The sequence below is a fragment of the Phyllobates terribilis genome, unplaced genomic scaffold (genome assembly GCF_046119375.1).
Source record: "Phyllobates terribilis strain yellow unplaced genomic scaffold, ASM4611937v1 Scaffold_2__4_contigs__length_985480577, whole genome shotgun sequence".
NCBI classification, from domain to species: domain Eukaryota; kingdom Metazoa; phylum Chordata; class Amphibia; order Anura; family Dendrobatidae; genus Phyllobates; species Phyllobates terribilis.
The window spans coordinates 733,633,353-733,777,531 of NW_027362762.1; the positions used below are offsets into that span (position 1 = coordinate 733,633,353).

The 144,179-nt window shown below is 43.8% G+C and overlaps 1 protein-coding gene across 2 annotated transcripts; it reads right to left on the minus strand.

The window, feature by feature from the left end:
- Positions 1-34,311: 34,311 nt before the first annotated feature.
- Positions 34,312-87,838, minus strand: RAP1A (RAP1A, member of RAS oncogene family). 2 transcript variants are annotated; one of them, XM_073667193.1, is made up of 9 exons: positions 87,633-87,837; positions 67,343-67,401; positions 55,870-55,959; positions 49,548-49,616; positions 48,347-48,403; positions 46,992-47,132; positions 45,205-45,348; positions 42,686-42,804; positions 34,312-34,885 (listed from the first exon to the last, which is right to left on the minus strand). In XM_073667193.1, exons 3-8 carry the CDS (start codon positions 55,924-55,926, stop codon positions 42,715-42,717), a joined length of 558 nt encoding a protein of 185 aa, XP_073523294.1. In that variant the 5' UTR covers positions 55,927-55,959; positions 67,343-67,401; positions 87,633-87,837; the 3' UTR covers positions 34,312-34,885; positions 42,686-42,714. The 2 variants fall into 2 exon arrangements, with proteins under 2 accessions (XP_073523294.1, XP_073523295.1); XM_073667194.1 differs by lacking the exon at positions 67,343-67,401 and having other exon boundaries at positions 87,633-87,838.
- Positions 87,839-144,179: the final 56,341 nt, after the last annotated feature.

Here is a 144,179-nt window from a genome sequence, read left to right on the forward strand (position 1 = left end):
CTGTTGCAGAATCTTACATGTGCTTTTCCACAAAACACTAGTGGTGCACGTAGTGAATCTCACAGTTCCAACTTGCCAACCGTGGGACCGTCGAGTGTTCAGCACTCAAAACGTAACAGAAACACAGTATCTGTTGGTAACATCAATTTTGCGGAATCATATCACCACTTTTTTTAGCCCATCCTTTGCAAGGCCACAGGAGACAAGAAGTCTGACACATAGTCAACGCCTAGAGACGATGGTACAGGAGTATCTCCAAGTAAACATTGAAGCCATGACTGTGTCACTGGACCCTTGCTCTTTTTGGGCTTCCAATCTGGATAAATGGCCGGAGCTCGCCACTTACACCTTGGAGATCTTGTCATGCCCCGCAGCCAGCGTTCTGTCTGAACGTGTGTTCAGCGCTGCTGTTGGTGTGCTGACAGATAAGCGCACACGGCTCTCCACTGATAATGTAGACAGACTCGCGTTCCTAAAGATGAACAAATCATGGATCCGAAACGACTTTTCTACCCCTGTGTCATCCTGGGGAGAGTAAAAGCTTGATGATTTGTTAAATTCTCCTCACCAACCGTTTTAAGCTTTCAAATTACTAATCATGTTTATCTGTATCTTGGCTGGAAAATAATTTGGGCCTTGTAGCAGTGTGCAGTACTGATTCTATTAGGCCATGTATACTAAACTCCACCACATTTAAAATTACTGATCATGTTTATCTGTATCTTGGCTGGAAAATAATTTGGGCCTTGTAGCAGTTTGCAGTACTGATTCTATTAGGCCATCTATACTAAACTCCACCAGATTTAAAATTACTAATCATGTTTATCTGTATCTTGGCTGGAAAATAATTTGGGCCTTGTAGCAGTTTGCAGTACTGATTCTATTAGGCCATCTATACTAAGCTCCACCAGCTTTCAAATTAATAATAATTTTTAGCTGCATCTAGTCCAGAAAATAATTTTGGGGCTCCTAGATGCGCAAGACACATGAGTGCCTTCTTGCTGCACTACCTGCAACATGACCCTCAGATTGTCAGAATTCAAAATAATCCTGACTACTGGGTTGCCACACTCTTAGATCCCCCACACTCTTCGATCAACCTTTTCATTTTAATAAAGAACAAAAAAATGGTCATTTTTGAAATTTATAAGCATTAGCAGGTTATTAGAAACTGAAATCAAACAGTTTTCAACTCAAAACTTTATTCTAGGTGATGTTACATTTGCACGTAGGACCCCTTGTTCGAAAGGAGCTTCTGAACTCTCTCGTCCATTGAATTTGTCAGGTTTTGGATGGTTTCTGCTTCATTTGTTTTGCATGAGGACAGAATACCCTCCCAGAGCTGTTGCTTAGATGTGAACTGCCTCCCGCCATCATAGACACTCCTTTTGATGATGCTCCAGAGGTTCTCAATGGGGTTGAGGTCAGGGGAGCATGGGGGTCACACCATAAGTTTGTCCCCTTTTATGCCCATATCAGCCAGAGATGCAGATGTGTTATATGCAGCATGAGACGGTGCATTATCATGCATGAAAATGATCTTGCTGCGGAATACACGGTTCTTCTTCTTGAACCATAGCAGGAGGTGCTGTTTGAGAAACTCCACATACATTATGGAGTTCATCTTTACCCCTTCAGGGATCCTAAAGGGGCCGACAATCTCTCTCCCCATGATTCCAGCCCAAAACATTACTCCACCTCCTCCTTGTTGGTGCCATAGCCGTGTTTGCATGGGGTGTCCATCAACCAGCCATCCTCCACTCCATCCATCTGGACCATCGAGCGTTGCACGGCACTCATCGGTGAACAAAACAGTTTTGAAGTAAGTCTTCATGTATTGTTTGGCCCACTGGAGCCATTTCTGCTTGTGTGAAGTGGATAGAGGAGGTCGACAGGATGGCGTATGCACAGCTGCAAACCTCTGAAGGACCCTGCATCTTGTTGTTCGGAGGACGTTGGAGGCACCAGCAGCTTCAAAAACTTGTCTGCTGCTATGACAAGGCTTTTTTGCCGCTGCTCTTTTAACCTGACGTAATTGCCTGTAGGAAAGAGTCCTCAATTTTCCCTTATCAGCACGCACACGTGTGTACTGTGAATCAGCTACATACTTCTTGATTGTGCGATGATCAGGATGAAGTGTCTTGGCAATGTTGATTGTAGTCATGCCTTGACCTATACACTCCACAATTTGTTGCTTCTCAGCAGCCGACACATCCTTTTTCTTTCCCATTTTGGCTGAAAATGTAGGCTGCTTAATAATGTGGGACAGCCTTCTTAAGTAGTCTTGACTTTCATTGGACACACCTGCCAAACTAATTAGCACAGGTGTCTGCAATTGCTTACAGTGATATAAAGAGCCCTGACACACATCACCATCAATGAGTTTAAGTGACAAACAAAAAAATTCTTTCCTTATCACTCCTAAACACTTTTTGCATAATAATTTGGAACACAGTGTACATGTGCTTTTCCACAAAACACCAGTGGTTCACGTATTGAATCTTACAGTTCTAACTTGCCAACCGTGGTCTGTAAGGAGTTCTTCAATAAAGGGCCCAAAATTAAGATAACATAGACGGGAGAGGTCTCTATGAAAACAAATTCCTAAGTATTTGATACCCTGCGAGGGCCAGGCAAAGGGAAAGTTGGACTGGATGGAATCCTGTATGGATTTGGGGAGGGAGACCTCGAGGGCCTCAGACTTCGCTGCATTGATTTTAAAATTTGACCATGTAACAAAGTGATCTATTTCAGCCATAACAGCAGGGATGGATATATGTGATTGAGTGATATATACTAGGACATCATCAGCAAATGCAGAGCACTTGTACTCGGTGCCTCCCACCTCAATCCACCTAATATTGGGGTTATGGCGAATTGATGAGAGCAGGTGCTCCATCACTAGGATGTATAAGAGAGGGGACAGAGGACATCCCTGCCTTGTCCCATTGGTGATTATGAAAGGTGATGAAAATGTTCCATTTATCTTCAGCCTAGGTGACGTATTGCGATACAGGGCCGTGATTTTGCCTATAAAAGGGTCCCCTAGACCCCTACCCCAAGCTTTTTAAGAGAATAATATATGGCGTGCCAGGAGACTCTATGGAATGCTTTCTCAGCATCCAACGAGAGTATCTAATTACAAATTTTTAACTGCATCTAGCCCAGGAAATACTTTGAGCCTAGTAGCAGTGTCTGCTAGTCAGCGGATTATCCCAGCTGTTAAGCAAGCTACACCACCTGTAGTTTGGACTCTGAATTTTTTCAAAGGAAATGGTTCAGGCCCCCGGGACACTGAGTGAAGAGCATCGGGGAGGCACCCCAAGGCACAGGGGCTGGGACTGGCGTAGGACGCCTTGGGGTGGACCGCCAAGCTCGATCCTTATAAAAGCTTTTTAACTGCAGCAGCTTTAGTGAACGCTACTGGAGACTTGCCCTCCAATAGATCCTTGTAGAAGGATTTAAAGTGTACTCATTCAAATTAGAGAGACAATTTAAATTAAAAAGATTAGACCTGCCTCCACCGCAGGGGGGCTCGCTCGACCCACCAGGGGACAGGCACCAGTATTGGGAGAGGGGGGCTGGCCGTCAGGGTCCACCGCAGCTCTGGCACAAAGCCGGCGACACGGAGGTCGCACGGGCAGGAACGGACTGGCCGTGTCGGCTTCGCACTTTTTTGGTTTTAGAAGGGCATGACATGCCTATATCTGTGTCTCCCCCTCCTTTTACTCCTCCACCTCTTTTCTTTTCGCATGACTATATGTTCTTGTCACTTTTCCATGTGTTAGTTGTGTCTTCTGAGCAGTTTGTCAGCTTTTGAACACCTTTGAAGGTGTTTTCTATGTGTTTCTATGTGTTTTTGTTTGCCTGGCATTGGTTTTAACGGTGTTCGAAGGTGTTCAACGAACAGTTCGGCGAACATACGGGTGTTCGACGAACCGAACCGAACTCGAACACTACAGGAGTGACTCAACACTACCAACAAGTGCTAAGCATCTCTGGGAACTCCTTCAAGATTGTTGGAAGACCATTTCCGGTGACTACCTCTTGAAGCTCATCAAGAGAATGCCAAGAGTGTGCAAAGCAGTCATCAAAGCGAAAGGTGGCTACTTTGAAGAACCTAGAATATAAGACATATTTTCAGCTGTTTCACACTTTTTTGTTAAGTATATAATTCCACATGTGTTAATTCATAGTTTTGATGCCTTCAGTGTGAATGTACAATTTTCATAGTCATGAAAATACAGAAAAATCTTTAAATGAGAAGGTGTGTCCAAACTTTTGGTCTGTACTGTATATAGAAATTTTGATTAGCGTACAGCTAAATTTATTATACATATAAATGAGATTTTATCCTTTAGTACAATTTGATCAAAATGTGTGCTACAAACCTAACATTAACATGTATAGTAAATCAAACAATAGTGCAATTCTAAATCATGTACTTAAAGAGAATCTGTCAGTAGGATCATCTCTCCTAAGCCGTCTATATGGGCATGTGGGTCATAGGAAGCTGAATAAAATGATACCTTGATATCTACGATCTGATGTCTTATTCCAGAGAAATCCACGTTTTTCTTATAATGAAATGATCTCTTCCAGGCTATGGGGGAGGACATTGCCTGGAAGATAACTCGGCTTCCAGAGATTATTGTTCATGAAGGGGGAGTTACCAGTGTGAAGCAAGTAACTAACACAGAACAGGAGAAATTAACTTTGTCGTCTTGCAAACACATTTTTGGCTCCTCTCTGAGCTCTTCTGTATTGTAACAATATTACAACCCTGTCTGCCTGTGAGATGGAAGCTGCGAGGAACCTGCAGATGTGTGAGGTATAATCACACACACAGCTCTGCAGTGAGATCAGGAGAGCAGAGAGCGGCCATCACACATCACACTGGTAACTCCCCCTTCATGTAAAACAAGCTCTGGAGGCAGAGTTATCTTCCAGGCAGTGTCCTCCCCATAGTCTGGAAGAGGTCATTTATATAAAGTGATAAAAGATGATTTCTCAACAAGACATCTGATATGAGACATACAGATGGGACTTTTTCAGTATTCTACGCCCTGTATGCCAATATTAATAGTTTAGATAAGTCAAATGTGATGACAGACTTTAAGGATCATATAATGGCAGATTGCTTGTCTATGATTTCCAGTCTATATTTCTGGCAGCAAATAAACAATCTAGTAGTAATTTCTATAGTAATTGAAAATACTATACATTCCTCTCTGTATGAAGGGAGTTATCTTCCCCCAAGCTACAGCCTAGAAATACTTGATATTGGCTCAGGATATTGTGTTCCCCTTCCTGAACCAGTATAACAATATACTCTTATATATAAAAAGAAGAATATTAATTCCCCTTCCATCGCCAATTCTTCTGTCTATTTTTTTAGTGCTGAACATCTGTAGATAAGATGAACAATGAGCTTGGTGTGGCCTCCACCAAAAACATAATTGCAAATGTCTGGTAGAGGCTGGCAATTAACAGATGACAAAGCGTAGTTAGTTCTGTTTTCATAGCATGCTGAATAATGCATTGTTCCCCGCTGAATCAAAGATTATTCCAGTCAGCTGCTGACATCATAGATCAGAGAGTGGTGAGATTGGAAAGGCTTGTGAATTCGAGTCCTGCTACAGGCAAATACGGCTTTTTCAGACATAGTTTCCATCTGATAAATGCTTTCTTCTAAAGCTGCTAATTGTCATGTTCAGCAGAGACGGAGAGCAGCATGTGTTTTGACAGTGACATCAGCTACACACCTGGCCGGCTCTGTTGGAAAAGAAAGAGTTTGCTTCCACTGCTCCTGTTGCAAAGATCATGAAATTAAGTTGGTTTAAGACCAGGACTGGGGCTCTACTGAAGTAAATAGGAGCTGATCTCCAGCACCGAGGAACGGCTACTACACAGTGAACAGAGATGTGCTGTTTTGTCTCCATTCACATTCAGCTCCAATCGAAGCTGAAAGCAGCTGATCAGAAGTGAGGGTGATGCGTGTCTGACCCACAATCATCAGATATGGGTGACCTATTCTAAGGATCAATATTTTAAGCCTAGAAAGCATGGTTCTTTATACTGGATCCACCAGAGCCTATGATGCTCTTTCATCAGCTCTATGCTTTGGCTTATATTCACTACATTATAATATCAGGATACAGTGGTAATTACTACTGAGGTCAAAATATATATTATTAGAGCTCCTTTACATCATGAAGAATGCATCAGAAATTGCTTTATATGGCCAAATTTATGTATTTTATGTAACATATTGGGCTTTTTTATTTAGTGGAGTTATTCATTTTTTAAACATTTTTTTTCCTGAAAGGCAAAAGACAAAAACACCAGAAACATTTGTAAGGCGGCGGTGTTCACACCATGCAGTAACTGAGGCAGTGACCCAAGCAAGTCCAACATAAACAGCTTTTATTTCAGCAACTCACGGGTTAACAGAAAGTCCTCCGGTTCGCAGCCGGGTTACCAGAAAGTCCATACACAATGGTTGCCAGGGACAACGGCCACACCGGGCTGCTCAGAGCCTGACAGGTGCAGAGCCTTCCCAGGCAGTGGTTCAGCCACCCTCAGTCCTGCTGAGCTAACCTGCTGTGCTCCTAGCAGGTTGCAACATAAAACAACACTAATAGTTAGTGGAGGAGTTTTAAAGGACCTGTGGCAAGAGCCACTGGAAAACCCGAGTTGGAGGGAGGAGGCCGCCCCACTGCCTCCTGTGACCTCCTCCAAGAAATGAAGGCCCTGCCGGGTTTTACTTAATCTGCCTTAGCCAGGTAGTCTGACCAGGTCATTGCTCACCTTCATTCCTGCATTGCAGACGCAGCTGTGTGTGTGACTGCAATGCACTCCAATGGATTTAATAGGTCTCTGTACACATTCTGGGGGATATATAACGTCCCTCATATACGATCCCGATCACTGCCTCACATATCCCCCCCCTCTGTTCAAACTTGTGGGGTTGAACATTTGCCACCATACAGGGTGCCCGGGACAGGGCATCCGCGTTTGCTTGCAACTTCCCAGGGCGATGTTCTACAGAGAAACTGAAATTTTGCAGAGACCGGAACCACCTGGTGACTCGCGCATTCCTCTCCTTGGCATTCCTCATCCATACCAAGGGTGAGTGGTCCGTCACCAAGTGGAACTGACGCCCGAGTAAATAATAGCGTAGTGATTCCAAGGCCCATTTAATAGCCAAACACTCCTTCTCTACCACGCTATAGTTTTTCTCTGCCGAGACAAGTTTTCTACTCAAGTAGGTGACCGGGTGCTCTTCACCATTCACTTTTTGTGACAATACCGCCCCTAGGCCTACCTCAGAGGCATCTGTCTGTACAATGAAGGTTTCACTGAAGTTGGGGCTGATGAGGACCGGCTGTCCACACAGGGCCAACTTCATGGACTGAAAAGCTTCTTCTGCCTGAGGGTTCCACCGAACCATTACCGATTTTTTTCCCTTCAAGAGATCGGTCAGGGCCGCTGTTCGCCCAGCAAAATTAGGTATAAACCGGCGGTAATACCCAAGGATGAAAAGGAACGCCCTCACCAGTTTTGTACTTGATGGTTTGGGCCAGTTTTTTATAGCCTCAACTTTATTGATTTGGGGCTTGATAGCTCCTCGGCCTATCACATACCCCAAATATCGGGCTTCCTCTAGCCCTATCGCACATTTTTTTGGGTTTGCCGTTAACCCTGCGGCTCTGAGAGAATCCAGCACTGCCTGTACCTGTGATAGGTGCGTATGCCAGTTGGTGCTCAAGATGATAATATCATCTAGATACGCGGACGCGTACTCCTGATGAGCCTTGAGCACTATGTCCATCAACCTCTGAAATGTAGCCAGGGCCCCATGTAACCCAAAAGGTAAGACCACATAGTGGTATAGACCCTCTGGAGTTACGAAGGCAGTCTTTTCCTTCGTCAAATCTGTGAGAGGTACCTGCCAGTAACCCTTGGTGAGATCGAGCGTGGTAAAGTACTGGGCCTGCCCCAGTCTCTCAATCAGCTCGTCCACCCTGGGCATTGGATAAAGGTCAAACTTTGACACTTCATTCAATTTCCGGAAATCGTTACAGAAGCGTAATGATCCGTCTGGTTTTGGAATCAGTACGATGGGGCTAGCCCACTCACGCCGTGATTCCTCTATGACGCCTAACTGAAGCATTTGTTTTACCTCAGCCGTGATGGCTTGCCTCCGGGCCTCGGGTACCCGGTACGGTCTTATTCGTACCCGTACCCCAGGTTCGGTGACAATGTCATGTTGGATAACCTTAGTCCTACCCGGTAGCTCTGAGAACACGTCGGTATTGTGCTGCACCAGCGAGAGAGCCTCCCGTCTCTGCTGTTTAGTGAGGGCATCACTTATCCTGACCTCCCCCTCGGATGCTTCCCTGGCTGAAGGTGGAGAATTCTCTGGTGTTATGCCCGGGGTGATGTCTGTAACTAAACACTCTCGATCTTTCCAAGGCTTTAGCAGGTTTTCATGGTAAAGCAGCTCAGGTTTCCTCCTTCCGGGCTGATACACCCGGTAATTTACCTCCCCCACTTTTTCTCAAATCTCATATGGTCCTTGCCACTTGGCCATGAACTTACTCTCGGCTGTGGGTACCAGTACTAACACCCGATCACCCTTGTTAAAAGTTCTGACTCTGGCTCTTTTATTATATGTGCGCCTCTGAGCTGCCTGGGCATCTAACAAATGCTCTTTCACGATGGGCATGACCGCCGCGATCCGGTCCTGCATACTAGCCACGTGTTCAATTATACTCCTATGCGGAGTTGGCTCTTGTTCCCATGTCTCTTTGGCTACGTCCAACAGACCCATAGGGTGTCTGCCGTACAATAACTCAAAGGGAGAGAATCCTGTGGAAGCCTGGGGTACCTCACGGACGGCGAACATCAAATAGGGTAACAACATGTCCCAATCCCTTCCATCCTTAGAAACCACCTTTTTTAACATGGACTTGAGGGTTTTATTGAACCGTTCTACTAGCCCGTCGGTTTGAGGGTGGTACACCGAGGTGCGCAATTGTTTAATTTTTAGCAATTTGCATAGTTCCCTTGTCACTTTGGACATAAAGGGGGTCCCCTGATCCGTCAGGATCTCCTTGGGGAGTCCAAGGCGACAGAACATGGCAAACAGCTCCCGTGCAATCAGTTTTGCCGAGGTGTGGCGTAGTGGTATAGCTTCCGGGTACCGAGTGGCATAGTCGACGACTACCAGTATATGTTGGTGTCCACGGGCGGATTTTACAATGGGTCCAACCAAATCCATTGCAATCCGTTCAAAAGGCACCTCTATCACTGGCAGAGGTACCAATGGGCTACGGAAACTTGCAGTGGGTGTGGTCAACTGACATTCGGGGCAGGATTCGCAGTACCTTTTGACCTCCGCGTAAACCCCAGGCCAAAAGAACCGCTGCAAGATACGTTCTAGCATCTTTTTTACCCCTAAGTGTCCACCCAGCAGGTGTGAGTGTGCCATCTCGAGAATCGCCTGACGGTACGACTGAGGTGCCATTAACTGATCCACAACCTCGTCCCTGATCTTATCTATCCTATAGAGCAACTCACTGTTGATTACCATGCGTGGAAATACAGTATCGGCACCGGGCTGTTGAGCTACGCCATTTACCTCTAACACCCTTTCCCACGCCTGAGCCAGGGTGGGATCCTGTAGCTGAGCCATCCCAAACGTGGCCCGGGACACTTCCAGCTCGGGGATCGATGGGATCTCCACGACCTCTCCTGCCAGCACCTCTAAGGGAAACCTATCGGGGTCACACTCTGTCCCTAGGTTGGACACCCCTACGGCAGGTTCCCCTGACTCTGTTTCGTCGGGTACAATGTCTGTAATACATTTTACCGGGGGAGAGTGGATTTTGTTTTTCCACAGAGTCTAGAACAGGGGCAAGTCTCTTCCCAACACAGTCCCATAGGGAAGAGTTTTTACCACCCCTACCACATGTTTTATTTCTCCACACGGCGTGGACAGGACTACCTCCTCAGTTGGGTACTCTCGGAGGTCCCCATGGATACACACAACCCCAACGGGCCGTTCACCGGGGTTGTCTTCTGCCACCAACGACCCATGTACCAAAGTCACAAGGCTCCCTGAGTCCAGGAGGGCCTCCGTGGTGTACCCATTAACCAGTACCTGGCATAGTTGGAGTTCACTGTCCCGGGATTCGGCGCTCGCTGTGCAGACGGTCTGGGCGTACATTGAGACCCGGCGGTTATTTCCGCAGTCCATGGGTTCCGTAGTCAGGGGACAATTAGCAATCACATGTCCCAGCCCCTGACACCGCCAGCACCTAAGGGTGGTGGTACTGTTAGGTCTTATGACAGTTTGGGAGGGAACCGGTCTCCTGCCACTCTCACTCTGGGGTTCCCCTTCAGCACGGGTACGGTGCTGACTGTCCCCAGCAGAGGGACGCAACACCTTTCCCGACTCCTGGGTTGGCAGGGATCGGCGTGACAGCCGAGAGGGGGCGGAGTCTCGAATGAAGTCCTGAGTAGCCGAGTAGCGCTCGACCAAACTGACCACCTGGTCGAGGGTGCCGGGGTCCCCTTGCCCCACCCAACGTTGGATAGCGACTTGCAGAGTCCTCACCAGCCGGTCAACCACCACCCTCTCCACTATCTGGGCTGGGGACAAAGTCTCAGGTTGGAGCCACCTCTTTACCAGCTGCAGGAGGTCATAAGCCTGAGACCGGGCAGGTCGGGTCTCCACATAGGCCCACGAAAACACACGCTGAGCCCTCACGTATGTATTGACCCCCAGCCGGGCAAGGATCTCACCTTTGAGCCTCTGGTAGTCCCGGGTGTCCTCCTGACTGAGGTCGAAACAGGCCTTCTAGGCATCGCCAACCAAAAACGGAGCCACCACTTCCGCCCACTGGTCGGCTGGCAGGTTTTCCCGCTCTGCTGTGCGTTTGTAGATGGTGAGGAAGGCTTCCACGTCGTCCTCCGGTCCCATCTTCCTCAACGCTGAGCGAACCTTGTCCCAGGCGTCTCGATGTTCCGGGGCTGATGCCGTCAGCGTCTCCCGCAGGGCAGCAATCTGTTGCATCATCAGTTCATTTGTTTTTTGCCGCTGCCGTTGGAGATCCTGGTGCAGCTCCTGCTGTTGCCGTTGGAGACTCAGGTACTGCTCCTGCTGTTGCCGCTGAGACTGCATCTGCTGCTGCTGGGTGAGTACCAGCTGCTTAAACAGCTCCTCTATTTTGTCCATGGGGTGGAACTGAAAGGTGTCAGGCCGAATTGTGGTCGTGCAGCGGCCGGTGGGGTATGCCTCAGTCACTATGCCCGCATTCTCCACCAAGCTGTAAGGCGGCGGTGTTCACACCATGCAGTAACTGAGGCAGTGACCCAAGCAAGTCATAGAATCATAGAATCATAGAATGGTAGAGTTGGAAGGGACCTCCTGGGTCATCTGGTCCAACCCCCTGCTCAAAGCAGGATTCACTAGATCATCTCAGACAGATGTCTGTCCAGCCTCTGTTTGAAGACGTCCATTGAAGGGGAACTCACCACCTCTCATGGCAGCCTGTTCCACTCATTAATCACCCTAACTGTCAAAAAGTTTTTTCTAATATCTAATCTGTGTCTCCTCCCATTTAGTTTCATGCCATTGCTTCTAGTCTTTCCTTGTGCAAATGAGAATAAAGATGATCCTTCTACAATGTGACAGCCCTTGACATATTTGTAGACAGCTATTAAGTCTCCTCTCAGTCTTCTTTTTTGCAAGCTAAACATTCCCAAATCCTGCAACCGTTCCTCATAGGACATGGTTTGCAGACTAGTCACCATTCTGGTCGCTCTTCTCTGAACTTGCTCCAGTTTGTCTATGTCTTTTTTAAAATGTGGTGCCCAAAACTGTACACAGTATTCCAGATGAGGTCTGACCAAAGAGGAGTAAAGACCGATAATGACTTCACGTGATCTAGACTGTATGCTTCTGTTAATACATCCCAGAATTGTATTTGCCTTTTTTGCTGCTGCATCACACTGTTGACTCATGTTCAGTCTATGATCTATTAGTATACCTATGTCTTTTTCACATGTACTGTTGCTTAGCTCTATTCCTCCCATTCTGTATATGCTTTTTTCATTTTTATTGCCCAGATGTAGTACTTTGCATTTTTCCCTGTTAAAAACCATTCTGTTGGTAGCTGCCCACTGCTCCAGTTTATTTAGGTCTTTTTGAATCCTCTCTCTCTCTTCTCTTCTCTCTCTCTCTTCTCTAGTTTTAGCTATCCCTCCAACATAAACAGCTTTTATTTCAGCAACTCACGGGTTAACAGAAAGTCCTCCGCTTCGCAGCCGGCTTACCAGAAAGTCCATACACAATGGTTGCCGGGGACAACGGCCACACCGGGCCGCTCAGAGCCTGACAAGTGCAGAGCCTTCCCAGGCAGTGGTTCAGCCACACTCAGTCCTGCTGAGGTTTCCTGCTGTGCTCCTAGCAGGTTGCAACATAAAACAACACTATTCCTTAGTGCAGGAGTTTTAAAGGACCTGTGGCAAGAGCCAATGGAAAACCCGGGTTGGAGGGAGGAGGCCGCCCCACTGCCTCCTGTGACCTCCTCCAAGAAATGAAGGCCCTGCCGGGTTTTACTTAATCTGCCTTAGCCAGGTGGTCTGACCAGGTCATTGCTCACCTTCATTCCTGCATTGCAGACGCAGCTGTGTCTGTGACTGCAATGCACTCCAATGGATTTAATAGGTCTCTGTACACATTCTGGGGGATATAAAACGTCCCTCGTATACGATCCCGGTCACTGCCTCACACATTCCATACCTAGAGCATGCTGCATTTTGGAAAAAAATCATGGCCCACGGCCTCAAACACAACACCACTAATCAAAATGCTGAGGCCCCAATTCATCATTTGCATTTTTTTTAAGTCACTTTTCTTTTGTGATATTTGTTGCTGTTTTTGGCACCAAATTTGTCAAAATGGTGCACGCGTTTCATGAATTTGGCACAAAGTCAAAAATGGACCTTTTCCTGTCTTCCGACTTTTGACGGTAAAAGAAGCAATTTGGCACCAAAAGTCACCACAATTGCTCCAGATTTAAGAATGACTCGAATATTCACCAGGGAGGACTGGAGAGAAAATGCGGTCACATTTTGCATCCTTTTAAAAAGTCACAATTGATGAATCAAGCAAAAACATCTAGGATTGCTATACTTCATCCAAAAGGCGGGAAACAAAAAAAACAGGAGAGCACATATGAAATAGACTTTAAAAAAAAGTCGCAAATAGAATACGGAATTGGGTGAAAGCAAAAAAAAAGGCATAAACATACAAAACTAGACAAAAACGTTCAAGGTGTTAATTTGGTCTCCAAAATCAAAATTCAAAATACAGATGGAAAGCAATGATGAATCAGGGTCGGTATTTCTAGTATTGCCCTATATATTTTAAAGGGGTTTTCTCAAGATGTAGGTTCAGGAGCGGCCTATTCCCAGCCTCTGGTTTTCTGCTTTGCCTAAGAAGATTGATAGTTCAGACATGGTTCTGCCGCAAGTCTGAACTGTGGTCTATCCTAGGCTGCTAGGAATACTGTAACTTATTGGGCAAATCTTCTAAAAACAATTGATAGGAGTCGACAGGTGGATAAGGATAAAATCAAAGGGGATATCAATCCACCTGTAACACAATCATTACATGTTATCCATATAGGAGTAACTCCTTATATATTTATATCTGAGCAAAATAATAATATTTAAAAACTACCGAATATGAATTAATATTATTAATATTGATAAGGAAATCCTACCTTCTGTTAGTCCCGACCGTTTACAGATCACAAAAAGATTACACCATAATGCACATAGCACTTTTGATAGAGTGCAATATTTGATCTATATTGATACAATTCTATCAGTACACTACTTGCCATATATATATTAACCCCTTAGCGACCACCGTAATGCATTTTTACAGCGGTCATTAATTGTACTTATTACACAGTGCCGTTAAAATGCGTCACTGTGGAATAAGTGTATAGCGCCGCCCGACGGCGGTGATTCCTGCAGATGTCAGCTGTGTGTCACAGCTGACACTCTGTAGTATCGGCCCCGGCCAGTCTTGATGCCAAACGGGGCCGATTAAGCCCTTAAATAACGCTTGTATTTAAGTGCTTACCAGGGGGTCTTACGACCCCCTTAGTAACCATCGGACCCCTGCGATGAGAATCACGGGTCCCGATGGTTACCATGGTACCCTGATGATCCCAGGGTACGGTGGCCTATGAGAGCCAGCAATAAGACAGGTCACTGACAGGTCTCATACACTGCAGTACAGAGGTACTGCAGTGTATGAGACCAGCTATCAAATTGACAGTCACACATGTCCCACAGTAGGACTTCGTGAAACAGTAAAAAAAAAAGTTAAACAAAATGCACATAAATCACTAAAATCCGTTTTGCCGCTCAAAACGCAGCGTTTGTGATCAAACAAAAATAAACGAAAAAAGTACACATAATTGGTATCGCTGCGTCCGGAACGACCCGCTCTATAAAACTGTTGTGTTTTTTAGTCCGTTTGGCTAATGCCGTACAAAAATATTAACTAAAACGCCAAAAATGACACTTTTTCATCATACTGACTCACAAAAAAGTGAATAAAAAGCGATCAAAAAGTCGTATGTAAAAAAAAATGATACAAATAAAAACGCCAAACCATCCTGCAAAAAACAAGCCATAATATGGCTCATTCGGCAAAAAAATAAAAAAGTTACAGCTCTCAGAATATAACGATGCAAAGTCAAGTTCTCTTTTGTAAAATACTGTTTTTAGTCTGTAAAAATAGCAAAACATAAAAAAATATAAATAAATCTGGTTTCGCTGTAATCGTACCGACCCGGCGGACAAATCGGTCTTATCATTTTTACCGGACGGCGAACGGCGCAATAAAAAAAATAAATAAAAACAATAACTGAATTGCTGGTTTTTGTTCATTCTGTGTCTGAAAAATCGGAATAAAAAGCGATCAAAAGCTACTATGTGCCCCAAAATGGTACGAAAAAAATCTGCAACTCGTCCCGCAAAAAATAAGCCATCATGCAGTTCTGTTCACCAAAAAATAAAAAAGTTACAGCTTTCAGAATATGGCGACAAAAATAGCTACCTTTTATAAAAAAAAAAAAAAAAAAAAAAAAGCATTTTTACTCTAATGTGCCTGGCAGCCTTAAGCCACTGCCGGTTATCCTGCATTTTGGACAAAAAGATTGGGTGATTGATTTCCACTCCTTACAATCCTCAACATAATCTATTGGGGAGTAGTTGGGAAGACCATATAGATATTAGAATGTCGGCCTATCCTGCCGTATATTTCTATTACAGCAACAGCCGCAGAGTTTTGCTTTGCATGCAGTGTAATGAAATGATGTCCTATTAGGGAACATGGACAAGAATGGTCCTATGAACCTATTTCTGTTATTTCTCAGGCCATGTTCCCACATAGCACAGGTACTGCGTGTTTTTTAGCTGTGTTTTTGCGCAGAAAATCCGCAGCATTTACAGGTTAATGCACAGTGGATGTGATTTCATGTAAACTTACGCCCACTGTGCGTTTTAAGATTTTGTTGAACTTTGTTTGTTTTTTGAGCATTTTGTTTCCTATAGGTTTCTTTTGAGAGCCTGAAAAAAATTTATATAAAAAAATGCAGTTGCAAGTGCAGAATCCCCCTGTTTCTACACTGAAAAAGCGGATTTAAAAATGCTATTTCAAATCTACCTTTTCAAAGAGGAAGAGGACTTGAATGCTAGTGCCTCCTATTGGAAGTAGCAATGCTAAAAGTCACTATCGACCCTTTAACAAGCCTTGCCATGTGACTTAGAATAATCGGCACTCCAGAATTTCAATTTTCAGACAAATTTTTTAATGTGTTGTCCCTCCTCGGTGCAAAGCATGAAATGTGATTTGGCTATATGAGGGGCTTCTGACTGCGGTTTAATGGGTAAAGTCTCTACTTGTGGGTTGCATGGCCTATAAGTCTCCCTACTTGTATACCAAGCATTTCACTCTCCACAATGAGAAACGTTACGTCTTAAACCCCAGTCAGAGGCCTCTTATACAGCCAAATCAGATTGCTTGATTTACACTGAAGAGAGGCAACACCTCAAAATATGTGTCTGTAAATTGAGATTATGGGTTGGCTTTTATCCTAAGTCATATGGGAAGGCTTGTTAAAGGGTTGATATAGACTTTTAGGATTGCTACTTCCAATAGGTGGCACTAGAGTTCAAGTCCTCTTCCTCTCTGAAGAGGCAATTTGCATATTTAATTTCTCAGAACAGCATTACATGGCCTATAAGTCTCTCTACACTGGCATGGCAGGCATGTCACTCTCTACAAGGAGAAACTTTAACACTTAAACCAAAATCTGCATCAAAAACACATTAGAAAATACTGGAAAAATGCAATAATAAGAGCAGATTATTATTGTATATTTTGATGAGGACACCTACACTGGAATAAAAGCTACGTCTTTGCACTTGCGAACATGGCCATACTCAGAAAAGAATGCAAACATGGCAGCCGACATACATTCCTTGTGAGCTATAGCTGAAAGCTCCCCATCTCTGAATTTCAGTTCATTTCATTGTGGTATGTAATAAGACACGCAATTTGTAAATCATAGATATAATGAATTAGTACTGCCCTATAATAAATAGTGAAAAACGTGCCTTAAGAACCAGTATGGGCATGAAAGCTGATTGCCATCTGATTGTGTAATAAAACACTATGAGGCTTTTGTCTTACAGTCACTCCTGGTGCAATGTGTCATCGCCTCTACCGACCTACACCACGGAGCTGCCCTTGTTATGATAGAGGGCGGGTGGTGATATTTGGGGCTAGGAAATAACAGACAGAATAATGCAGGTCTCCTATAACTAAGTAACAGATGCATTCTAGTCGCGATAATAAAATAATAATCATTGTGATTACTCGGATCTGCACATGGAAGCTTGTGTGAATATACTGGGTGTATAGTCAAGTGCTCATTGATATGTAGGAGAAGCCAGCACCTGCCCATCAGAGAGGAAGCATTTCCGCACTTAGCATAACACACAGCATGTACACTTTTATCATCGTCCCTATGTATCTAAATAGAAAAGAAAGCAATTTTACAAATAGTATAAAATGCTTCCTACAGTTTTGTGTACACAGCTCCTACGCAGCCCTATGCGTCTCCATGTCTACAGACTACAAAACAAACATTGGTATTTGACTTTGATAAAACTCTATTGATAATTGCAGATTACATGCATCTTTAGTGGATTTCCACTGCTGAAAAGCACTGAAAACTCGTAAGTGTTTTTCATCATCTCATTCAAGTCTATGGGGAAAATCCACAAATAAAACATTTTTACCATGGGTTACTTTCCACCCATGGGCATGAGATTTCTACAAATCCCATCCACTTTGCAGGAACTGTAAGACGCTCAAAATACTCATTGGAGGGACTTAGCCTTAGGTTACGAATTGGGAAATTTCTACTGCAACATTTGCTAGGTTTCTGCATTGCAAACAGTGAAAACGGCAGCAAAAAATGAAACAAAACAAGATCCTGGCCTGTTTTTTTCTATTTTGTTTCTAAACTTAGTTTTGTAACTTTTTGAAGAGTCTTCTGAATTTGTTACAGATTTTCCAGATCTACAGGAAAAAGCCATAAACAAATCCTTGGACTTACCACTACATTGTGCATAGCTCCCAACTGTCCCATTTTTGTCACAGCTCAGTGTTCTACCAGCTTCTATACTTACCTCTCTCTCCGATGTTTTCACCACTCCATAGCTCCACATCCTCAGGGGCGAGGGCCAATCATCTCTTCTAAGTGCACAATTTATATATTCACCTCCTCTCACTGGGTCTCACACTCTCATCACAGTGTCAATGTGCTTCCCAATGTTCACAGGCAGTTTGCTCTAACCACTGAGCGCAAGCCCATAATGATAAAGATAGGAGCATTTGGTTATTTTGACTCTACATTGCAATGAATTCAGAAGCAGAGTCAGAGTATAAATCTCCAAAGAAATACATTGTATATACACTGCTCAAAAAAATAAAGGGAACACTTAAACAACAGAGTATAACTCCAAGTAAATCAAACTTCTGTGAAATCAAACTGTCCACTTAGGAAGCAACACTGATTGACAATCAATTTCACATGCTGTTGTGCAAATGGAATAGACAATAGATGGAAATTACTGGCAATTATCAAGACACCCTCAATAAAGGAGTGGTTCTGCAGGTGAGGGCCACAGACCACATCTCAGGACCAATGCTTTCTGGCTGATGTTTTGGTCACTTTTGAATTTTGGTTGTGCTTTCACACTCGTCGTAGCATGAGATGGACTCTATAACCCACAGAAGTTGCTCAGGTAGTGCAGCTCATCCAGGATGGCACATCAATGCGAGCAGGGGCAAGAAGGTTTGCTGTGTCTGTCAGCGTAGTGTCCAGAGGCTGGAGGCGCTACCAGTTGACAGGCCAGTACACCAGGAGATGTGGAGGGGGCCGTAGGAGGGCAACAACCCAGCAGCAGGACCGCTACCTCCGCCTTTGTGCAAGGAGGACCAGGAGGAGCACTGCCAGAGCCCTGCAAAATGACCTCCAGCAGGCCACAAATGTGCATGTGTCTGCACAAACGGAGACCATCCGCAACCTCATCAGGAGCATGCCCAGGCGTTGTAGGGAGGTCATACAGGCACGTGGAGGCCACACACAATACTGAGCCTCATTTTGACTTGTTTTAAGGACATTACATTATGGTTTGGGGGTGACTTCAAATCCAGGCATCCATTGGTTAATAAATTTGATTTCCATTGATGATTTTTGTGTGATTTTGTTGTCAGCACATTCAACTTTGTACAGAACAAAGTATTCAATGAGAATATTTCATTAATTCAGATCTAGGATGTGTTATTTGAGGGTTCCCTTTATTTTTTTGAGCAGTGTATATACCTGTATACTGAGGTGAAGAAAAATATTTATCTTATTCCTCTAAGGCTATGAGCCCACGATCAGGAAGAACAGCGTTTTGGATGCTGCTCACCTGTGCTGCGTGATTATAACGCAGCGCTTTGGACGCAGCAAGAATACACTGCATCCAAAGCACTGCTGTTCCTGATTGTGGTAATGTAGCCTAAAAATATTAAAAATAATAAGCAATTAAAAAAAAAATGATTTTTTTTTTGTGTCTACTCAGGTCTTGAAACCACAACCTTCACACATTACAGATAGATGGGAGCTTTATTGTGCTGAACCACAAGCTCTAGTTATGTAATGAGCAGAATTCCATGTACTTGATCTGTACTGCAGAATCTGACTATAGGCTGATAGAATTGATAGAAATACAGCGCCGCATGTCCGTGTCCATGGGTGATTTGCAGGTGCACAGAGACGAATAGTGGACATGGGATTTCTACAAATCCCATCCACTATGCTGTAACATTTGGACACTGCATAAGTCTGCGGCTTCAAACCCGCAGCGGCTCCGGATCGTGTGTACATACCCTAGGAGATTTTTTTTATCTTATAAAATTACTAAAAAAATAATAATGAAAAACACTTGATAATGAAAAAAAGTTATTTTTAATGCGTTTATTTTTAAAAATCAGCAAATAACATGGACATATTTGTGTCTCTGTAATCATAACGACCCGCACAACACAAAGATCAGATTATTTTCAGGGATCGGTAAATGACGTAAAAAAAAATGGTGTAATTTATATTTTTCTCTATAAAAATATAACAAAACGATAATGCTGAGGCTGCATTCACACGTAGCGTAAATGCTGCGTTCTTTCTGCTGCTTTTTTTCTGCAGGTGTCCGCACCACATGACAATCTTCACTGATTATTGGTGTTTGCTGTGTTTCTTTTATGCGTTTTCCCGCTTATTTGATGCGATTTTGGGGCGGATATGAAGCAGAGTTTTTAATGCTTTTTAACAGTACAGAAAAGCTTTGATTCTTATTCTGAAGTTTGCTGCGGATCCTGCAGAAAACAAAAAACATAGTATTTCTGCTACGTGTGAACACGGCCTTGCAGACACACAAAAAAAGGATGTGGTGTAGTGAAGCTACATAAAGATGAGAAAGTTCTGGCGGCTCCAACTGTGAATGAGGGAACAAAAAATAATCCACAACTACACTGTGTTCCAAATTATTATGCAAATAATATTTTCTCAGATTTTCCCAAATTACCTATATGAATTGCAGTCATTGTAATTTTCCAGTCAAATAACTATTAGAGTACAATTGAAAGGTTTTTGTACAAACTGCCTATGATAACAGTATATTTTTAAAAAAATAAAACACTCAAACTGCACTCAAAATGCATGTTCCAAATTATTATGCACATCAGAGTTTTCAACCTTTTCATTTTAACAAAGAACAAAAAATGGTCATTTTTGAAATTATAAGCATTAGCAGGTTATTACAAACTGAAATCAAACAGTTTTCAACTCAAAACTTTATTCTAGGTGATGTTACATTTGCACATAGGACCGCTTGTTCAAAAGGAGTGAACTCTCTCGTCCATTGTACTCTAATAGTTATTTGACTGGAAAATTACAATGACTGCAATTCATATAGGTAATTTGGGAAAATCTGAGAAAATATTATTTGCATAATAATTTGGAACACAGTGTAGAGATGAGCAGGATGTACAGATGACGTTGTGCTGAACCGGGTGATCAAAAGCCGCCGGTGATGCCGAAAGGTTAGAGAGTCACGGCCTCCAGTCCAGCCGCCAGGTACCACTGACCTGGACGCTGCCAGAGACCCGGGAATCCATCCGCTCATCTCTAGTCCCAATTGTCCCGGATACAGCGGACAATCCTAGATTTGGGTCTACGCCCTAAAGTCTCCGGCGTCTGCTGAATGCCCCTCATTACCAGTGCTCCTCTGACAACTCCTCCTGCCAGGAGAGAAAGAAATGGTAAATGGGTGTGGATTAGGGTGTGCCCAAAGTTTGCAGTGTAGCACGCAGCATGATGTGTCCCTCTTTCTGTTCATTTGGGAGGTATGCATTGTGTAGTAAGTGGCTATGATTTGATACAGTAGAGCAGATACACCTGCGGTCACCGTATGTTGATGCATTAATATTACACTTATTTGGATATATTCATATGTTGTGGTTGAGACAGAATTTTAACTTGATTTTTGAAAAATGCCATGGATTTGCAAAAAACACTGCAAAAACATAATAGAAATGTGAATCAGATATACGGTATAAATTTGCCCTTAAAGGTAGTTATCTGGACACAATATATTGATGACTTATCCTTTGGGCAGATCATCAATGAGATCAGTGGGGGTCCTGCACCCCCACCAATCAGCTATTATTTCCTCTGGTGAACACCAGATTTAAACACTTTGAGTACACAGTAGCTGCAAAGAGCAGCTCCATTCAATGGGTATTGCACAACTCCTATTCTTTTTATAGTAGTTGTGTAGTTCCCGGCAAAAGCTGCTACACAATCATAGAGCCGCTCTCTGCCGCTACACAGTCACAGAGCCGCTCTCTGCCGCTACACAATCACAGAGCCGCCTTCTGCCGCTACACAATCATAGAGCCGCCCTCTGCCGCTACACAATCATAGAGCCGCTCTCTGCCGCTACACAATCATAGAGCCGCTCTCTGCCGCTACACAGTCACAGAGCCGCTCTCTGCCGCTACACAATCACAGAGCCGCCTTCTGCCGCTACACAATCATAGAGCCGCCCTCTGCCGCTACACAATAATAGAGCCGCCCTCTGCCGCTACACAATCATAGAACCGCTCTCTGCCGCTACACAATCATAGAGCCGCTCTCTGCCGCTACACAATCATAGAGCCGCTCTCTGCTGCTACACAATCATAGAGCCGCTCTCTACCGCTGCACAATCATAGAGCTGCTCTCTGCCGCTACACAATCATAGAGCCGCTCTCTGCCGCTACACAATCACAGAGCCGCTCTCTGCCGCTACACAATCACAGAGCCGCTCTCTGCCGCTACACAATCATAGAGCCGCTCTCTGCCGCTACACAATCACAGAGCCGCTCTCTGCCGCTACACAATCACAGAGCGGCTCTCTGCCGCTACACAATCATAGAGCCGCCCTCTGCAGCTATGCTCAAAGTGTTTTCATCCAGCTGCCGATCCAGCTAATGGTTGAAGGGAGCTGGGTGTCGGACTCCAGCTGATCTAACATTGATGATCAATCCTGTGGATAGGTCATCAATATGTTTTGCCAGGAAAATCCAGTATACACAGTATAAACCAAGCACACAGCCTTAAGGTGGATATAGCATAGGTTCCAACCGTCCTGAATTCAGTGGGACAGTCTCAAATCGGGGGTGCTTTTTTCTCTCTATTTGGAGCCTGGAAAAAACACATGTAAAAAATAGAGTTGCTTTTTAAAGTGCAGAATCGAAGCCTTTCTGTGCAATAAAAAACACATTTAAAATACTGCTTCTACACTGAAACGCATCAAATAAAGGGGAAGATGCATAAAAAATGCAATAGCCAGAGAAGCTTGTAATTGTATAGTTTGGTATAAACATGTACAGAAAATGTTTAGATAAAAAGCTGCAAAAATGCAGCTATGTCTGAACACAGCCTTACAGACATGTTTGGCAAAATGGCATTAAAAAAAGGCAAGCTCGTCTAGCAAAAAGGTAAGACTTTATACAGTGAAGGATACGTAAAAATGAAAAAGTTACGGCTGCTACAACTATGAATGAATGAATGAATGAAAAATAAATCCATAGGTCCCAAGCATCCCAAATACAGCGGATCAGTCCCGGATTTAGGTCTACACCCTGCAGTCCCAGGCAATCTGCTGAATATCAATCACTTCTTCCCTGCCCCATCGGATATCTCCTGCTGCCAAGGTAGAGAGAAATAGTAAATGGGGGTCGCTAGGGATTTGGCCAAAATTTGACAGTGCTCTCTTGCTTGGAGGGTGCACTATCGGAAGAACAAGCTCAGGCAGGTCATTGCTGTGATCACTAGTTTCTCATTGTACACAGAGCATAAAGTCAATCTACAATGCACTTTATTTAGCTTATGAGTATGACGCCATCTAGTGGTAGAAATTGAGTAAGCATAAGGACATACTGGAAAACTTTAACAAAGTATCAAGATAGCAAAAAAGAGTCAGCAAACAATGCCCATTGTGCAGGCAAAGGGAGAAGAAAAAGGGTCAGCATCTTACAGATCCATCCAACCATTCTGGAGAAAGATACATCTTTTTGAGCCTCAGAGCGTCCTCGATTACTCATCAGTCTTTTTTCATTTAATAAATGCTGTTAATGCACTAATTGCTGGACACTAGGAGAAGATGGATATCCACATGATTCCAGAATGACTAGAAAAGATAAATGTCTTAGGCATGCATGAAAGACTAAGGTGGTCACCTGCCCATTATTATAACAAATAAATTAACCCCTTTACCCCTGAAGGTGGTTTGCACGTTAATGACCAGGCCAATTTTTACAATTCTGACCACTGTCACTTTATGAAGTAATAACTCTGGAACGCTTCAACGGATCCCACTGATTCTGAGACTGTTTTTTCGTGACATATTGTACTTCATGATTGTGGTAAAATTTATTTGCTATGACTTGCATTTATTTTTGAAAAAATCTGAAATTTGGTGAAAATTTTGAAAATTTCGCAATTTTCAAACTTTGAATTTTCATGCCCTTAAATCAGAGAGATATGTCACACAAAATAGTTAATAAATAACATTTCCCACATGTCTACTTTACATCAGCACAATTTTGGAACCAAAATTTTTTTTTGTTAGGAAGCTATAAGGGTTAAAAGTTGACCAGCGATTTCTCATTTTTCCAACAAAATTTACAAAACCATTTTTTTAAGGACCACATCACATTTGAAGTGACTTTGAGGGGCCTTTATGACAGAAAATACCCAAAAGTGACACCATTCTAAAAACTGCACCCCTCAAGGTGCTCAAAACCACATTCAAGACGTTTATTAACCCTTCAGGTGCTTCACAGGATTTTTTGGAATGTGGAAGAAAATAATGAACATTTAACTTTTTTTTCGCTAAAATGTTACTTTAGACCCAATTTTTTTTTATTTTTGCAAGGGTAACAGGGAAAAACAGACCCCAAAAATTTCTGTGCAATTTCTCCTGAGCACGTCAATACCCCATATGTGGGGGAAAACCACTCTTTGGGTGCATGGCAAGGCTCGGAAGGGAAGGAGCGCCATTTGACTTTTTAAATATAAAATTTGCTTGACTAGTTAGCGGACACCATGTCACGTTTCGGGAGCCCCTGATGTACCTAAACAGTGGAACCCCCCACAAGTGACACCATTTTGCAAACTACACCCCTCAATGATTTTATTAAGTGGTATAGTGAACATTTTGAACTCAGAGGTGCAACACAGAATTTGATAACATTAGTTCATCATATTGAATATGTTGTCATTAGTCTTGAGTGTAAGTGCTCGCTATTTGAGTTTGAATCGGGTACTCGGGTATGCACCATGTATCACCAGTGCTCGAGTGACATGCTCGAGTCCCTGCCCTGCATATTTCACAGGGATTGCGCATGTATGGCAGGCAATCCCCGCGTGATTTTTTGGCTGTATAACAGCCGCGAAACATGCGGGGCTGGGACTCGAGCATGTCACCCGAGCACCCGCGATACTCAGTGCATATTCGAGCACCCGATGCAAACTCAAGTAGTAAGCACTTGCACTCAACACTTGTCGCCATATCGTCATCATTTTTTTTCTTTACTTTTAAAGAAATCTCAACCCCAACATAACCCTAACCTCAACACAACCCTAATCCTAACACAACCCTAACACAACCCTAACCCTATCCCCAGGGATCCATTCACTATAGTGAGGCAGCAGAGTTACTCTGGACGCCGTCTGGCCTCTGTTTAGCGGTGTCCTATTTTCAGAGGTTTGCAAAACTGTGGCCAATAACACTTTTATGCACGCTTAATAAAAAGATGGACACTATGGGATCACAGGCCAGACGGTGTCCACGGTGCCTCCACCTGCCTCATTACAGTGAATGTTCCACCTCGGATGCATCTGGATCACATGTTTCAGAGATTTACATGGAAACCCCAGTGAAGGCGCTCAGTGCAGAGCACAGGATAAATGTGAGCCGAGCCATACAGCGATCTTTGGGAGGCAGAATGAACAAATCAGCAGCAGGTGAAGAATTGGTTTTATTTCTTATTTACGCTGTTCCTTGTGCGGTATAAGTCATTAGATGACTTTATTCTTCGGGTCGGTGCGATTACAGCGATTCCATATTTATATCTGAGTTTTTATGATTGACAGCTGTCACACACTAAAAAAAAATCTTTTTTTTTTTTTGCAAAGACTACTTTTTGTATTGTCATATTTTGAGAGCTATAATCTTTCTATATTTCGAAAGACAGAGTCATGTGACAGCTTGTTTTTGCGGGATAAGTTGACATTTTTATTGGCACCATTTTCGGGCACATGACATTTTTTGATCACTTTTTATTGGAATTTTTGGGAGGCAGAATAAACAAAAAACCAACAATTCAGGAATTGTTTTTTTTTTTTTTATGCCATTCCGAGTGTGGTAAAATTGATAAGGTAGCTTTATTCTTCGGGTCAGTACGTTTACAGCAATACTACATTTATATTGTTTTTCTATGTTTTGGCGCTTTTACACAATAAAAATTATATTATAGAAAAAACTAATTTTTTTGCATCGCTTTATTCTGAGAGCTATAACTTTTTTATTTTTCGGCTGATGGAGATGTATGGCAGCTTGTTTTTTGCGGGACAAGATGTCGTTTTCAGCTATATAATTTTTATTTATATTCGTCTTTTTGATCGCGTTTTATTCCAATTTTTGTTCAGCGGTATGATGATAAAGCACCGTTTTTTGCTTCATTTTTTATTTTTACGGTGTTTATTAAAGGGATCAACTAGTGGGCCGGTTTTATAGGTTAGGTCATTTCGGACGCGGCGATACCAAATATGTGTACTTTTATTGTTATTTTTTTCTAATAATTATATATATATTGTACTCATAAATAAATATTTAATTTTTTAAAATATTTTTACTACTTTTTTTTTTTTCACTTTTTTTTTACTTAGTCCCACTATGGGACTTTCACTTTCTGCAGTCTGATTGTAGTTATAAGGTATAGCAGTGGAGGATCACTGCTATACATTATAACCTGTCAGTGCTGCAGACACAAGTTAGTTTGACCATGCACTGCGCATGATCAAACTAACTTGCTGGTGCCTGGCACCCCGGATGTTGTCATGACGACATTGGGTCACCATGGCAATGATCTGGATGCCACACTGATGGCATGGGGTCTCCGATCCAAGAGAAGAGGGGCTTTTGTCCCTCTGCCCGCTCGCAGCATTTAGGGGTTAAAGTTCCGGGAGCGGTGCCCTGGCAGTGAGTGCCAGGTGTCAGAATCAGCTGACACATGGCGGCGATCGCACTCGCACAGCATGAGTGCGGGCGCGATTGCCGTGTCGTAATATTACATACCTGGTCCATAAGGCCCAGAGCACAGGGACGTACTATTACATACATAGTCAGAAAGGGGTTAAAGAGGCCCCATCACAATTCCTGACAACTAGCAAATAATTATATTCCACGTGAAATAAAAAATCTGAAGAATCTTTTCCCATAATTCTGAGCTGTTTCTTTGCATTTCCACCATCAAAATTGTAAATTCATAGTTTTAAGGCTGAAAGTAGACACAAGTCCATTAAACTCAACCTATAATTTAACAAGCTTATCCAGAGGAAGGTAAAACCCCAAAAACCCCGTGAGGCAGATGCTCATTGCCCAATGTTAGGGGGAAAATGTATTTTCCATCCCAATAATAGCAATCAGACAAGTTCCCTGGAGCAATGTCCCATCACAGAATCTAGTGATCATAACCTGCATCCTTATTTTTTGAGACTCTTGCAATTCTCCCTGACCTGCTGGATAGGAGCTTCTTGGCGAAATTCTGACTGATGGCAACTAGGGTTGAGCGAGTATGTTCTGTCCAAGTATGCTCGGGGCGAGCTCCGAGTATTTACAGCTGCTCGGTGATAAGGTTAAATCGCTCCCCCGTACATGATTTGCAACTGTCGGCGAAAGGGTTAATAGAACATACTTGCTCAACACTAATGGCAACCCATTGTCTAATTAGTGCTTGGAGTTTAGCACAATTTCTGTGTTTTTGTTTGTCCACCTACTTTTTGAGAAGTGACCACATGAAATTGAGATCTGGGGAGTTTCCTGGCCATGAACTCAAAATTTCAGGTGGTTCACAGAGACACTTAGTTATCACTTTCACCTTGTGACATTGGTCTTCATCATGCTGGAAAAAGCATTGTTCATCACTAAATTGCAGCTGGAATATTGGGAGAAGATGTGAGATCCGTTTTTTCATGGATACCACACGTATCAATTATAATCTATGGTGCTATGCACATGTCCATGCAAAATACACAGAAACATGTCCGTTTTTTTTCCAGCAGCACGGATGACAAGGGCCAACACAAGTCTATGGGTCAGTGAAAACCAAGTACAGCCCACGGATGGCATCAGTGTACCATCAGTGTTTCTTTATATGTACCGGAAAAACACTGACACACTGATGGTAAAAACGGACATATTGGTGACACACTGATACAAAACACTGATACCGTTTCATATGTGCCAGTCTGAAGGGGGCTTTATCAGAGAAAATAACTTTACTGCAGACTTCTGCAGTCCAATCCCTGTACTTCCAGCAGAATGTCAGTCTGTCATTGATGCCATTCTTGGATAGAAGTGGATTCTTTACTGCCCTTCTTGACACCAGCTCAGCCCCCAAAAGCCTTCACCTCACTATGTGTGCAGATGCACTGACACCTGCTTGCTGCCATCCTTGAGCAAAGTCGGCACTGGTGTTGAACTGATCTGGTAGCAGAATCCTCTTTATGAGATGGTCCAGGCACTTGCTGGATTTTCTCAGGCGACCTGATGACTTTTTCAGACAATTGAACTTCTCTCTTTGAAGATCTCAAAGATCCAAAAAATGGTTGATTGGGAGCAATTTGACAAGCAGCAGTGTACTTGCTTGTAAAGTCCCTTTGAAGCAAAGCAATGATGACTACACGTTTCCTTGGAGGTAACCATAATTAGCCATGTTTAGGATGCTCTGGATCAGGGTATACAACATATCCAGCAACTTCGCACCGCCATTGAAGAGGAGCGGACCAACATTCCACAGGCCACAATCAACAACTTGATTAACTCTACGCGAAGGAGATTAGGCACTTTTTTTTTTTTATAACTTGTCCGACAAGGGGTTTAACGAGTAACATACTGCGCCAAAATTGTGGTACACATTTCTGGTACAAGGTAGACAAACTCATAGGTGGTATAAACTTGACTAGATAGCGTTAAAATCTCGATCTCTAGAACTTGATAGAGTTCTCATCCAGTATGAAAACACTGATAAACTTGGCACACTTTACAACTAACTGTCTAGTTGAAGTTTGCACTGGTTGAGAATTACAGTTCTAATAAATGTGCCCCATGGTGTAAGCATTTCAGGCACAAAACCACAGCCAGATAATATTTTTTACTGACACATTGGAAGACCATGCATATTTATTACGTTTATAAGTGGTACATGTCTACAGCCTAGAATATTGATCTGAAGACATCAGAAGCATTTACTACACACTGTGAATTATGAAAATTGCGGTTATAATAATTTGTACGTTTCTCCAGATAAAAAAAAAAAAATCACAGACACATCAATTTTTCCTTTACGGACAAAAGAAAAAAGTACCCGATTTTTCAAGACAATCCAGGTGTTGAATCGTAACAGCAAAGGCAGTGCGCATACCAGTCATGTTAGGGGCCATGCACATTGCGCTTTGCCCCTTCTGTTGGGGGGCTTGAATCCCTGAAAAACAGGAATCAGATAGAACAAATGGACTCAATATGCAGACCGGCACAAGAACGTACATTCAAAACTGATGCAAAGGAAATTTTGCCATGGAAACATAAGTTGCCCAGACTATAAAAGGGAAGAAAATATTTTTTTGTATAGGGAAAATAACATTTTCCAGTTTTTTTCTATCTCAATTTCTTGTGGTTTTCAAGAAATCTACTAGAAACAATGTACTTGCATTTTAAATATTTTTATGCAGTTATCAGTGTTTTAAGGCGAATCGGTCAGCAGGTTTTTGCTAGGTAATCTGAGGACAGCAAGAGCTTAGGGGCTAAGACACAGATTTCAAGGATGTGTCACGTCAGGCTGTGTACTGTTGGTTACTTACAATGAAGGTTTTATCACCTGGTGATTATCATTGTAAGGACTACAGCAACATAGTCTGACTCCTCCCCCTTCTGTGATAAGCAGCTCACTGTCAATAGACTATGTTCATACAGAGCCTAGTGTGGGCGGGGTTAACTTTCTCAGCTCTGCTGCATGTTAAATCTAAGAAAGCTGTGTCAGACGCGCAGCACCCAGTAAACTGTGATACATCATTGGAATCAGGGTATCTTTGCCTACATTAAGCTGCTCTCAGATGAGGTACCAAAAGCTGACAGATGCCCTCTAATCCATTATTGACAAGGTTTAAAAAAAAGGACTTGCATTAACAGCCATTTTTATTGTTTTTAACTCTCCGCTTTTCAGCAGCAATTGCCTCAGTGCACTCACCCTATAGGCATATTTTGGAAGCTTTTCCCAACGTATACTGTAACGTTCTTTCAGCCTTCGTCAGGCAGATATGAGACAGCATATACACTGCTCAAAAAAATAAAGGGAACACTCAAATAACACATCCTAGATCTGAATGAATGAAATATTCTCATTGAATACTTTGTTCTGTACAAAGTTGAATGTGCTGGCAACAAAATCACACAAAAATCATCCATGGAAATCAAATTTATTAACCAATGGAGGCCTGGATTTGGAGTCACCCCCAAAATTAAAGTGGAAAAACACACTACAGGCTAATCCAACTTTGATGTAATGTCCTTAAAACAAGTCAAAATGAGGCTCAGTATTGTGTGTGGCCTCCACGTGCCTGTATGACCTCCCTACAACGCCTGGGCATGCTCCTGATGAGGTTGCGGATGGTCTCCTGTGGGATCTCCTCGCAGACCTGGACTAAAGCATCCGCCAACTCCTGGACAGTCTGTGGTGCTACATGACGTTGGTGGATGGAGCGAGACATGATGTCCCAGATGTGCTCAATCGGATTCAGGTCTGGGGAACGGGCGGGCCAGTCCATAGCTTCAATGCCTTCATCTTGCAGGAACTGCTGACACACTCCAGCCACATGAGGTCTGGCATTGTCCTGCATTAGGAGGAACCCAGGATCAAATGCACCAGCATATGGTCTCACAAGGGGTCTGAGGATCTCATCTCGGTACCTAATGGGAGTCAGGCTACCTCTGGCGAGCACATGGAGGGCTGTGCGGCCCTCCAAAGAAATGCCACCCCACACCATTACTGACCCACTGCTAAACCAGTCATGCTGAAGGATGTTGCAGGCAGCAGATGGATCTCCATGGCGTCTCCAGACTCTGTCACATGTGCTCAGTGTGAACCTGCTTTCATCTGTGAAGAGTACAGGGTGCCAGTAGCGACTTTGCCAATCCTGGTGTCCTGTGGCAAATGCCAAACGTCCTGCACGGTGTTGGGCTGTGAGCACAACCCCCATCTATGAACGTCAGGCCCTCATACCACCCTCATGGAGTCGGTTTCTAACCGTTTGTGCAGACACATGCACATTTGTGGCCTGCTGGAGGTCATTTTGCAGGGTTCTGGCAGTGCTCCTCGTGTTCCTCCTTGAACAAAGGCAGAGGTAGCGGTCCTGCTGCTGGGTTGTTGCCCTCCTACGGCCCCCTCCACGTCTCCTGGTGTACTGGCCTGTCAACTGGTAGCGCCTCCAGCCTCTGGACACTACGCTGACAGACAGCAAACCTTTTTGCCACAGCTCGCATTGATGTGCCATCCCGGATGAGCAGCACAACCTGAGCAACTTCTGTGGGTTGTAGAGACTGTCTCATGCTACCACAAGTGTGAAAGCATAACCAACATTCAAAAGTGACCAAAACATCAGCCAGAAAGCATTGGTACTGAGATGTGGTCCCCACCTGCAGAACCACTCCTTTATTGAGTGTGTCTTGATAATTGCCTATAATTTCCATCTATTGTCTATTCCATTTGCACAGCAGCATGTGAAATTGATTGTCAATCAGTGTTGCTTCCTGAGTGGACAGTTTGATTTCACAGAAGTTTGATTTACTTAGTTATATTCTGTTAAGTGTTCCCTTTATTTTTTTGAGCAGTGTAGTTTAACTAGATAGGAAATCACAGCAGATGGCACTTTCCTAAAAGGAGGACTACAGCTCAGAGGTTAGCACTGTTGCTTCTTAGCTCTGGTCCTGGGTTCAAATCCCAAAAAGACAACATCTTTAAAGAGTTTGTATGTTCTTGTGTTTGCATGAGTTTCTTAACACACTTCAAAGACATACTGATCGGGAATTTAGATTGTGAGCCCCAATGGGGACAGTGATGATAATGTCTGTAAAGTTCTGTGGAATTAACGGCGCTATATAAGTGAGCGAAATAAATACGCAAAGAAACATACCACGGGGTATAATTTTCTTCACAATTGGTCCTCGTCATCCTTCCCGACTACGGCGACTGTTAGCAGCATACCTGTTTAACATTTTTATTATTTTTAATATGAATAACTTTTTTTTTTTTTTACTTTAATGATCACATTTTTCATCTATAACTGGAGTGTCAATAGAACAGAACAATACATTGACAAAACTCACTGACAGTGCTGATCTGGGTCTGCTAGGACAGTATTGTTACGCCAAATAGACAATAAAGAGGTCCTACAGAAGTATGGATAGTGCCCATTGAGCATTATTTAGAAGACTAAAGATATAAAAGTATGTAGAAAAGCCAGGTAGGCAAGGGTTAGGATCTGATTAGGTGCATGTGCCTGGGGCAGCACGGTGGCTCAGTGGTTAGCAGTGCAACCGTGTAACACTGGGGTCAGGGGTTCATATCCCACCAAGGACAACATCTGCAAGGAGTTTCTATGTTCTCCCCGTGTTTGCGTGGGTTTCCTCCTCCCACACTCCAAAGACATACTGATAGGGTATATTGTGAGCCCCGATGGGGACAGTGATAAGGTCTGTGAAGCGCTGTGGAATTAATGGCGCTATATAAGGGAGTAAGATAAAAAATCGGCCTGTCTCTCCATATAATCATACTAGGTTTTCACATTTGTCAGTCAGCTCAGGGACCAGAGCAGTTTTGTTTGGCCATCTTGTTTAATTAGTGCCTGGACAAGTAGGGATTTTGAGTTTATGATTTGGTTTTCAGTGCTTTGGAAATAATCATTCTTTTGACACAAGAATCCATTTCCTGTGTGAACGCGTCCTTCTGCTGAGCATGAATCTCTGCAAGTGATATTTAAACAAAAAAATACAAACCACTTGTCTTCTCTCCGGGGTCCCCAGCTACCCCGCCCTGCACATGCTAGGTTGCAATAGCTTTAACCCGGCACTGGAATTTACAATAGCATGAAGTTAAAGCCCAGGCGCAATGCTATAGATGCATTGTTAGGCAAAGTTCACATTACATTTGCACAATGTCAAATACCACCTGTATTCTGCTTTTTACACATCCGTCTCAAAAACAAATATCTACAGTTAAAATCAGGTGCCATCTATGAGCAAGTGTACTTTGTCTTTACTTTTCTCAGAAATGTATGCATTACTGTGCCAATGTATACCCACACATCTTGACATGTATGGCATTAACTTCTAGTAAAAATAAGTTTTTTTGTGTGTGGTTTCCAGTTTTGTGAAGCATTGGTGACCTGGCTGCTCATAAATGTTCCAACAAAAAGTGTCCAGACAAACTTGTCAATATCTGAGATGCACTGATTACTGGAGATGAGCTAAGAGATTTGAAAGGCCCCACAACGAATTGACGTTACGGGGGCCTACTAATCAGGAGACATCTCTTGCTGTGCGCGCGCCTTACAAATATACACGAGCTACATTTGCATTGTAGTCTACACTAACTTTCTGGCGTAAAGTACAGAAAATCTGTAGGGAAGTGCATGGCCTAGTCACCTTCTGCCAAGCTAGTCCCACTTTATAAAAAAAAGTATTGCAAGCAGTGGAAAAAAGTTGCAAGTTATGGTGTCAAAATGTGGGGTTTTTTACAGCAGAACACTGGCATAGCGCAATGATAAATTCCAGCACTCCACGTAATGCTGTATGCCAGTGTATTCTCTCTTAAAAGCAATGTCACAGTCCCCGGTGGGGACAGTGATGCTAGGGTCACGTATCATAACTTCATGAGAGCCCCGGGAATGTGAGTGCTGAAACAGCAGGAACGGAGCCAACACAGGAGGAGAGTATAAGCCTTTTTATTTTATCGGGGCCAAGCATGGGGTAGGAGAAGGTGTTGGCCAAGAAGTAGACAACTTCTTTAAAGGATCCAATCCATGTCTGATTTTAGACTGATGATTGTATTGTCTCCTGGAGATGAGCAGTCACCAGAGATGTCTCCTGGCAGCTCGCTCATGGAGACCACAGGAGCGAGTGCATATGTATGAGAGATTTGGCCGAGATGGCTGCCGGCTGGACAGCCATCATTTGTTTTATAGCCATCTAATGTGCATGGTGGCCTTAAACTACAAGTCTGAAGTCATTCTACGTGACTGCAGATTTGTGAACCCTCACATTGCGCGCATTGCACGCTGTCAGGATTCTCCAGTGTTGGGAGTGGTGGTCATGTGACTGCAAGTGTGAGATATGCATGCTCCCAGCCAGAACCCGACTAGATGGGAGCGGCCTCACTCAATGCAAGTGTATTAAGCAAGGCTGTTAACAATTGGTTGAAATGTGACTGGGAGTATGCATATATCTCTGTTCCCGGAGAATCCTCGCAGTGCGCGCTTTGTGAAGATTCACAAGATTCACACAGGGACTACAGACTAGCAGCTTAAGACTGGACAACCCCTTTAAGAGTAACGGTGGTGGCACAGGAGGGTGAAACAAAAACACACAATCAAGATAATGAAAATTTACTAAAATTTAATCATTCATAAAAGCTGTAATTTAATTTGTGACAGTAAAACACAAGAAGCAATATTAGAGTTGTTTTAGTATATTATATATTTCAGCTTTGAAATCCATAGAAATCAGTATCCCAGTTTTCCTATAAAAGACCCCACCCAACCCTCCCCCAAAAAGCATTATGCACAAAATGGTTTCATAATTATAATATAATGGCAAGATGAAAGTTATAATAAACCCAGAAGTTTTAAATATAAAATGAAGTCACCGTGACTCAAAAAGGTATTAGCCCCATTGAGTTCATTAAAGGGGATATATATCTCTCTATATATATTTATAAAGGAAAACTAGAAATGGCTACATTTTTAGTGCTTGACACAGGCATGGCTGGGGAGAGGAGTTGGAGGACGTCAATATGAAAATCATTTAAGTCATTAAACTAGCAATATTTAACATATGAAATGCATTCATGCTCTCATAATCATTCAGAATCGAGTCAAGTATGTTTATTTCACATCTGTGAGCGCCACTATTGCAAAAGTTGACACAACCGTGTCTTATTTTCAGAGAGAAACAGCTAAATCATTGCCAGGGAACCTTGTGCAAACAGTATTGGAGATCTAACGTCTTCACATGATACAGTATATAAAACAGAAGGAGCCTCTTCAGATATGTTAACTTAGGATTGGATATCTCTTTTTTACAATTTGGAATGCTGGCACTTTCCAACCAGGCAACAGTTCTTCATTCCTATAGTCTACAATGGAGAAAGGAGAGAGAAAAAGAGAAAAAAATATCGTAAGTTGCAAATAGTACAACTGCGCGCAGTGTAAAGTAGCGGAACAACTACTATTGTGCCGGGAGTATCAGTAGTTATATAATTTCAGACCAACTTATTTCTCTGATTATTTATCATCCCTGCTCCATTAGAGATACACAGTATGTCACAAATATTTTCCGACAGAAGGCTTCAATAAACGTCACTATGTTGGAACATAGTTGTACATATTGTCTAAGGCAGGGGTCTCAAAGTCGGCTAAGTATATGGGCCACACATAGAAAAAATGTGAATTTGAAGGGCCGCATTCTTTGTAGGATGATATAAATTTTTAATGATACCATATTGTTTTTTCTATACACCTTTTGGATCATTTTTTGAACATGGTTTTTTTTATTTTATTCTTTTAAATGGCATTCTTTTTATGGACTATGGTACAGTTTTAAAGTTTTTACAAGTTTACAGTTTTACAGCTTTTAAAATTTTAATTTCCTTTTTGTGTCCCCTAACTGGCCACATACAGTGATTTTTTTTCCTTACAATTAGCACCATATAGTAATTCTGACCAACTTCTTATAGCAATGTCCCCATCTTGTAGTAATGCCCCCATCCTTGTCCCCATCTTGTAGTAATGTCCCCCATCCCGGTCCCCATCTTGTAATAATGTGCCCATCCCGGTCCCCATCTTGTAGTAATGTGCCCATCCCGGTCCCCATCTTGTAATAATGTGCCCATCCCGGTCCCCATCTTGTAGTAATGTGCCCGTCCCGGTCCCCATCTTGCAGTAATGTGCCCATCCCGGTCCCCATCTTGTAATAATGTGCCCGTCCCGGTCCCCATCTTGTAATAATGTGCCCGTCCCGGTCCCCATCTTGCAATAATGTGCCCGTCCCGGTCCCCATCTTGCAGTAATGTGCCCGTCCCGGTCCCCATCTTGCAGTAATGTGCCCGTCCCGGTCCCCATCTTGCAGTAATGTGCCCGTCCCGGTCCCCATCTTGCAGTAATGTGCCCGTCCCGGTCCCCATCTTGTAGTAATGTGCCCGTCCCGGTCCCCATCTTGCAGTAATGTGCCCGTCCCGGTCCCCATCTTGTAGTAATGTGCCCGTCCCGGTCCCCATCTTGTAGCAATGTGCCCGTCCCGGTCCCCATCTTGTAGTAATGTGCCCATCCCGGTCCCCATCTTGTAGTAATGTGCCCATCCCGGTCCCCATCTTGTAGTAATGTGCCCATCCCGGTCCCCATCTTGTAGTAATGTGCCCGTCCCGGTCCCCATCTTGTAGTAATGTGCCCGTCCCGGTCCCCATCTTGTAGTAATGTGCCCATCCCGATCCCCATCTTGTAGTAATGTGCCCATCCTGGTCCCCATCTTGTAGTAATGTGCCCATCCCGGTCCCCATCTGGTAATAATGTGCCCATCCTGGTCCCCATCTTGTAGTAATGTGCCCATCCCGATCCCCATCTTGTAGTAATGTGCCCATCCTGGTCCCCATCTGGTAATAATGTGCCCATCCTGGTCCCCATCTTGTAGCAATGTGCCCGTCCTGGTCCCCATCTTGTAGTAATGGCCCATGCTGGTCCATAACTTGTAGAACATTCAACTGAAAAGAATCACTGACTTCGGCGGCCCTCAGGACCAGGCTGCAATCATTACAGGGGCTACGGTGCCTGCGGGCCGCATTAAGAAGCCTCTGGGGCCGCATGCGGCCCTCTGGCCGCGTGTTAGAGACCCCTGGTCTAAGGCTTGCAAAAAGTATATATTTATATTATTTAATAAAAAAAAAAAAACAAACAAAAAAAATACACACAACAACTAGTATACAGAGACCGTCGGTTGACAAAAGGACGTTTTTTTAATCAGTGGGACTATAGGGCCCTATGGCTTATACGGCAAACATATCAGAAGTTCCCATAGGAACTTGCCCTACATATTTTCATTTTATACGGAAAAAAAAAAAAAAAACGACTTGTTCAAACACTACAAAGACTGTAAAAATTATATTGTATTATTACAAGAGCAGCAGTGAAATAAGCAGGGGTAAGTAGTAGCTCTGGTTGACACAGTTGTGCTGAGGAGCAAGCCAGTCCCATCCTTCACTGCAGCTGTAATGTGGTACAGCAAGTAATCATCGTTCCTTGTCTGCAGAAACTGGCCATTTTTTATTGCTGCCCTGTGATTACTAGAAAGCAACGGTGATATCAGAGAATGTGCTGTTAAGACTCTTAACCACTTCGCGCCAGAGCCTGTTTTTGCCTTCGTGACCGGGCCAATTTTTTCAATTCTGACCACTGTCACTTTATGAGGTAATTACTCTGGAACACTTCAACGGATCCCCCTGATTCTGAGAAGACTGTTTTTTTGTGACATATTGTACTTCATGATAGTGGTAAAATTTCTTCGATATCACTTGCGTTTATTTGTGAAAAAATCGGAAATTTGGCGAAAATTTTGAAAATTTTGCAATTTTCAAACTTTGAATTTTCATGCCCTTTAATCAGAGAGATATGTCACACAAAATAGTTTATGAATAACATTTCCCACATGTCTACTTCACATCAGCACAATTTTGGAACCAAAATTTTTTTCTGTTAGGAAGCTATAAGGGTTAAAAGTTGACCAGCGATTTCTCATTTTTACAACAAAATTTACAAAAACATTTTTTTAGGGACCACATCTTATTTGAAATGACTTTGAGGAGCCTTTATGACAGAAAATACCCAAAAGTGACACCATTCTAAAAACTGCACCCCTCAAGGTACTCAAAACCACATTCAAGAAGTTTATTAACCCTTCAGGTGCTTCACAGGAATTTTTGGAATGTGGAAGAAAACAATGAACATTTAACTTTTTTTCACAAAACTTCTACTTTAGCCTCAAATTTTTAATTTGCACAAGGGCAGCCAGAAAAAATGGACCCCAAAATGTGTTGTGCAATTTCTCCTGAGCACGCTGATACCCCATATGTGGTGCAAAGCCACTGTTTGGGCGCACGGCATGGCTCGGAAGGTAAGGAGCGCCATTTGACTTTTGGAATGGAAATTTGACGCCATGTTGCATTTGGAGAGCCCCTGAGGTGCCTAAACAGAGGAAACCCACAACAAGTGACCGAATTTTACAATCTACTCCTCTGTATAAATTAATCTAGTGGTGGGAAAATAAGTAGGTAAATGGTCACTAAACCCATAGATGAATTCCCACAGAGGTGTCATTTCCATAATGGGGTCACTTCAGGGGGGATTATGCTGTTCTGGCACTTTTCAGAGTACCAGAGCTAAAGAATCCCCCCTGAAGTGACCCCATTTTGGAAATGACACCCCTCTGGGAATTCATCTATGGGTTTAGTGACCATTTTAACTCGATGGATGATTTCCAGAAACAAGCACGCAATGGAAGGTTTAGATTCTGGAGAACCCCCCCTGGAAATTAAGTGAGCTCTACTCGAATGTGTCATTCACTAAATGAACCAAATGTTTGAATGACAAATTGGGATACATTTTTACAGTTTAAAAACGTGGTTCTGTGTGGTAGATTTTAAAGCAGTCAGTGACGCATAAGGCTGGCAATGATGGGCATTGTGGGCAATAGTAGCGGGTATCACGCCTCATTCCTCTCTTAGTACATACACGACATCTTTTCTGGGGGTTCCTTCTTGTTTCCGTTGCTGGAATAAGTGCAATAAAATGTCGCTCAGTGAGTCTTTTCACATCCTCAGATTCTAATGGATGAGCGGGGCTAACACTTTGAAAAACAAGATTTTCAATTACCTTTTCTTGATAATCAAGAAAAGGATCTGAATTTCCTGCTTTTTTGTACAACACAAAAGAATTGTATGTGGCCACCTGAAACAAATAGATAACCAACTTTTTATACCAGGTATAGGACTTTCTTGATACCTGGTATGGCTGTAGAACCTGGTCTGCAAGGTCCACACCCCCCATGTGTTTGTTGTAGTCAATGACTGACACAGGTTTTTGCTTTGGAGTGGTGGATCCTAGTTCTACAGTGGCCCTTGTGGCATCTGTGTGGATCGAGCTGAGGACAAAAATATCCCTCTTATCCCTATATTTCAGGGCAAGCAGCTCTCCGTTGCGTACAGCCCCTGACTGCCCCTTTTGGAACTTTTGGTTGACCAATGGTTGTGGAAACCCCTGACGGTTTTTACGGATGGTCCCACACGCCCCGATGTTGTGTTCAACCAGACTTTTAAATATGGGTATGCTGGTGTAATAATTGTCCACATATAGATTGTAGCCTTTTTGAAAAAATGGACTTATCAGCTCCCAAACAATTTTTGCAGATGTCCCCAGATAAGTAGGGCATCCTGGTGGGTTTAGTTGGCTATCTTTCCCCTCATATATGCGAAAAGCGGATGTGTATCCGGTTGAACTTTCGCACATTTTATAGAGCTTTATTCCAAACCTTGCCCTTTTAGATGGGATAAATTGCTTGAGGTGCAGTCTTCCTTTGAATTTTACAAGGGACTCATCTATAGAAATATTTTGTGTTGGGGTGTAGAGGCTTAAGAATTTTTCTGACAAATTTTCAATGATGGGTCTAATTTTATATAACCTGTCATGTTCTGGGGCATTTCTGGGCAGGCATTGACTATTGTCGTTAAAATGCCAAAACCGCATGAGCATTTCATAACGGGTCCTAGGCAGAATGACTGAAAACATAGGGGTGGCTTGAACAGGGTGGTTGGACCAGTAGGATCGAATGCTCGGTTTTTTAACAAGCCCCATGGCAAATGTAAGTCCTAAAAATTTTTTTATTTCCGGGACATTAGTTGGTGTCCATAAATTTGCCCTAGCATAGTAAGATCGGGGATTCTGGCTTATGAATTGGGACGCATATAAATGTGTTTGCACGACAATATGCTCTAGCAAGCTGTCTGTAAAAAACAAATTAAAAAAATGAATTGGTCCAAAATCTTCCACCTCCACATTTATACCAGGAATGGCGTTGAAATCAGGGCTGAATGGAGCAGCCGAATCCGAAGCCTCCCATCTGGGAAATGCTAGATCATGTGGCAAAGCCCCTTGTACACAGGCGTGCGCCAATTCACTAGTAGCAGGGACAGCGCTTGTACTGGGCAGTGTTCCCTGATTTGGAGACGTTTCTCCAGTAGCGCTATTTGCCCCTATTGCTGTACTGGTCCTTGGGCTTGAGGATGGAACAGAATCACTGCTCATTTCTGAGCTCTCAGTGTCGCCGCTACTAAAGCCCTCAAAATCCACATCTCCATCTGAGATTGCACTGTCATCAGTGTCAGAACACAGCAGGGCATACACCTCCTCTGCGGTATAAGTCTGACGGGCCATTTTATTTTTAGATTTTTTGACTGGACTGATCGATCTGACAGGACTGATCGATCTGACAGGACTGATCGATCTGACAGGACTGATCGATCTGACAGGACTGATCGATCTGACAGGACTGATCGATCTGACAGGACTGATCGATCTGACAGGACTGATCGATCTGACAGGACTGATCGATCTGACAGGACTGATCGATCTGACAGGACTGATCTGACAGACTCACTAACCCTAACTCTTACTTTCTTTTTTATTTTATTTTTTTTACTTTCACAGTGGCAAGGCTGACAGCTCTTGTCACACTGTTTGTCCTCTGCTCTCTCACTGAGATCGGAGGAGAAACAGTGTATTTATCAGGCAGATCGCCCGGGAAAGTTTGTTGCTAAAACAAACTTCCCTGGTGATCTCTCTGATTGGCTGGTGTGACTCTGACATCATCGAGACCTGAGCCAATCAGGTCTCAATGATGTCAGAGGTCACAGCACCGGGATCCCCGCCGCTCCTGAGGTATGTGGGGGGTCCCGATCGCCGACCACCAGCTGTTACTATCTTTTAAATGCCGCGATCGCTATGGATCGCGGCATCTAGAAGATAGGAACAGGTTAACATCATGGGGACCTGATCCATTCAGGTCCCCATGATGCCACATGTCAGAGCTATCGCTCTGAACCGGTACCGCAGCGCTAGCAGAACCCTGGGGGTCCTGAGCGCTGCGGGACCACCCACCGTTTTTAAACGTCGGCGCTGCACAGAGCCCGGGCAGCGCCGACGTTTATGTACAGTGGGCGGTCCTGAACCGGTTAAAGGGAATCTGTCACCACATTTGACCTATCTAAAATATTAATATGGGCTATAGACGGCTGAAGAGTGATTCCTACATGCTTCATATTTTATATGAAGGGGTAGTTCCCAGTGTGATGTGTAATGGCCGCTCTCTGCTCTCCTGATCTCACTGCAGAGCTGTGTGTGTGATTATACCTGACACATCTGCAGGTTCCTCTCAGCTTCCAGCTCACAGGCAGACAGGGTTACACTATTGTTACAATACAGCAGAGCTCAGAGAGCTGCAAAAATTGTGTTTGCAAGAAGACAAAGTTCATGTCTCCTGTTATCTTCCAGGCAGCATTCTCCCCAGAACCTGGAAAAGGTCATTTATATAAAGTGATAAAAGAGGCTTTATCCACAACAAGGCATCTGATATGAGGCATACAGGGAGGACATTTTGCAACAGTCTATAACCTGTATGCCCATATTAATAGTTTAGTTTAGATCAAAGGTGGTGACAGATTCCCTTTAACACTTTCACCATGGCTTTCATTTATATCCCATGCCATGTAGCTGTGCAAGTGAGCTCTGGCCTCCACCGACTACTAATCATGCCTGTAGAGGTTTGTCGTGTTAAACAGCGAGAATAGTGCTGCACGCTGTGCTTTTCTTGCTGTAGAAAGCGACTGAAATATTTGATACATGAGGGTAGCTCCGTGTACATGAGTGAACAGAGACGTGCCTCAATATGGGTATTCCCATCTCCAAGATCCTATCCCAATATATAGTAGGTATAATAATATTAGAAAATACCTCCAATTAGATATGTTTTACAGTTTTTTTGATTGACTATGTCTCTTTCCTCATGTGCAGGCATTGCAGGACCTTGGGTGTCCATGGTTACGTCCACTAATAAAGTGACAGTTAGCTAGCTGCTAGTGGTTGTAACCATGGATACCTAAGGTCCTGCAATGCCTGCACATAAGGTAAGTGGTATAGCGAACCAAAAATACTATATTACATTTCTAATAGGAGGTATTTGCTAATATTATTACTATTACACCTACTACATATTGGGATAGGATCTTGGAGATGGGAATACCCCTTTAAAGGGAATGTGTCATCAGAAAATTATCTATTGTTTAAAAATCAATTTTTTCGGTTTCATTTTTCCCATATCACAATCTAGATTTAAAAAGAGATTTCTTATTTTGTTTTTAGACCTTAACTTCAGGAAACCCCAATTGCACATAGGGTGGGGTTCTGACCAAGGTGGTCATCTTTATTTTGTATTGAAGCAGCTAAGGAGCCTGTCCAATGGTCATTGTGACGGGAGGGGGAGCAGGTCAGCTGTGACCTCGCCTATTCTGATTGGTGGATCCGGTGTTATCAGCTGTTAATAACATGGAGCCCTCCTTACAACTGTTCCTGAAAGAACAGGAAGTAGGAGTCTAAAATAGACCTAGTGGTCAGTGGGGAAATTCAATATTTCTAATTTTGCGTTTTAAAGGTGAAATTTACAAAAAAAAATAAATTTTAAAATATACATATAAACCACATAGACCTGATTACACAATAGGTAATTTTCTGATGATCGCTTCCCTTAAAGAAAAGTCTGTCCTCAAGTTAGAAAGAGGCTCTTACCACAAGGCGTTCGCAGATAATTAAAGAGAAAAGTAAATCCATAGACAGCTCACCTGGCTCAGACCTGCTGCTGGACACATATCTAGAGCAGCAGACACGATGATTTCTTTTTAGGTTTTTTCTTTTCCACTGGTGTTTTCCTATTTATCTGTCTGACCAAGTCATAAAAGATCTGAAACAGAAGATGACACTTTATCAACAAGGACAACACAATCTGAATATTAGTTTTAGGCAGTTCTGTCCCAGGTTTCACAATAGAAACGGCATACTTTATTAAATAGATCTTCTACCCTGTGGGGCTGGTGTTCTAATTGTTAAAAGTAAAGAATGGCCGTATAGACCTTAGATTAAAATGAGTATTTTATATATTCCAGCTTCTCATAAAATGCTCATTTTAATATTAAGCAGAGACATTTTCAAAAATGTGTCAGAATGGCTCAATAATCACATTTTTCAAAGTAAGTGTAGCAGCCTCATCAGGTCCAAGGGATCCATTTAATAATTTATACGATTTCTGGTGTGAAATCTGAGATGTCCACAAAGACCCACAAGGTGATCAGTCTTGCCAACGTTGGAATAAGAGCGGATCTGCAGTAGCCATGGAGGGGCCACTAAGCTGCACAGAGCTGTGATGTGCCACTCCAGAGCCGGTTTACATCCGGCCTCTGCTGGAGATGCTATAAGCGGATTGGAGGGTGGAGGGAGGAAGGGCAGGCTTTGAACCCCCTTAATATAATAATGTCAGTAGTAGACAATACTTTCATTGTGAAGATCAAAAGACTGCAGAATGCAAATAAGCAGATATCAAGAAACACATGACCCTCACATACATAGAAGATTAGCATTATTGTGAATTCTCTCTGTGCAGTAATGTTTGATAGAAAACTGCAAAGATAAAAGTAGTAAAATAATGATGAACACAAAGTAATTGTATAAAGTTGAAAAATCTAAAGCAACAAATCTACAGTTGACGACTTTAAGTTCACTGGTTGCTGCAATCAGATTTGCCTCCACCCAAGGAAACTCCCAAGTGAGTTTATGTAATTGCCGAGTGCATCTATGGGTCAGCCTTCCCTTGAAGCAAACATTGCAATGACTTTAAAGGAGAGAAAAAACCCTATCATACACCAATGTGAAAAATAATCAACATATGAGCAGCAACAGAAAAAAAAAATGCAGAGTACATGTGTCTTTTTAATCTTTTTTTTCCTTTCAGGCTTTGAAAGCTGTGAAGCTGCTAACAGTGACCTGACCACCCTTCTGCCAACTCCCCCGCCTTTCACCATCTATATATAAAAAAGCTGAAGAATATTAAACCCAAAAAACAATTGTGGGGTTGAATATATGGCAAAAAAACAACAACTCTGCTATTGAGACATTCACTGCCTGGTAAAAGGGACATTGTATTTATAAATGTAGCACTTGCTTTCTCCTGTGTCCACATAATACAGACACTTTCACAGCACTCCCCTAGATAAAGGACTTGTACCATTCAGCTGCTACACATTGTCTAACATTTGTGGAGACTGGTTGAAAATGTCAAGTTGCCTAATTTTGCATTTAAGAAGCAAATGAAGGCAATGTACACCCTTGCACAACATTTCTATTGTGGAAATAAATGATGATCAGAGACTATAGACTTCAATGTGATCTAATAGACCCTGTGCTATTTTAGCATGTAGGAGTGGCATGTGTGAAAATGAAAACCACCATAGCTAATGGGTGTGGGCTGAACAAGCCATTTTACCCCACTGCACCATAAACATGCAATTTTCACTTGCCTAAGGGCTCATGCAGACGTCCGTGGATCTCTGCCCGATCATGGACTGTGCACAGGTCTCCTAACCCCAGTGTGATAGCCAAACAATTATATGAAGCCGTCACGCTCCAGTTGGGAGACCCACAGCTAGTCTGAGCTTTGACCGGTTTGCACAGACATCTGAATGAGCCCTAGGTGTGAATGTTTATCTCCATCGAGACAGGGACAAAAAGCTGCTGCCAGACAACCCTGCCCATGGCTTCTCTCCAGCGGAAACTAAGGTACACACGTTGAAATGCAACATGTCCATTTCTCAACACGTCCCGACATTTGCCTTGGGTGGACAATCCTAAGGACCAGGGGGGAATCATTACAAGTGGAAGAAAGGTAAATCCAGCAGCTGAATAGGAAAGGGCTCTTTACAGTTAAGGCTTTCCACAGTCTGACTGCTCTATCACAAGAGGTAGTGATGGCAGACACTAGAACAGCTTTTAATAAAGGGCTGGATGATTTCCTCAGTATACATTACATTGTGAGTTATAGTTAAAATTAGTGACAAAAAATACAATTGGGGGAGGAAGGTTGAACTTGATGGACCTAGGTCTATCTTCATCATATGTAACTATGATTGGACAAAAACCTTAACTGACCCTGTCGAAATCAGGTTTGGCGGAAATGCCTTGAATGACCCTGGTCTATAATTCCTACTGCCTCTTCCACACCAGATAATATTCAGGAATCGCAGTTATTTGGTCACTGAGAAATAGTCATTACTATACAAGACTTTCCATATTAAATGAAAGCGTTACTCACCTCATTTACGTTGATTTTAGACTTTGCAGAAGATTCTAAAAAGGCACAGTTATTCCACTGTCTGGCTAAATTTTGTCCCTGCTCTTTGCCAACTACCCGCTCATCTTCCAAATCACATTTATTTCCCACTAATATCATGGGAACCTGGAATATGGAGAAAAAGATATGTATTAGTTGGGAGAAAAGAGGACAGAAACATACTAGAACTTATTTCCTGAAGATTCCAAGCCACAACCTTTCACAGTAAAACAGTGTTTGTAATGAGGGAGCCAGTGCTGATTTTTAATTTTACCCATCACTAAGTCATGGATTATATTATGAAATGTGTTTATTTTTTTTTTTAATATTTTGAAAATAACATGAATGAATGAAGACATGCACGATAATTTCCATGTCCTGACTGCACACATTGTAAGTAAATTAGCCAACTTCTCTAAAAAAGTGAATAAAAAAAAAAAAAAGAAGACAACTCCAGGCAGCAAGTTCCCAACCTCCCCAGTAAAGCTCGGCCACAATCCCCAGCACAGAATGGTTCAGATCCAACCCACAAGATGCTGCAATAACTAAGGAGATGCTGCGAGTTACAGATAAGAGCCGGCTGCAGCTTCATAGTGTACTGCTGAGCACAACAATACAATTACTCATATCATTTGGAAGAGACAACAGCTCCACATCCTATTATAATGCACCCATATATCAGCATTACATGTAAAATAGGGAGACCCAGAGTCTATGTTGCTAAAAGGTTTTAGCTTTTATTAAAGCATATAATTAAAAGTACAAAAATATAATACATATGATTATATTTACAAAAAGATATAATGGGGTACATTTAAAAATCAGGGCGTAGATCCCAAGGCGTTTAGGTCGAGGGTTGGGTCAGGATACAATTAAGTTGGTAATATCAAACAGACCTAGGTTTATATTACATATGCTCAAATATAGCCATATAAAACAAAAAATGTTATATATAACTACTCATGAAAAAATTAATTATGAAAAGTCAAAAATCAATAGAAAAACGTTGCCCATGAATTTGGACACGTACACATGTGAAGTGGCATATAATAAAATATGTTAATCATGAGTATTGTCCATAGTCATCCCTCGAAAGGCCTATAATTAGGTAGGGTATGCTTGACAGAATATTCATAAAAGGTATTTACCCATTGTATCAGTCCGGCCTGGGCTGTGATCGGTAGGGATCACAGCCAAGGCACGGGCAGGACTGTTACTGTGGGTAAATACCTTTTATGAATATTCTTTTGTCAAGCATACAGTGTCTAATTATAGGCCTTTCAATCTGCAGACTTTTGTCTTAAGCCTGGAAACCCCTTTAAGTTGCCTTTGATTCTCCGACTAAATTCTTTTTAAAAGTAGTTTTCTCAGCTTCTTGCTTGGTCGGAGCGGTGCATTCCTGCTGATCTGACACAATTCAGACCAGTAGTATAATTGAGTCGCTGGCCCGATCTGTGCGCTCTATGATGCACTCAGTGCAGTACTTACAAGCTCTATTGAAGATTGTAAGCACTGCAAGTTTGGCCACTGCAGCTAGATTGCAGGTGGCCGATAACCTAGGTATGGAACAATAAAATGTAAAACCCCCTCCTTTCTTCTGAACTAAGAGGATGTTTAACAAAAATTGTAAAATCTGTTTTTTACAGACACTTTGCACTTTACCCATACAAGAACAAGGGAATAACCCTATAATGCCATCTGTGCAAAGGAACAATGGTTTCTTGATGCATAACTAGCACATTAGTCATTAAAACCCATTTCGGACTTACATCTTCTGTGTCTTTAACTCGCAAAATCTGCTCCCTCAAGTCTTGCAAGTCGTTAAACGTGGACTGTGCTGTGATAGAGTATACTAGTGCAAATCCCTGACCATTCTTCATATACAAATCTCTCATAGCCGTGAACTGTTCCTAAAACAACGACAAAAAAAAAAAATCATGTTAAATAAGACAAGCATCTTCACATGCTATTTTATATTAGAAAAATGGTGAAAACACCTAGTGCTTCAGATCATCTAGTTCAATTTAAGTTTTGACTGCGGATTAATGTTACACTTGCTATCATCTCTGGACTGCAGGTGGCGACGGTGACTATGGGAAGGTGATGTGAATACCTGCGGCAGAATTTTCTATAGATGAAGATCTGCATATCTATAAGGTTGGTTCTGCAGCATGTAAATAGATTTTTACAAACCCTATTCAAATTTACGTGTAAAAAAACCTGCAACAAAACTTAAAATATATAAATTAGAGTGGTATTTTATTTGCCCCTTTGCTGGGCATCATGTGTGTAAGTGTGATGAAGGTAGTACCATACTCACTGCTGCCGTCTTCTCCCAGGTTCAGCGGCACTGCGGACCGTTCCGGCAGCACATCTGTAACCTGCTGGATCACTGTGTGGAGCAGTGGTTACTCCATGTCTATGAGCCACAGAACGAGGTACTCTAGCCTCACTCTACATTGAAAAAAGTGACCTCCGCTCTACACAGCAAACACCGATTCAGCAGGATACAAATGCAGTCACGTGGTACAGGAACGGAGCTGAAACCGGGAGAAGATGGCGACCGGTGAGTATACTACCTTCCCGACACACATGATACTTAAAGGGAAAAAATACTAGAGTGGCATTTTATAGGGGTCCATCAACAAGTTCTTGCTACCCCTTCTGAGAGCAACATGATGTAGGGGCAGAGACCCAGGTTCCAGTGATGTGTCGCTTACTGGGCCACTTGCTGTAGTTTTGACAAAAGCCCCGTTTTATCTGCTGCAGATCTAGCAGTTCTGTGAATGCTGAGCTCTATATAAACTTGCCCACACCACTGATTGGGAGCTTTCTGATAACACTGTGCATAGGCAGGAAGCTGCCAATCAGTGGTGAGGGCAGGGTTAAACAGATCTCATGAATATCGATGAAATAAGGATTTTAATCCAAACTACAGAAAAAAGCCTTGTTAGTGATACATCATTGGAATCATGGTCTTTGTGCTCATCTCCAATTAGGTGACAAAAACCTGGTGAGCTTCCCTAAAAGGGTGAATATAGCCTAATTATCAATGTATTTGTTATGCAAATATCAAAATTAAAAGCAATTGTAAAATAAACGTGTAACATTACAAGTCACTTACAGTTCCGGCTGTATCGAGAATTTCAAGCATACATTGCTGTCCTTCTACCTCCACTTGCTAAGAGTAAAACATAAAAGTTATTTACCACTATGAAACATACACGTTATCATACACTCTGAGAAACACCCGCTAACTTGTTTCAATTGGCATCTTAAGGTCTTACTTTAATAGGGATGTTATTAAAAATGGATTCGGAGATTCTCGTGTCAAAACAAAGTGGGCCTGATTTTTCCACCTTCTTACATAGACCTATATAGTTCCATTGCAATTCATAATCCACCCACCCATAATCCACCCATTATATATGGTCATGTTGCTCTATGAAATGTAACATCAATACCTTTACTGATGCAATCCGTTGCTCCGCAAAAAATATTGCTATTTATATTCAAATGAGAATTAAGAGCTTTGGGCATAGTCAAAGCACTTCCAAAGCCGCTGCCTCCCTTGTTCTATCCCTACCCAGATCCACCTTCCTCTGCTTGCCTGACAGATGTGCGATGTCAGTCACACAGAGGATGGTGGGGTGGGTAGGGAATACAGCCATGGAGGCACAGGCCTGAAAAGGGCCTTGACACACCCACATCACTAAAGCCTCATTTATGTATTAATTAAATCAGCGATTTTACAGTTAAAGAGCAACAGATTGCATGACCATATAAACAGTAGAGGTGCATCATTCACACAGACTCCCGTTAACCAATGACAAAACTGCAGCAGTTAAAGGGAACCTGGTAGCTGATACATGCTGCCCAGACCACGGCAGCATGTATCAGTCACTGGCTGTAGTACCCCAGCCATGTAGGTTTGTCTCTGAAATGCTGCAGAGGCTTGTCAGTCACTGTCAGCGGGCGGGGAGAAGCCGCCAGGGACCCGCCTGTATGACTAGTCAATAGCACGGCTCGGTGCCCGGCAGCTATTAAAAGTGTTTTTCTCTGAAACGCTGTAGCAATTTAGAGACAAACATACATCGCTGGGTTACTACAACCAGTGGCTGATACATGATGCCCATGGTCTGAGCAACATGTATCAGCTGCCAGGCTCCCTTTAAAGGCAGCTCTGTTTGGCCTTACCCTAATGGTAAGTGGGTGTAACTGGTACCCAATAGTATAACAGTTTTATTCTGCTCGGACTATCCTTCTGACATTCTCATGGTGCTCACACAAACATTTGATCTAAGTTGTATCAATTCTGAGTTTACCTTTCTGTAGGAATCTTCTATGGTGGGGTCATATTTTTCCACAAAAATTCCTTGCACGAACTGCACGGTCTACAAAAAATAAGTAAAACAATGGTACAAAACTGGTAAATAAATGAAAAAAATACACCAATTTTTCTTCTACACATCGAGGGCAAGTCAAGAGACCACCGTATACATTACACACTTGTCCTTTCCTGGGTTTGGATATCCATCTGATGTATGTACCTTTATTCCTTTGCTTTTTTCACATTTACAGAGCACCTCTAACAAGCAGAGGATCTTTCAGGGGCAAATATGTTATGCTAATTACACCAGTAACATATTAGGCAAGCTCATCCATATGCAGATTCAAAAAAAAAAAAAAAAAGAAAAAAAAAAAAGACTGTTGTCCAGTTTCTTAGGCAAGGAGCGCACCCACTTACAAACTGCAAGTGCTGCTTTGAAGATGGCTGGATAGGACAAGCAGCTTCTGCTTGAGGCATGGGAGAGCGTGCAGTGGTGCCACTGGTTTAAAGGGAGCCTGTCACTAAGTTTTTCCCATATAATGTAGGCCAGCACCAGTCCACCCTCTGTGACAGCATTCTAGAATGCTGTATTTATGTCCCCAATGCGCTCTCCATAAAAAAAAAAATACACTGCTCAAAAAATAAAGGGAACACTCAAATAACACATCCTAGATCTGAATGACTGAAATATTCTCATTGAATACTTTGTTCTGTACAAAGTTGAATGTGCTGACAACAAAAATCACACAAAAATCATCAATGGAAATCAAATTTATTAACCAATGGAGGCCTGGATTTGGAGTCACCCCCAAAATTAAAGTGGAAAAACACACTACAGGCTGATCCAACTTTGATGTAATGTCCTTAAAACAAGTCAAAATGAGGCTCAGTATTGTGTGTGACCTCCACGTGTCTGTATGACCTCCCTACAACGCCTGGTCATGCTTCTGATGAGGTTGCGGATGGTCTCCTGTGGGATCTCCTCCCAGACCTGGAATAAAGCATCCGCCAACTCCTGGACAGTCTGTGGTGCAACGTGACGTTGGTGGATGGAGCGAGACATGATGTCCCAGATGTGCTCAATGGGATTCAGGTCTGGGGAACGGGCGGGCCAGTCCATCGCTTCAATGCCTTCATCTTGCAGTAACTGCTGACACACTCCAGCCACATGAGGTCTGGCATTGTCCTGCATTAGGAGGAACCTAGGGCCAACCGCACCAGCATATGGTCTCACAAGGGGTCTGAGGATCTCATCTCTGTACCTAGTGGCAGTCAGGCTACCTCTGGCGAGCACATGGATGGCTGTGCGGCCCTCCAAAGAAATGCCACCCCACACCATTACTGACCCACTGACAAACCGGTCATGCTGAAGGATGTTGCAGGCAGTAGATTGCTCTCCACGGCGTCTCCAGACTCTGTCACGTCTGTCACATGTGCTCAGTTGTGAACCTGCTTTCATCTGTGAAGAGCATAGGGCGCCAGTGGCTACTGCCAATCCTGGTGTTCTGTAGCAAATGCCAAGCGTCCTGAACGGTGTTGGGCTGTGAGCACCACCCCCATCGGTGGACGTCGGGCCCTCATACCTCCCTCATGGAGTCGGTTTCTAACAGTTTGTGCAGACACATGCACATTTGTGGCATGCTGGAGGTCATTTTGCAGGGCTCTGGCAGTGCTCCTCCTGTTCCTCCTTGCACAAAGGCGAAGGTAGCGGTCCTGCTGCTGGGCTGTTGCCCTCCTACGGCCCCCTCCACATCTCCTGGTGTACTGGCCTGTCTCCTGGCAGCGCCTCCAGCCTCTGGACACTATGCTGACAGACACAGCAAACCTTCTTGCCACAGCTCGCATTGATGTGCCATCCTGAATAAGCTGCACTACCTGAGCAACATCTGTGGGTTGTAGAGTCCGTCTCATGCTATCACGAGTGTGAAAGCACAACCAACATTCAAAGTGACCAAAACATCAGCCAGAAAGCATTGGTACGGAGATGTGGTCTGTGGTCCCCACCTGCAGAACCACTATTGAGGGTGTCTTGATAATTGCCAATAATTTCCATCTATTGTCTATTCCATTTGCACAACAGCATGTGAAATTGATTGTCAATCAGTGTTGCATCCTAAGTGGACAGCTTGATTTCACAGAAGTTTGATCTACTTGGAGTGTAGCTTTTAATATTCTGATCTACGGGGAGGGGCGGTCCGGTCCAATGTCGCTGTTCTTGATCTGGCGCCTCCACTCTTCTAGCTTCGTGTGGATGAAACGTTAGACATCATCCACACTGTTCACGGCATCGCGCTCCTGCAGAAGCGCACTTCTCTCTGCCTTATTGAGGACAGAGACAAGTACTGTAATGCGCTTGCACGGGGAAAGGCCAAAGAGCGCTGGAGCATGCACACTACACTACTTTGCTCTGCTCTAAGCAGGACAGAGAAGTTCAACTTTGCAAGAGGGTGATGCCGGAGACACTGTGTGGACGATGTAAAACGCATCATCCACACGAAGCAAGAACAGACGAGGTGCCAGATGAAGACCAGCGACACTCATCAGATCGGACCCTCCATAGGTGAGTATAATAAAAGCAATTTTTTGTTTTATGGAAAGCGCATTGGGGGCATACATACAGCATTCTAGAATGCTGTCTCATAGGACTTACAGGTGTTGGTCCTACTTTATATGGGAAAAACCTGGTGATAGGTTCCCTTTAAAAATTGTCAATCATGAGGAGTGCAAAGCTTTCAGAAAGCATGAAGTCAGGAGGCTGGGGAGTGTGGGGCGAGCTGATGAAGATAGAGGAAAAACAACCTATTAAAGGAGAATTTATGTTCAGAAAACGAGATTAGGTTTATATATACACACACAGCTGTATATATTTTGAATGTGTGAAAAATGATAAGAAGCAGAAGTTATTGAAATGAGAGCAATCACAATAAGCTGATGGCAGGAGCAGGTTACCAACCCAAACAACTCACAGAAGCTGGCACACAATGCTTGCTCTATAACATCTACACTTAGCTCAGGTGTAAGCACTATAGCAAAGTGGAAGAACATGTTCCATCACCTGATGCAAGCAAGCAGCGAGTATATAGCCGCCCATCTGTACAAGCTGCACAGAAATAACCTTTAATCCCACATAATGTTTGATGAACTTGTCCAAACAGAAGCACAGAAGACGATAATGCTCCTCTACTGCCTCGTTTGTTCTGATCATTCTCAGGTTTCACATATTAATAGGAAGGTATCATGTACTTGGGTCTCATTACCTCTCTGGGGAGGCCATACTGGAGGCACTTCATTCCTTAATCATGCCTGAAAGGGCCTCAAATGTAACTGTGTGTCACGTGTGTACATGAACAACATAAATGGCCATTATATGACATGTGTTCTGCTTTTCCACCAGTTTTCCCCTCTAACCACTACAAACCTCAGAAGTTTGTGCATTCTAGTCTCCTTCCAGCTTCTCCTCACTCCCCCACAGCCTTCTATAGGCAGCAGCTGTAATATGATCCCTCAGTGAAGAGAAAAAGTGGGACTGTAGTTCCAGGAGAACTAGCAGCAAATGGTCTACATCTAGTTAGGTCTCTTGAAAGAAGGGGAAGAAAATACAAAAAAAAAGCGCAAAAACTAAGCATTGCCCTGTCTTTAAGTGGTCAAAATTTGAGCAGTATGTGTGTGTGGGGGATAGGGTAGACTGATACGTTTGAAAGAGGCATTTTTCTGTAATAAGATAAATTACAACATTTCTTAACTTGTCACTTGTACTGTTGAATTATTAGAGGAGGAGGAGGGGAAAAAAACAACAAAAAAAACAGGCAAATTTATATTGCAATATTTAGAAAAAAATTGCATTTCAGAGCCATTTGGAATTATACATAGATATTGTCACTTATACTAGCATATAGAAAAAAGTGGTTATTTTTGGTATTATCTATGTATATACATCTACACACACATACAGGGCTGTGGAGTCTGAATAAAATGGACAGACTCAAAAAATATAATAAATTGGTACAGTAGTACAATGCAGAATGTGCTGTAAATGTTTTCAGAAGAATTTGGGAAAGTTAGGAAATGTCCTATAAATTTCTGTTCTATTCCAGATCTAGGCTTTTAGCTGAGATGAATCTGTGCTGTACTTGTTATGGTTTATTTCTTTTCTAATTAAATACAGCAATGTAAGAAAATGTCACTGAAAACTAGGGGGCTCGCCATCAAACAAGGGTAACTAGGAATGGGTTAAAGGGACTATCAGCACAGAATGACTGTTCAAACTAAGTCCTGCCGCGAAGCGGTGCTTCACGGCGTACCCAATGATTTAACTGCACCTTCCCACCACCCACTTATTTGATTTACAGCTCTGGCTTCATAAAGCCAGAGAAGGGAAGAGATCCAGAAAAAATAAGCAGGTGGGAATGTATATTTAAATGAATTCCACATCGTGAAGCACCAAGCGTCTATACTTGGTTTGAACAGTCATTCTGTGCTGACAGGTTCCCTTTAGACACTTGTTTTTTTTATAGTAAACTAAAAGTTAAATATGAAAGTTTGTGCCTGCGGGATCAGACTACACAAGTCTTGTTTGCAGTATGTTGCCATGGAGACATGCATTTCTACGTGATACAAAATGGTAGGATACCCTTAAAGAGTAACCATCATTTTAAGTTTAGAAATCAATAATACACATGAAAATAAGAAACTTTGTAATATATCTCATTAGGGAAATTTGCTTATTTCTCCGCCAGGACTCATGAATTCAGATTTTTGAAAATAAATTCTGTATTCAGTGAAATAGGAGATGACAGTTACTACTGATAATATTCTGAGAAGAACAGAGGAGCTAGAGCCAGAGATCATTCCTTCTACATAGAGTATTATAAAAACCAACTGCCATTTCCTACCTCAGTAATCTAATATTCTGTCTTCACTGTGTTTATTTCTGTTAATGTTGATGATTATGGCTTACAGCCAATGAAAACACAAGTCATTATCTCAGTAAATTAGAATACTTTATAACAGCTTGAAAAAGGTTTTCAAAATCCGAAATGTTGGTCTACTGAAATGTATGCTCAGTAAATGCACTCAATACTTGGTTGTGGCTTCTTTTGCATCAATTACTGCATCAATGGGCCTGGCATGGAGGCGATCAGCTTGTGGCACTGCTGAGGTGTTATGGAAGCCAGGTTGCTTTGATAGCAGCCTTCAGCTCATCTGCATTGTTGGGTCTGGTGTCTCTCATCTTCCTCATGACAATACCCCATAGATTCTCTATGGGGTTAAGGTCAGGCGAGTTTGCTGGCCAATCAAGCACAGGGATACTGTTGTTTTTAAACCAGGTATTGGTACTTTTGGCAGCGTGGACAGGTGCCAAGTCCTGCTGGAGAATGACATTTCCATCTCCAAAAAGCTTGTCGGCAGAGGGACGCATGAAGTGCTCTAACATTCCCTGGTAGACGGCTGCGCTGACTTTGATAATACACAGTGGCCCTAGACAAGCAGATGACATGGCTCCCCAGACCATCATGAGTGGTTTGACACTAGGAATGTGACACTTGTAGCCCATGTCCTGGATACATCTGTGTGTGATGGCTCTTGAAGCAATGACTCCAGCAGCGGTCCACTCCTTGTGAATCTCCCCCAAATTTTTGAATGGCCTTTTCATAACAATCCTTTCAAGGCTGCGGTTATCCCGGTTGCTTGTGCAGCTTTTTTTACCACACTTTTTCCTTCCACTCAACTTTCCATTAATATGTTTGGATATGGCACTCTGAACAGCCAGCTTCTTTAGCAATGACCTTTTGTGACTTACCCTCCTTGTGGAGTGTCAATGACTGCCTTCTGGACATATGTGAAGTCCACAAACTTCCCCATGATTGTGGAGCCTACTGAAACAGACTAAGGGACCTTTTAACCGCTTAGGAAGCCTTTGCACATGTTTTTTGTTAATTATTCGAATTTACTGAGATAATGACTTATGTTTTCATTGGCTGTAAGCCATAAATCATCAACATTAACAGAAATAAACACTTGAAATAGATCACTCTGTTTGAAATGTCTCTATATAATATATGAGTTTCACTTTTTATATTGAAGAACTGAAATAAACTAACTTTTTGATGATATTCTAATTTAGTGAGAAGCACTTGTATATGGATGACATCCTGCAGCTAGTGTCTGATACATGCTGCTTGTGGATCAGGCAGCATCTAGCAGCTGTCAAGTTCTTCATAAAGAGAACAGGTCGCGTTGTACATGCAGTCTGATCCGTGGACAGCATGGTATAAATAGAAGCGGAGCAGAATGTTATGAATCTGGACTTTTCTTACCAATGCAGATTTCCCGACTCCTCCAGAACCAAGGACCACGAGCTTGTACTCGCGCATTATGGTTTTTGGTTTGTCAAATACTGATGAAAACTGTAAAGATGAAACAAAAAAAATAAAATAAGTACAAACTAAAACCATGTACCGTACATAAACAGTTTCTCTCTTTTTCCACACAAATTTTCAACTTAAAAAGTTCATAAAACGCTTCTGGAAAAGCACCGGAGAGCATCTGTACAGCTAATGGCTGCTGATGTGTCTGATGTGGTAGAAAATAAAAAGAATAAACAGGACAGAAAAGATGTAGAAATAAAACTTAATACCAATGCAGGTAATGTGCCTTCACACACCGTATAGTTATGTTCAGTTAGACATAGCTGAAAAATCCATATAAAAAAAAGAAACACTTCTAAAAGAACTGTGGTTTTCAGCAAGTTTTTTATGCCTTTGATTAATACAGGCTGTGCAGCAATAGTGGGGTTTCTGAGCCAAAAAAAGCACATCAATCTGAAAAAAGTGACAAGAGCACAATAAGTGCGATTTCCCAGTCAAATGGAAGCTTGCTGGAAGTGAATTTGTAGTCTTAATGTGGAGGATTTCAGAGGGCCACTGTTACAGCATTATTTGCCACCTTTCAACAGAGAATGCTGCAACAGTCAATTGGGTTTTCAGAAACACAAAATAAAAACTTAGTTACAGATTTTTTTTTAACTTCTAAAATGCAGCATATTCCATGTATGGGAGGAAAAAAATGCGGATTAGGCTAAGGCCGCACTATCAGTATTTGGTCAGTATTTTTCTCAGTATTTGTAAGCCAAAACCAGGAGAGGAACAATCAGAGGAAAAGTATAATAGAAACACGTCACCACTTCAGTATTTATCACCTGCTCCTGGTTTTGGCTTACAAATACTGAGGGAAAATACTGACCAAATACTGAACGTGTGAATGTGGGCTTAAAAAGGGACATTGACAGCTGATCCATGCGATCCAATCCACAGGTAACCTGCATCAGAGACCAGCTGTATGATTTCAACCAGGTATGTTTGACTCAAACATCAAAGTCAAAAACATACTTTAACCCCTTCATCCCGGGGCCATTTTTCATTTTTTGCTCCCCTTCTTCCCAGAGCCATAACTTTTTTATTTTTTGGTCCATATGGCCATGTGAGGGCTTATTTTTTGCGAGACGAGTTGTACTTTTGAATTACACCATTGGTTTTATCATATCGTGTACTGGAAAACGGGAAAAAAAAATTACAAGTGCGGTGAAATTTCAAAAAAAAAAAAGTGCAATTCCAGTTTGTTTGTTTTTTTACCATGTTCATTAAATGCTAAATTTGACCAGGCTTTATGATTCTCCAGGTCATTACGAGTTCGTAGATACCAAACATGTATAGGTTTCTTTATTTAAGTGAGAATTTTTTTTTTTGCCATTTTCCAAGACTTGTAGCGTCTCCATTTTTGGGGCACATGTTGTTAAGGGGTTGAAGGGAATTATTATTATTATTAATAATTTATATAGCGCCATTGATTCCATGGCGCTGTACATAAGGGGGTTACATACAAAATAAGAATATCACTACAGTAAACAAACTAACAAAGATAGACTGGTACGGGGGGGGAGAGGACCCTGCCCTTGCGGGCTTACATTCTACAGGAGTGGGGAGGAGACAGTAGGTTGGGGGTTGCAGTAGCTTCGGTGTTGTTGAGGAGGCAGCGGGGTCATTGCAGGCTGTAGGCTTTCTTGAAGAGATGGGTTTTCAGGTTCCGTCTGAAGGATCCAGGTGTGGTGGATAATCGGACGTGTTGAGGCACAGAATTCCATAGGATGGGGGATATTCGGTAGAAATCTTGGAGGCGATTGCGTGAGGAACGGATAAGTGTGGAGGAGAGAAGGAGGTCGTGGGAGGACCGGAGGTTACATGAGGGAATATATCGGGAGATTATTTCAGAGATGTACGGAGGAGAGAGGTTATGGATGGCTTTGTAGGTCAGTGTTAGTAGTTTGAACTGGATACGCTGGGCAATTGGGAGCCAGTGAAGCGATTTGCAAAGGGGGGTAGCAGAGGAGTAGCGAGGCGAGAGATGAACAAGTCGTGCAGCAGAGTTGAGGATGGACTGGAGAGGTGCGAGAGTGTTAGCAGGGAGGCCACAGAGGAGGATGTTGCAATAGTCGAGGCAGGAGATGATGAGGGCATGCACAAGCAGTTTAGTAGAGTTAGTGTTGAGGAAAGGGCGGATTCTGGAAATGTTTTTGATCTGGAGGCGACAGGAGGTGGCGAGAGCTTGGGTGTGGGGTTTGAAGGACAGGGCAGAGTCAAGGGTTACTCCGAGGCAGAGGATTGTCGGTACAGCGGAAAGAGTGATGTCGTTTATTGTGATAGATAGATCAGGTGGGGAAGATATGCGAGATGGGGGAAAGATAATGAGTTCAGTTTTGTCCACATTGAGCTTGAGGTAGCGGGAGGAGAAGAAGGAGGATATGGCTGATAGACATGCTGGGATTATGGACAGCAGAGAGGTGACGTCTGGGCCAGAGAGGTAGATCTGGGTGTCATCAGCGTACAGATGGTACTGGAAGCCATAGGATTTTATGAGCTGTCCCAGGCCAAGGGTATAGATTGAGAAGAGTAGAGGTCCTAGGACAGAGCCTTGAGGGACTCCAATAGAGAGGGGGATGGGTTAGGAGGTGAAGTGGGAGTGGGAGACGCTAAATGTGCGGTTAGAAAGGTATGAGGAAATCCAGGATAGAGCAAGGTCTTTGACGCCAAAGGAGGAGAGGATCTGCAGTAGGAGGCAGTGGTCAACTGTATCGAAAGCAGAAGACAGGTCAAGTAGAAGGAGTACAGAGAATTGTCTGTTAGCTTCGGCTGTAAGTAGGTCATTGGTGATTTTGGTAAGGGCAGTTTCAGTGAAATGGTGGGGACGGAAGCAGGATTGACGAAGAGAGAGTTAGATGAAAAATGGGAGGAAAATTCAGCGTGAACATGTTGCTCAAGATGTTTGGAGGAAAATGGGAGAGGAGATATAGGACAATAGCTGGACAGGGCAGTAGGAACGAGGAATGTCTTTATGAGGATGGGTGTGATTGTGGCATGTTTGAAGGCAGCAGGGAAAGTACCAGAGGATAGTGATAGGTTGAAGAGATGGGTTAGGGAGGAGGTGGGATGGGATGGGGTCGAGTGCACATGTGGTGAGGTGTGATTTGGAGAGGAGACGAGTAAGTTCTCTTTCGGTGATGTTGGGAAGGGAGGTTATAGGGGTGGGGAAGTGGTGTGGAAGACAGAGGGGTTGTGGTAGTCGGACGGTAAAGACTTGCCGCGTTTGGTCAATCTTGTTTTTGAAGCGTGTTGCAAACTCCCTCCTCAGCAGAGATGATGGAGGTTGGAGGGGGCAGTGGAGGGCAGAGGAGAGAGTTGAAAGTGTTGAATAGTTGTTTGGGGTTGTAGGATAGGGAAGATATGAGGGTTGTGAAGTAGGCCTGTTTAACAGAGCTGAGTGCTGATTTGAATGCGAGCTTTGCTTGTTTGAATGCAGTGAAGTCATCTTGAGTATGTGTTTTCTTCCAGCGCCGCTCCGCAACCCTGGACTCTTGTCGAAGCTGTTTAGTGAGGTTGTGGTGCCAGGGTTGCCTGTTGACTCGTCGCGCTCTGCCATGCAGAAGAGGGGCGACCGAGTCAATAGCTGATGCGAGAGTGGCATTGTAGAAAACAGTGGTGCTGTCTGTGTCATGGAGTGAGGATATGGATGTCAGTGGTAGAACAGAGTCAGAGAGTGTGTCAGTGTCTAGATGTGCAAGGTTTCTGCGGGGGTGTGCTGGTTGCTGGACATGGGAGACAGGTGAGGAGGACAGGGATGAGAATGTGAGTAGGTGGTGGTCAGATAGGGGTAGGGGGGAGGTTGTGAGGTGAGACAGGGAGCAGAGTTGGGTGAAGATGAGGTCTAGTGTGTGTCCGTCTGTGTGGGTGGCCGAGGAGGACCACTGAGTAAGTCCAAAGGATGAATTAAGAGACAAGAGTTTTGATGCTGCTGACTGGCGAGTGTCAGTGGGGATGTTGAAATCACCCATGATGATTGTGGGAATGTCAGCCGAGAGAAAGTGAAGAAGCCAGGTGGAGAATTGGTCGATAAAGGCAGTGATCGGGCCTGGGGGTTGGTATGACAGCCACTTGGAGGTTGGAGGGAGAGTAAATGCGGACAGAGTGGACTTCAAAAGAAGGGAGGGAAGAGGAGGAGTAGGGCTAAAGGTGCAGTTGTTAGAGAGGAGAAAACCCACTCCTCCACCATGTCTGTTTCCAGGGCGAGGAGTGTGGGTGAAGTGGAGGCGAAGTGGAGGCCACCGTAACACAGCGCAGCAGGGGAGGCAGTGTCAGTGGGTGTTAGCCATGTCTCTGTGATGGCCAGGAAGGAGAGATGACGAGAGGTAAAGAGGTCGTGGACAAAATTGAGCTTGTTGCAGACAGAGCGTGCATTCCACAGTGCTCCAGAGAGAGGGAGCAGCGGGGTGGGCGTCAGGGGGGCAGGTTTTGCGCAAGAGAGGTTGTGGTAGTTTGCAGCTGGTTTGATGCGACGGGTGGGAGAATTGGTGGAAGGTGCAAGCTGTGGGGGTCCAGGATTGGGAGATATGTCACCAGCAGTGAGGAGAAGCAGAGAGAGGGACAGCAGGTGGGAGAAAGAGAGTGTCTGGCTTGTTTTATGCTTTGGGAGGATTGATTTGAGGTTGAGGAGCAGGTCTGTAGATGAGGTTAGGTGGGGAGGAAGGAGAGCTGATGATTTGGTTAGGGGGTGCTGGGGTGTGGGGATAGCGAAGGAGAGTGAGGATTAGAGGGGCAAAAACAGTAAGGGCATATGTGAGCATGATGAAAGGGTAAGGGAGAATGAGAAAGAATCTAAGTACAAGTAGTAAATAGTTATTTGTACCTTCTGTCATCAAGTTTATGCTATGTAATCTGAGAGCAGCGTGATGTAGAGATAGAGACACATATTCCAAAAAATGTGGTAGCTGGAATCAAAGACATGTTTTTCCCTCAAAATTTGGGTGGAAAATAGGAGTGCATCTTATAGTCTGAATGCCTTATAGATCTCAATCTATGCATAAGTCACTGAAGGCAGCCATCTTCCTGAAGCCCACCTCTGGGAAATCAATGCACTCCGCTCTGCCTCGCCTACAGCCCTCCTGCCAGCCCAGGACCCGCAGCCCCTCCACCCAACCCAGGACATCGTCCCACTTCTGCCACTGGCTTCCTGCAGCAGGGACCCTGCTCCACCATCCCCTAGATAAGCTGCCGTAAATTCAGACTATAAAACAGAGCCCTATTTTTTAAAAAATCTTTTCTCCTATTTTCCTCCCCAAAATTTTGGGGTGCGTCTTACAGTCCGAAAAATATGCTGTGTGTCACTAACTGGGCTGCTTAGTGCAGGTTTGACAAAATCATTATACTATCAACAGGAGATTAACCTCTACACCACCTTGGGTTTTTCCATTTTTTGTTCCCCTTCTTCCCAGAGCCACAACTTTTTTATTTTTCAGTCAATATGGCCGTGTGGGGGCCGAGTTGTACTTTTGAACGACTCCATTGGTTTTCATGGTGCATACCATATCATGTACTGGAAAACGGGAAAAGAGATTCCAAGTGCAGTTCCACAATTTTACAATTTTTTTTTACCATGTTCACTAAATGCTAAAACAGACCTGTCATCAGGATTCTCCAGGTCATTATGAGTTACCAAACATGTATAGGTTCTCTCTTATTTAAGTGATAAAAATTCCCCTTCCCCCACCCACCCGAGACCCGTAGTGTCTTCATGTTTCGGGATCTGGGGCTGTGTGAGGGCTTATTTTTTTATGTTTTTATGGATAGTATTTTGGGATACATATGATGTTTTAATCGCCTGTTATTGCAATGTTACGGTGACCAAAAAACTAAATTCTGGAGTTTTGATTTCTTTTCTCTCGTCACGCCGTTTACCGATCGGATTAGTCCTTTTTATATATTGATATATCGGGCGATTCTGAAAGCAGCAATGTCAAACAAGTATTTTTTTTATATAGTTTTATTTTGAATGGGGCAATTTGAAGTTTTAGATTTTAACTTTTTTTCTAATAAATTTTTTTTTTGCTTCAAATCTTCTTAGGAGACTTGAAGCTGCGATCATCTGATCGCCTGTGTTACACATAGCAGGTTTCACCCGCTGAGCGGCGCCTATAGCAGATCGGCTATGACACCCATAGGGGTCTTCGGCGGACCCCGAGTTGTCATGCCAACCCATCGGCGACACGCATCCATGTGTCCACATCCACTTTGGACGTGCCTATACGTGAAGGGGTTAAACCTGCTGACATGTAGTCCTCCATGATCCCATCCCCAACACGGATTGGCACCTTGTTGTGAGTAGAAAGCTGCCAATCAAAGCTATGAGTGGGAGAGAACTGCTGGATCTGCATCAGATAAAACAGTGATTTTATCAAAATAAAAGCATGCAGTCCAGTAAGTGACACATCGCTGGAATCAGGGTCTCTGTCCCTACATCATGCTGCACTCATGTGGAGTAGAAATAACCTGGTAACAGATGTGCAGCTTGGCACCAGTGGCTTTCAAAGTATGTTTTTCTCTAAAACATAGCAACATTTCAGAGTCACGCATACATGGCTCAAAGCATACCACTGGTGTATTATAATACATGCTGCTCGTGTATCAGGCAACATGTATCCGCTAAAACCTTAAAAAATAAATAAAAATTGAGCCTTTGAGCCAGAGAATATGTTGTATAAGTGCAATGCATAGGTGTGCATTCACACTGTGCCCGTTTAACAAGCAGAACCCAAAAAAAAAACAAAATGAGCAAATACCCTGTAGTCAGTGAATCAATAGTAACATCACATGTAAATAACATAGGATACTTAGTTAACTTTTTTTTTAAATCAAAACAATGTAAAAAACCATCCCACCATGACAACTTTTTATCTATGGTTCAACATGTATCCACTGTCAGGTTCCCTTTAAATGTGTAACCAAAAATTACACCGCCATTCCTAAACATGCATGAAATTCTAAGAATTGTTGGGAAGAACCAATAGCCACAAAATAAAGGGGGTTGGGAGTTAATAGAGGCTTGAATTGCGCAAATCTATATATTGTAATGTTTGGTTCCATTTTGAAGTTTACACAAGGTAACCCCAGTTACTATGATACAAGACAGTACAAACTACCCGTGGAGAAATAAATAAGCTGCACGTAATAAAAAGCTCCTATGTATATATATGGCTTTTAGGGATTTCTCAGAGGACTTGTCTCCTCTTTGCCAAGTTCCAACATACTGTTGTTCCAAGTAATTCCTCTATGGCCGGGCTCTGCAGAATTATGCCTTTTTATGGCAATCTCCCTCCTTATAACATCTGAGATCCTTACTCTCCCCTCCTGCTCCTCCCTGACAAATAAGGAGAATGACAAAGCCAGCAATAAACATCTTTGTTCCCATGTTTATTCTGCCTCCTTAATTCTATCAATCACGCTGAGGGATTTCAATTTCACTAGTAGTAATGGAATTGCCTCACCCCTCCATAGCTGCAGTAAATCAGGATTAATCATGGGCACAGGAAAAACTGAGGAGAATGACATCTACAATAGCTACAAATCTATCATGTCAGAGGTGGTTTTAGAAGGCAATAATGGGAATCTGTCACCACATTTGACCTAAACTATTAATATTGGCATACCGGTTATAGAATACTGGGAAAAAAAAGTCCCACCTGTATGCCTCATATCAGATGTCTGTTGCTGAGAAATCATCTTTTATCACTTTATGTAAATCACCTCTTTCAGGCTCTAAGGAGGACGCTTCCTGGAAGATTACACTGGTAACTCCCCTTTATGTATAATAAGCTCTGGAGACAGAGTTATGGCCGCTCTCTGCTCTCCTGATCTCACTGCAGAGCTGTGTGTGATTATACCTGACACATCTGCAGCTTCCTCTCAGTGCTCCAGCTCACAGTCAGACAGGGTTACACTATTGTTGCAATACAGCAGAGCTCAGAGAATTCAAAAATATGTTTTTGGTTCATTTCACTAGTTCTGTGTTCGTTACTTGCCTCACACTGGTAACTCCCCCTTCATGAACAATAAGCTCTGGAGGCAGAGTTATCTTCCAGGCAATGTCCTCCCCCATAGCCCGGAAGTGATCTTGTACATATAAGAAGAACGTGGATTTCTCTGGAATAAGACATTGGATCACAGATATCAAGGTGTCATTTTATTCCGCTTCCTAAGACCTACATGCCCATATAGGTGGCTTAGGAGAGTTGAATCTACTGACAAATTCCCTCTAAAGGGATATTCCCGGGGAAAAGGGGTGCCTGGAAACATCCCTGTGCAGAAAGTAAACTGAAAAAGATATGGGGGTCATATAATGATACCCAACTAGCAGAAATGAAAACTCAAGGTTTGAAGCCAGGTGCAAAAAGCAGAGCGACGATTCTTGTGACGCTACCAAGTCCACAGTAAATGAGGCATAAAAGCACTGCAGCCACCAAGTATGCTAAAGAAGGCAGCAGGAATTGGCTACAGAAAAGGTGGCCCCAAATACATATATAAGAATTCCACAGCCACTCTTATAGTCAAATGTAGCCCCAAGGGTTGTCACTTTGCAGGGACTTCTAGGTTCTAGGAGAATTGGTAATCTGTGATCCATTCATAAGAACAATCTGTCACTGTTCACATCTAGAGCATTGTTCTCGTTCCTGAGCACTCCTACACTACATTTTCCAACACATGGTGCAGGCACAAAGGACAAACCATTACTGTGTCTGCAATCCAACAATACTCGCCTCTATCCAAACTACCTAATAAGCCCTAGCTTAACCCCTTCAGGAACGGGCAATTTTTATTTTTTTCCTAGAGCCATAACGTTTTTTTTATTTATCGACAGTCGTATGAGGGCTTTTTTTTTTACAGGACGAGTTGTAATTATGAATGACACCATTTATTTTACCATAAAATGTACTGGAAAACGAAAAAATAAAAAATGCTTACTGGAATAAAAAATACAATAGTGCCATTGTTTTTTTTTTGTTTACCTGACAATTGTTTCTCTATAATGGTACTGAACTGAAGAAACAAACGGATAGTTTTGTTTTTTATTATTTCAGACATTAAAACAATTCAAAACTAGTTAAAAAAAACTAAATAAAAGTTTTTATCCCCATTTCCCAAGACTTGCAACTTTACTTTTCAGCAGTAGAACTGTGTGAGGATTTTTATGCATGTGACAGGCTGGCATTTTTTTACTGATCCAATTTTGGGGTACATACAATGTGTTGACCACTTTTTATTGTATTTTTTGTTAAATGTACAGCAACCAGAAAAAGGCAATTCTGAAATTTAGGTGTTTTTTTTGCTTGTTTGCAGTGTTCACTGTGTGAGTTAATTACTTCCATGTTTTCATCTACACTGTGTGCACAATGATTACACGGGTATTTTGACCATATCGCTTTTATGCAGATTTTCCAACTCCAAGCCGTATAAGGATCTCAGCACCCTTTATCAAGGAGTGCGGAATTACGCAGCTTGTTTTCCTCATGCAAAGTGGGCCAAAAAAGAAACGTAACTGACTCTGAAAAGTCAAAAATTCTTACAGGTCTTCTAAAAGGATGCAGCTCCTGAAATTGTTAAGATATTGGGGCGTGATCACAGAACCATCAAATGCCTTGTTACATATAGTCGCAACCGGGTTGCAAAAATCGTGCTAAGAAAAAAAGATGCACTAAGTGTCAAAGATTTGAGAAGAATCAAACGTGAAGTGATGAGGAATCAATTATCCTCCAGTGCGGTCATATCCCAGAACTACAACCTCCCTGAGTACCCAGAAGTACAAGGAGTTCAGTGCTCAGAGACATGGCTAAAACCCGACCACCACTGAACAAGACAGTAGCTGAAACGTCAAGACGGGGACAAGAAATATCTGAAGACAGATTTTTCAAAGGTTTTATGGACTGATGAGATGAGTGTCCAAGAGCAAAAAGGAATCCCGGCAATCACTTGTGGTGAATTAATCTTGTTTATTTCCACATCTCAAAACGTTTCAGCTCATCCAGAGCCTTTGTCAATTGTACTGACAAAGGCTCTGGATGAGCTGAAACGTTTTGAGATGTGGAAATAAATGAGATTAATTCACCACATGTGAGTGCCGAGATTCATTTTTGCTCTTGGACACATCATTTCTCCTCAAGCACCACGAAAGGTTTACAGAGTATAGACTCAATTTGGACATTATATTGATGAGATGAGAGTGACTTGACAGACCAGATGGATGGACCTGTGGCTGGATCAATAATGGGCACAGACCTTTACTTAGACACCAGGTGGGGTACTGCTATGGGCGGATATTATTAAAGATTAGCTACTTGGACCTTTTCAGGTTGAAGATGGATTTGAAGTCAACTCTCAACTCTACTACCAGTTTTTAGAAGACACCTTCTTCAATCAGTGGTACAGGAAAAAGTCTGAATCTTTCAAGAAAACAATGATGTTTATGTAGGACAATGCTCCATGACATGCATCGAAGTCTCCACTGCTTGGCTGCCAATAAAGGCCTTAAAGATGAAAGAATAACGATATTACCCCTTACTCAGCAGACCTAAACCCTATGGAAAACTTGTGGGGCCTTCTTAAACAGGAGATTTACAATAAAAGAAACCAGTACGCCTTTCTAAACAGTGTCTGGGAGTGGTTGGTGGTGCCCAAAGGTTGATAGTCAACAGACTAAGAAACTGACAGAGTCCATGGCTATGTTATTGAAAAGACAGGCAGCTACATTGGTCACTAGTGTGATCTAATAAATATATAAAAATATATACATACACACATTTCTTGAAATGGATTTTGTAAATCTTGAGTTGTTTGATTATTCTCACTTTATCAGATGAAAATAAACAGTTGAGATGGGAAAATTAATGTTTTTCATTTTAGTTACATACTCTGCACACAGATATTCTGCCGAGGGATTAAGACACAAGGATTGAAATGTTTTACATAGTGCTCTATTCTACACCTACAGAAAAACATTCAATTGTTTGGATATGGTTTATCGGTGTCTGTTGAAATACTCAGAGCTCCAGACAGCAACCAACATGGCTGGAAATGTGACCAAAGTCTTTCAACAGACTGAATTTGCTACTGCAGCTGCTGCTTCCTACACGGTTAATATCAGGCAGTAGTTAGGATACACAGAAGAGCGGCAGCAGCGCTGCGATAACAGCTCTGAGGGAAGACGAAGGCACACAGTCCCCAGTGGTGGGAGAACCACGCAGGGCGCTACTAGTCTGTATAGTGCTGCTGTCCAGTTTCAAGTGTCCAGGAGAATAAAAATGTATAATAAAACCCTATTCAAAAAATACGCTCTATGGCTTTTTTGATGTGACACTGTTGAGGGGGAAAACATATGCCACGCACTTCAATGAAGACTCAACAGAAAACGTACTTGCTATCCTGAGCATGTAAACCGTTTCTTTTCCGTGTTTTTGGAATAGTGTCCAAGACCTGCAAAACACAAAATAAAAAAGATGCATTGGTGACTAATCGTATGCTCACAAGGTACACATTTGCATAGGAATTCCCACAAATATCGCTAGGGCCATTATTTCGCAAGTGACAAGGATATACAATCAACTTCACCAATGCAAACGACATATTGGAGACTATCCGGAGCATAAACGGACACGCTTATGATGCCAAATCGGCAGCACTGCGTGCGGGCGAGCCTTCATAAACGCTCATCCAGTACACTAGTGTTGTAAAAACACAATATATGCCCATCACAAATGGGATGCAAAAATGACCTGTGTGTAAGCCCTTAAAGGGATTGTCCAGTCTTAAGCTACAAGTCTGCTTTAACTCTGACTGTAGATTTGTGAATCTACAGAATACGCGCACTGCACGCTGTCAGGATTCTCCGGTGCTGGGAGCGTGAGCGCAATATGCGATTTGCATACATGCGGTGACATGCACCTAGATGGGAGAAGCCTATCTTAATGCAAGTCTATGGAGCAAGGACAGATACAGTCTAGTCAGAATGTGTCCGGAAGTCTGCAAATCAGATATCTGCGATCACGGCCACCCAGCATGAGCCCTGGTAACGCCTCCTTTTATTTAAAAAAGCCACGGAGGCAGATTCTCAGGGAGATCAGAGTCGGGCCCATAGATCTTAAAAGCTCATTTACAAAAATGTGGATTTCTCTGGATAAGACATTTGGTCGTAGATATCAAGTCATCATCTTATTCCACTTTCTAAGACCTGCCTGCCTATATAGACGGCTTAGAAGGGTTGGTCCTACTGACAGATTCCCTTTAGCCTTCATATGTGGTGGTAACTTTGCCTATATCTCTGTGTGCACGTTCCATAGTCAGTGTGTTTAGTTGCTCATATTTTTATATGAATACAGGAAACCACTTTCTAGGCTGTATCGTAGGTTTGCAATATTCAGGCTGTGCAGAGTACATGGCCACCATTCTGGTCTGTTGTACTGCAGGCTTGGAAAATGTTACTAAACTACACTATAAAAGAGATTTAGGAAGCATTTTAAAGCCATGCTCATTAAGGCCAGGGCTACACTAACTTTTTTGTAGCGCTACTGAGGGATTTTAACTATTCAGTGGCAGATACAATCCACCTAACTGCATTCAACTCAATGTATTGCTTTGGACTGTAGCAGCAGCAAAATAGTTAAAATCAATCATTGGCGTTATAAAAAGTCGCAGTGTAGTCCAGGCCTAATACTTTTTGGGCGGAACTGCTCTCTGGCAGACAATTATCAGCTTACTCTCTGCCCTGCTGACTGATTGCCAGCCTGAGACAAGGCCAATAGCCTGGCACCCACCACCTGCAACAGCTTCCAAGCAATGGCTTATCAGTGGCTGGGAGAGGAGGCCATCGATAATTAATGGATACAATTCATAAACTCACTTTGTACTAGAGAAAAATTAATAGGCTAGGCAAGTAGAGGGGACTTTACGCTGCCGAACAGCTTTTGTTTGTAGCCTCCAAAAATGAATTCACATTATAGATAAAGAGAAACAACAGCTGCCAATACAGTTCAGTACTACTAAAAGGAGCCTGTCAGCAGATGGAGCTTGATATGTTTAAACTTGTCTCCAGGTCACCTATATATTCTTAGTAGGAGCAAAGCAAAAAAAAAAAAAAAAAGCTTTTTTGGCTGTGTGCCCGCGATGCGTTTTTTAAGCGTTTCCGCAGCGACAAAAAAGCTGCACAAATGCTTAAAAAACGCATGGTAGAAGGCCTGCCAATTATCATTGCAGAAAAAAACGCAGCACTACCAATTATTTGGGTGAAGCGCTGCGTTTTCGCCACCATTGACTTGCATTAGAACGCATGTATTCCGCTTCACTAGATAAGCACATGCGGAATATATGCGTTCAATGTGCGGATGGTACCCAGGTGTGGAGGACAGGAGACTCTCCTCCGACCCGGGTACCATAGAAAACTGTAAGAAAAATAAAATAAAAAATAAATGTTATATTTACCTTCTGATGGCCCCCGGTGTCCTTTTCCTGGCTTGCCGGCAGATCGCGATAGACTGAAGGACCTGCGCTGACGTCATAGTCATGTGACGGGTCACGCGACGCTGACGTGGGCAGGTCCTTCAGTGTACCGCGATCGGCCGGCAGCCAGGACTGAGCGAAGCAAGACTGCGGGGGCCATCGGAAGGTAATTATAGATTTATTTTTTACCATTCTTTAGGTCACACTATATAAATCGATGACGTTTGCATGGATTTATATAGTGTGACCAAGTTGACAAGCACTTTTCCAAGTGATGCTAAAATCGCTTGGAAAGCGCTTGTCAACCCGCATGCAGAAATGCATGTGAAGAACGCTTCACATCCTCTTGTCACTGGCAGGGAAAAACGCATGTACAATCTGCATGCGTTTTTTTCTGCCAGGGAGATGCAGAAATGCTCAGGAAAAATCCGGAGCATTTCTGCATCTCCCTGGCAGAAAAAAAAACATGCAGATTGTACATGCGGATTGGAAAGTGCTTGACAACTTGGTCACACTATATAAATTGATGCAAACGGCATGGATTTATATACTGTAACCCCAAAGAATGGTTAAAAATAAGAAATAAATCTATACTTCTAGATTAGTAGACTACCTTCTGATGGCCCCCGGTGTCTTGCTTCGCTCCGTTCTCCCTTGTAAGCAGATCGCGGTACACTGAAGGACCTGCCGATGTCAGCGTCGCGTGACCCGTCACATGACTGACGTCAGCGTAGGTCCTCCAGTCCATCGCGATCTGCCAGCAAGGGAAAACGAGCGCAGCGGAGGCCATCAGAAGGTAAATATAACATATATTTTTTAGTTTATTCTTTTTTTTTTTTTTTTTTTTACAGGTTCTATGGTACCCGGGTCCGGAGGAGAGTCTCCTCTCCTCTAGACCCGGGTACCATCCGCACATTGAACGCATGCATTCCACATGTGCTTATCTAGTGAAAAGGAATACATGCGTTCTAATGCAAGTCAATGGCGGCGAAAGCGCAGCACTTCCGCAAAATTGGTAGTGCTGCGATTTTTTTCCGCAATAATAATCCGCAGCGGAAATTTCCGCAGCATGTGCACAGCACATGCAGATTATCCTTGGGGAACATAGCAGACCTTCTACCATGCATTTTTTAAGCGTTTCTGCAGCGTTTTTGCCGCTGCGGAAACGCTTAAAAAACGCATCGTGGGCACACAGCCTTAGCCAGTTTCTTCTTCACTGTTAGAACAGGCCCATTTGACACCAAGCCTCCCACTGAGTGCCAAACTAAAGCCTTTTCTTCTCCGTGCTCCCACTATTAACATCCACATGAATGACAGTTTCGCTTTAAAATGGCAAGTTGTTACTATTCCTTTCTTCGCGCTGCTCCACTAAGCGGTCCACCTTTTGTTTGGTTGTTTTTTCTAAATCCGCCATACAGTTCCAGACATATAGACAGTTTTATTTTGTACTAATTTTTATCTTTTTTGTTGCCAAGGAGGTGAGGCGCACAAAGCAATATTGCAGAGCAGCCTAAAGACCCCTTCCTATCATCACTACCACCTTCCTCCACACCCATGAAAGTCTGTGAACCACGCCAACTTGGAGAAAACCATAAAAATTAGCATTGATAAAACAGCCCATATTTCTGGAACAGTATGGGGAAGTAAACAAAAAAGGCACACTTAGAGAGCAGTGGGAATAAACACAGCAAAAACTGGCCACTCCTGACTAGGTCCTAATGCAGAATTAGATTAGGGTTACAAAGCGACATGAAAAACAGAAAAATTGTGATAATAAACAAAATGATCATTTAGTAGCTTCTATGAAATGTACAGGTAAATTATTTTATCCTTATGCTAAAATAAAGCTGGAGATTTGTCTGCATTGTGCAGTTTCTATGTTATTTCTTCAAGACATTCATAAAAAAAATGAATTGACAACTGCTCATCCAGTGCTGACGATTTACTAAGATCAGGCTTGTCAGGGGCGCAGAGTAGTCCCTCTTAGGCTATGTTCACATGTCATGTTTTTTTTCAGCTTTTTTTATGAAAATTTTCAGCTGCATTTCACAGTACCAGCAAAGTTATGAGATTCCAGAAATCTCATGCACACGTTTTTTTTTTTTATTGTTCAGGATTTTGTGCAAAATAGAGCATGTCACTTCTTTCGGCGTTATTCAGCGTTTTTTTACACCCACTGAAAATAATGGGTGGTGAAAAAAAACACAAAAAAAAAAAAACACAAAAAAATAAGCATGGGTCTAATTTAGCAAAGCTTTAGGCCAGAATAAACTTGAAAAGTCGCATAATTTTGGCACAACTGACCATTTGACGCCATTTTCGCCCAGCTCCGACAAAGTGGGAGGAGTTGAAGCAGGATTGGGGGCTTTGGAAACGCCACTTGTCAAATTCATGAAAAGCAGTGTCATACGCCTCTTCATGAATCAACAGCACCTGAATCCAGCTCATTTTATCAAGACCGGTGTGAACAACTCTGGTCTTGATGAATCGGACCCATTGTGTGAGCCAGAAGTGGCTTTTACACTGCAAGGCTTTAGAGCTTCGAAAAAGGCTCCATAGGCTTACACTGTACAAGAGACTTCCGGCTCACACATGGGCGCCAATTCATCAAAGCGATTACACCAAAATGGGCATAACAAGCCGTGGCATACCTTTTGTCAGAAATTTGTGGCCATATGTCAGATGCGCTGGATTCATCGGTCGGCACCTCTTAAATTATGCTGCCTAAAACAGAGTTACAGAGGGAAAAAAATGCCACACGCAAAACAAGTGTGGCTTAACCTCCCAGGAAATCAAAGCAAATCTATTACACCCAGCGACTTCCTAATTGTCCACTGTAAGCAGAAGTTGGGGAAAAGAGGGAATGGGCATGGTGGATTTCAACATTCCCAATAATGCCCCCTATAGAAGATAAGCCATTTACCCTGAAGCCTTTAAATGTGCAGCCAACAGCTCATTTGATGTGGCCATTTTTTCAGTTTAACCAAACAGACCTTCACAATATAAGAGGAATAAACATCAAAGGGCAAAATTTTTGCATTTGGTCTTTAGCCAGTAATGCTGGCCATACCTTAGGGATTTCTGAGCAGTTTTCTGAATGACTTGTTGTTCATAGCTGATCTGTGGAGTTTATAGAAAAGATGAGTGACTAGTAAGACACTTCCATCCAAACTACAATCTATGGCCTACTGCTTTCCTTTGGAAAGGGTTGTTCTATAGGGGTTCGTTTCGTTAGAGAATAATAGTCAGGGATTGTGCAGATGACCGTAGCTTCGGTCCAAGTGCGATCCAGCAAAACATCAGTGTGCACTCGGGCCAATGTTATTCTCTGAGGCAGTATGGGAAAAAAAAAAAAAGTGGCAGCATGCACGATTTGCCTCTGATAAATCGGATGCCACTCTTCCATTCATATCTATGGGTCCATGGAAAACATCGGACTGCACTCAAATTACATTTCCATGGACAGATTGAAAAGAGAAGACGAAAAAACTATTTATTTTAAGTCTCCACATCCGAGAAAAACGGACCAGAGTCTGATCAGCATAATCAGACGATTTTTCTCAGACGGAGGACATACGGTCGTCTGCACCTGCCCTCAGAACATAGCTATTACTTTAGTAGCATTTGTCGGCAGCCAGTCAATACAATTTCAGCGCAGTATTGTATGATGGATGGCCAATCAGATGGAGCCTCTGTTAAAAAATGGCTCTCTTATGTTATAGAGGGAGGGCCTGAGCTGGATAATTTTCCTAGAATCACCACCGAAGTTATTATAGCAGTTTTTGGCACAGATGAAGCCAATGCCGGGAGTACATACAAAAAGATAAAGGGAACCTGTTACCAGAAATAACGCTATTAGACTGCAAATATACAGTTAATCTGCAGGTTAACAGCGTTATTATGCTGCCCGGAGCCTGCACGCAGCAGGAAGAAAATGACATTTATTCTCCCCACTAGCATTCGTTTTGAGTCACAGGGCGGTGCTGGTTCAGTCATTGCTCTGAGTATACAGAGCGGCCGTACCCCCGGCCCTGACTGACGCTCCCTCTGCATTGGGGCTCAGCTGTCAGTCAGATCCAGGGGCACGGTTACAGCGGCCGCTCTGTATTCTCAGAGTAATGACTGAACCAGCGCCGACCCTGTGGCTGAAACCAAATGCTGACGGGAAGATTAAAGTTAATTTTCTCTCTGCTGCATTCAGACCCCAGGCAGAATAAACGCTATTAAACGGCAGATTAACTGCATATTTGCAGCAGGTTAATTACATTATTTCTGGTGACAGGTTCCCTTTAAGGAAGGACTTTTACTTCTTCCGGCTGGATTCACTTGTAGCTTTGGCTAAAAAAAAAAAAAAAATAAATAATTTTAAAAAAAAGGTATGGCTGTCAGTGCTCCTGTGTATGGGAGACAATTGGCCAAACCATCATTAGGCCAGCCCTCCTATACTGTGTTCTCTATAAGAGAGCCATGATCAGACATGTCTGGCAGAAGATTAGCTCCAGGAAACAATACGATCAGCAGTCAAAAATTGGACATCACAAATATAGATTTCCCCTCGCCAGAGCTCTCATGCACATTAGGATGTAAGCCGAACCTGTCAATATCAGCAAGTTCAGCCGACATTAGTCTAATGTGTATGGGGGTTTCAGGCTGAGGAGATGCAAGTCAGAAAGTGTAGGTTTCCATTTGCAGAGGTCACCTTGACGCTGGCAGATTGGCTCATACAATTGAATCAATTTTTTTTTTTTTTTATTGTTCACATATACCTTAGTGCATCTGTATACATTTATATGCCATTACATGATTCTCCCATCCACGCCTGCAGGCATAGTAAATGTTATCAAGTGGCAACATTTTTACTAAAGTAAATGAACTCCTATCCAACCGCTGGTCAGAAGCAGCGTTCACCGTTCCATCAGACAGGACAGTTATATTTGATGGAAGTATGAAGGCTGCAATGGTCATGTTACATAATGTCTTTGTGACCAACAGGTTCGGTGCCAGTCTGGGAGGAAAACATTTTTAATGTTATGTGGTACACTTAAAGGGAACCTGTCACGAGGAAAAACGCTATCAACCTGCACATATGGGGTTAATCTGCAGGTTAATAGTGCTACTAACCTGCCCGGCGCCCACACTTAGCCGAATGCTCCGGGGAGAAAATTAACTTTATTCCCCCCGGCAGCATTTAGGTTTCAGGCACCAAGGCGGCGTGGGTTTAATCACTGGCGTCTGTAACTGCGCCCCTGGCCCTTTCCAACATTGGCTCTGCATTGGGGCCAGCTGTCAGTCAGGGCCAGGGGCACGGTTACAGCTGCCATTCTGTGTACTCACAGCAACTGAACCCGCACCGTTTCTCTTTAAGGGGCTGTCGCACAAAGTATATTTTAATTAATAGATCTTGAAATAAGTTCCACAATTGGATATGTTAAATAAAAATATTCCTGTGCTGAGATAATCATATAAATGTGCCCCTGCTGTGTACTGTGTAATGGAAGTGTCTAACCATGCAGGAACATGGTCTGATCATACCACATCTCCTGGGCAGGGGAGGGGGTGAGCAATATAGTATACAGACATTACAGCAGGGGATCACAGCCGATTCTCTTTGTGATGTAAAATATGGTTTAAAAAAGGTGGTGAAATGTTTTACCTCACAGAAAGAATCATCCCCTGCTGTAATGTCTTTTGCTTCCTCTCCTGCCCAGGAGCTGTGGTATGATCAGACCATGTTCCTGCACAGTCAGACACAGCCATTACACAGTACACAGCAGGGGCACATTTATAAGATTTATATTCAGCACAAGAACATTTTTATTAACACATTCAATCATGGAACTTATTTTTAGTCTAAGACTATGTTCACACATGTTGGGTTTTTCAGCAGTTTTTTGCAACTTTTCAGCTGCGTTTTGCAGTACCAGCAAAGTCTATGAGAAACCAGAATGCCCTGTTCACATTTTTTTTATGTTGCATATTTTGTGCCTTGGTTGGGTTTTTGGAAAATAGAGCATGTCACTTTTTTTCACCCATTAGAAGTAATGGATGGTGAAAAGAACGCTGAAAAATGCAACAAAATTTGCATCAGCGTTTTTGATGGCAAATAAAATGTTTTTTTTTTTTTTTTTTTACAGAACTTTATGTACATGCATAAATAGAGACAGAAGGACAGTAAAAATAACGCTGCGTTTTTCACGCAGCTGATTTCCTGCCAGAGATTAGGTTTTGCTGCAGATTTGTGACACTGAAAAACCCAACAAGTGAGAACATAGCCTAAGATCTATTGATTAAAATGAACTTTGCTTGTGGGAAAACCCCTTTAAAAGGTTGCAAGCAGCGGTCAATCCTTTCAAAAAGTCTAAACTACCAAGATTAAAAAGGTTACTCACTACTGGACAATCCCATGAATTGCCCCAAAATTAATCAAAACCCAAAAATGTTTTATTTTCCTCCAGTACAGCTGCAGTTTCTTCAATGTCAGTTTTGTCGCTCAAATAGTTATTTGACACTGCTATGTCACATGACAGCTGAAGCCATTCAGCAGCCTTTTATAACCCATCACAACAGACTTCCACTAGGTCATGTGACAAAAGAGGGAAAGAATTCCAACACTGGAGGAACAGTAAGTTTTTAACTCCAATTTTGTAGTCCCCCCACATCCCACCCCCGGACTTCACATACAGTTTAAATTATTTTATTTTATATTGTGGTAGGCCAGACATTAGTAAACATGGCAATAATGAATATATTTTTTTTTTTCTTTTAATAAAAAAACACTTTAGTAGCCAAAAGACTGCCCTCCTTCCTCTATATATAGTTCATTATTACAGAATTCAGAAATAACTGTCACCAGTGACAGGGGCTTCAGTAGATCACATAGCAAGATGGGAGGGTGATGGGAGACTATGTATGCAAGCACCAGAAAGCAAGCCATTTAAAGGTTGCTGTCATTAACAGTGGCATCTATAGTTGAACAGCAGCGATAAAAGCTAGCTCTGGTCGCTGCCGTTACAAGCAGATGACAGCTATATAATACAGCAAACATCTGCAGTGTATGAAGCGGGATCATCTCCTGAGCTTACTCAATACACCTGCTCTTAAACAGCCGGCGGAAGTGTGCGCTCCTTAAGACTGATCGTTCAGTCTATTGGCATTGTCGTGCTGGTGGCTTTAACGGAGCATTCTCCTAAACTGCTAGCAGAGACAATGTTGCTTCTGCAGCATAGGAGAAGCACAGGACGACTGAAACAAGGGCTGAGGAGTCGGTAAGCCAAACCTCTGACTCCAACTCCTCAATTTCCCTGACGCCCAACCCCACAGACCTGGAGGAGGAGCTTCACTACTGAGCGTGTACATAAACTGCAGCACAGATTTATCTCAACTAAAAACCTAAATCCTTAGATCAGGAACAGAAGACATTTACATTTATAGGACATTTCATAACTTTACAAAATTCTTATGAAAAATTTACAGCACATAAATTGTTACAGTAGTACAATGCAGTATATCATTTTAGGAGTCAGTCCATTTAATACCAACTGACTGCACCAAAATGGACACAGCCTCCAACCCCACAGCACAGACTGAAACAACACATGCTCCTTGCCTAGATAACCGCCACTCAGACCTCACAATGGGATCCCAAGCAACAAGCTGTACAATATAGTCATTTAAAATCCTCTGTTCTTGAGAATTGAGAGGATTTAAAATAAGGGGTAAATAGCAAAGTAGCGCAGAGTGGAGGGAACACAGTGGTGAGCATAGCGTGCGCGCTCATGGATCATGTAGCCACTGACTCAGATGTGCACATGCGCAGGAGCAGCTCTGACATGAAGCTGGGGCTGTACAGAGTCAGTGCGCATGCCCGGGAAGCAGATGGGCAGTGTACACGCGCGGGATTTACTATGTGGTTGCTGTGCTGTCGGGCCAGTCACCGCAATCAATCACAATGCTGTGGGCGTGCATAATTTCAAAAGTACAGTGTAAGATCCGTGACTGAAAAGATAAAGTCACCACCCCTATGACTGGAAGAAAAGGTATGTGAGAGAATCCCTAATGATATAAAGTGTGTTTTATACATAATATTTGGAGCTTTTCTTTGATAAAAAAAAATGTTAGTGATGCACATTGCATCACTAACACACTGGGGCCAGTTTAATAGCTAAAAACGAGGTGACAAGTTCCCTTTAAACAACCCCTTGCATGGCCTACCCAAAGCGTATCGCAGAAGGTGCCATTGCTGCTTTAAAACTATATACTGAGTAAACAGTGATCAGGAAGGCAGCAGGAATGGTGTAGGTGGCCGACAGCTCTTGCAGCTGCAAATGGTGTATCAAACTATGCATTGTGCACCAGGTGAGGTGGCTGCGTGCTAACTTTGGGTTGGGTTGCACCTTGATCCACCACAGAAGTTCAATATGCAAGAAGGATCCAAAGCACCGCCACATACATTCTTCAAAGCTTTATACTGGAACATAAATTACAACAAAGTTACGGCAGGCCATATAGAAATATATATTTTTAAGGCTTGGTCATTAATAAAGAAAAAAAGAAGAGGAAGCCCTTATGATGTGTGCAGCTCACAAAAGACAACTTAGGCTACGTTCCCATGATCAGGAACCAGCAGCACTTTGGACGCAGCGTATTTTCGCTGCGTTCTAATCACGCAGGTAAATCCGCATGTGCTCATTGAACAATGCGGATATACCGCATCCTATACATTCTATTGTGAAAATTTCTGTGGCTCGTAAAACCGTGCCATGGGTTAGTTTCCACAGCGTCAATTAGAAGCACAGAGGGCATGGGATTTCTATGAATCCCATCCACTGGGCGTGTAAATTAGAAAGCAGCATGGGTGAGCTGCGTCCAAAACACTGCAATTACTGATAGTGGGCACATACCATTACATTGTAGTTCTAACAGATAAGCTGTGATCACACCCAGGCCCAGACAAGTGTGATCAGGAAGGTGTAAGCAGGAAGGTTTCCATTCACTGACAAGCAGATATGGCCCTTGCTAGCTGCTAACAGCTTATATAAGAAATGGACAAATAGATTATGCAGTAATATATAGCTAGTATGTAAGAGGACAGCCCCTTAAAAGAGTTGTGCCCTGCTCATATACGGATGACCTGGTGGGGCGATAACCGGCAGCAGTTTACATCTAAAAGCTTCCAGAGCCGTAAACCATGGGTACAGCAATTTCCATACACAGGTAGCAAGTGCTTGTTGTCTAGTACTAGTGATCAGCTGCTATTGAAGTTAATGGGAGCAGAGCTGCAGTACCCAATAACGGCCACTACACTGCATGAATCCACATTGGTCGGGCTCCATACACTGCATACAACTGATGGGGATAGGTCATCAATATTTAGGTGGTGGACAACCCCTTTAAATCCTCTAAAACAGGGGTGGGCAATTAATTTTCCCAAGAGGCCACATGAGAAACCGTGACTCCTGTGGAAGGCTGAACCAATAGGCTGAAATTAATTCTGCTCAATAATAAAACAATATTAATATAAAATAATGTTATCACTTAATATTGAGCAGAACTAAAAGGGATATTCCCATCTCAATGATCATAGATATGTAGTAGGTGTAATAAGAAAAAATATCAGCACATACCTCCAATTAGAAATGTAGTATAATTCTTCTAATAAGCTATGTCGCTTACTCCATATGCAGGGCATTGTAGTAGCTTAGGAATCCACGGTTAGGACCACTGACATATGAATGGTCATAACCATGGATACCTAAGCTATTGCAATGCCCTTGCACATAGCGAATCTGAAGAACTATATGACATTTCTAATTGTAGAGATTTGATATTATTAGACCTACTACATATTGGGATATAATCTCAGAGATAGGAACACCCCTTAAGTATGCTGACATCCCCCTAAACACAGAGTGAACCCCCACACAGCCTTCCATATACAGTATGAGATCCAATATAGCCTCCATATATACACAATATGAGCCTATGCCCACTGTATGTATGTATGTATGTATGTATGTATGTATTATACACTGCTCAAAAAAATAAAGGGAACACTTAAACAACAGAGTTTAACTCCAAGTAAATCAAACTTCTGTGAAATCAAACTGTCCACTTAGGAAGCAACACTGATTGACAATCAATTACACATGCTGTTGTGCAAATGGAATAGACAATAGATGGAAACTATTGGCAATTATCAAGACACCCTCAATAAAGGAGCGGTTCTGCAGGTGGGGACCACAGACCACATCTCAGTACCAATGCTTTCTGGCTGACGTTTTGGTCACTTTTGAATGTTGGTTGTGCTTTCACACTCTTGGTAGCATGAGACGGACTCTACAACCCACAGAAGTTGCTCAGGTAATGCAGCTCATCCAGGATGGCACATCAATGCATGCTGTGGCAAGAAGGTTTGCTGTGTCTGTCAGCGTAGTGTCCAGAGGCTGGAGGCGCTACCAGAGACAGGCCAGTACACCAGGAGACGTGGAGGGGGCCGTAGGAGGGCAACAGCCCAGCAGCAGGACCGCTACCTTCACCTTTGTACAAGGAGGAACAGGAGGAGCACTGCCAGAGCCCTTCAAAATTACCTCCAGCAGGCCACAAATGTGCATGTGTCTCCACAAACGGTTCCATGAGGGAGGTATGAGGGCCCGACGTCCACAGATGGGGGTTGTGCTCACAGCCCAACACCATTCAGGACGCTAGGCATTTGCCACAGAACACCAGGATTGGCAAAGTCGCCACTGGCACCCTGTGCTCTTCACAGATGAAAGCAGGTTCACACTGAGCACATGTGACAGAGTCTGGAGACGCCATGGAGAGCGATCTGCTGCCTGCAACATCCTTCAGCATGACCGGTTTGGCAGTGGGTCAGTAATGGTGTGGGGTGGCATTTCTTTGGAGGGCCGCACAGCCGTCCATGTGCTCGCCAGAGGTAGCCTGACTGCCATTAGGTACCGAGATGAGATCCTCAGACCCCTTGTGAGACCATATGATGGTGCGGTTGGCCCTAGGTTCCTCCTAATGCAGGACAATGCCAGACCTCATGTGGCTGGAGTGTGTCAGCAGTTCCTGCAAGATGAAGGCATTGAAGCGATGGACTGGCCCGCCCGTTCCCCAGACCTGAATCCAATTGAGCACATCTGGGACATCATGTCTCGCTCCATCCACCAATGTCACGTTGCACCACAGACTGTCCAGGAGTTGGCGGATGCTTTAGTCCAGGTCTGCGAGGAGATCCCACAGGAGACCATCCGCAACCTCATCAGGAGCATGCCCAGGCATTGTAGGGAGGTCATACAGGCACGTGGAAGCCGCACACAATACTGAGCCTCATTTTGACGTGTTTTAAGGACATTACATCAAAGTTGGATCAGCCTGTAGTGTGTTTTTCCATTTTAATTTTGGGGGTGACTCCAAATCCAGGCATCCATTGGTTAATAAATTTGATTTCCATTGAGGATTTTTGTGTGATTTTGTTGTCAGCACACTCAACTTTGTACAGAACAAAGTATTCAATGAGAATATTTCATTCATTCAGATCTAGGATGTGTTATTTGAGTGTTCCCTTTATTTTTTGAGCAGTGTATATGCGCGCGCGCGCGCGCACACACACACACACACACACACCTTGCTCCCATTCCCCCAGCGCTCTGCTCCTGTCTCCGGTGCACTGACTCTGAGCAGTGCACAGCTGACAAGAGGAGGCAGATAGCGGTGATAGCATGCTGCAGCCTTTGTTTCAGCTCTTCGGCTGTCTTGCTCCGGGGCCAGACTGGGAAAGCCGGATGTGGCCTGTGGGCCACACTTTGCCCAGGTCTGCTCTAACGGGTGGCTCTGGTGGGGACCATATTTTGCAGGCTACCAAGTTTGTAAAGTCTTTACTTCCCCTTTAATGTTACACAACAGAATGTGACAACAAAATAAATGCTATCATTTTCTATGTAGCCAAAACACATCAGCTCCTTGTTGGCTATAGAAAATAACGTATTTGTACTTTCCGTGCGACAAGCTGTCGCAATCATTATAACCGAGTCTAATAATTCCAATTAAATAGTTTAACCACAGAAAAGGCCATTACACAGCACGAAAAATGTCCAGCATTTTAATTGATTGTAATGGATTGACCAGTTATTAATGGTGCACAGCAAGTTGTGCTTTTGGCATTAGTACAGCCTACGATGCAAAGATTGAGACTTTATGCATATTATAAGCAAACGGACAACATTTTATATAAGACCCACTATAGAACCCTGAACATAAGTGCAGTAATAAATGCCCGTCAAAAGGCAAATTAAGCAAAAATCTGATAACCAGCACATAAGGAGGCTACATTTTGGAGTTCCAAATATCAGGACCACAGATGCCAACTATAATGTGAATGCTTGAGCAAAGATGAGGAGACTTTACAGTGGTGTACGAAAGTATTCATTCCCCTATATTTCATGTTTTGCCATTTCACTGGGTATTTATTTATTTATTTTTTTTGAGGGTTTGTATCAGTTCATGTAAAGAACATGCCTACATCTGAGCATTTGGTTTTCTTTTTATTGTGAAGCAAACAAAATAGGAAAAAAATAAAACTTCAGTGTGTATAATTATTCACCCCCCTAAAGTCAGTACTTTGTAGAGCCTCCTTTTGTGGCGTTACAGCTGCAAGTCGCTTTGGATAAGTCTCTATGAGCTTTCCACATCTTGCTACTGGGATTTTTGCCCATTCTTCAAGGCAAAACTGCTCCAGCTCCTTCAAGTTAGATGGTTTCCTCTGGTGAACAGTAATCTTCAAGTCTGACCACAGATTCTCAATTGGATTAAGGTCTGGGCTTTGACTAGGCCACGCCAAAACATTTACAAGTTTCCCCTTAAACCGCTTGAGTGTTGCTCTAGTAGTATGCTTTGTGTCATTGTCTTGTTGGAAGGTGAACCTCTGTCCTAGACTCAAATCACTGAGATAGGTTTTGCTCAAGAGTATTCCCGTATTTTGCACCATCCATCTTCCTTGTTCGTGCTGTGGAAAAACATCCCCACAGCATGATGCTGCCACCACCATATTTCACTGTGGGGATTGTGTTCTTGGGGTGATGAGCTGTGCTGGTTTGGCTCCAGACATAGCATTTACCTTGGTGGTCAAAAAGTAAAATTTTGGTCTCATTTGACCACAGCACCTTCCTCCATACATTTGTTGAGAAACCATGTTCTTTTCATTTGATGATGGTGCTCTGGGGGATCAGAGATTGGGATTTTTTTCTTTTTAATAACTCAACACTGACTTGCTGACTTGTTTGGAGATTCTCCTTTGTCTGTTTGGTTAGTGATGCCTCTTGCTTAATGGTGTTGCAACCTCTGTGGCCTTTCAGAAAAGGTGTACATATACTGACAGTCCACGTGACACTTAGATTTCAGACAGGTGGACTTCCTTTCACAAAGCATGTGACTTATGAAGGGAAATGCTTGCACCAGAAATATTTAGGGACTTCATAGAAAAAGGGGTTAATACATATGCACATGCCAATTTTTATTTCATCCCATAAATGTAATTTAAGCCTATATTTTTCTCACTTCACTGCACCAACTTAAGACTATTTAGTGCTGATACACCACACACAAATAGGATTACAAAAATATTTAAACACAGGTTGTAATGTGAAAAAAAAAGGTAAAAAGCTGGGGGGTGGAGAGGGCCTTAATACCTTTGCAGGCCATTGTAAGATGACATGTAATCGTAGGACCATTTTTAATGTATTGACAGACCACTGAAATTAACTGGTCATATTAACGCTGGCCATGCACATGATATTTATCTGCGGACCAATGACAGATCCACCTAAATTTGGTGACCGACAATCCATGTGGGCCAGATGAACGGAGCGAAACAAGACTGAGGGGGCCATCGGAAGGCAAGTATAGATTCATTTTTTTATTTTTAACCATTCTTTAAGGTCACACTATATAACTCCATGCCGTTTGTATGGATTTATATAGTGTGACCAAGTTGACAAGCACTTTCCAAGTGATGCTAAAATTGCTTGGAAAGTGCTTTACAACCTGCATGAGGAAATGCTTGTGAAGAACGCTTCACATCCGCATGTCCCTGGCAGGAAAAACACATGTACAATCCGCATGTACAATCCGCATGCGTTTTTTTCTGCCAGGGAGATGCAGAAATGCTGCAGAAATTTTCTGCTTCATTTCTGCATCGTGGGCACATAGCCTATCTGTATGTATCTATTCTAATAAATATTTTTTACAGAAATATACAGATATAGATGTGCAATTGACAGAATACCTGTATGTAAAAGCTCATGTTAAAATTGCATTGCGATCGGATCATATTCGCATGTAAATCGGATGTCATTCGGATGCTAGGTGAGAAAAATCGCATGATATTTGTCCGACTTTTCGGTCCAGATATCGGAACGTTTTCGTTTTTTTCATGCAGATGAGTTCAAGCGCTTAATCTGTATTCATTGAAGACAGGCTTCCCCATTACGGAGATAGAAAATGGCAATTACTACAAGGGCTGTGGAGTCCATTTTGGTGGAGTCGGAGTTGGTATAAAATGGACCGACTCCAACTCCTAAAATATATAGTAAATTGGGTGCAGTAGTTTAATGCAGTTTGTGGGGAATATTTTTTCATAAGAATTTGGGAAAGTTATGAAATGTCCTATAAATGTCTGTCCTATTCCTGATCTAAGAGTCTAGACTTTTAGCGGAGATGAATCTGTGCTACAGGAAATTTATCACTTAAAGATGAGCCATGTATGAGGGAGTCGGTGTCATGGAAATTGAGTCGTCGGAGCTTTGGCTTACCGACTCCAACGCCCTGATTACTACAGATGCACACTTCTATGTAGACCGGAGGAGGGAGGAGCTACAGACAGAGCCCCTCCTATCTACTTAGAATCTTATCAGTAGCAGCTCATCTCCTATCCTCTTTGTACTGCTCACGTCTTAGATGACTGAATGCCGAAGTCGTCTGCTGTACTAGTCATATTGCTGCTGCAGTCTACCACTTGGAACAGTTTTATCAAGCCGAATACTCAGTGACTAGCTGCAGCGGTCACATGCAATGTATTTGTGTAATAAGTTGTCTGTTTGCAGGCTGCACTATCGTCCCGTAACGGGGGCAAAGTCACCGTGAAGCCCCAGCCTTAAAAGGGGCCCTCCCATCTTCATAGATGGATATTGTCAAACAGCTTGTAAAAACAAGTACTTCTGCAATTTACCGATTTTAACTGCTTCAGGAACGCCGATCGAGTTTAAACGTCCAGACGGTCTCGCTCCTACTCTGCAGTGACCTTCTAAAATCGTTCCTGCTTACAGGCACAGCTACACGCGATCATGTAGCTGCAAGGAGCAGGCTGTCATATTCGGGAGTCCCCGTAGTGAAGGGGGCAAGGAGGCAAGTGCCGATATTCAGCAGATAAGTATATTTAGAGGAAAGACAGTAGGTAGTAAGATAAGACAGTAAACCGGGGAAGAATGAATCAGACACTGGTTGCATTATTGCAGTCCGGACACCCTGCGGTATTTCAGAGAAAGCATACTTTGAAAACCTGGATTCTCTGCACCAGCTCATGAACCCACGACCATGGGCAGAAGGAATCACATGACAGGTTCCCTTATAGCCTGAACAAGGTGCAGTGAGGAATTACTGTCAGGCTTTAGTTTCTTACGATTTGCTCACAGTGATTAACCCAGAACAAGGTAAATGAATGTCTATTGCCATGGCTGCCCATCAGCACTGTATGTCACAGTCAGGCAACAATCCACTGAAGTCACCAAGCTGGTTGGTCACCAGATGTTATATTGGTTCTCTACCAATAAAACTTCTGGACGATTTCCTATAGATGATGAACTAGGCAGTGCATGAGATACCAAGTAGAAAAGTCAGAAGAAGCGTGACTGCCCACTTAATTCTTCCTGTCTATGAAGAGGCAGGCTGAGAGAAGTGTGTCACGTCACCGTGACAGAGTGGTCACAGAACGAATCACTATCACCACAGATGACAAATCATTTCCATCCCTGGATGGGCGGCTGTGAACTATAACAAGTGTGCCTTCTAGCTTCTAATCTGTGTGCTGATTTTATTTAAAGGGTGACCAATTACATTTAACCAAACTAGTACAAAACACTGTTGGTGTCAGTAAAGTGTCAAACTCCTGTCACAGCAGAGAGATCTGAGGGGTATTACGCACAGCACATACCCCCTCAGAGCAGAAGGCTTCCTATGTACAGATCCCATACCAGACAGACCTGAGGGGTGAGTATTACATGCAGACCCTTCAGTGTTAGCACAGGCTTCCCCCTGCAGACCCCAGAGCAGGCAGACATGAGGCAAGTACTACATACACAGACCCCTCTGTAGACCCCAGAGGAAGGTATTACATACACAGACCCCTCTGTAGACCCCAAAGCAGGCAGACCCCAGAGGAAGGTATTACATACACAGACCCCTCTGTAGACCCCAGAGGAAGGTATTACATACACAGACCCCTCTGTAGACCCCAAAGCAGGCAGACCCCAGAGGAAGGTATTACATACACAGACCCCTCTGTAGACCCCAGAGGAAGGTATTACATACACAGACCCCTCTGTAGACCCCAAAGCAGGCAGACCTGAGAGGTAGGTATTACATACACAGACCCCTCTGTAGACCCCAAAGCAGGCAGACCTGAGAGGTAGGTATTACATACACAGACCCCTCTGTAGACCCCAGAGCAGGCAGACCTGAGAGGTAGGTATTACATACACAGACCCCTCTGTAGACCCCAGAGCAGGCAGACCTGAGAGGTAGGTATTACATACACAGACCCCTCTGTAGACCCCAGAGCAGGCAGACCTGAGAGGTAGGTATTACATACACAGACCCCTCTGTAGACCCCAGAGCAGGCAGACCTGAGAGGTAGGTATTACATACACAGACCCCTCTGTAGACCCCAGAGCAGGCAGACCTGAGAGGTAGGTATTACATACACAGACCCCTCTGTAGACCCCAGAGCAGGCAGACCTGAGAGGTAGGTATTACATACACAGACCCCTCTGTAGACCCCAGAGCAGGCAGACCTGAGAGGTAGGTATTACATACACAGACCCCTCTGTAGACCCCAGAGCAGGCAGACCTGAGAGGTAGGTACTACATACACAGACCCCTCTGTAGACCCCAGAGCAGGCAGACCTGAGAGGTAGGTACTACATACACAGACCCCTCTGTAGACCCCAGAGCAGGCAGACCTGAGAGGTAGGTACTACATACACAGACCCCTCTGTAGACCCCAGAGCAGGCAGACCTGAGAGGTAAGTACTACATACACAGACCCCTCTGTAGACCCCAGAGCAGGCAGACCTGAGAGGTAGGTACTACATACACAGACCCCTCTGTAGACCCCAGAGCAGGCAGACCTGAGAGGTAGGTACTACATACACAGACCCCTCTGTAGACCCCAGAGCAGGCAGACCTGAGAGGTAGGTACTACATACACAGACCCCTCTGTAGACCCCAGAGCAGGCAGACCTGAGAGGTAGGTACTACATACACAGACCCCTCTGTAGACCCCAGAGCAGGCAGACCTGAGAGGTAGGTACTACATACACAGACCCCTCTGTAGACCCCAGAGCAGGCAGACCTGAGAGGTAGGTACTACATACACAGACCCCTCTGTAGACCCCAGAGCAGGCAGACCTGAGAGGTAGGTACTACATACACAGACCCCTCTGTAGACCCCAGAGCAGGCAGACCTGAGAGGTAGGTACTACATACACAGACCCCTCTGTAGACCCCAGAGCAGGCAGACCTGAGAGGTAGGTACTACATACACAGACCCCTCTGTAGACCCCAGAGCAGGCAGACCTGAGGCCGATGCCCGGCAGACCTGATCCTCTCCCAGGTCAGATAGCCCGTCAGCAGCCAGCACCACACCCACCTCATCCTTGCAGGCACACTGGGCACCATGGTGGCAGGCAGGGCTCGAGTGCTGGCAGCCCTCACTCCGGTAACAGAGCGGACCCGGCAGTGGGGCCTCAGTGTGAGCGCAGCTCCGCAGGGAGGAAGTCAGGGACAGGCCTTAACCCTTCCGCCCTCCCCACCCTGCCCGGACAAGGAGATGACACCTCGGGGCCTAATGTGAAGGGCGGGCCGCATCCCCGGCGTTTCCTGAGCGTCCTTCCCGCCGCTCTCTTCACCACAGAAGTTCCCAGGCAGCCGCCACTTACCCAGAGGTTCGCTTCTTCCACAGCGCTGCTGCCGCCACCTCCAGCCGGATCCCCCGGCAATGCCCTACTCCCCCGGTGTGAGCACCGAGACGTCTCCTAACCGGACACACGAGCGCACCACTGCCGACACTAGCGCCTCACGCCGGGAGCCCGCCTCGCCTGTGCGCGTCACCGCCTCCTACTCTCGGGGAAGAGGCGGGGCCTACGGGCCAGTGAGCGCGCAGCATCTAGCAACACAACCAATCAGAGCGCAGGAGCTGCGGGACCGTTATGTGATGTAAGGAGCCCGGCTTCCTGTCACATACAGCCAGTTCTACGTGCGGCTAGAAGTGGCTGTGATTACAACGTGTATGTCAGCAGCCAATAGCAAAGTACGCTATAGGCACAGTGACGTGTGAGGACCCCGCCCTACTGGGGTCAGCCGCGGGGGCACTGAGCCCTCCTGCCTCTGACCACAAGAGCTCCGGACCTGGCATCAAGTGCCGCTCTTCCTGTAGGGTGTTACCTATAAAAATTCCGATCAAAACCTTGCTACAAACCAATCAGCGTTCGGCTTTCAATTTCCCAGTGTTGTCTACAAAATATAACTGGGATTCTGATTGGTTGCTATAGACAGCAGGGACACTGCTCTCCATACAAACCTATCAAGTTACTGCTTCTATTTCCTAAAAGGTGTCTGAGAAATGAGAGCCAGAATGTGATTGGTTGAATGTTCTTGCACTAGTCTTGAAAAAGCTCAAGTGAAGTAAATTACTCATTAATCACAAAACTAATGTGTAAGGCAACTTTGTTGACACCAGGAGACCCAGGGTTTTGTTTTTTTATTATTTGTCTTTGGTGGGAAAAAATATTCAAAGATGATTTTTACTAAAAGCAATAAGTAGATCCTAGATTAGTAAATCCGTTTTCACACATCGGAAGTGTGCTATCTGCTCCATGTATGGTTACGAGGCAGATAGCTCATGTGAGGAGACCAGGCGGCATGGCCGAGCCTTATGCTCCGGGCACAGACAAGGTGAAACTGGCCTTATGGTGCCCATACACATTAGATAAAAGTTAGCTGAAATGTCTGACTTCAACCATAATGAATAATCGATGGCCACTTCGGTGATGTTATGCACATGCCCGGGCTGACTGGCGTGTGCGTGATTTAGTGATTCCACTGTGCCATGAACTGGAGAGTGCCTGGTGGGGCGTAACTAAGTATCAACCCGATCCGACCAAGGTCGCACGACGGCTACGACGCCGTGCACCAGAGAGGAACTGAGCAGAGGGACCAGGTGCTACTCCAGGCCAGACCCCGGACACGGCTGTTGACCCACACCGGGGAAACAGGAACAGTCAGGTTAGGCTGGCACACAGGTGGGTATTGGCTGGCATGCAGACAGGTGGGCACTGGCAGGCACGGCTGGAGTGCAGACAGGAGGATACTGGCAGGCACGGCTGGTATGCAGACAGGAGAGTACTGACAAGTCTGGCTGGCGTGCGGACTGGGAGGTACTAGCAGGTTGGAGCACAGGCTGGATAGGGTCCAGTACAGACTGGGATTCAGGAACAGAACCGCAGATGCGGCAGACAAGCAGAGCAGAGAGGAACCGCCGGAGCGGTGGGCAAGGCGGAACAGAGAGGAACCGCCGGAGCGGTGAGCAAGGCAGAGCAGGCAGGAACCGCCGGAGCGGTGAGCAAGGCAGAGCCGGCAGGAACCGCCGGAGCGGTGAGCAAGGCAGAGCTGGCAGGAACCGCCGGAGCGGTGAGCAAGCCAGAGCAGGCAGGAACCACCGGAGCGGTGAGCAAGGCAGAGCAGGCACGAAGAAACCGCCGGAGCGGTGAGCAAGGCAGAGCGGGCAGAAACCGCCGGAGCGGTGAACAAGGCAGAGCGGGCAGGAACTGCCAGAGCGGTGAACAAGGCAGAGCAGAGAGAAACCGCCGGAGCGGTGAGCAAAGGCAGGGCAGAGGGAACAGGGCTCTGTTCACACGGAACAGACTGGAAGGGAAATGCAGAATCAGATGCACACAAGATACTTGCAATGAAGTAGCGAGTGGACTCTAAACTCACAAACGGAAGTACAGCGACAACGAGTAGGAGTTAGGTGCAGGTTCAGACTCTGCAGAAAAAGAGAAGGTACAGACATAGAGAAAAACAGGTAACAGACTAGGAGAGTGTTCAGACAGGAACTGAGTGTTCAGACAGGAACTGACACTGCAGCGAGATACAGGAGCGAGTCTGGGTATGCTGCTCACCTAACCATGCCTTCAAGAACCTTGCTTGGGCACAATCACGGGGAACAGCAGAAAAGTATCTTTCCGCAAACTGATCCCAAAACGATGGAAGCATACAATTGTCTAAAATATCTTGTTAGGCTGAAGCATTAGGACTCTCTTTACTGGAACTAAGGGGCCTATGCCGACCCCTGAAAATAACCCCGTGGCATTATCACTCCTCCACCAAACTTTACAGTTGATACAAGGCAGGTATCGTTCTAATAGCACTGGCCAAATCCAGCCTCGGACATCAGACTACTAATCCGAGAAGCATGATTCGTCACTCCACAGAACAATTTTCAACCTCTTCAGAGTCGAGTGGTGGTGTGCTTTACATCACTCTATCCAACACTTGACATGGTTCTTGGTGATGTAAGGCTTGCATGCAGTTACTCGGCCATGTAAACCCATGGCATGGAGCTCCTGGGGCAAGGGTTTTGTGCTGATGTTAATGTGAAAGGAGGTTTGGACTGTGCAGTTATGGAGTCAGGGGAGCGTTGGTGACTTTTCTGCACTATGCTCATCAGCACTTGATGACCCCACTCTGTAACTTTACGTGGTCTTCACTTCATGCTCTTGTTGCTGTGGTTCCTAAACACTTTCACATTTCAATTTCCTCACTCAGAGTTGTTGGTGGAATATTTAGGAGGGGAACATTTTCACAAACTGACTTGTTACGTCAGAGGCATCCTATTACAGGACCACGCTCGAATCCAGTGAGCGGTTTATCACGAGTCATGCTGTAACAAATTATAAAACCTAAGACAGAAACAAAATAATCATATACCCTGTTGTAAGTAAATAAGTAAAAGCAATAGTGCATATAAAACACATTGGGTACTTAGTAAACACCGTTTTTGATAAAAAAAAAGCGTAAAAGCCACCCCACCGGCGTCATGGTATACTCAAATTCGGCATGATCCTAACCGCTGGTATTAAAAACCTTACGATGCGTCATAGTGACGTCCTGTGTGAATAAGGGCTGAGCAGGACCAGGTCCCGAACATGGACACATAGCAAATGGGAAGCTATAAAAACTTAATAATGTAACAAATTATTAGGCAGATTTTGTGGCTAAGATGGATTTTATACACCTGTGGTAATAGGACTGAAGAAAACCTGAATCTATTCCCAGGTGCGTCCCAAAACCCTAAATGCAATAAGGCCACGTGCACACACTGAGTATTTGGTGAGTTTTTTACCTCAGTATTTGTAAGCCAAAACCAGGAGTGGGTGATAAATACAGAAGTGGTGACGTGTTTCTATTAGACTTTTCCTCTGATTGTTCCTCTCCTGATTTTGGCTTACAAATACTGAGGGAAAATACTGACCGAATACTGAACGTGTGACCTAAGGATCCAAGACAAGAACATTAAACGGGCCTTGGTTATTCTGTAAAACATAATAGATAAAAATAGTTTATGAAAAGGGGGAAACCGCTGTGACAAATGGAAATATACTTCATTTCCTCTAGGAAAAATACATTTTTTAGCGAACATGTGAGTGGATTTTTCTCATTCCGGTGAGACGTAATGTGCCCTCAGCAGCAGGTTAGTGATGTCGTCCCGGCCCGGCCGTCATGTGAGGTTTCCGCTCTCGTAGTGAAATTCAGCAGTTCTCTAAGGAGCTTATGGGGCCTCGGCTGAGGCAGGAAGCTGTTGATCTGTACTTTCACACTGAAGGAAAGCCATTGTTTTGTGCCGCCTGAAATATCTCAAGTATTTTTGCTTCTCAAGGACTCAATGTATCATAGTAGCTCGATAGTTATAAATGAACATAACAGTATGTCCTCAATTCTATTTAGAGGGTAGTATAATATTTGGTGATTGGTTATGGGAATACAGACCAAAATTGAAGTTTTACTGACAGCAGAAAACGGCAAAACCAGAGCTGCCATTCTCCAGGCTTGTGTGCGCATATACAGGTGCATCTCACTAAATTAGAATATCATCAAAAAGTTAATTTATTTCAGTTCTTCAATACAAAAAGTGAAACTAATATATTATATAGAGACATTACAAACAGAGGGATCTATTTCAAGTGTTTATTTCTGTTAATATTGATTATTATGGTTTACAGCCCATGAATAAAGTCATTATCTCAGTAAATTAGAATTACTGAGATAATGACTTTTGTGTTTCTTTGGCTGTAAGCCATAATCATCAACAATAACAGAAATAAACACTTGAAATAGATCCCTCTGTTTGTAATGACTCTGATAGTGGGGCCATGTCAGCTATACCTACTGATTACCCCATATACATGGACACTCAGCTCGGCTGAGCATTCATGTGTTCTCTATGGGAAGAGGAGAACAAGCCAATGTCAGATTCCTCCAGCAGCGGTTTATGCAGCTGCATTGCCTAATCCTTGTCACCTCCATTGCCCATACCAAACCCAAAGGACCAAGAAATGCTTATGTATACCTAAATATACTGATGAATAAAGGAAGCAGCAATGTGGCAAGGATGGGTTGCAAGCCTCCAGGCCCTGACTTTGTGATCTCCGATAGAATAGCAATTATACATAGGTGGTACTCCAAAGAATTACCGTAGTGATAAAAAAGGTGAGAGGGTTTTTCTTACTTACCCATATCTGTTAAGATCCAAACACATGACTCTTTCTCCAACCTTATGTTTGGAGCAATCCCTACTCAGATATGGGTAAATAAAAAACACCCTCAACTGTTTTTAGCACTAATTCCTTGGCGTGCCACCTATTATCCTATTATTTCATTATTTTTGAGATATATATACATATATATGTATTGTGATCTTTATAATTATATACATATATAGTTAGTGATATATATATACTATATATATATATATATATATGGCTATACAGTATGTAGGTAAATATCTATCAACGTTGTGCTCGTATGCACATATAAAGTAGATATTTAGTACATACAGCAAAATATATAGGTATGTATGTATAAACATGTCCCCTTTGCTCCAGCCACTGTGATTGTGACAATGTGACTGTGAGGTTGTGCTTTGTAGTGAATTATAGTACTTTATTGCATCATTGGAAAAGAAAGCACTTTTGCAACGTACTGTAATTTCCAAAACTGAGGCACAATTTTTGAAATTTTTATTTATTTTATTTTTTATTTTTAGAAAGCCTTAAAGACCAAAGCTCTAGCTGTGCTGGCAAGATGATAGTTTGTAATAGATTGAGCAATCGGTGGTAATGCTGACCAAGTGGATGGGTGTGGGCCACAATGCAGTTAAAGGAAGTTGAGCACGGAAGACAATTTAAAGTGAAGATGAAATCTATGGTTATGCTGCATTATTAGGTACTTGGCACCTCACACATAGACATACTTTTTGGATAGTATTTCACAATATTGCATCTAATTCTTGAGTATTATGTGAGTGGAGTGATGATGACACATAAATATATGGAGTTTTTATGCAATTTTTTTCATTCTGGCAGTGGAGCTTCCTTAAATAAGTAGGGCGTGGAAACACTTCAAAAAATAAAATGTTTCACAGAGTATTTCACACATACTCTATTCTTGTGCTTGTAACTTTTATCGCATTGTTTGATCTCTACACCACATAGCAGTTACCGGCAAGGCTTGGCTGCCAAATGCATTTCTGAAATGGAATCTGTCACCGGGTTTTTGCTACCCCATCCGAGAGCAGCATGGTGTAGAGACAGAGAACAGCAATGGATCACTTACTGTGATGCTTTGTATAGTTTTGTTAAAATCACTGTTTTATGAGCAGGATATTATCTAGTAAACCTGCTGCCATGTAGTCCTTCAAATTCATGAGCTCTGTATAATCCCATCCCCAACACAGATTGGCATCTTTCTGCCTATGCACAGTGTACACAGAAAGGTGTCAGTCAGTGGCGTTTGCAGGATTATAAAAAGCCCAGCATTCAGAGAACTGCTAGATGTGCATCAGATAAAATACAGATTTTATCAAATCTTCAGCAAGCAGCCCAGTAAGTGACACATTGCTGAATCAGGGTCTCTGCCCCTACATCATGCTGCTCTTAGAAGGGTTAGCAAAAACCTGGTGACAGATCCCCTTTCAATTGAAAAATAAACTGAAATTATGTGGTCGCATCAATATGCACACCCTTAAACGTACACTTTGTTGAAGTACCGCATGGCACATCTAGAATTGACAGTCTTTGCCCACTGTTCCTTGCAGTAGCAGAAGGTATGCTTACGGCGATTGTCATGCTGGAAGGCAAGATCGACTGATATTTGGAACTGTTCATATCTCCTTTTACCTTAACTAAAGCTCATTTCCAGCTGCCTTTAATGTTGCTCTAGGCTTCTTGGAAGTATCCAGGGCCAATTTTCTTCTTTTTCTTCTCATCAATTTTTGAGGGACGTCCAGTTCTAGGTAATGTCACTGTTGTGTCAATTTAACCCCTTTCCGACCTTGTCAGTAATATTACGTAGCTGCGCCCTGGGCCTTATGGACCAGCTACGTACTATTACGCATGCTCCAATCGGGGCGATCGCTGCCGGGTGTCAGCTGATTGTCACAGCTGACACCCGGTGCTATGTGCCAGGAGCGGTCCCGCAGCATTGCGGGGGCAAAGGGAGGTAAGCGCCGGTACTCACCTCCTCTCCGGCGTCCCGCGGTGTCTGCGGCGGCTCCCGGATGTTGTCATGACAACCCGATGTCGTCATGACAACATCCGGCTCACCAGACAGCAGGAAGTTACTTTGATCATGCGCAGTGCGCGACCAAAGTAACTTCTCCCTGAGTGCAGCGCTGACAGGCTGCATGGTATAGGGAGCTGCTGCTCTCTATTCTATACAGCTGATCAGGCTGCATAAAGTGAAAATCCCATAGTGGGACAAAGTGTAAAAGTAAAAAAAAGTGGCAGAAAGTAAAAAAAAAAATTGTAAAAATATAAAAAAAAAAGAAAAAAATAATCCCCCAAAAATAAAAATATATACCAACCCATAATATTTATTTATTATGAAAAAAATAAAATAAACCTATAAAATTACACATATTTGGTATCACCGCGTCCGGAACCACCTGACCTATAAAACTGTACCACCAGTTAACCCCTTTAGTGAATACGGTAAAAGAAATAAATAAAAAACGAAGCAAAAAACGATACTTTATCATCATACCGCCAAACAGAAAATGGAATAAAACGCGATCAAAAAGACAAATGCAAATAAAAATGGTACCGCTGAAAACATCATCTTGTCCCGCAAAAAACAAGCTGCCATACAGCTCCATCATCCAAAAAATCAAAGAGTTATAGCTCTCAGAAAAAAGAGATGCAAAAACAATTATTTTTTCTATAAAATAGTTTTTATTGTGTAAAAGCACCAAAACATAAAAAAATATAAATGTGGTACCGCTGTAAACGTACTGACCCGAAGAATAAAGCTGCCTTATCAATTTTGCCACACGCTGAATGGCATAAAAATGTAAAAAAAAAACCAATTCCGGAATTGTTGGTTTTTGTTTATTCTGCCTCCCAAAAATCGGAATAGAAAGCGATCAAAAAATGTCACGTGGCCGAAAAAGGTACCAATAAAAACGTCAACTTGTCCCTCAAAAAACAAGCCGTCACATGACTGTCAGCCAAAATATGGAAAAATTATAGCTCTCAAAATATGCCGATGCAAAAACTAGTCTTTTCAAAAAAAGCGTCTTTTACTGTGAGACAGCTGTCAATCATAAAAAAACGATTTCTGGCATTGCTGTAATCGCACCGACCCAAAGAATAAAGTTGTCTAATCACTTATACCGCACGAGGAACGGTGTAAAAAATGAACTCTAGGGTTAGGGTTTGGCTAGGGTTAGGGTTTGGCTAGGGTTAGGGCTGGGCTAGGGTTAGGGTTGGGCTAGGGTTAGGGTTGTGCTAAAGTTGGGCTAGGGTTAGGGTTGGGCTAGGGTTAGGATTGGGGTTGTATTAGGATTGGGGTTAGGGTTGTGTTGGGGTTGGGATTTTTACAAAAGTAAAGAAAAAAGAATGACGACAATATGGCGAATAGTATTGAGCGTAAGTGCTCGCTACTGGAGTTTGCATCGGGTGCTCGGGTATGCACCATGTATCACAGATGCTCGAGTGACATGTTCAAGTCTCCGCCCCATATGTTTTGCAGCTGTTATACAGCCAAAGAAACCTTGCGGGGATTGCCTGCCAAACACGAGCGATCCCCGCATATTTTTTTTTGGCTGTCTAATAACCGTGTAACATTTCAGCGGGGACTCGAGCATGTCACTTGAGCACCTGCGATACATGGTGCATACCTGAGTACCCGATGCAAACTCAAGTAGCGAGCACTTGCACTCAAGACTAATGACAACTTATTCAATATGATGACCTAATGTTATCAAATTCTGTGTCGTAACTCTGGGTTCAAAATGTTCACTATACCCCTTGATAAAATCCTTGAGGGGTCTAGTTTCCAAAATGGAGTCACTTCTGGGGGGTTTCCACTGTTTAGGTGCGTCAGGGGCTCTCCAAACGCGAGATGGTGTCTGCTCTTGATTCCAGCCACACAGTGCTCCTTCACTTCTGAACCCTGCCGTGAACCCAAACTGTGTATTTTCCCCACATATGGGGTATCGGCGTATTCACGAGAAATTGCACAAAAGTTTTTTGGGTCCATTTTCTCCACTTACCTTTCTGAAAATCAAAAATTTGGGGCTAAAAGATAATTTTCGTGGAAAAAGTTTGATTTTTTTTATTTTCACCGCACCATGGTATAAACTTCTGTGAAGCACCTGGGGGTTCAAGATGCTCACCACACACCTAGATAAGTTTCCTGAGGGGTCTAATTTCCAAAATAGTGACACTTGTGGGGCATTTCCACTGTTTAGGCACATCAGGGGCTCTCCAAACGCAACATGGCGTCCGCTACTTATTCAGGCAAATTTTAAAATCAAAAAGTCAAATTGGCGCTCCTTCCCTTCTGAACCATGCCATGCGCCCAAACAGTGGTTTTCTCCCACATATGGGGTATTGGCGTGCTCAGGAGGAATTTCACAACAAATTTTGGGGTACATTTTTAAATGATACCCTTGTGAAAATAAAAAAATTGGGGTCTAAAGTAACATTTTTGTGAAAAAAAAATAAATGTTCATTTTTTTCTTCCACATTCCAAAAATTCCTGTGAAGCACCTGAAGGGTTAATAAACTTCTTGAATGTGGTTCTGAGTACCTTGAGGGGTGCAGTTTTTACAATGTTGTCACTTTTGGATATTTTCTGTAATAAAGGCCCCTCAAAGTCACTTCAAATGTGATGTGGTCCCTAAAAAAATGTTGTTTGAAAATGAAAAATCGCTGGTCAACTTTTAACCCTTATAGCTCCCTAACAAAGAAAAATTGTGGTTCCAAATTGTGCTGATGTAAAGTAGACATGTGGGAAATGTTATTTATTAACTGTTTTGTGTGACATATCTCTCTGATGTAAGGGCATGAAAATTCAAAATTTGAAAATTGCGAAATTTTCACCAGATTTCTATTTTTTTCACAAATAAATGCAAGTGATATCGAAGAAATTTTACCACTATCATGAAGTACAATATGTCACGAAAAAACATTCTCAGAATCAGTGGGATCCATTGAAGCGTTCCAGAGTAATTACCTCATAAAGTTAAATTGGATAGAATTGTAAAAATTGGCCTGGTCATTAACGTGCAAATCACCTTGGGGGGTAACGGGGTTAAGTGACTTCTTGATGACTGTCTTCACAGTGTTCCATGTGATAGCTAATGCTTGGGGGGGGGGAAATTATATCCTTCTCCTGACTGATAACTTTCAACGATGAGATCCCTTTGCTGTGTTGTAAGCTGTTTACAGACCATGGCTTTTGCTGTAAAATGCAAAAGCTATGGCACTTGTAACATGTGCCTAATTCATTAAATAGTGTGCACTTCTGAATAAATTAGGCTAATCATAAACCAGCAGCACAATTCAATAAGACTGGCGTGCACAATGCTAGTCTTAATGAGTTGTTGCCATAACTTATGATCTAATGTTTATGGCCTGTTTTCCAGTAAGGGAGCCCAGATTATTTGCTTTAAAAACAACTAGCAAAATGGTAAATGTAGCTCTGGGTTAACGAATCAATATGTAACTCAGAATCAGTACAACATAAATAGTGCAATATAGTTTCAAACGTGGACACGGCCTTTACTTCTTAAGGTATTGCCTATACAGTTGTCTACAAAGAATCAAGTTGTATTCTATAAAGTTTTCCATAAAAGAAGTTCTAGCAACATTTCTTAGCATCCCTTCTTTAACCCCTTCCTGTCATCCGCCATACATGCAGGCAAGGAGCTCCTGCAAAGTGCCGTACATGTATGGAGCCGGCTCAGAAATAGAGTAGGCGCTGTTAGCAGTGAGTGTCAGCTGTATATAACAGCTGACACCCTGCTGCAACATCGGTGATAGGTGCTAGTTACAATTGCTACCATTTAACCCTTTACATGCCACAGCCAAAGATGACTGTAGCACGTAGATGGGTGCCTTCATTTCATCACACACCCATGACGCGATCATGAGATGGTAACAGAGGTGAAACAATGAGCTCGGACGATTTTTTTGTAATTTTTATCCATGTACCATCTGTGTGTCCGTTTATTATGTCCCTGTAAAAACCCTGTGACGTTCATGTGCTATCCGTTTTCATTCAGCTGCATTAAAACATGGACATGATCACATACAGTTTCCTATTCCTCGGTTTATGCATAGCTGCACACAGGAGAAATAGTGTAATAATTCATGCGGTATGTTTTTTCTTATATTATCCAAGGTAAAAATGATACATTTTGAACTAAATCTACTTATTATTGTAACAAATGTAATTTAGCATTTTCACCCAACTTAATAGTAAAGAAATTGGTGAAACATCTGTGGGGTAAAAATTCTCTCCATACACCTAGATCACACATGTCAAACTCCAGCCCGTGGGCCAAATCTGACCCGCAGGGTTGTTATATTTGGCCCGGGACACCAGAACAGCCACCCCTATGTGGGTCCATTATTCTGTATAGAGCATTATGTGGGGCCCATTCTTCTGGAGGACTCTGTGGGGCCCATTATACTGTACACTGGTTGGCCCACAACTTTGTCCAAGTTTTTCATTTTGACCCTCTGTGTGTTTAAGTTTGACATCTGTGACCTAGATGCATTCCCTGAAGGGTGTAGCTTCTCAAATGGGGTCAAATTGTATTTGGATATTGCTAATTTTCTTTTTTAATTTTCACCCATTTTCTAATATTTTCATAAATAAACGCAAATTTTATCAATCCAAACTTAACATTGCCATGAAGTACATAAGCTCCTGTTCATCAAAAGCTTTTATGGCAGAAACTGGACTAAAAAGCTTTGAAAGAGTCGCAAAATTTTGGCACAACTCAAGACTGTGTAAAAATGTTTTCAAGACATTTTCTGCAAGCACTGACAAAGGGGGTAGAGCGGGGCGACCCCCCCTTGTCAAATTCATGATGAGTGATGGCGTACCTTAAGCCACAAATCTTACTCCAGTCTCTAACAATCAGGTGCCTTGCATTCTACTCTGCCCCCTCATCAAGACTGGCGTGAAAAATGCTGGTCTTGATGAATTTAGGACATAGTGTCATAGGAAAAAACAATGTTAGAATCACTGGGATTGGAATAGGCTTCCAAAGTTATTACTACATGAAGTGATACATATCAGCTGCGGTGCTAAGGTGATGTTAAAATTGCTTTATGATGTCATCTACTACTGATCTTGTGAACATATCCTAAAACCTGATTGCTATGCAACTAATATTATTCCAATTTATCCATCAATGGCTGATTATTCGTGATGTGTAAAGGATAATAAAAGGATTTATCAAATTCTACCAATTTCTAACCTAAATGGAAATTTAGAAGAATGATAGCAGCATGTAGTGTATATGGCAATCCAATTGACATTATTTTTCTTAGCTATGCTGCTGTAGAGATTAATATAGATTCCAAATCGCCATATGAAAAAAGTGTGTGGTCCTTGTGAGGTCTATTTTGTGCCAAAAGTAATGTTCCCCAATCTGTGGTTCGAAAACACATGTGATTCTTGGGTTCCTTGCATGTGGCTCTCCAGGTGTAGTCAGATCTAGGGCCACAACATTTCTTGTTACTAGTGTCAAAATCATATCACTGCCAGTTACACTATGGTATAAGCAATATCTCTAGGTCATGTATTAATTAGGATGTTTCATTTTCACTTTTCATCATCTGATATATTTTACAGTGATTTGTGACTGACAAAAGTCCATTACTTTAGTGTATACATGGCAAACTCTGGCCTGTGGGCCAAATCTGGCGCACAGTGTGGTTATATTTGGCCTTGACACCAGAACAGCCATTCATATGTGGGGCCATTTTTCTGTATGAAGGACTATATGGGGCCCATTATACTGTATGGAGGACTAAGTGGGGCTCATTATACTGTATGGAGGACTATGTGTGGCCCATTATACTGTATGGAGGACTATGTGGGGCCCATTATACTGTATGGAGGACTATGTGGGGCCCATTATACTGTATGGAGGACTATGTGGGGCCCATTATTCTGTATGGAGGACGATGTGGGGCCCATTATACTGTATGGAGGACTAAGTGGGGCCCATTATACTGTATGGAGGACTATGTGGGGCGCATTATACTGTATGGAGGACTATGTGCAGCCCATTATTCTGTATGGAGGACTATGTGGGGCCCATTATACTGTATGGAGGACTATGTGGGGCCCATTATACTGTATGGAGGATTAAGTGGGGCCCATTATACTGTATAGAGTACTATGTGGGGCCTATTATACTGTATGGAGGACTATGTGGGGCCTATTATTCTGTATGGAGGACTATGTGGGGCCTATTATTCTGTATGGAGGACTATGTGAGGCCATTATACTGTATGGAGGACTATGTGGGGCCCATTATACTGTATGGAGGACTATGTGGGGCCCATTATACTGTATGGAGGACTAAGTGGGGCCCATTATACTGTATGGAGGACTATGTGGGGCCCATTATACTGTATGGAGGACTATGTGGGGCCCATTATACTGTATGGAGGACTATGTGGGGCCCATTATACTGTATGGAGGACTATGTGGGGCCCATTATACTGTATGGAGGACTATGTGGGGCCCATTATACTGTATGGAGGACTATGTGGGGCCCATTATACTGTATGGAGGACTATGTGGGGCCATTATTCTGTATGGAGGACGATGTGGGGCCTATTATTCTGTATGGATGACTATGTGAGGCCATTATACTGTATGGAGGACTATGTGGGGCCCATTATACTGTATGGAGGACTATGTGAGGCCATTTTTCTGTATGAAGGACTATGTGGGGCCATTATACTGTATGGAGGACAATGTGGGGCCCATTATACTGTATGGAGGACTATGTGGGGCCCATTATACTGTATGGAGGACTATGTGGTGCCCATTATACTATATGGAGGACTATGCGGGGCCATTATACTATATGGAGGACTATGTGGGGCCCATTAAACTGTATGAAGGACTATGTGGTGCCCATTATACTATATGGAGGACTATGTGGGGCCATTATACTGTATGGAGGACTATGTGGGGCCTATTATACTGTATGGAGGACTATGTGGGGCCTATTATTCTGTATGGAGGACTATGTGAGGCCATTATACTGTATGGAGGACTATGTGGGGCCCATTATACTGTATGGAGGACTATGTGAGGCCATTTTTCTGTATGAAGGACTATGTGGGGCCATTATACTGTATGGAGGACAATGTGGGGCCCATTATACTGTATGAAGGACTATGTGGGGCCCAATATACTGTATGGAGGACTATGTGGTGCCCATTATACTATATGGAGGACTATGCGGGGCCATTATACTAGCAAAAAAGAAGCAAGACAAAAATATATCTCATACCCTACCATAATTATATGTAAATGTAAAGCAAAATTGCATAATAAATATAGGGTACTTAGTGAACTATTTTTGATCAAAAAAAGTATACAAGCCGTCCCACCAGCGGCAAGGTGACCCTAAATTGGGACGGTACCTATACTGCCTATATTAAAAACCTTACTGTATATCAAAGTTGAAGTAATGCATATAAAAGGGTAGACAAATAGGACCGGGTCCCAACTCCAGACCACCTAGGCCCGTGGTAAGCTACATATATACCAATCAGCTCAACAAAGGGCATGCCACACCCTTAAATTGCACAGAATGCAAACAAGTCAAAAAACCAGACAATGTGAACTGAGGTCTAAGATGGCAGACATACAAGAAACAGAGGCATGTTCACACTAGCAAAAAAGAAGCAAGACAAAAATATATCTCATACCCTACCATAATTATATATAAATGTAAAGCAAAATTGCATAATAAATATAGGGTACTTAGTGAACTATTTTTGATCAAAAAAAGTATACAAGCCGTCCCACCAGCGGCAAGGTGACCCTAAATTGGGACGGTACCTATACTGCCTATATTAAAAACCTTACTGTATATCAAAGTTGAAGTAATGCATATAAAAGGGTAGACAAATAGGACCGGGTCCCAACTCCAGACCACCTAGGCCCGTGGTAAGCTACATATATACCAATCAGCTCAACAAAGGGCATGCCACACCCTTAAATTGCACAGAATGCAAACAAGTCAAAAAACCAGACAATGTGAACTGAGGTCTAAGATGGCAGACATACAAGAAACAGAGGCATGTTCACACTAGCAAAAAAGAAGCAAGACAAAAATATATCTCATACCCTACCATAATTATATATAAATGTAAAGCAAAATTGCATAATAAATATAGGGTACTTAGTGAACTATTTTTGATCAAAAAAAGTATACAAGCCGTCCCACCAGCGGCAAGGTGACCCTAAATTGGGACGGTACCTATACTGCCTATATTAAAAACCTTACTGTATATCAAAGTTGAAGTAATGCATATAAAAGGGTAGACAAATAGGACCGGGTCCCAACTCCAGACCACCTAGGCCCATGGTAAGCTACATATATACCAATCAGCTCAACAAAGGGCATGCCACACCCTTAAATTGCACAGAATGCAAACAAGTAAAAAAAACAGACAATGTGAACTGAGGTCTAAGATGGCAGACATACAAGAAACAGAGGCATGTTCACACTAGCAAAAAAGAAGCAAGACAAAAATATATCTCATACCCTACCATAATTATATATAAATGTAAAGCAAAATTGCATAATAAATATAGGGTACTTAGTGAACTATTTTTGATCAAAAAAAGTATACAAGCCGTCCCACCAGCGGCAAGGTGACCCTAAATTGGGACGGTACCTATACTGCCTATATTAAAAACCATTATACTGTATGGAGGACTATGTGGGGCCCATTTTTCTGTATGGAGGACTATGTGGTGCCCATTATACTATATGGAGGACTATGCAGGGCCATTATGTTGTATGGAGGACTATGTGGTGCCCATTATACTATATGGAGGACTATGTGGGGTCATTATACTGTATGGAGGACTATGTGGTGCCCATTATTCTGTATGGAGGACTATGTGGGGCACATTATTCTGTATGGAGGACTACGTGGGACCATTATCCTGTATAGAGGACTATGTGGGGCCCATTATATTGTGTGGAGGACTAAGTGGGGCCCATTATACTGTATGGAGTACTATGCGGGGCCATTATACTGTATGGAGGACTATGTGGGGCCTATTATACTGTATGGAGGACTATGTGGGGCCTATTATTCTGTATGGAGGACTATGTGAGGCCATTATACTGTATGGAGGACTATGTGGGGCCCATTATACTGTATGGAGGACTATGTGAGGCCATTTTTCTGTATGAAGGACTATGTGGGGCCATTATACTGTATGGAGGACAATGTGGGGCCCATTATACTGTATGGAGGACTATGTGGGGCCCATTATACTGTATGGAGGACTATGTGGTGCCCATTATACTATATGGAGGACTATGCGGGGCCATTATACTGTATGGAGGACTATGTGGGGCCCATTTTTCTGTATGGAGGACTATGTGGTGCCCATTATACTATATGGAGGACTATGCGGGGCCATTATGTTGTATGGAGGACTATGTGGTGCCCATTATACTATATGGAGGACTATGTGGGGTCATTATACTGTATGGAGGACTATGTGGTGCCCATTATTCTGTATGGAGGACTATGTGGGTGTAACGGGTCTGGGAGGCGGAACCTCTGAGCTACTATACAAGGGGGCGGTCCTTGTAAGGGAGCGGGTGGCGACCAGGCAGGCAGTCACAGCAGGTGACCGGGACAGTCTCTAGAAGAACGGGCAGGAGGTCACGGCAAGTGACCGGGGCAGTCTCTGGATGAACGGGCAGATGGTCACGGCAAGTGACCGGGGCAGTCTCTGGGTGAACGGGCAGATGGTCACGGCAAGTGACCGGGGCAGTCTCTGGGTAAAGGGTTGGTACGACCTGTGGCGGCTGATGGTAGACGTGAGCTCCCAGGTGAGCAGGCGAGAGTCTCTGGATAAACGGGTGGTCACAGCATGTGACGGCGGAGCCTCCAGGAAGACCAACAGACAGGCGGCAGATGAGCGCTCCCAGGTGAGCGGGCAGAAGTCTCTGGACAGGCGGGTGGTCACAGCACGTGACGGCAGAGCCTCCAGGTAGGCTAGCAGACAGGCAGCAGATGAGCGCTCCCAGGTGAGCGGGCAGGAGTCACTGGACAGGCAGGTGGTCACAGCACGTGACGGCAGAGCCTCCAGGTAGGCTAGCAGGCAGGTAGCAGATGTGCGCTCCCAGGTGAGCGGGCAAGCTGGTCCATAGACAGACTGACAAGAGTTGGAAGGCAGACCGTCGGACCTCAGGCAAGCAGGCAGGTAGTTGATGTGCGCTCCCAGGTGAGCGGGCAAGCTGGTCCTTAGACAGACTGACAGGAGAAGTAAGGCAGACCGTCGGACCTCAGGCTAGCAGGCAGGTAGCAGGATATCAGGCAGGAATTAGACAGCAGACTGGCAGGAATCTGGCAGGTATCTGGCAGGTAACTGGCAACGGGACCTGAGGGCTGAAGCAGAGTAGTGAACAGTGCTACAACATTGCTCGGGCACCTCCATTTTGGAGGAGGTGCCTTTTATATGGGAGGTCCTCCGGCAATTGGCCGGGGACTCCTTAGGACGGCGCGCGCGGTCCCTTTAAGAGAGGGGGAGCGCGCGCGCGCGCGCGCGCCCTAAGCACACTGCCGGGGAAGGAGCGCGTGCCGAAAGCAGCGGGGAGAGCAGCGCTGGAGGACGCCGCGCCAGGAGCGGGGAGGTGAGAGGGACGGCGTCTCTGCCTAGAACGGGGCAGAGACGCCGATGCTACAGTGGGGCACATTATTCTGTATGGAGGACTACGTGGGACCATTATCCTGTATAGAGGACTATGTGGGGCCCATTATATTGTGTGGAGGACTAAGTGGGGCCCATTATACTGTATGGAGTACTATGTGGGGCCCATTATACTGTATGGAGGACTATGTGGTGCCCATTATACTGTATGGAGGACTATGTGGTGCCCATTGTACTATATGGAGGACTATGCGGGGCCATTATATTGTATGGAGGACTATGTGGGGCCCATTATACTGTATGGAGGACTATGTGGTGCCCATTATACTGTATGGAGGACTATGTGGGGCCCATTACACTGTATGGAGGACTATGTGGTGCCGATTATACTGTATGGAGGACTATGCGGGGCCATTATACTGTATGGAGGTCTATGTGGGGCCCATTATTCTGTATGGAGGACTATGTGGTGCCCATTATACTATATGGAGGACTATGCGGGGCCATTATACTGTATGGAGGACTATGTGGTGCCCATTATACTATATGGAGGACTATGCGGGGCCATTATACTGTATGGAGAACTATGTGGGGCCTATTATACTGTATAGAGGACAATGTGGGGCCTATTATTCTGTATGGAGGACTATGTGGGGCACATTATTCTGTATGGAGAACTATGTGGGGCCATTATCATGTATGGAGGACTATGTGGGGCACATTATTCTGTATGGAGGACTATGTGGGGCACATTATTCTGTATGGAGGACTACGTGGGGCCATTATCCTGTATGGAGGACTATGTGGGGTACATTATACTGTATGGAGGGCTATGTGGGGAAATTATACTGTATGGAAGGCAATGCAGGGCCCATTATCCTGTATGGAGGTGTCATGGTTCTGGGTTCGAACTCATGAGCCTGTGCTAATTGCACTGCACCTGGATCTTCGGCCCTAGCAATACCACTGTCATTCATCTGGGTTTGAACTGTTTAGCCTGTGCTTTGTGATCGGCTTCTCTGTCCGCCAAGCCACAGCAGATACACCTTTTCTCTGAGTGTTTAATTTCTGTTATCCTTGCTTCAGTCTTTTTAGGGTAACAGGTGTTTTCAGTTACTCATTTGTCTGCCCTATCACCTTTCGGGTGCGGCTTTATATACTTTCCCCCTGCTGGTATTTCTTGATGGTGATAGTCTCATTTGGATGTCCAGCCATACTGCTGTAGTTTAAGCCAGTCAGTGAAAGACCAGCTAGGGTTTATCTCTCTGCTGCACATTCATGATGTGGAATATCTAGAATGGTTTGTATCTCCTAAAGAGTAGGTATAGTGCTATAGTGCATACGTACCTGGAGAGAGAAGAAGAAAGGACTCCTGGCTTGTATAATATTGCTGAATGGTTCCAATGAGGATAAACAGTATACGCTTTAGGAGATACAAATCTTTCTAAATATTCCACATCATGATTTAAATGTCCGGATTTTTGTATATGCTGCTAAATACTATGTGATCTTTGGACATTTAATGTTGATATATATATATATTTTTTTCGCATTTGTGAATTCTCCATTCAATATAAGCGTACCTTGTGATACCTTGTATTAATTTGATTTTATATCATTTGGCATATAATGTCTATTATATACATTTATATATGGGTACACACTTTTGATTAGCGCACTCATCCTGGTTGTTCTCCCCCCTATATGTACTTTTATCTTGATCTAATAAAGTTTGATATACATTTTTTATCCCTATTTGGCCTATTTTCGGTGTCTTCTCTTTTGGTTCTTGTCTTACATAACATATTATATTATTCCAGTATGCCCCATTTGTGATTATGTGTTTATTTTATTCTAAGATCTATTAATTAAAATGTACTTTGTTAGTGGGACAACCCCTTTAAGTTTCTTTCCATATGAAAAGGTTAATCGTTTTATTCGATGATAGGGAAAAACTTCTTCAATTGTAGATATTATTTTAATCAATATCAAGGTTGGCCTGCGACTTTGTCCAAATTTTTCATTTTGGCCCTCTGTGTAATTCAGTTTGACATCCCTGGTTATCAGGAAGTTGGAAGATATTTCTTAAAGGCATGTTTTTCCTCCTTTATTCTGTATTGCTGTTTACATGTGGGACAGATATGCTACAGATATTCCGTTCAGAATATCCACAGCACCAGCATCGTAGATGAGGTTTCATGAACTCACTTCCACGCACTGTTGAGAATATCCATAGCTTTATATAATTTCACCGCTGCTGCAGATCTGACATTCGCAGCATGTCAATTTATGTTGCACATTTTTACAAAGGATGTCACCTTTGGAAGTTGACTCTATATCTGCAACAATTGCATGGTAGATACTGCAGCATTTTTCGATTTTTAATGTGGATGTAGCCGTTGTGAAAAAAGGGTCATGTGCATCCAGTTCAAGGAACAGAGTTGATGCACCAGTGTAAATGGTTTGACCTCATTCACAGGCAATGACGATATGTATGTTTCAAGGAATATGCTTACTGATCACCAATGAGCTACATTTTAATTATGTATTGTCCTTTGTTGACATTTCATCATCATATTACACATATGTCACCTTCAGGATATAAGCTCATATGGGGATGACTCTCTCTGACAAAACTGTATCTCGTATTACTTTATCAGTTGCTCTTGTATGCTACATCCACATCCTGTTTTGCACAGCATTGTACCACTGCATACAAGATAGTACTTACAGTGAAGGAAATAAGTATGTGATCCTTTGCTGTTTTTGTAAGTTTGCCCACTGACAAAGACATGAACAGTCTATAATTTTAAGGGTAAGTTAATTTTAACATTGAGAGATAGAATATCCCCCCAAAAAATCAAGAAAATCACATTGTATAAATTACATAATTTTTTGGGGCATTTTGCAAATGTCCACCCTGTTTCATCTTCATCATCCTGCTAGATGAGAGAAGATCAAGAATGTCTTGGTATATTTGTCCATTCATCCTTCCTTCAGTCATATGAAGTTTGCCCGTGCCGTATGCTGAAAATCAGCCCCACACCATGATGTTCCCACTTCCAAACTTCACTGTTGGTATGGTGTTTTTGGGGTGATGTGTAGTTCCTTTTGGCCTTCAAACATTGTGTGTATTATGGCATCCAAAGAGTTCAATTTTGCTCTCATCTGACCAGACTATATTCTCCCAAACTTTAAACTTGCTTGAACATGCTTTTTGTTCAACAATGGATTGTTACGTGGTGAATGTGCATACAGCCAATGGAAGCTGAGTGCATTACTTACTGTTTTCTTTGAAATGATTGAATCTGCTGATTTCAGGCCTTTCTGTAGCTCTCCACAGGTTGGCTCTTGGATAACTCTTCTGATAATTCTTTTCACTTCTCTGTCTGAAATATTCCAGGGAGCACCTGGTCGTGGCCAATTTATGGTGAAATTATGTTCTTTCCACTTCCTTATGGCCCCATCAGTGCTTGCTGGAACCTTCAGTAGTTTAGAAATTCTTCTGTAACCAATGCCACTAGTATGTTTTGCAACAATAAAGGTGTGAGAGAGCTCACTGGTTTTACCCATCATGAGATGCTTCTTGTGTGGCACCTTGGTAATGAGACATCTTTTTATAGGCCATCAGTTGAACCAGATGATATTATTTTTCACTAAGTGGCAGGATTGCTTTCTGATAGATTTCAGCTGGTGTCATGACTTTCCATGGCTTTTTGCACCTCTCTTTCTTAATTTGTTCAATACTTTTTCCCTGTGTCATTTCTTAATATTATATATAACTTAATTTATTGACATCTATGGCTTGATTTCTTTGCCTGTGTGGATTTGATGGGTTGTTACCGACATCTGGTGAGAATTTCATGTCAATAGCACCTTTAGAAATAGATTTTATTTAGAAAATTGGTGAATTTTTTACATTTCTAAAATGTGAAACAAAGAAATTGACAAGTTTGGCATCATCTAAATTGCACTGATCTGAAAAATAATATTGGCAGGTAACTTTTACCACAGACTAAATGCCATAGACTAAACAAAGCCTAAAAACGGTGATGGAATTGAATCTTTGTTTTTTTCTGTCTTCAATATTTTATATGGTAAAATTAATGATGTCATTCAAAACTGCAACCTGTCTCTCAGTAAAGAAACACTCAGAGGGCAATGTGGACGAGCAAAAAAGTTAAAGATGCAAATTTGCACAATCAGGAATGGATTATATAGTCCAGCTAATGAGGTTTCAATACTATTGATAAATTCCAATATTGTAGTTTACGTTTAAAATCTGCCATTAAAGGGCAAAAGTTTCCCCTGTAATTACCAAAACAAAAATGTGTTACTGCACTATGAGACAATATCACACATTCAGCACACTTTCTATTTTTAGGTAGGTTCTACCTACCATATTGTCTTTTAACTATAAGGCCATGTTTACACCAGGAGTTTTTTTAAGCATTTTTTGATGCGTTTTTTTTATGCAAATTTTCAGCTGGGTTTTACCGTACCAGCAAAGTCTATGAGATTTCAGAAATCTCATGCGCTCACATTGGTTTTTGTTTCATCAGTATTTTGTGCTCTGCTTGTTTTTTTGCACAATAGAGCATGTCACTTTTTTCAACGTTTTTTCACCGGTTTTTCTACGTTTTTTCACACATTGAAAGTAATGAGCAGTGACAAAAACGCTGCAAAAACGCAGATATCACTGTTTTGCTGCGTTTTTATGCCAAAACCCGTATAAAGTTGAATAGGTAATTTTTTTTCACTGAACTTTAACAGCATGCATAAAGAGACAAATGGACAAAAAAAGCAGCAAAAACATAGCAAAAAACGCAAGAAAAAACAAACAAAACCTGCTTTTTTTCTGCTGCTTCCTGCCTGCCAAAAGATCTGGTTTAGCTGCAGAAAAAAAACCGCTGAAAAAACGCATAGTGTAAACATACCCTTCTATATACCCCTTCTATATACACATGGTACATGACCCAGCTTTCCCATCCTGACTTCTCCCTTCCTCTGCTTCTATATACACATGGTACGTGACCCAGCTTTCCCATCCTGACTTCTCCCTTCCTCTGCTTCTATATACATATGGTCATAGGCAGATTATAATGAGGGCAATCTGTGATACCGCCCGGGACCCCGGGGCTCCAGGGGGCCCGGGGCTCCGGGGGGTCCATGGTCAGATTGCCCTCATTATAATATGTGCGGCGCCGCGGCACATACCGGCAGTCAGAGGCGGGAGGGCCCCCGGACCGCTCCCCCAGCAGCGGCGCACTGCCGCTGCTTCTTCTTTGGCCGAGCCAGCACTGCACCTGTTAACTTCCCTGTGTGCTGACCCGGTCGCGTCACAGCTAGGAGACACGGCCCTGTGCGCGGCCGTGTCTGCTAGTGTGACATCACGCAGTGCGCCCTGCACTGCTACTTACCACCGGAGAGGAGCTGGACGACTGGAGCCGGGGGATGGTGAGTGAGTGAGTGTGTGTGAGTGTGTGTGTGTGAGTGTGTGTGCAGATATCATTGTGTGATGTCTGTTTATATGTATTTTTGTGTTTCAAATGTGTTTATGTGTGTATGTATATATCTGTATATGGTTGTGTGTGTGTGCGTGACTGCGTGCGGCCTCCCGCTGTCTCTGGGGGGGCGCCATGCGGCCTCCCGCTGTCACTGGGGGGGCACCGTGTGGCCTCCCGCTGTCTCTGGGGGGGCACCGTGCGGCCTCCCGCTGTGTATAGATGGCACCGTGCGGCCCCATGCTGTGTATAGATGGCTACGTGCGGCCTCCTGCTGTGTATAGATGGCTACGTGCGGCCCCCTGCTGTGTATACATGGCTATGTGCGGCCTCCTGCTGTGTATAGATGGCTACGTTCGGCCTCCCGCTGTGTATAGATGGCACCGTGCGGCCTCCTGCTGTGTATAGATGGCGCCGTGCGGCCCCCTGCTGTGTATAGATGGCGCCGTGCGGCCTCTCGCTGTGTATATATGGCTACGTGCGGCCTCCCGCTGTGTATAGATGGCACCGTGCTGCCTCCCGCTGTGTATAGATGGCACCGTGCGGCCTCCCGCTGTGTATAGATGGCTACATGCGGCCTCCCGCTGTGTATAGATGGCACCGTGCGGCCTCCCGCTGTGTATAGATGGCTGCGTGCGGCCTCCCGCTGTGTATAGATGGCTACGTGTGGCCTCCTGCTGTGTATGGGAGGATTGTGGCAGCTCATATTGTGTGTAGGGTCTCATACTGTATATAGGGGATGTCAGCATACTTAATTGTGCTCAATATTAAGTCATACAATTAGTGTAAAAAAATTATTATAATTAATATATTAATATTGTGCCAAATTAATTTCACGTGAACTTACACATGATCTATCACAGGGGATCATGTGTCATGTCACATGATACATCAGGTGTGTGTGTGGGGGGCCCGCGCCTTCTAAACTGCCCGGGGCCCTTGCTACTCTTAATCCACCCCTGCCATGGTACGTGACCCAGCTTTTCCATCCTGACTTCTCCCTTCCTCTGCTTCTATATACACATGGTATGTTTCTCAACTAACTACTACCCACCACTCTTATTTATGACCATGTTTACTTGGCCCTTGAATACCCTGCATCTGGCTTAGTCTTAATCAGCTGATCAAGATCAGCACAGACCACTCCCCTCTGGTTCACACCTGACTGCATTACGTAGCACATATATTTTGAACAAGGAGTCTGCTATAGACGTGTCTGCAGTGCATTGCCTTAAGTGCAAGATATGAATTATACCTGAATTGAACCTGAAGGGAACTGAGGGTAACTGGGTACTTGGACACTGTAAACAATGTTTGTATTTGTCTTCTCTCTCCCCCCCTTAATCTTTCACTTCTTACAACCACCCCTAATCCCTACACCTAGCATGGAACTCTTCATCTCTCCCTCCATCCTCCCCATTCATCTCACCTCTTCCTCTGAGCTATTCTTCAACATTCAATCCTGTGTCTCATAACTAACAAATTTTCCTTCCTCAGCTTCACCGAAACCTGGCTCACCCCCTCTGACACAGCCTCTCCAGCTGCACTTTCATATGGTGGATTCCATCTTTCCCACACCCCCCGCCCCATTGGCAAGCATGGTGGAGGAGTAGGTTTTCTCCTGCCAGATAACTGCTCCTTCACCCAAATCCCACTGCCACTCTCCATTGCTCTCCCATCTTTTGAAGTGCTCTGTGTGCGCATCTACTCCCCCTCCAACCTCCAACTGGCTGTCATTTACCGCCCCCAGGATCAGCCATCACCTTCCTAGACCATTTCACCACCTGGCTACTTCACTTCCTTTCCACTGACATCCCCACTATCATCATGGGCAACTTCAACATCCCCATTGACACTTCTCTCTCAGCTGCCTCTAAGCTTCTATCCCTCATTTTCTCCTTAGGCCTTACTCAATGGTCTTTCACAGCCACTCACAAAGATGGCAACACACTGGACCTCATCTTCACCCGCCTCTTTTCCCTCTCTAACCTCTCTAACTTACCCCTCCCTCTTTCTGACCACAGCCTACTTACATTCTCTACCCTCTCCTCTCCAGGGCAACAATCCCCAGTCCACAAATTAGCATAACCTCACAGAAACCTCAAACACCTTGACCTACACTCACTCTCTGAATCCCTCCTCCCTCTTACAGACACCAGTTCCTTACATGACGCAGATGTTGCTGCTGCATTATATAACATCTCAACTACTGCAGCTCTCTATTCGGTTGCCCCCCTCACACATACCAAAGCTTACACAATGAGCAGGCAACCCTGGCACACCAGCCTAACCAAGTAACTGCGACGGGCCTCCAGGGTTGCTGAGCGTAGATGGAAAAGGTCCCACTCCAATGAGCACTTCATCACATTCAAACAGTCCCTCACTACCTTCAAGTCCACACTCACTACAGAAAAACAAACATACTTCTCATCTCTCATATCCTCCCTGTCTCCTAACCCCAAACAACTATTCAACACCTTCAATTCTCTGATCCACCCCCTGCGCCTCCTCCCTCTCATCTCATCTCAGCCGAAGACTTTGTCTCATTCTTCAAGCAGAATATTGACACCATACGACAAAGTTTTTGCCTAAAGTACCCCCAGCCCCTCCTCACACTTACTCAATCCTCCTCCTTTAAAACCAGCTTCTCCACCATTACGGAAGATCAACTTTCCTCTCTACTCTCCAAATCACAGCTCACCACCTGTGAACTTGACCCAATCCCGTCCCACCTCATCCCCAACCTTACCACTATCTTCATCCCAACCCTAACCCACCTTTTCAACCTGCCACTAACAACTGGTGTCTTCCCCTCATGCTTCAAACATGCCTCGATCACATCGATCCTCAAAAATCCCTCCCTTGACCCATCCACTCTGACTAGCTATCGCCCCATGTCAATTCTCTCCTATGTCTCAAAACTACTGGAACAACATGTCCACTTTGACTGCCTCCAATCTGGCTTCCGACTGCACCATTCTACTGAAACTGCCCTGACTAAAGTCACCAACGATCTACTAACCGCCAAATCCAAGCAACGCTACTCTGTCCTCCTCCTTCTAGACCTGTCATTTGCCTTCGACACAGTGGACCATTCCCTCTTACTACAGACTCTCTCATCTCTCGGCATCACAAACTTGGCCCTATCTTGGATTTCTTCATACCTAACAGACAGGGCATTCAGTGTCTCCCATTCACACACCACCTCATCATCTCGCCCCCTCTCTATCGGTGTCCCCCAAGGTTCAGTCCTACGACCCCTCCTCTTCTCCATCTACACCTTTGGCTTGGGACAACTCATACAGTCTTACGACTTTCAGTATCACCTCTATGCTGATGACACACAGATCTACCTCTCCGGACCCGACATCTCCTCCCTAATAACCTAAATCCCACAATGTCTGTCTGCTATTTCATCCTTCTTCTCTGCTAGATATCTAAAACTTAACATGGACAAAACAGAATTTATCATCTTTCCACCATCTCATTCATCCCCCCCACCCGACCTATCTATCAATGTCAATTGCTGTTCACTCTCCCCAGTCCCGCAAGCTCGCTGCCTTGGGGTAACCCTGGACTCTGATCTCTCCTTCAAACCACATATCCAAGCCCTTTCCACATTATGCCGACTCCAACTCAAAAATATCTCCCGGATCCGCACATTCCTCAACCACAAATCTGCAAAAACACTAGTGTACGCCCTCATCATCTCCTGCCTCGACTACTGCAACCTCCTGCTCTTTTACTTCCTTTCTAACACTCTTGCACCCCTCCACTTTATCCTAAACTCTACTGCCCGACTAATCCACCTGTCCCCCCACTATTCCCCGGCCTTTCCGCTCTGTCAATCCCTTCACTGGCTCCCCATTGCCCAGACACTCCAGTTCAAAACCCTAACCATGGCATACAAAGCCATCCACAACCTGTCTCCTTCATATATCTGTGCCCTAGTGTCCCGATACATACCTGCACGCAACCTCCGATCCTCACAAGATCTCCTGCTGTACTCCCCTCCCCCACAATCGCATACAAGATTTTTCCTGTGCATCCCCCCTACTCTGGAACTCTCTGCCCCAACATATCAGACTCTCGCCTACCGTGGAAACCTTCAAAAGGAACCTGAAGACCCACATTTTCTGACAAGTGTACAACCTGCAGTAACCCTCGCTACACCATACCGCTGCATGACCAGCTCTGCCCTCACCTACTGTATCCTCACCCATTCCTTGTGGACTGTGAGCTCTCACAGTTCTACAATTCTGAAGAAGAACAGAGTGTAAGTGATTCAGTGGCCAATTATGTCTTTTGATCGAAAACCAATCAAACACTTATGGGGAATTCTGAAGAGAAAAATTGAGCATCACAGTCCATCCAGCATCCATGATGAAGATTTTGTAATGAAATTTATATTATTACCCTTACTTTCATGATATACAGTAGGTTAAAAAATGTTTTATGAAACTCAGTTTTGCCAAAATTTTGGAAATTGTTCTTGTATCCAGTGAGATATTGATTAAAATCTTAATTTTCAAAGCGGGTGTACCTTACTGTGGAGGAACGGCACAATGTATAGCTGATAACCATTAAACCTCATATGTGTTACATTAAATAATATAATGAGAAAATGTTAAGTCATAAGTTTTAATAATTATTAAAGGTTAATATGGCTTTTGATTATTGCTTAAAACGCCTCCTAGGAATAGGCTGCTGCTGTTCATGCAAAAATAGAATCCTAAAAGGGCACAAATAGAAGACTTAATTATAGCAAGTCCTTATCTGTGTGACAAGTCAGGAGACTGAAAAAACTCTAGCTGAACACGAGAGATGTGAGATTTACTTTATGTTTCTGGAGTTTGATCCATGAAAACATACTTTATTTATTGATAAAATTCACTAGCAATCTTCTAGTATTGCAGTTATTTTTCATTCCAGCTCTGTTGTATCCAAAATTTTACACTGCTTCATTATTGTCATTTGTGTAATCTTCAATCTCTTATATAAACTGAATGTCAGTCTCTTATTCCCTTTACCCCTGAAGGCTGTTTGCACCTTAATGACCAGGCCAATTTTCACAATTCTGACCACTGTCACTTTATGTTGTAATAACTCAACGGTTATCAACGGATCCCACTAATTCTGAGATTGTTTTTTTGTGACATATTGTACTTCATGACAGTGGTAACATTTCTTTGATATCACTTGTGTTTGTGAAGAAAAATGGAAATTTGCCGAAAAGTTTGAAAATTTACCAATTTTCAAACTTTGAATTCTTATGCCCTGAAATCAGATATGTCACACAAAATAGTTAGCTAAATTTTTTTTTGTTAGGAAGTTGTAAGTGGTAAAAGTTGACCAGCGATTTCTAATTTTTCCAGCAAAATTTACAAAACCATTTTTTTTACGACCACATCACATTTGAAGTGACTTTGAGGGGTCTATATGACAGAAAACAGCCAAAAGTGACACCATTCTAAAAACTGCACCCCTCAATGTGCTAAAAACCACATTCAAGAAGATTATTAACCCTTCAGGTGCTTCACAGGAATTTTTGGAATGTGGAAGAAAAAAATAAAAATTTAACTTTTTTCACAAAAATGTTACTTTAGACTCAATTTTTTTTATTTATGCAAGGGTATCAGGAAAAAATGGATTCCAAAATTTGTTGTGCAATTTTTCCTGAGCATGCCAATACCCTACATGTGAAGGAAAACTACTGTTTGGGCTAACAACAGGGATCGGAAGAGAAGGAGCGCCATTTGACTTTTTGAATGCAAAATTTGCTTAAATATTTAGTGGAAGCCATATTGCGTTTGGAGAGCCCCTGATGTGCCTAAACAGTGAAAACCCCTCACATGTGACACTATTATGGAAACTAGACCACTCAGGGAATTCATCTAGATCTGTGGTGAGCACCTTGAACCCCCAGGTGCTTGACAAAAGTTTATAATATTGAGCCGTGAAAATAAAAATTTCATATTTTTCACCCAAAAATGTTCTTTTGGCACCAATTTTTTTATTTTCACAAGGGTAACAGGAGAAAATGGGAAACAAAATTTATCGTACAATTTCTCTTGAGTATGCAGATACCCCATATGTAGGGGTAAACTACTGTTTGGGCACATGGCAGAGCTCAGAAAAGAAGGAGTGGTTGTTTGGAACACAGACTTTGATGGAATGGTCTGCGGGTGTCATTTCGCGTTTGGAGAGCCGCTGATGTGTCTAAACAATGGAAACCCCCCACAAGTGACACCATTTTGGAAACTAGACCCCTTAGGGAACTTATCTAGATGTGTGGTCAGCACCATGAAATGCACCCACAAGTGCTTAACAGAATTTTACAACTTTAATCTGTGAAAATGAAAAAAATATATATATTTTTTCCCACAAACATGTTGTTTTAGCCCCGATTTTTTTCATTTTCACAAAGGTAGCAGGGAAAATGGACCTAAAAAATTGTTGTGCAATTTCTCTTGAATACGCCAATACCCCATATGTGGTCGAAAACTACTTTTGAGGCACATGGGAAAGGGAAGGAGTGCCATATTGGAGTTCATATTTTGCTGGACTGGTCTGACGGTGCCATGTCACATCGGCAAAGTCCCTAAGGTGCCACAGCTGCAGAATCTCTCCCATAAGAGACCCTATTTTACAAACTACACCTCTCAATGAATTCATCTTGGGGTGCAGTGAGCATGTTGACAACACATGTGCGTCACAGAATTTTACACCATTGGGCGGTGAAGAAAGAATAATTACATTTTTACCACCAAATTTTTTTTTAGCCCCAGATTTTACATTTTCAAACTGGGAAATGGGTAAAAATGGCACTAAAATTTGTCACAGAATTTTTGCTGAATGTAGAAATACCCCATATGTGGCTGTGCAGTATTGCTCAGACAGACGGCGAGACTCCGGAGGGAATGAGCGCTATTTGCCTCCTGCATCACAGACTTTCCTAGAATAGTTTGCGGATTCCATATACAGAGACCCTAAGTACTAGAAGAGCAGAATCTCCCCTCAAGTGACCCCACTTTGGAAATTATACCCCTTTGGGAATTTATCTACAGGTGTGGTGAGGATTTTTAACTACATGGGTGTTTTCCAGAACCAAGCAGCAGTGGATGTTGCTGAGTGAAAATTGCCAGCTGCCGTTGTAGTGAGCAGCACGTTGTAGTGACCAGGACGTTATGCCCAGCTCATGCTTCTGGAGACATGCACCAGTAAATTAAGCAGATTCTCATCGCTATAGAAATGCCAAACATGTGGATGCTAACTGCTGTTTAGGCACACTGTGGAAGCAAAGGAGTAAAAAGCAGTGTGCAAGAAACACTGGGATCACCACAATACACAATATAATTTTATTGAAAAAAAGATGAACAAGAACAATTTAAAAACATTTAAAAAGCAAGACATGCTATAATAATTCCATTCTAACAGATATGTCCATAATAGGACAAGACACCTTTCCTCCATTTGCACCACAGACTATATAGCTATAAAGCATTAGATGGTCAGGTATACATAATGGCCCTAAAACAATGTATCAAAAAACAGACCTCATAAAGTAAGGATGGACAATGACACATGAAAATTCAAATATGCATAATATGCAAGGAAGGTCACACATCCATGGTGGAAAAAAGTCATACAGGGCCTGGAGAGAAACCTGAAATCAAGTGCAGTCAATAGGTAAAGAGGAGCTGGAAACCCCACCCGTATCACCACCTCTAGTGTGGCTTCATCAGGGGAAGAAGTGGCACCGCTCCTGGCACTGAGTGCAAGGTGTCCGCTGTTAGAATCAGCTGACACCCGGAGGCAATCGTGCGTGCACAGCCTCTTTGCACGCAAAATCACCTGGACGTATCCATACGTCCCTGGTCAATAAGTACCAAGCCACAGGGGCGTATGGATACGTCTCATGTCAAAAAGGGGTTAACTTTCTGTTAACTACAGGATGACATCTGTAGCGTTGGCGTCCCTGCCTCCTGCTAGGCAGGGACGCCGTTCCCCTCACCTCTCCGCTCCGTGCCCAGCGGCTTCCTCCCGCTCTGCTGGCAGCGCGCGCTGCTTCCCGGCCTCTGTGCTTAGGGCCGGAGGACCTCACCATATATAAGGCACCTCCTCCAAAATGGAGGTGCCCGAGCAATGTTGTTGCAAAGCCTTTCAACTCTGCTTCAGCCCTCAGGTCCCGTTACCAGATACCTGCCAGTTACCTGCCAGATCTCTGCTTGATACCTACCTGATTCCTGTCTATCTGCTTGCATTCCTGCGGTCCGACAGTCTGCCTTCCAACACCTGTCAGTCTGTCTATGGATCTGCCTTCCCGCTCACCTGGGAGCACTCACCTGCTACTTGCCTGCTAGCCTACCTGGAGGCTCTACCGTCACTTGCCGTGACCACCTGCCTGTCCAGAGACTCCTGCCCGCTCACCTGGGAGCGCTCACCTGCTACCTGCCTGCTAGCCTACCTGGAGGCTCTGTCGTCACTTGCCGTGACCACCTGCCTGTCCAGAGTCTCTTGCCCGCTCACCTGGGAGCGCTCACCTGCTACCTGCCTGCTAGCCTATCTGGAGGCTCTGCCGTCACTTGCCGTGACCACCTGCCTGTCCAGAGACTCTTGCCCGCTCACCTGGGAGCGCTCACCTGCTACCTGCCTGCTAGCCTATCTAGAGACTCTATCCCTGCTGTCACTTACCGTGACCACCTGCCTGTCTAGAGACTCTTATCCTGCTGTCACTTGCCGTGACCACCCGCCTGTCAAGACACTGTCCCCGTCACTTGCCGTGACCTCCTGCCCTTCTACCCAGAGACTGTCCCTGTCACTTGCCGTGACTACCTGCCCGCCTTCCCTGGGAGCCACCCGCTTCCTTACAAGGACTGCCCCTTTGTATAGTTGCTCAGAGGTTCCACCTCCCAGACCCGTTACAACATCATCATCTATCCTAACCCTCCTGTCAGCTCTCACTCACCTCCCCTATCAATGCACCTGTTGCTTTCTATGTCCTCATGCAGCTATAGCTATCCTTTCTATGATTGCAGTGCCTGTCTTTATAATCCTTGTGTGATTTGTGCAGAGTATCCAGTGTACCCCAAGAGATGCAATTCCACCCTTTCTACCCTTCACACTCCTTATAACAACTGACAGAGAGAAACTTATCGCATGCAGGAGGCAGAGGAGACATGTTGAAGCTGCTTCACATAGAATACACTGAGACTGTAGAGTGTGGCGACAGCACTTTATTTCACTGAGCTATCAATGCTCCCCTTAGATAGAATTCAGTTCAAAACAAGTGTAATGGGATGAGACTTCATCCCCTATGCAAAGCCAGAAATATCATGGGAAATGTAGCCTGCATTGGTGGAACAATGAGGGAACCAAAATGGCAGACAACCCAAAAATGGCATAGCAAGTAAAAGTAAAAGAGGTAAACAAAAGGATCCCTACATTATTGTTTAATAATAGCCTCTGCTACACAATGTAGGCAAAAATATTTGCTGGAGTGCAGGTTTTGGCCAGGTTCAGACAGCTGTATTTCACAATCTGTTTATGGACTGCAATGCCTGGAACTACAGCTGATCTCCTGGTGCTGTAAGTTTGGGTCAAAAGACTTCCAGTCCATATTCAGACCATAAAATTTGTCCATCTAAACCATGCCTTAAAGGGTTATTCTCAAGTTGTCTTTTGAGTAGCTAGGAGCTATGCAGTCTCCTTACAGCCTCCTTCCTGGTTTTTGGCAGGGTGGGCGACACCCCTCCTTGAGTGAACATTTTGGTGAGTAGTAGAACTGCAGTATTAGAAGAACTATAAAGTTGAGCTCAAATTCAGCTATTAGTGTTTTTTTCTACACTGTGTAAGATGGCTGCCAGACATGTCCTTGGCGGGAGATATTTATCGCTGAGGTTGGCACCTTCAGTGATGTAAAACCGGGAAACATGCTCCAGCACACATACGAGCAGTCATAAGAGATGGATGGGATTGGCTGCTCACATATCCCCACCCCAGGGCATGTGTATAAAATGCAGACTGAGTGTCTCATTCAGTGTCTGTAGCTGGAGGTGTAGAGACCTCCAGCATGTCTGTGCTACAGGACACTGAGTAGTAGCGGGTGAACCCGCAGCACTGTATGGACTGTTTTGTTTGTTTTTGTTACTTTGTGCAGAAAAGACTATGTTTCATTTACCTGGAGAGTGCGGTTTATGAAGTCCGAATAAACCCACCTTAGACAATTTTAAAGAAACTGGCTCCTATGACTACCTTGAAAGTGTCTCAGTGAGTACCAACCCCTTCCAATTGGGGCTAGAAGTCCAGTCAAGATTCCAGGAAAACGTGTGCCTGCCACAGAGATCGGTGGATGTCCTTGGTAAAGGCCACCAGCCAGCCAGAGATGTCCGGCACCATGGAGGAGCTACTCAAACACCTGCTGCAAAGCCAACAACAGCAACACCAGCACTTGCAGAGCCTGCAACAGCAGCACGGAGAGCAGCAACAGATGCAGCAAGAGACTAATAAACTCCTGATGCAGCAGATTCAGCAGCAACAACGGCAGATGGAACCTCTAGCAGGGCAAGTTCGCAGCAGAGAGGCCCTCCTCCCCCAACTCCAGTTGATGATTCACAGGTCAGGAAGACGGTAAGGAGAGCCTTGCAAAAGATGACTCCGAGTGATGATGTCGAGGCATTTCTGATGGTTTTTGAGAGGGTGGCGGAGTGGGAGAGATTGCCTCCAGAGCAGTGGTGGCGCCATATTTAAAGGGTGAGCCGTAGAAAGCCTATTATGACTTGGCCCTGCAGGATGCAAAGGAGTACGCCAAATTAAAAACAGAAATTTTGGCTCGCTTGGGAGGGACTCTGACTGTCTGGGTGCAATGAGTGCACAGCTGGGCCTATTGCAGTGACAAACCTCCCCGGTCCCAGATGTTCAACCTCCTGCACCTGGTTCAAAAGTGGTTGCAACATGAATCCTCCTCCCCAGCACAGATGGTGGAAAGGGTCGTCATGGACAGGTTCATCCACTCCCTTCCGAGATCCGTGAAAGCCTGAGTTGCCCAGGGAGATCCCCATAATGCCAATGATCTGGTGGGGTTGGTGGAAAAGTACCAGGCGGTGGAAAGTTCCTTGTGAAAGCCCGGAGTCGTACCATCTCCATACTGGGGTTCCCAAGAGGAGGTGGACACCCAAAAGAGGGGAACTAGAGCCACATCTGGGGAGCGCCCTAGAGCCCAGGAGGGGTCTGAGTTGCTGCCAAAGGTCCCACCCCTTAACATAGTATGTTGGCGATGTCACACCCCAGATCACATAGCCGCCGTGTGCCCCTGAGCCAATGGACTGCAGCGCAGGATGGCGTTGCTCATATTTTGCATATCCTGCCTGCAGTGCTGTCCCTCAACCAGGCGAGGGACCGCAGGCAAGCCTCGTGTTGGTGAATGGTATGCAAGTGACTGCTCTGTTAGATTCGGGGAGTTTAGTAACCCTAGTAAGGGCCACAGTTCCTCATCAGCTGGTTCCGGGGAAAAAGGTCGGCGTCCGTTGTATCCATGGGGACGCTAAGGACTACCCTGTGGCCCGAGTGGTCAGAAACACAAACTGTGGCCCGAGTCCCATGAGGTCGGCATAGTCAAGGACCTGTTGCACACTGTGATAATAGGGCAAGACTTTGCCTTGTTTTGAGACTTGTGGGAGAGTGGGAGGAAGCCGGATTGTCCGGGCAACAACCAAGTCGGCCCTGAAGAAACCTCATCGCAGGCCACAGCTGACGAGTTTCCCTTTTGTGTACTTGGAGAAGAGGATGAGGCTGCATCCCCAGAGGCCAACATCCCTGAGCTGGAGGTGTCTGAGGGAAACTTTGGAACTGCCCAGCTCAGGGACTTAACTCTAAAAGGGGCGTTTAATAATGTAACTGTTCTTAATGGTATTACTCAAGAGTCGGGGGGCTGACACCCGATATCCGCACTTTGCAGTAAAAGGGGAGTTATCATATCGGGTCTCCAAGCTTAGAGGGGAGGTAATCAAGCAGTTACTAGTACAAGGGTCGTACAGACGCAGAGTGTTAGATATGGCCCATTTTCATGTCTTAGGTGGTCATCTGGGGGTAGAAAAAACCCAAGATAGGATCCTCCAGAGGTTCCACTGGCCCGGGTGTCACCGAGAGATAGTTAATTATTGTAGGTTGTGTCCCACTTGTCAGGTGACCTCCCCAGTGACTCACTTCCGTAGCCCTTTAGTGCCTCTGCCTGTCGTTGAGATCCCATTCGAGCGCATCACCATCTAGTGGGACCCCTGGTCAAGTCCGCCAGAGGACATCAGTACATCCTGGTGGTACTGGACTATGCTGCGCGGTATTCGGAGGCCGTGCCACTACGAAACTCCTCCTCCAAGTGTATAGCCCGGGAGTTGGTCCATATCTTTTCCACCATCATGGGAGAAGGAAGCCCTACCAGGTGTACCACGTCAACCTGATAAAGCCATGGCGAGATAGGGAGCCCGTGGAAGCTCCGTGTTTGGTGGCGAAGTCGGAAGCCGACGTGGGAGATGTCAAGGTGGAAGAGAAGCAACAATGCCAAGAGTTGCTGCAACGGAACAAGGACCTGTTCTCGGATGTACTGGGGTGTACTCAGATCATAAAACATGAGGTACTTACAAAGCCTCATTTCCGAGTGAATCTAAAGCCATATAGAATTCCTGAAGCCCGCCGAAAGGTAATTTCGAAGGAGGTGAAGTGAATGCTGAGTCTAGGTGTCATTGAAGAGTCCAAGAGTGGCTGGTCCAGTCCCATAGTCCTGGTGCCGAAACCAGATGGAGAATGGCGGTTCTGCAATGACTATAGGAAACTAAATGAGGTCTCTAAGTTTGATGCGTACCCAATGCCAAGGGTAGATGAACTAATTGAAAGGCTAGGGCCAGCCAGGTACATTACCACCCGTGACCTTACAAAAGGGTATTGGCAAATTCCAATGTCCCAAGAGGCCAAGGAGAATACGGCGTTTGCAACGCCGGATGGGTGTTTGCTATACACTAGAATGCTGTTTGGGTTGTAAGGAGCTCCAGCTACCTTCCAGAGAGCCATGGACCGGATACTAGTGTAAAGGGCATATTGATACTCATGCTAGAGCAACTCCATTTTGTCTGCTTGCTTTAAAATCATGTTATTATCACTCCTTGCATAACATACATTCTTTCTTTCTCTTCCCATGCAACTTTCTCACACTAACTTTTTCTCAAGAGAACATTCTGTGAGACACTCTGCTCCTGTTATCTAACTAGTCTAGGCCAGGATTGACCTTGTAAATTTCCAGCGTGCTTCGAACTAACGATAATATGACCATATATGTGTTTCCGTAATAATTGTACTAACATTGGTTCAAGCCTGTAGTACGGCAGTAGATGATTGGACATTAATAAACTCAAAACAATATAAAATGCTAAGCAAAATAAATGGGATCAGAGATTCTTTGAATCCTCCCAATACAGAGCACGCATTGCCTCCGTTTGGTTTTCTGTGGATTGCGCAATCAACATAATAATTTGACACTCACTTGGTCAACCGTGAAGGGTTATTGCCCTCCCTTAACACTAGCACCCCACAAGAAGTATGCAGCGGCTTACCTGGATGATATCGTGATCTACAGCCTGGATTGGGGAAGTCATCTGAGCAAACTCCAGGCGATATTCAATGTTCTATGGAAGGCGGAATTTTCTATCAACCCGAAGAAATGTGCCATGGGCATGGAGGAAGCCAGATATTTGGGCTATGTCGTAGGCAGAGGCGTGATAAAGCCCCAAATAAATAAAATTGAATCGATCCAGGGTTGGCCGCAACCTCTCTCAAAAAAACAGGTCAGAGCCTTCCTGGGCATCGTGGACTACTACCGCAGATTCATCCCTAACTTTGCCATGATAGTCATCCCTTTGACAGACCTCCGGAAAGGGAAAAAGTTGGCTATGGCTAAGTGGTCTCCAGAAGCTGAGACTTCTTTCCAGGAGCTAAAGCAGGCGCTGTGTAAACAGCCAGTCCTGGTGGCACCGGATTTCTCAAAGGAGTTTTTGGTCCAGACGGACGCATCAGATGTCGAACTGGGTGCTGTCCTATCACAAGAGGTGAACGGGGAGGAGCAGCTCATAATGTATCTAAGTCGGAAGCTGACATCTTGTGAGAAGAATTACTCCATAGTGGAGAAGGAATGTTTGTCTATAAAGTGGGCATTTGACACTCTAAAATACTACCTCTTAGGCAGAAAGTTCAGGCTTTTATTAGATTATGCCCCACTAAGGTGGATGAGAGAGAAGGGGAACAATGCCCGAGTGACCAGGTGGTTCCTAGCCCTCCAGGACTTTAGCTTCCATGTAGAGCATAGGCCTGGGAAACTGCATAGCAATGCTGATGATTTGTCGAGGGTCCACTGTATGTTAGCAGAAGGTGCCAAGCCCCCGGCTTTGGGCAGAGGGGGAGGGTATGTAAGATGGCTGCCAGACATGTCCTTGATGGGAGATATGTATCGCTGAGGTTGGCAGCTTCAGTGATGTAAAACCGAGAAACCATGCTCCAGCACACATAGTGCTGAGAGGGTTAATTTGGCGTATCAGGGCTGGTTTTTACAAGCAGTCATAAGAGACGGGTGGGATTAGCTGCTCACATATCCCCACTCCAGGGCGTGTGTATAAAATGGAGACCGAGTGTCTCATTCAGTGTCTGTGGCTGGAGGTGTGGACACCCCCAGCATGTCCGTGCTACAGGACACTGACTAGTAGCGGGTGACCGAGCATTTGAAAAAGCATGCAGCTCAAGACATTGAGACCCATGATTAAGAGAACTGCTCTAGGAGAAGCCAATGCTTTTGGCTAGTGATTTTGCAAGATTTATAACAGCAGCTTGTCAGATGCTGAAGGGGAGTGATGTAAGCAGATAACTGCTGTATATAAATCAATGGGCTGAAGAGAGGTGACTGGCATGTTAGGAGTTATCTCCTCTCTTGGAATGTAACCACTGCGCACTCTGGGTCTGGGCAGACACTAGTGGCCAAGCTTCATGGAAACCACTGTAGACTATGAAAGATAAAAGCTCTCATTGGAGGAGAATGACAGCAGATAAAAAAGCAAGTCAATTGCAAACTTGATTATTTTCATGCTATCTAAGTAAAGCAATTGAATAACTTGAGAATACCCCTTCAAGTAAGTTTTCTCTACCAATATTTTTTTAAGTGAAGTGCCCCATGAAAACAATTGTGGAAATTTTTGAAAAGTATTTAGGCCCAGGCTCATTGATATATTGAGAAAACCTTACGGCAGTGAAGACAGAGGGTTCCCATCTCACTAACAGGTTATTCATATATCAGCTCCCTTGGTCATTGTGTCATCAGTATTTCTAAAACAAAATTAGTAGTGGATTTTACATAGAGAAAAAAGTATAATTGAAATATACAAAACTCTTCTGGTTTTTTGAACCACTCTTGGTTTTGGCTTCCAGATACTGCTGAATCTCTGACCAAAAATACTGCTGTGTGAATAGTCCTATAAGCTGATCTTAAAAAGGAGATGCAACTCTCTCCAGCTGCTCTGAAATAAGCTAAGGTTACCTAAATAAATCATAAGATTTCTAATCCTCAAAGTGAGCAGATAGGATCTTCTGCATGTAGTAGGTAGTCATCTGACTTATGACGTCACTGGCACTGCTCTTTTAATCAATTCCTTCGCTATGCACTTTCAATAGCCATACTGACAAATTGTGTTTCAAAATCTGCTGTCTCATTGAAAACGTCACTCTGCAATCATCGTATCATGTTGCAATGCAGTGGATTTAACCATGGCAGATGTTTTTTAGTTAATTGAGGTGCTTCGTTTAACACCTCATTTGGGATCTTCAGTCCTGTAAATTAGGTTCAGTAGATTAAAGTGGTAGGAGGGTCTAGGTGTTACATCTAAATTCTTCAAAATACGATTCAAATTAAAAAGAAAAATGGTAAATATTGCAATATATGTATTCCCTATGAAGTGAAAGGGTATAGTACTAGTGCTGCTTGACTTAGAAATCAGAGGGTTAAATGAGCCTTGTTGAGTCAGGAAAGTGTCATTGGTTTTGTGTAACTGCAGCTACAGGTCATGGTAAAGTAGCAGCCTTAATCTAGACATACTGGAGGAAATTGATACCTCTATCTGGGCGGCCGATGAGGGTAACTAAATAGGGGCATACCAATACACACCCTGAAATAAATACCTAGCTGCTCTATTTCGACAACTTAGTTTGTGTTTTAGTAATTACCTTTGTGAAACCACTGTGTGGAGTCTTTTTTTTTTCATTTAGACAAAGATAACATTGAGCTAGGTAAATGATTTAGAATAATTTGAGAGTATCACTCCAGAAATAAAAAGCAGAGGTATTTGCTGCCAATGTTTATACAAGAGGGAATGATATCGTTTTGTAGGGTGAGAAATGTGTCATTGGGGCAGTCTCTTCGTAAAGATGCCTTGTTTTTTTCAGGTAACTTTTCAGAATTAGCTGTTATGTGTGTCATGAGGAATAACACTATTTTTGGCCAATTTATGACTTTCCAAATGATGTTAGTTATAGTATTCTGCATTGCATTCTTCATCATTCACTCAGCATCTTTAATTGTCAGTTCTCTTTGAGCTAGTGGGTGAAGACTAAGGGACTCTTGCTTTCCATCCTCTATAGTCCATGAGACAGATGCTGGATCAGCATAGAGAAGATTATACAGCAGTAGTGAGCTGTGTGGTTGTGAATTCAGCACTGTAGTGAGGCAAAACAGTTACTTGAAGCTCCCACTTTATCTGCTTGTGTTTGCTCACGTGTGTCTGGGATCTCACTGCGTTGATTGCTCTTTACTCCCTCTCCCTTCTTCATAAAGTATAATAGGAGATGTAACCTGACTCCTCACTGTGGTTTAAGTCCATCTTACTTTGACCAAAAACGATTTGAGCTGTTTTTTGAGAGTGAATGAAGTGTTCAGGGGTTAGGGAAAAAAGTAGCAAATTAGTAGAGAAAAAAGATTCATCTGCTAAAATATTTTACAAAATTTCTTTTATTTGCGTATACAGTGGATTTATGCAAAGTTTGTTAAAATAACCATTTAAAGGGAGTCTGTCACTCTTAAGACTCAAATAGACAAACCATTACTTGTAATATTTAAGGATTCAATAATAACAGGGACTGTGACACAGGACTGTTGCATAAAAATATGCCAATACTCAAAAAGGGTCATGAACTGTATCTAGAACTATTGGACCTGTAAGTTTAACCTATACTGTGGGCAAAATCTTAATGGGTTTTGTAAGAGATGCTATCCTGGAGTATCTTACTAAAAATAACCCCATAACACAATATGAAACATGGATTTATGAGGGATTGGTCATGTCAGATTAATCTGATAAACTGCTTTGAGGAGGTAAATTCTAGAGTGGACCAGAGTAAGGCTGTAGATGTTGTCTATGTAGACTTTTGAAAGGTGTGATACGGTGCCACATAAAAGGTTGGTACCAAAAATGAGAACAAGAGAACTTCATGCTATAGCCTCTCTGTTATAGGATCTGTAATGAAGTTAGTACCTTTTTGCCTAAGGAATGTACAATTCCTGAGATTATGATGTACAATAAAAAATTATATTGTAGTATCGTGTTAGCCAGAAAAATCTATGTAAATACTTGTATGTGCCAAAAAACAATATACATTTTTATATGGCACATGGGGAAGTGAGATATTAGAGATAGGGACCATCCTGATTGGGTACACCTTGTTGCGGTGGGATGGCCTTTACTCTATTTTGACAAAAAATGCTAACTAAGTATGTTTTATTTCTTACATGTGTTACTATTTATTTACTTACTGCAGTGTTTCTACTTCTTGTTTTTATTCTAGGCTATATTTGTTATTAGCCACAGTGTAAATGTGCACCTACACATCATACTTATACTGACTGTTGTGCTGGTCCTTTTTGCTTCACGGACTAAATCTAACACCTGGATTTATGACTCATTACATGAACATACTTCACACCTCCACTAGGCTGACTCAAGATCACTAAACTCCTATGGCTGGCTATACACATTTGATGGCCGAAGTATTGTTCAGCCAACAGTCATCTGAGCTTAATCTCCCATAAACAGGAGCGCTTGTTCAGCTGAGCGCTCCGGTGTTCTCTATGAGAAAGTCGCCAACTGAGACGTCGGCCGGCAGTCTTTCTCTGGGAGAACAATGCGATCAGTAATCCACATCTCCCCTGACCGTCAGTTGGCTGGCACCCTTATACACATTAGACTGTCGGCTGAACACGTCGATAGTCTAATACGTATGGGGGCCTTAAGCCATCACTCCCACCAACTCTCTATTTATAACAAAAAGCTTAATTGTATTACTTTGGCTTATCTTTAGGAGGCTTCACTCCATACATCCCAGTCACAGATGTCTTGTTGTACCATCTTTTTAAATGTTGTGCTCCTCTCAGTCATTCATTTGTAAACCTGCCTGATCATGGAGCCTCTGTGCTCTGAACAGGGGTGGATTAAGAGTAGCAAGGGCCCCAGGCAGTTTAGAAGGCGCGGCCCCCCCCCCCCACACCTGATTTATCATGTGACATGTCACATGATCCCCTGTGATAGATCACGTGATAGTTCACGGGAAATTAATTTGGCACAATATTAATTGTGCTGCCCCATCTGAGAGCAGCACAATATTGGGGCAGATACCCTGATTCCAGCAATGTGTCACTTTTTCAGCTGCTTGTTGTCATTTTGAGAAAATCACCATTTCATCTGCTGCAGATCTAGCAGATCTCTGAATGCTGCGCTCTGTATAGCCCCGCCCACACCACTGATTGGCAGCTTTCTGCCCATGCTCAGTGTACACAGAAATCTACTGATCAGTGATGGGGGTGGGGTCCTACAGAACTTACTAGTCAATTACCTTCTGACAAATCAATGATTTTATCAAAACAACACTAAGCAGCCCAGTAAGTGACACATTACTGGAATCAGTGCCTCTAACCCTACATTATGCTGCTCTCAGATTAGGTGGCAAAAACCTGATGACAGATTCCCTTTAAAGGAGCTGTAAAGACAAAAAAGTTTGTATTAAAAAAAATACAAGCCATTTGTGAAATTAACTTTTTTTCATTGTTAATTCACATTAGACTGTATCTTCAACACTTTTGTTAGCAGGTCTTATTACAGACTCTGAATAGGGCAGCTCTCTCCCTCTCCCTCAGCAGAAAGTCACAGCATGGTTAAAAAATGGGATCTTTTATGATTTTCTCATAATAAATAAAAAAGGACATGCAAGTCCTCCAAACTATTTTCCGTTTCTGTATAGGGGAGGTCCTAAATCTTTCTTGTTCTTTAGTTGATCACATGTCAAAAAGGCAAAGCATTTACTATGAACTCGCCTAAAAAAATATACACTTGGAGAGTAATATCATCATCTGCATGTAAATATTCCTTGACTCTAAGGGCTCGCTCACACTGTCGTATAACACGGCCGAATGCTATGTGATGTTTTATCAGATAGGACTCGGCCCTATGTTATACAATGGGACAGTGCAGATCTGCGATTATTGGCATGAGAAAATAATCTCATTCAATATTCGGACCATGTGCACCCATACAAGTCTACGGGTGCATGTAAAACATTGGACTGCACTCGGATGTCATCCAAGTGCAGTCCGATGAACACTCACAGAGACTATGGAGAAGATGGAGAAATTAAGTTCTCCATCTTCTCCATATCTGTGCTGCGAGAGAATCGGATCACACTCAGTTGAAGCTCTGACAGAGTTTGAGCCGAGTGTCATTAGCATAATTGGCCCTATTCTCTTGCATGAGAGAATATATGGCTTAGTGAGTGGACCCTAAATTGAATAGTAGTGACGGACAGGCACCTCACAAGCGGGATCCATGTAGCTCTCAGATGTCGTGTAGGTAGGGCTTCATTCCATGGGGTAGGGCTTAATTTCAAGGTATATAAAAAAAATGGACTTCAAATAAAAATTAAATGAACACAAAAAGCACTAATTGAATTATTTTTTTCGTATTTATGTTTGCAGCCCCTTTAAAAACCCTTTGAGGACCAAGGCACATATATGTCCCATAGTTTTAAACTGGAAAAAAATTTGATTGAATAAAATTTAAGGTCCTCCAAGGTTTAAGTAGGTCATAAATTCATATGAATACTTTCTCATACAATTGCACATGCCAAAAGATGAAGAACAGAATCAAAAATATGACATTAAGTGGAGCACTTACAGGTATTCAAGGTGAAAGAGACCAGCAAAGGCATCGTCTCGAATGACAGTAAATGAGTTAGAATTCAGCAAGCTGAAAATGAAGAAAGCAGGTTAGAAGCGAACCAGACTTTATGGTGCTCAGAATTAGTCAAGCAGAATTTATTGACTGCTGTTGCAAAGCACTGAGACTCCCGCTGTGTATAGATGGCGCCGTGCGGCCTCCCGCTGTGTATAGATGGCGCCGTGCGGCCTCCCGCTGTGTATAGATGGCGCCGTATAGATGGCTACGTGCGGCCTCCTGCTGAGTATACGTGTATAGATGGCTACGTGCAGCCTCCTGCTGAGTATAGATGCCGCACGGCGCTCCCCCCAGAGACAGCAGGAGGCCGCACAGCGCCATCTATACTCAGCGGGAGACAGCACGTAGCCATCTATACACAGCAGGAGGCCACACGGCGACATCTATACTCAGCGGGGGGGCCGCACGTAGCCATCTATACACAGCGGGGGGCGCACGTAGCCATCTATACACAGCGGGGGGCCGCACGGCGCTGTCTATACACAGCGGGGGGCCGCACGTAGCCATCTATACACAGCGGGGGGGCCGCACGTATCCATCTATACACAGCGGGAGGCCGCACGGCCCCCCCCCCCCAGAGACATCAGGAGGCCGCACGGCGCCAACTATACTCAGCAGGAGGCCGCATGCAGTCATACACACACACAAACATATACAGACACGCATAAACACATTTGAAACACAAAAATACATAAAAACAGACATCACACAATGACATCTGCCCACACACACACACACAAACAGACAGACATCACACACACACACACACCTGCCCCCACACACACACCTGCCCACACACACACACACCTGCCCACACACACATCTGTGTGTGTGTATGTATAGTGTGTGTGTGTGTGTGTGTATAATGTGTGTGTGTGTATAATGTGTGTGTATGTATAGTGTGTGTGTATGTATAGTGTGTGTGTATGTATAGTGTGTGTATGTATAGTGTGTATAATGTGTGTGTATGTATAGTGTGTGTGTGTATGTATAGTGTGTGTGTGTGTGTGTATAATTTGTGTGTGTGTATTTTTTTTTTAAGTTAAAACAAGTAAAATGCATGTGGCATCAATATCAAGACTCCAGATATAAGGGCCTATTCACACTGAATTTTGCAATGCATTCATCTCCTCTTTCCAGGCTTCTATCTAAATCCCTGAAAAATGGCATTCAGATGGGCCTTGACATAGCCATTGATTTGAACAAAGGCAAACCGAGGCTAAAGTCTGAATCTTTAGGCTCCATTTGCTCTGCTTTCAGATGTCTCATTTCAGACAGCACAATCCTAAATTTCAGGGATTCAGTTGTAAGCCTTGTGTAAAGACTAGAGATGAGCGTTGTTCTACTCGAACTGTTCGCCAATCTCAAATTCGAGCTGTTTTGGGCGGTGTTCGAGCCGTTCGGCGAACACGAACAATTTGAGAAAAATTCGGCTGTTCGAGGTTATGTTCGATAACTGTTCGTGCACCAAAATCATAACTGGATTTTTTCTCAGTAATGATGAAAATTAATGTTAATACGCAGTTTGAGTGTACAGCGGGGTGGGGGGAGGGGCAGGGGATGGATCTCTGCAGGAACAATGAAGATCTCCATTTTTTTTTCTCTTTCCCGCATTTACAGTGGGGAGGTGCAATCTGTCAGCCTATCAGCAGCGCACACACGGAGCGAAGTGCTTTTTTTCACACAAGCAAGGGCATGTGTCATTGGCAGTGTATGTCACATGTCCTTGCCCTATAAGACCAAGCCATTTTCCCCGTCGCCACCATTTTCTCACTGCTGCAGCTGCGTGTTAGACGGCACCGCTGTTGCTGTGTGCGCTATACCTTGTTAATTTCAAGCCAATTTTCGCACAAATATACAGATAGCTTGGGAGTAGGGAATAGTTGTGATTGCAGTCCTTTTAAGGACTAGGTTACAGCATTTCCTACGACTTTTATCAGGGAGGTCTGTGCTCTTAAATAGATAGGTTGTGGGAGTAAAGACTAATTGTAATTGGAGTCCTTTTCAGGACTAGGTTACATCAGTTCCTATCAGTTTTTGCCAGGCAGGTCTGTGCCAGTGCTGTGCAAGTTTTTTCAACAGCATTTGGCTGAATCTAGCAAAGCTAATCCTTTTTGGCCTATTGCAGAGTGTGTTAGTCAGTGGAGTAGCCTATCTGTGTTGCAAGATATACCACCTGTGTATAGAATACCAATTTTTTTACTGCACCTAGTGAAGTAAAATCTTTTGGGCATAGCATCATTCTATTAGTCCATCTATACTGACCTCCATCAGGTTGCAAATTAAAACTAATTTTTATCTGCATCTACAGTACCTCTGAAAAAATATTTGGGCTTCTACCTGTGTGTGGGACTTGTTGTATTAGTCCATCTATACTGACCTCCATCAGGTTGCAAACTGAATATATTTTTTTCCTGCATCTACCTCTGAAAAAATATTGGGCTTCTAGCTGTGTGTGGGTCTTGTTCTATTAATCCATCTATACTGACCTCCATCAGGTTGCAAACTGAATATAATTTTTTTCTGCATCTAGCTCTGAAAAAATATTTGGCCTTCTAGTAGTGTGTGAGACTTTCTCTATTAGTCCATCTATACTGACCTCCATCAGGTTGCAAACTGAATATAATTTTTTTCTGCATCTAGCTCTGAAAAAATATTTGGCCTTCTAGTAGTGTGTCGGACTTTCTCTATTAGTCCATCTATACTGACCTCCATCAGGTTGCAAATTAAAACTAATTTTTATCTGCATCTACAGTACCTCTGAAAAAATATTTGGGCTTCTAGCTGTGTGTGGGACTTGTTGTATTAGTCCATCTATACTGACCTCCATCAGGTTGCAAACTGAATATATTTTTTTCTGCATCTACCTCTGAAAAAATATTGGGCTTCTAGCTGTGTGTGGGACTTGTTGTATTAGTCCATCTATACTGACCTCCATCAGGTTGCAAACTGAATATATTTTTTTCTGCATCTACCTCTGAAAAAATATTGGGCTTCTAGCTGTGTGTGGGTCTTGTTCTATTAATCCATCTATACTGACCTCCATCAGGTTGCAAACTGAATATAATTTTTTTCTGCATCTAGCTCTGAAAAAATATTTGGCCTTCTAGTAGTGTGTCGGACTTTCTCTATTAGTCCATCTATACTGACCTCCATCAGGTTGCAAACTAAATATAATTTTTTTCTGCATCTAGCTCTGAAAAAATATTTGGCCTTCTAGTAGTGTGTCGGACTTTCTCTATTAGTCCATCTATACTGACCTCCATCAGGTTGCAAATTAAAACTAATTTTTATCTGCATCTACAGTACCTCTGAAAAAATATTTGGGCTTCTAGCTGTGTGTGGGACTTGTTGTATTAGTCCATCTATACTGACCTCCATCAGGTTGCAAACTGAATATATTTTTTTCTGCATCTACCTCTGAAAAAATATTGGGCTTCTAGCTGTGTGTGGGTCTTGTTCTATTAATCCATCTATACTGACCTCCATCAGGTTGCAAACTGAATATAATTTTTTTCTGCATCTAGCTCTGAAAAAATATTTGGCCTTCTAGTAGTGTTTCGGACTTTCTCTATTAGTCCATCTATACTGACCTCCATCAGGTTGCAAACTGAATATATTTTTTTCTGCATCTACCTCTGAAAAAATATTTGGCCTTCTAGTAGTGTGTCGGACTTTCTCTATTAGTCCATCTATACTGACCTCCATCAGGTTGCAAATTAAAACTAATTTTTATCTGCATCTACAGTACCTCTGAAAAAATATTTGGGCTTCTAGCTGTGTGTGGGACTTGTTGTATTAGTCCATCTATACTGACCTCCATCAGGTTGCAAACTGAATATATTTTTTTCCTGCATCTACCTCTGAAAAAATATTGGGCTTCTAGCTGTGTGTGGGTCTTGTTCTATTAATCCATCTATACTGACCTCCATCAGGTTGCAAATTCAAAATAATTTTTTTCTGCATCTAACCCAGCCAATAGTTTTGGCCTAATACCACAGTTTGGCCACTCAGCTCTGCTCGGTTACCATCCATTGTTTTTTGTGCAAACAACTCCAGAGTTGTGAATTAGTTAACCACCAAAATGAGTGGAAAAAGGCCTGCTGCTGGTGGAAAGGGGAATAGGCGTGTTGGGAAGGGGAAAAAAGGTTGTGTCCGTGGGGTAGGTGTTAAAGCAACAGTAACATCTGCAGAAGAAAGACCATCTTCCAGCCAAACTAAAATGTCTACTTCTTTTAGCGGACAATGTGATAAGATCCCTTTCTTACGGCCACGCCAATCGCTACAAATTCCAGATGAGGCACAAAAACAGCAGGTGCTTCAACGGATATCAAGTGCTCCTTTAAGTGGGCTCTCCTCCACATCAACTTCAACATCACAAATACTCCAGTCCTCAAAGGTGTCACCCAAATCGCACTTGCTTCCTCACAGCTCCCAAATCTCCAGCTGCCCGTCTGAGTATGAAGTAGAACAGATGGTTGAGTCTGCAGAGCTGTTTACTCATACTATAGCCTGGGAATCAGAGGTCGACTCCAGCGCTTCTGTGAATCCAGACGAGGAAATGATCTTCACTGATGCCCAGAATCTTTATGAGTCGGATCCAGGACCAGACGCAGAAGGTTCTGACCATAATGTAGACCCTCATTCCCAAACTGTAACTCCTGTTGGTGGAGACAATGAGGAAGACGATGATAAGACTCAAATACCTGATTGGAGCGACAACTTTAGTTTTTTGTCAGGGCAGGAACAGGTTGGCTCTGAGGACGACGGGTGTGATAACGCACAGGGTGATGATGATGAGGTCGGAGATCCCACTTACTGTCAACCCACAGTCAGCCAAGAGATGAGGTCAGCAGAGGAGGTGGAGGAAGATGCTAGTGACGACGAGGTCAGGTTGCGCCTTCCTGGACAGAGACGTAGTACTGGAAGCACGTCAACAACTGCATCCTCAAACACAACTCTGCCTCTCACCACAAGTCGTGGTGGCTCTTCAGGTCGCATGGGTGCTAAGCCTTGCATAGCCTGGGCATTTTTTCAGATCGATAAAGATGACCCAACTCGTGTTATCTGTAACATTTGTCAGCAAAAGCTAAGTAGAGGCCAAAAAATACATAGTTTGAGTACTTCATGCATGAACCGGCACATGGACATGAAGCATAAGTTGCAGTGGGAAGCTCAGTGTGCTACAATGCGGCCTAGCCGGCCGGGCCAACCACTGTCTGCCATATCTTGTGCATCCGCGGCCTCTTCATCCTCTGTGACTGGGGGGACAGCAGTCACACCTGTTTTGGGGCGCAGACCTGCCACCTCTTTACCCGCAACAGCCAGCGTGATTGGCAGGTCATCATTTTCTTTGGAGGTGGTAACACCAGCTGGTGTTGAGCGCTGTCCGACATCGATAGCACCACCTTTGGATCAAGGCAACCTAACATGTCCGCCTGCATCTTCCTCACAGACCGGCAGTTTGCCGGGGACACCCTTATCAACCCCGTCTAAGCACAATAGCCAGCCCTCGGTCCCTCAGATGTGGACAAGTAAAAGACCATTTCCTCCTAGCCATGAGAAAGCTAAGAGGTTGAATTTCACCATCTGCAAGCTCTTGGCTACAGAAATGCTGCCTTTCCGCCTGGTGGACACAGAGGATTTTCGAGACCTTATGTCCGTCGCAGTGCCCCAGTACCAGATGCCCAGTCGGCACTACTTCTCAAAGAAAGGTGTGCCTGCGCTCCACCAGCATGTCGCACATAACATCACCGCTTCTTTGAGAAACTCTGTGTGTGACAGGGTGCATTTCACCACAGACACTTGGACGAGTAGGCATGGACAGGGGCGTTACATGTCGCTGACTGGGCACTGGGTAACTATGGTGACAGCAGGACAAGGGGCTGCTGTCCAAGTCTTGCCGTCCCCACGAGTTGTGCGTCAATCCTCTTTATGTCAAAGTTCCTCCACTGCTTCTGCCTCCTCAACCTCCTCTCGGTCTTCCACCTGCACCCAAAGCCTGTCTGGTCATGCCACAAGCTTTCTAACTGCGCAGAAGGGATCCTGCACACCTCCTTACTATGCTGGCAGTAGGGCTCAACGTCATCAGGCGGTTTTTACATTGAAATGTCTGGGAAATGTGAGTCACACAGCTGAGGAGTTGTGGTCAGCTCTGGAGAACCAATTTCATGAATGGTTGTCTCCACTGTACCTGAAACCAGGGAAGGCCGTGTGCGACAATGCTGCAAACCTGGGTGCGGCCCTTCGCCGGGGCAATGTCACACACGTGCCTTGTATGGCTCACGTGTTGAACCTGGTTGTCCAGCAATTTTTAGCCCACTATCCCAGACTAGATGGCCTTCTGCAGAGGGCACTGTCGCTGTGTGCTCACTTCCGCCGTTCGCATCCCGCAGCTCAGCGACTTACATCTCTACAGAAGTCGTTGGGCCTGCCACTTCACCGGCTAAAATGCGATGTGCCTACCCGGTGGAATTCAACTCTGCACATGTTGCAGCGACTGTGGCAGCACCGACAAGCCCTGGTGCAATACGTTCTGACGTATAGCCTGGGCCAACGAGATTCAGAGGTGGGGCAAATCACGCTGGAGGAGTGGTCTCAGATCAGGGACCTATGCACCCTTCTGCACAGTTTTGAAATGGCGACGAAGATGTTTAGTGCTGACGATGCCATTATCAGCATGACTATTCCGGTGATTTACATGCTGGAGCACATGTTAAACAGAATTCGGAGTCAGGTGGTGGCACAAGAGGAGGTGGAGGAAGTAGAGGAGGAGGAGTTGTATGTGGAAGGGCTAACATCTGCAAGGTCCAGACGGTCGGCAGCACCAAGGCGGCAGGCATGTGAGGGTGGGGGAGATGGTTTTACCAGGGCGCATGGTAGCAGCCAAACTAGTGAGGAAGGTGCAGGAGCCCAGGAAGAAGTGGAGGACGAACTGATGGAAGACTCATCAGATGAGGGAGACCTTGATCACATTTCTGTTGTGCGAGGTTGGGGGGAGAGGACAGAGGAAGGAAGCATGATTGTTACCTCGCCACCAACACAACAGGGACTTGGTGCTCCTGGATGCGCAACACACATGAGTGCCTTCTTGCTGCACTACCTGCAACATGACCCTCGAATTGTGAGAATTAGAAATAATCCTGACTACTGGGTTGCCACACTGTTAGATCCCCGGTACAAAAGTAAATTTGCAGAAATTATTCCTGCCATAGAAAGGGATGCACGCATGCAGGAGTATCAGCAGAGACTGTTGCAGAATCTTACATGTGCTTTTCCACAAAATACCAGTGGTGCACGTAGTGAATCTCACAGTTCCAACTTGCCAACCGTGGGACCGTCAAGTGTTCAGCACTCAAACCGTAACAGAACCACAGTATCTGCTGGTAACATCCATTTTGCGGAATCATTTCACCACTTTTTTAGCCCATCCTTTGCAAGGCCACAGGAGACAAGAAGTCTGACACATAGTCAACGCCTAGAGACGATGGTACAGGAGTATCTCCAAGTAAACATTGAAGCCACGACTGTGTCACTGGACCCTTGCTCTTTTTGGGCTTCCAATCTGGATAAATGGCCGGAGCTAGCCACTTACGCCTTGGAGATCTTGTCATGCCCAGCAGCCAGCGTTCTGTCTGAACGTGTGTTCAGCGCTGCTGGTGGTGTGCTGACAGATAAGCGCACGCGGCTCTCCACTGATAATGTAGACAGACTCACGTTCATAAAGATGAACAAATCATGGATCCGAAACGACTTTTCTACCCCTGTGTCATCCTGGGGAGAGTAAAAGCTTGATGATTGGTTAAAATCACCATACCAACCGTTTTAAGCTTTCAAATTACTAATCATGTTTATCTGTATCTTGACTGGAAAATAATTTGGGCTTTGTAGCAGTGTGCAGCACTGATCCTATTAGGCCATCTATACTAAAGCTTCACCAGATTTAAAATTAAAAATAATTTTTAGCTGCATCTAGCCCGGAAAATAATTTTGGGGCTCCGAGATGCGCAAGGCACATAAGTGCCTTCTTGCTGCACTGCCTGCAGCATGACCCTCATATTGTCAGAATTCGAAGTAATCATGACTACTGGGTTGCCACACTCTTAGATCCCCCAAACTTTTCGATCAACCTTTTCATTTTAATAAAGACCAAAAAAATGGTCATTTTTGAAATTATAAGCATTAGCAGGTTGTTAGAAACTGAAATCAAACAGTTTTCAACTCAAAACTTTATTCTAGGTGATGTTACATTTTCACATAGGACCGCTTGTTCGAAAGGAGCTTCTGAACTCTCTCGTCCATTGAATTTGTCAGGTTTTGGATGGTTTCTGCTTCAATTGTTTTGCATGAGGACAGAATACCCTCCCAGAGCTGTTGCTTAGATGTGAACTGCCTCCCGCCATCATAGACACTCCTTTTAATGATGCTCCAAAGGTTCTGAATGGGGTAGAGGTCAGGGGAGCATGGGGGTCACACCATAAGTTTGTCCCCTTTTATGCCCATATCAGCCAGAGATGCAGATGTTTTATGTGCAGCATGAGATGGTGCATTATCATGCAGAAAAATGATCTTGCTGTGAAATACACGGTTCTTCTTCTTGAACCATGGCAGGAAGTGCTGTTTGAGAAAATCCACATACATTATGGAGTTCATCTTTAGCGCCTTCAGGGATCCTAAAGGGGCCGACAATCTCTCTCCCCATGATTCCAGCCCAAAACATTACTCCACCTCCTCCTTGTTGGCGCTGTAGCCGTGTTTGCGTGGGGTGTCCATCAACCAGCCATCCTCCACTCCATCCATCTGCACCATCGAGCGCTGCACGGCACTCATCCGTGAACAAAACAGTTTTGAAATCAGTCTTCATGTAATGTTTGGCCCACTGGAGCCGTTTCTGCTTGTGTGAAGTGGATAGAGGAGGTCGACAGGATGGTGCATGCACAGCTGCAAACCTCTGAAGGACCCTGCATCTTGTTGTTCGGGGGACGTTGGAGGCACAAGCAGCTTCAAAAACTTGTCTGCTGCTATGACAAGGCTTTTTTGCCGCTGCTCTTTCAACCTGACGTAATTGCCTGTAGGAAAGAGTCCTCAATTTGCCCTTATCAGCACGCACACGTGTGTACTGTGAATCAGCTACATACTTCTTGATTGCCAAGACACTTCATCCTGATCATCGCACAATGTTGATTGTAGTCATGCCTTGACCTAAACACTCCACAATTTGTTGCTTCTCAGCAGCCGACACATCCTTTTTCTTTCCCATTTTGGCAGAAAATGTAGGCTGCTTAATAATGTGAGAGAGCCTTCTTAAGTAGTCTTGCCTTTCATTGGACACACCTGCCAAACTAATTAGCACAGGTGTCTGCAATTGCTTACAGTGATATAAAGAGCCCTGACACACATCACCATCAATGAGTTTAACTGACAAGCAAACAAATTCTTCCCTTATCACTCCTAAACACTTTTTGCATAATAATTTGGAACGCAGTGTACATGTGCTTTTCCACAAAACACCAGTGGTTCACGTAGTGAATCTTACAGTTCTAACTTGCCAACCGTGGTCTGTATGGAGTTGTTCAATGAAGGGCCCAAAATTAAGATAACATAGATGGGAGAGGTCTCTATGAATAGGAATTCCTAAGTATTTGATACCCTGTGAGGGCCAGGCAAAGGGAAAGTTGGACTGGATGGAATCCTATATGGATTTGGGGAGGGAGACATCGAGGGCCTCAGACTTCGCTGCATTGATTTTAAAATTTTACCATGTAACAAAGTGATCTATTTCAGCCATAACAGCATGGATGGATATATGTGATTGAGTGATATATACTAGGACATCATCAGCAAATAGAGAGCACTTGTACTCGGTGCCTCCCACCTCAATCCACCTAATATTGGGGTTATGGCGAATTGATGAGAGCAGGTGCTCCGTCACTAGGATGTATAAGAGAGGGGACAGAGGACATCACTGCCTTGTCCCATTGGTGATTGTGAAAGGTGATGAAAATGTTCTGACGCACCCCCTGGACCTTGGGACACCCGGAGCCGGACCCTTTTTGGTGGATGCTGGTGGTTGTAGTCTTCGTGGCGGCGACCCGGTTCCGTGGCTCAGGGCGGTCAAACCAGTGGCGGAACTATTTATGTGGTTTTGATGTTTAAATGTCCGACTACGCTACCCGTGGATTGCGGTCAGAGTGAACCGCCGCTACAGGGCAGACCGCTGAGGCTGGTGTTGTGGGTGCAGCAGAGCGTAGCATAACTCCCCACGGGAGGAGTATAGCCTCAGGGCAGTGTATGCGGAGGATGGGGGTGATGGTGCAGGGCAACAGCAGTAACGACACGGAGTCAGTGATGCAGTTCAGGGCCTTTACTCACAGTTCTTATTATCCAGACCACGTCTGCAGGTAACGGCTGCCCACGTCGTACTGTGCTCACCAGGTGAGGGGCTCAGACAACTCCCAGATAACTTTGGAGCACATCACAGGACCCCCTTTGTGTGTCCTTTGTCTGGCCTTTCTTACCAACACTTCTGTCCGGCTGCCTCGGGCCTCCTCTTGGTAAACTTGGCGCCAGTTTCCCTGACCCTATGTGGTGCCTTCCTAGCGGGTGTAGCGAGGGGCTGCGCCACATAAAATGTCAGAGCCTCCGGTTTCTAGCTGAGGGTCGTTTCCTGCCTCCACTAGTTCGGGGACCGGTCTCCCCCTTTGGCCTGACCCCTCCACGCAGGTGGATTCGGGCGTGCGGTGGCGACTCGCCCGTCCGCACCCCTGGGATCCCTTCATTCCTCGTTCCTGGAGCCTTCTCCGCTCCTCTTCCTTCCTTCTCCCTCTTCCAGGCCTGGGCCTCTGTTACTAGGCCCGCCTCCGGAGCAGAGCTCATGCAGAGCCCCTGCTCCCTGCCACTTCTGCTCAGACTTCTCTGCACTGAACTAAGATGGTGCCCACCTTTTATACTCCCTTCTCAATGCACCCAGGAACTGCTTCCTCCCTGCTCCTGCACTACAGGGTTCCCCTTCCTCAGTGTTCCCTCCCCCCACTCCAGCCAAGGACAGGGACTGTCGTGCCCATCTCAGGGGCATATTGGTCGCCCTGCCCCACGGCAATGTGGTGTAATGCATGCAGGTGTCGGGTCCTGATCCACACTCCATCCTTACCTGAGAGTGAGATATCACACCTCTGGGTGAGGTGCAATACGTCTGTAGCAACCGAGCCCTCAGGGTGCTACAGTTCCATTTATCTTCAGCCTAGGTGACGTATTGCGATACAGGGCCGTGATTTTGGCTATAAAAGGGTCCCTTAGACCCCTACCCCAAGCTTTTTAAGAGAATCATATATGGCGTGCCAGGAGACTCTATGGAATGCTTTCTCAGCATCCAACGAGAGTATCTAATTACAAATTTTTAACTGCATCTAGCCCAGGAAATACTTTGTGCCTAGTAGCAGTGTCTGCTAGTCAGCGGATTATCCCAGCTGTTAAGCAAGCTGCACCACCTGTAGTTTAGACACTTAATTTTTTCAAAGGAAATGCTTCGGGACCATGGGATACTTAGTGAAGAGCATCAGGAGGCACCCCAAGGCATAGGGGCTGGGACTGGCAGTAGGATGCCTTGCGGTGGACAGCCGAGCTCGATCCTTATAAAAGCTTTTTAACTGCAGCAGCTTTAGTGGACGCTACTGGAGCTGGAATTACCGCGGCTGCTGGCATGAGACTTGCCCTCCAATAGATCCTTGTAAATGGATTTAAAGTGTATTCATTCAAATTAGAGAGACAATTTAAATTAAAAAGCTTAGAGCTGCCTCCACCACAGGGGGGCTCGCTCGACCCACCAGCGGACAGGCACCAGTATTGGGAGAGGGGGGCTGGCCGTCAGGGTTCACCGCGGCTCTGGCACAAACCCGGCGACACGGAGGTGGCACGGGCAGGAGCCGACTGGCCGTGTCGGCTTCTCACTTTTTGGATTTTAGAAGGACATGACATGCCTATATCTGTGTCTTCCCCTCCTTTTACTCCTCCACCTCTTTTATTTTCGCATGACTATATGTACTTGTCACTTTTCCATGTGTTAGTTATGTCTTCTGAACAGTTTGTCAGCTTTTGGACACCTTTGAAGGTGTTTTCTATGTGTTTCTATGTGTTTTTGTTTGCCTGCCATTGGTTTTAACGGTGTTCGAAGGTGTTCGACGAACAGTTCGACGAACAGTTCGGCGAACACACGGGTGTTCGACGAACCGAACCGAACTCGAACACTACGGGGGTGGCTCAACACTAGTAAAGACCTGAATGCAGCGCTGAATGTAGTGTGAATAGGTCCTTACATCCTACACCACCTCAGGGGATTGTTGTTATGGAGTATTGCTCCTGGGTGGCCGCAGTTATGACCACCACCAGGGCTCGCGGTCACCCACCCTAGCTTTGGTATTCTGGGGAGCTGGTATAATGAATATCTGAGAAGAGCCCTAGAGAAGCAAGAACATTGGACAACCAAGAGGTGGTGGCCTCAAGTCAGGTGTAGTGTTCAACAGGGCAAGACTTTCTAACCTGCCCACACACACACACACGCACATATATACACACCTGCCCACACAGACACACACACACACACACACACACCTGCCCACACAGACACCTGCCCACAAACACACACACAGCTGCCCACACACACACACACACACACCTGCCCACAAACACACACACATATACACCCATACACACATATACACACACACCTGCCCACAAACACACACACACCTGCCCACACACACACACACCTGCCCACACAGACACACACACACCTGCCCACACAGACACCTGCCCACAAACACACACACACACACATATACACACACACACCTGCCCACAAACACACACACACACATATACACACACACATCTGCCCACACAGACACCTGCCCACAAACACACACACACCTGCCCACACACACACCTGCCCACACACACACACATATACACATATACACACACACCTGCCCACACACACACACATATACACACACACACCTGCCCACACACACACACACACACTTGCCCACATATACACACACACACATATACACACACACACACCTGCCCACACACACACCTGCCCACACACACACCTGCCCACAAACACACCTGCCCACAAACACACACACACCTGCCCACACACACACACCTGCCC

What these genes read in the sequence shown, in the direction of transcription:
- RAP1A (XM_073667194.1), bottom strand. Translation starts at nt 55,926, where the DNA reads ATGCGCGAGTACAAGCTCGTGGTCCTTGGTTCTGGAGGAGTCGGGAAA. An exon ending in TAGAAGATTCCTACAGAAAG is followed by an intron (nt 48,404 to 49,547) that starts GTAAACTCAGAA and finishes TTTTACTCTTAG; the next exon opens with CAAGTGGAGGTAGAAGGACA. An exon ending in TTCTCGATACAGCCGGAACT is followed by an intron (nt 47,133 to 48,346) that starts GTAAGTGACTTG and finishes TCGTTGTTTTAG; the next exon opens with GAACAGTTCACGGCTATGAG.